Genomic DNA, 117,282 nt, shown 5'->3' on the forward strand with positions numbered 1-117,282 from the left:
GACAGATGACACTTCATGCAACGATGTATGTCCCCTCTTCATCCAGGAGCTGTCATAGGAAGCAACCAAGTCTTTAGGTTCAGCTTCATTATCAAGAACAGCTTCCTGAACAGCTAGTTTCATGCTCTCTTCACCATTGCTTACGTTATTGTACAAGGCTGGGAAATGAGCAGTAAGAAGTGGGGCCACCGAATTTAGTTTTCTGTTCTCCCGCTAGGATCGCCTTTCTAAATGCTTGTAAAAATTCGCTAATGAATAGCTAATTATGATACTTACGAAGAAACCACGTGCTCTGAATGTTACTTATGATCCATTTTTTGTTGTAGTGCAAGTAATCCGTCAATGCAATGTTAACATGTCTCGTTGGAAACTTGTTTAGATCAGTACCTATCTTGAGGTTTTGAGTCGTCGTAGTATGGACCCGCAGTCAACACAAATTTATACATATTTACGAAAGTGTTTGCGAGAATATATAGCCAATTTATACACACGTAAAGCTAAGTCTTTATAATGGGTCTCTAGTGCAGTAACCATTTGAATCTCACATCACTGCCTAGCCTAACTTAGCTTTAACACTTTTCTGTTTTCGGTCCAGAATCGCAATATTTTGGCACTTTGATGAAATATTTCGTGCAATATTGTCCAACAAAGGCTTGAGTAATTTCTCCAGTAACAATGGTGGCAATGTTTCGTGATTGCAGGTCTTCCACATAAGTTACCTTAAAAACCTGTCTTTTAGATAGTGCTTTTTTTTTTTTTTTTTTTTTTTGCCTTACATCGCACCGACACAGATAGGTCTTATGACGACGATAGGACACGGAAGGGCTAGGAGTGGGAAGGAAGTTGGCCGTGGCCTTAATTAAGGTACAGCCCCAGCATTTGCCTGGTGTGAAAATAGGAAACCACGGAAAACCATTTTCAGGGCTGCCGACAGTGGGGTTCGAACCTACTATCTCCCGAATACCGGTACTGGATACTGGCCGCACTTAAGCGACTGCAGCTATCGAGCTCGGTCTTTTAGATAGTGGGTACAGATAGGTAGATAGTCTTTTCTTGGGAGATAGTATACTGCTTCAATAACAAAATCGTAACACATTTGTATCAAAGTCCTGAAGAAAGTGTTAGGATACCTTAACCCTCCCTGTCTTGAGAATAAATTAAACATACTGCAGGACTATCAGTTGCAGGTTGCAGGTAAGGATATTATCTGTAGACAACTGTCACAGCTAGTTTCTTCTTCTGCTGCGTGTATCAAATATCCAGCTATCATTGCCAATGAAACTGATGACAGAGTAACTACAGATTCTAAAAACAGAAAAGAGTAATTACCACTGCTGATTTAAGGATTAAATCATTTGTAAACACTTTTAAATACATTTTGTTAAATCAGTGATATGACATTTTATGACCCTATGTTTTTATACACTAGGCCTACTGGCTTATGTAAACAGACGCTCATTAGGCCTACCTTGAACTGTTCTTTCCAGAACGTGTAGAACATGAGGGGGGGGGGGGCGATGTTTGTAATTTCAATGCCTCTGTTCACTTGCAATTCTGACTCTTTTTCCTTGTTTATTAATGGAAGCAAATCCGATTTGCTACCATTAATATGTTCCACATTACCATGATTAGAAGCTGCAATGATGCCAGTCTGTAGTGTTTCTTCCATAGCGTTAAGACATGATCTTGTGTCCAACATGTCATTGAATCATCCCTTTTGCCTTAAATGACTTTAAAATAGTTCAGTGTCATCACTTGTGAAGTTTCTGGTTAAAACATAATGGAAGTTTATGGATAACAGATACTTGATGCATGCAGCTGTTGACAGAGTTGTGAGTACCAAAGCTTGAAATGTCTCTCATTTGAATCTGTTGGATTTGTCTGCATTTGTTTGAATTGTTTCAATATATGAAATAAATTCATTGGTCAACCAGGAGAGTGTGTCATCATCAAGACCGATGAAAATAAATGTATTAGAATTTCCGCTTAGTCTTACAAATATCATGGATATCATGCCATGTTTAAAACATTAGAAGAAATTGTATGGTTTCATAGAAGGTGTTCCTGTCACCGATTTCTTCTGGGCTTACTTTCTCCAAACTTCTTAGACCACCAATAGTTTCTGTCGAGAATATTACTTTAGCCCTTGCAACAGTGATATTTTCCAAATTTGTAGGGTATACTACTTTCCTAGTTAATTTCCGCACAGATTTCACTGCCAATCGTTTTTACAGGTGACATAGATTTTTCACATGTTGGCAGTTACCACTTTACCATTTATCTTACCGAGCTCGATAGCTGCAGTCGCTTAAGTGCGGCCAGTATCCAGTATTCGGGAGATAGTAGGTTCGAACCCCATTATCGGCAGCCCTGAAGACGGTTTTCCGTGGTTTCCCATTTTCACACCAGGCGAATGCTGGGGCTGTACCTTAATTAAGGCCACGGCCGCTTCCTTCCCACTCCTAGCCCTTTCCTGTCCCATCGTCGCCATAAGACCTATCTGTGTCGGTGCGACGTAAAGCAACTAGCAAAAAAAAAAAAAAAAAAAAAAAACATGTATCTTAAAATTCCTGCTCAAGTGTTGTGATCTTACATATTTTAATATATGGCTAGGTTCAAAACTCAAAAATATTGGCCTGCTGGGATCTAATGGGTGCTGAATTTGATGTAGGCCTCCTTTCCACACAAGGAGTAAAACATGGCAACATTCACTTGACAATCGTCTGTCACAATTCGGACAACTTGCAATCCACAATCTTCAAAAACCTGCAAGGTCACCCGTGTTAATTTGGCTAGTTGATCTCCTGTCAGGCTGTGTGTAAAATAATATGATACAGGAATCAGGGGCGTAGCCAGGGGGGGGTTACTGGGGGTTAGAACCCCCCCCCATTGAACTTTCACAAAAAGAAAATAAATAGAGACTGACAGTAAACAATAAACTTCTTTTATGTGATCAAGATAAACTCCCTGCAATCTACTGCTTGTTGAGAGTGTTTGCCACCCTACCTGTCACCACTGCAGCCAGTGAGAGATCATTTTCAACATTAAGACGCCTTAAAACCTACCTCAGAAATACCACAAGTGAAAGTCGACTCAACGGGTTGGTTCCCTTGAACATTCACAGAGACATAGTTGTAAAACCAACAGATGTATTTTCTAGGAAGCCTCGAAAATTAGATTTTAGATTGTAAACTGAACATACCGTTTGAGATAAAACTGCTGACCTCGATCATATTGTTCTTGTTCTGTATTTTAAAGTAAGAATTTTGTAGTGTATTGCAATCTGAATATCACATACAGTAATTCACTCTTGTATCAGTATCCTTATGACAGTCATGCATGCGCGTACCAGACACGCACAAGCACAAGCACTTTCATTATGTTATATCTTAATTTTGTAACTGCAACCCCCCCCCCCCCATTGGCCGATCCTGGCTACGCTACTGACAGGAATCCTGTAATGTGTTATACCCGTCCCGAGTTGGGAAATAAATACCCGTTTGTAAGTAATAGGCTTACATGCACAAATGGTCACTAATTTTCCTATTCAATTTCGGTGATGCATTCTAAATCTTAGACACGTATTCGCGTTATTTCTTTTTGATGATTTAATTCGACCATGCATTCACATTAATTTCGAATCTGAAGAACATTAATTCTAAGACACCATGTTTTACTAACCTTTCCCTTAGTAAGCTAAAGATGGCGTTGCGGTTTTCTTAAGTCGAGCCTACCTATTATAATAACATAATTTATCTAAGTTGAAAACGAAAATACTGCAAAAGAGAGAAGTAGACGTAAGAAAAGCCAGAGTGTGCACTTGACTTGAACTTGGTAGCTTCATATCGATCCAAATATTTGGACTACGGTTCCGAGTCCATCCTCCGGGCTCCGAGAGGTCTCCTCATTCTTTAGCCGGACATCGTGATGATAATTTCCACTTCAGAAACATATCTTCCAAGCTATCGAAGATTAACACGCACGTATTTCCGAAATTACAGCAGTGAAATAGACTTCCAATACATATGTTTACCGATTTAATGGAATATTTCGTCCCTTGAGATGTATTCACAGCATTTCAACCAACTTTCATGAAATTACACCGACTGAATAAGAAAACTAAAAAAAGAATAGGGTCACTATTTTCGGTTGGAAAGATCTTCCCTAACCACAAATTTTGGTTTCACACATACGATAGTTTGGTCTTTGCACGATGAATACTCCTTATCCATTCCTCCCGTAACGATCTATCTTCAGGGAATTTCAAAGCTCAAGTATCCGCAACGGTATAATTCAATCTACAACCACGAACGCAGCAGGAACAACCCATTTTATGAAATGTTACAGCACGGCAATATAAACACGATTATACACTAAAAATACCATTATATGCCCTATACACTCCTAACAATACTCCATACTAATAAAGCGTTATCGTCGCCATAAGACCTATCTGTGTCGGTGCGACGTAAAGCCCCTAGCAAAAAAAAAAAAAAAAAAAAAAACCGTTATACGTATATTACTATTTCACCAAGTATATACTTTATAATTCAATAACTGTCCGATTCGTTGGCTGAATGGTCAGCGTACTGGCCTTCGGTTGAGAGGGTCCCGGGTTCGATTACCGGCCGAGTCGGGGATTTTGACCTTCATTGGTTAATTCCACTGGCCCGGGGGCTGGGTGTTTGTGGTTTCCCCAACATCCTTGCAACTCACACACCACATATTACACTATCCTCCACCGCAAGAACACGCAGTTACCTACACATGGCAGATGCCGCCCACCCTCATCGGAGGGTCTGCCATATAAGGTCTGCACTCGGCTAGAAATAGCCACACGAAATTATTATTACTTCAATAACTCGATCAAAAATAACACTTTTTAACACAATGTAAACACAGATATGAACCAACCATATGTCTCAAACGTTCGCCCACGGAGGCGCCATTTTCCTCCCAATCGATAGTAGCATTAAGGTCTGATATATTGTAGTCGGTATTGTTTCAACCTCAGCGGTCATTAGACATTTCAATTCAACGCATAAACAACTGGCATGGCGAACAACAATGTCCTGCCGACGATAACATTCGGGTCATCTGCCGAACCGCGTCCTTAATTTTCCGAGCACCAGAGCACCTTCTACGTACAAGATACAAACTATTTGAATGCTAGATTCCTCTTGTAGAGTAGGCGGGTTTGATTTGTTTTTATACATTCTGATTCATTTAATCCTTTATGTTATAATCCAAACAGAAATCCACCAATATTTAAGTATGACCAAAGTAGACGTCACAATTTATCCCATTTAAATTACGGAATATGCGTTTCCTTGACATTCGATTACTTATTATACTTGGTACTATTTTCTTCCATTCCATGGCACAACCTGGCAGTCACACGGAGCTTCTATCAATTTTGGGGCCTCGACATTCACCGCCATCTTAACTGAAAGGTCATAGTGTGGATAGACCTTTGAACAGAATGCAGACCAATTCATTTAGCAAGCTTATCTTCAATACTGACAGTATCTCTCTCTACATCAGTCATTCCAAGAAAAAAACCATGGTGCAACAGCCCAGAAGGGCATATCCAAATACCTGTCATAGACCAGCTTTGATTTTATTTCCATATCATCTATAATGAGAGAACCAACCTTGTTATTATCGTGCTGTAGGATTTATTTTCTGCAATCAGACGAGTTCGAACCAAAGAAGTAATGCCTGTCTCTCCTCTCGAATGGCCAATGTAAGTTTTAAAAGATTGTTGGTGTGGTAGGTGCAAAATATCAGGAGATCTTAGGAACCTGTTGCCTGTGGTTGACCCTTTGGACAGTAATATGCAGACATGTATACTATAGTATTAACTATGAATTTACACTTTTGTTTACAAAAAGCTTGAATCTGCTCAATCGAGAAATTTTCTTTCAAATCACCTTGTTCACCTTGTTCTGTAATTGTATTTAGATGACTGCCAAGGCCATGTTCATTTTCTCATTTTTGAGTTGATACATCATTTCTTTTAAAGTGGTAAGTTAATTATATGTTTCTGCTTCACTATAAGTGCTCTTTGTTTTAACCTTTTATGACTATTCTTTTCAGTTTCAAACCGACTTTAGTGCTGTACAGTTTAATAGAACACTGTGTGCCTGTGGTTTTATATCCCTTTCGTCGCCAAATTATTTAAGAAATGAATTTTTGGGAACTAAACATATTTTTGTAGTGATGGAATGTCAAAGAATGAGAGGCAATTTAAAAAATATATATTCGAAACACTGGAACTGTGAAAAAAATATTTGGGAACTATATATCCCAATGGCTGTCAGTATGCTTAAGTGACACAAATGTGGGAACTATACTCCCCAATAACCGAATGCTAGCACACAAAAATCAGGACATAGTATGTGAATATGTGCATTCATCTTATACTAGACAGAAGTATAACCAATTTACACTGAATAGAGCTGTAACCACAATTTCAGGTAGAATAAGGGGTGTACAAAGTGAAAGCCAAACGAGTAATAGATCCACAATTATATATTGGAAAGGTAATCTGAACACATTTATTTGTCATGGAACAAGCTACTAATACATTACATTTTACTTTTCATGGAATTTCTGGAACTCAGTAACATAGTAAAATGAAATAAAATAAAAATAACAAAATAATTCTGGAGATGAGTAATCATGGCAATATGAAGAACTTATGTTCCTGTGTTTCACCTTTACATAAATCCTATTTGGTTACCCACACTGAGACAAAAATACGCTCAATCTATGTCTGAAGCACTACAGAATAATTTATGATAACGTAAATAGCTTAGTATTACTAATATTCATCTTTCTGGTGCAGAAAATCACTTCACTTCCCAAAAATGCGCGCTCCTGGCAGTCATTACACACATATACACAAACACGTCCACCAACCTAGAAACTGCATATATACCCGAGCAGAATTTTTCGTAGATTTTCTGATGTCCACACCAGGTAGCAGCACAAATCAAATGTGGGAATCATGTCACCCAGTGGCCCAATAACAGAAGAAAGTTAGTGGGAATTATATTACCCACTAGCCACGAAAGGGATATAGTGGTTCATTGATCATTACAGGTGAAGGGTCGTTCTCTTCACTGGCTGTAGATGTGAGCAGGCCGCGAACAACCGTGAACACTCCTCTGCCGTATTCCGTTAAGTTTGCTCACTGCTCATTCCAATCAGCGCCTCAGAGCAGGATTCGAAAAGCTGGAATACTATAATGAACCAGTGTGTTACGTACCAATAGTTATCAGAAAATTTATGAATCAGAGGAATGGCATGCTAAAAGAAGCAAAGTTATCTAACTCCCCCGCTCATTCCCGCCAATATTCAGGCAGGCTGTTTACTCAGGACGTAGCAGTAATCCCATTTATTTGGAAATGAGTGGCAGCAGAAGAGACAAAGTACAATACAACAAACAATGGTCATTGCAATATTATTGTTGATCACTATTATGAGCTTTCGATATTGAAGGCTTTCACATTTAGTTTTCTTCCCACTTCTTTCATGACTTCCTCTTGTCTTATTCTTCAAGGGATCGTTCCTTCTCGATTTTTTCTCATTTTTATAATCATCTTCACCATTTTTCCTGTCGATATGGACCAATGACCACGCGGTTTTACGCCTTAAGGCAATCATGACCAAAAAAAAATCGCCAGCTAACACGATTGAGCAATATTACCATGTTAGCAATGCTCGGCGTTGATATGGACTAAGCAACGAAAGTCTAAATTCATGAATTCTGTTATCACAGTCGCAGTGGCGGCTGGTGCAGAAAATCAGTTGTGTGCTGCAACCCATCCCCCTCCAAAAAAATAAAAATATTTAGAAACATACCGGTATGTGGTTTTCAAGAGGCTCTCCACTGAGTTTTCAACACTGAACAAACGCGCAAACAACCCCAACACATATACACATTCCTCATTAAAAAAACTATAAAACTATATAATTAAATACATAATAACACCTGCAATGGCAAAATATTTACGAACTAAAACACTTGGTGTGAGCGCGCAAAAACAGAACTTCCCATTGTCCTATCGACAATCAAATACAGTGCATTGAAAAAGAGGTCAACCAAAGAATAGGAAATCATTCAACTCCCCTCACAACCAGGTAACTACTCGTGCGCTCCACGCCGGGTGGCTGTGAGATCACAGCTCAGCGAGAATTTCTAAGCTTTTAGCCAGAAACCAGGAACTCTGCCTTTTGTGCATGCGTGCCCAACTTTTCCGACAGGCTGTGGAAACAACAGCCAGCGCCTCCTAGAGGAGGCGCTGCAACAGCCAAGGCCGCCACATCACTTCACAGCGATTCTTCGTTCGACCACAGAGAGGCAGCACTAGTCACACTTGCATTACGACCGATACGACAACGTGGCAAGTGGCACCCTCTTGACTTAGCGGTAGTATTTAAGAGGGGATCGCTCAAAGCAAACGGGAAAACAAAATACTGTAGAGCTGTTCCCGCCAGGTCTTTTAATACCAAAGAGGATAGAATACTACCAACTTGCCTATTTCATACACACATTTGTAAATCGATGAACTATAAAATTTGTACTTTTTTGTTGTCAAAATAAAGACATGATATTGTGATTATCTTTAATTAAAAATATCCAGTTTATAAATGTCACTATAAAAACATAACATGTAATTTTTCATTACGACGTTGTTGATTTTATTTCAATGATGTTGGTAACTACCATTTCACTCAACGTAAATACAATTATTTATAGCTTAGATAGTAGTGCCTCATTCCCCGACTTTACATACCGATTTTCATTCAATTCTCTTCAGCCATTTTCTTGTAATGCCCGTACAGACAGACAGACAGAAGTGACGGAAAATTAAACAGTGCATTTCCTTATTGGCCTACTGTGGACACGATGGATACAAAAATACCATTCTTTTCAAATTCTGAGCAATGTACAGACAAAACTTTTATTATATATATAGGTACATAGATAGATAGATAGATAGATAGATAGATAGAGAGAGAGAGAGAGAGAGAGATTATCCTATGTTCGCATTAAGTAAATAGGTCATTAATTTCAGGCACTAAATTATAATCTTTAATCTTTCTTTCTTTATTTATTCTCCAGATCTACATAATATGTATATGATCCATTTATGTGGAGAAAAAAATAACAAATCTTACCTAAACCAGCTCACAAGGAAAAGAAAAATACTGTCACCTGCTTAAAAAAAAAAAAAGCAGTAAGCCAAATAAACACTGCCGCCTGACCCGAGATCAACCATTATTGATAGTCTGTTGTCCATGGCAGAAAAGTAGTCTGGGAGTATAATAATCAGAAATTAAAACTAACGCATTGCTGCATATAGATATTAAACAAAAACATATTGCTATGTAGAGTGCGAACTAAACCCATGATACATTGCTGTGGAAAGTGTCTACACAATGACATGTTGCTATGAAGGATACAATAGTGTAAGCAGACGGTGTCTGTTCATTAAACACGCGGCATGTCTCTTCCGGCCTGGTACATTACTCAGCACAATCTTTTCTGAACACTGACCTTCCTGTATTTTTACTACGTTGCAATCCCAGCTATCTTGTAACCTCCATTGCCGTGTCCTTGAACACTCTTTCTCCTCCCGTTACATTGTTACCTCCACTAACGTGTCGCTGTGCACTTTTTCTCCTTACTTTTCATTACTATTGTCCGATCTTGAATTCCACTGCCTCGCTACGCTTGTTTTCTTTTGTCCATACACACTTCACCTCTTACTAATTTAATACTTGATCACTCTTATTTCAACTGCAAATAACACACATCCTCCACTGTTCCCTTAAGCTTCAACAATTTACTTGCTACTACTGCTTGTTTTTTTACTTCTTGTCCTTACACCTACGTCCAGGTTACTCGTCTTCTCCCACATTTCTTTCAGGCTCAAACTCCTCCCTTTTATCAAGCCACCTCGTGCTTCTGACTTCTCCCTTTCACTCCGTTTATGTGCACTCGTGACGTCTTGTGGTTCCTCCCCCCCATTCACTCCGTGTTTCTTCCTTTCGTCTCTGGCACCGAACTCCGACCTCAGCTCCTCAATCCTCGCCTTGGACTCCCTCCTCATCTCTTCAACGATAACCTGCATGGCCTCCTCTACTGTGAAGTCTCCTTCTCGTTGCGAGCTCTTTTCTAATGCTCTATTTTCCTTGGTTTTTCCTTTGTTTCCATGCCCGTCTTCATGAACTATACTATCTGTAGTTCGCATTTCCTCCAACCTCTTCCCCATTACCACTTCCTTCTCATTCTGCTCCATTTCACGTAATTTCGTTACTGTCCAATATTTGGTCCATTGACCATTGGTTACCACTAATAATTGACCGTTGATGTAGGCTCTTAACCCTTGCAATCGAGCCCGGACCAAATGTCTTTTCAGGGTGTTTATATTCTTGATCCCATCTCTTCCCATATCTCTTTTAATCCGAATTGTTGCTCCCTGTATATTATCCGCTCCTCTTAACACTATTTCCGCCATCAGGGTGGAAAACAACTTCACTTTTATCGGTCTGTTGCCCCGTGCTTTACCTACCCTTCCCACATCGTCAATGTCAGCTTCGCTGGAATTGATTTTCATCATTTTTTGGATGACTTCCACCACTTTGTATATAGTCAGCACTTTGTCCTCACTTCTTTCTTCCGGCACCCCATAGATGAATAAACATTTATTCCTGCTTTCTTGATTACCATCTTCTACTACTGACTTCAACTTTACCATCTCTTCCTCCATCTTCCTTATCTTCGTCTTGAGTGATGTAATTTCTCTCTCGTTGGTTTCCACTTTGGTCATTGTTTCCTCCGTTTTTACTTGTATCCATCGCCTTATATTTTCAAGTTCTTTCACTTGTTCCTTCATCACATTTTTAATCTGTTCAAACGGACAGACCTCTTCTACAACTTCTTTGACCACTTTTCTTATAACCTCCACGTCTTCCCAGTTCATGTTGCCACTGTGAGTCGGACCGGGATTTGCTTCCACACCCCCTATAATTAACAGTACCATAATCACCGCTGCCACCAGTATTGTCTCACCCATAATTCTCGTTTCCACTTTACCTCCTTCACTCCAGGCTGTTTCCATCTTCCATCTTCCCTGCCATCTTCCAATAACCATCCGATATTGGTCCACACCAATCATCTTCCTCTTCCTTCCCGTCTTTCTTCCCACTCGCCGCACACACTGCGCTCCCGCCCTACCGGCACTGTCAGCTCCGAACGTCTGCTTCCGTCCGCTGCTTAGGTAAGACTGACTAAATTATAATCATCCGCACTAGCACAAGAAAATTCATCAAGTACAAAAATGCATCTTGAAATGCTCATTAATGTTTAAATGAGTACTTTGCCCGCACAATTTTATCTGAATTTTATGAATAAGAAGGGCACTCCTAGTGGCAAAACGATGCGTTTCACGAGCCCGAGCGGAAACCATTTTGACGACCAGCGAAGCCTTGTATTCCCCAGCCTCGTATAATAACGTAAGCAATGTTCTTCTCTAACGTGACATGTTCATAGCAGTGAATCTTGCTATTGGAGCAGGCATGTTCATAATACCACATAACAAGTTCCCACCATCTCTACCAATACCAACATACCTTTGCTATAATAATGTTTGCTTCATAAATTCAGTTAATGGCCTTAGATGTTTTGAATGGTATACCACTGTTGCAATTTTCACACAAAATGTGTAATGTACATAGTAAACCTTCTCTCTTCTCATCTTCGATCAACGTCACCTTTCCACCACAAGCAGAACACCTACAAGCTTTCTGTATTACTTCTGCTAACAATTCAGTATCATTAATTCTAAACCCCACTCCTTCCTCCATCATTTCCGTCTTCTGACAAAATGCCTGATCCGATTTTCTGCTTTGAATATCTTACAGATGAATCCAGGTTCACAATTTCAGACCTGTCCCTAATCTCGCCATGCCTTCTTGAATTTGTTTTGTTTGAATGTGATTTTTTACACTTCTTATACACTTTACCAATCCCAGGCATTGTGAAAATATTTATAGGGATCACTAAACCACTCTACCTAATTCTAATTAAGAGAGTATAATTAGATGTTATTTTTATGATAAACTACATTCTAAAGGCCGTTAAGTGGTAATTCAGATTATATTTCAATTCCACACTTTATTTAACATGAAGAAGGTTAATAACCTTCTCTCTCCTCTCGAATGATGAAGGAAGGATCCACAACGCTTCACTCTCTCCGCCCTACTCCCCTCTCTCTCTCTCTCTCTCTCTCTCTCTCTCTCTCTCTCTCTCTCTCTCTCTACGGTACAGTATGATAGATTATAACATCCAATAGGAAGGATTCACAACGTTCCACTCGCTCCTCCACTGGTTCCCCTCCCATCTGCGCGAACAGTATGGTATGGCCCAAAACTTTCTATTAGCCTCTCCATGACCACAGTGCTGAAATAGTGTTTGGAGACAACGGACTTAGCATCAGCAATCTAGATACGTACAGAATTTTTTTCATTATGTTAATACTTGTACATCGTTATTTGTCAATACTTGCTCATATTATTACCAAACTCTCTATCATTGACAAGTTTACACAACGTAAATAATACTGTACATACAGTATATACGCATATTTAAAGTGATTTGATAGAAACTGAGGATGTTCTTGTAGAACGAAATATGTAATTCTTTGTATAATAGTGTGTATTTTTAAGGTACGTTTATAGTGTTATAATTTATATTGGAACGTGTGTGTGTTTGACAGACTGGAAAGTTTTTATGTTACATGGCAACTAATAGAATTAATACATTTTTACATCATAGATTTTGATCCTATAAATTATGCAATATGTGTAATTATTGTTCTTAGGTACTTATTTTGTCAGTTTTGCTACCCACCCGTTTTTGTTATAATTTCAAATATTATCTTAACATACCGATGGTTTTGGTGCTCCTATTAAATATCATAGAAAATCAATTCGTTTGTGTATTTAAACCGCCCCTGAGCAGCTTGAGAAGGAATTGTGACGTACCCACTCTTGCCCACAGATGTGCGACAATATGTGACGTGCCGCGTACCCTAATTTTAATATATATAGATAAATATTTGCTCATTTCCCTCTCCGTAAACAATACCCCATGGACACCAGCCTTCAAACTTATGGCTTGAAGACGATAGTTGATAATTAATAATAATAATAATAATAATAATAATAATAATAATAATAGGTAATGAGACTCTAAGTACTCCCGGAGGTGGGGTGACAGAACACTAACCATTAAGTACACACTAAATTGGAAATTAAGGATCATTAATAGGAATTTTTAAAATTACAAATTAAAATAACTATTTATTAAGATGAAAAACGTGACGGCGTATTTACGAATACTAAACTTACGGAAACAAAAGAAAAATTGAACGAAATCAAATTTAAGAAAATGAACTGTTACGCGGAGACTTGCAGTAATTTATGCCATTAGCTCACTCTATTATCTGGACACGTTCGATGAAGCAGCTGATGTTTGATGGACCTCTTGTACCGGCGTCTTCATCTCTCGTTGTAGATACCAGTCCTATTTCTGATTCGTGCATAGCCCTCTAATTGGACAACGGCTTTCCTAACTTTAACACTTCCTGTAATACTCCTTACATAATGTTGTAATGAGCCCTAATTCTAATATCAAAAGCACCTTGGGTTACGTTCATGGAGAGAATACACTCGTATTCTTCCGGATTACAGAATTGTAGCGTAACTAAATACATAACAAAATTTCTCCTGCCCTATACCAGTCAAAACTGGTCTCTCGTTGACTTTAACTCTCGTCATTGAGATAACCAGTTCTCAATGAGAGTAATTTTGAGTAGTGCTCTACTCAGATACGAAGTAAACTAAGTTAAGACCTCAGTAGTTAAGACCTTCTCCGATGTCAAGACGTTCTCCGAAGTAAAAGAATGACGTGCAGCCCTCCTCCGATGTAATGATAGAATCGACGGTTAGATTAGAACAGCATAGACGTTCGCCAGCTATTGTCGTTGATGTATATAGGCTCCAAAATCTCCCTCCATCTACCATATCACATGGTCCAGTAAGATCTGATTTTCTATTCCTTCTCCTATCCCTCGCTGTATTTCCATCATCTTGTTTCAAAACGTTCAATGTCCGGCTCTATGGCTAAATGGTAAGTTGCTGGCCTTTGGTCCAGAAGCGGTCCCGGGTTCGATTCCCGGTCAGGTCTGGGATTTTAACCTTCATTGGTTAATTCCGATGGCTCGGGGGCTGGGTGTGTGTGACGTCTTCAGCATTAGAATTCATCATAGATAGGGCCCCATCCTAATATACACGCAGGTCGCCTACACGGCGTCAACTCTAAAGACCTGCAACGGGCCTCTTAGCAGGCCACACGCTATTAAATTAACAACTTTCAATCACATAGGTTGAAATTTCGCGGGCAATCAAAGCGTCATGTAGCGAACTTCGAAAAGTAGGCGTTAACCAGTTATAACTGTCTCTTCAAAATATGGAGTGGGGTAAGCAATCTTGCAAGCTTGATGATGTCCTTTTTCTGGTAAAGGGCTAAAATTAGTATGTCGCCTGGCCTCGAACTACTGGAAATTCACTGCAATTTTCGTGGCCCCTAACTATGAAACACGCCTTCTGGTCTCGCTACCTAGAACACTATGGCATAAGTTATAAAGTGATAGGTTCAACGGTTCAGTTGCTACTTAGGCCCTTTGGCATTTTGTCTGCCACGAAAATTGTACGTTTTGCTCTAGGGCGCACCGTTTTCGAGATACTTGACTCCTTGGCATTTTAGCCCTCAAATATGAAGAATCGAAACGTTGTTTCTAGGACTTTTTGACACATACAATTGCAAGAACAGATGAAATTACGAAAGTTGCTCCGAAACACGCATTACTCCATCACCTCCTACGCACAGAGATAAAATACAACCCTTGGTGATTCAATCGCCCTACTACAGGCTGGTGTAAGGAAGGGCAGTCGATAAGGATGTGAAGGTGTCAATCGACGCAGGAGGCTCGATTTCATCAGAAATATATCAACCTACTGCCCATATGAACCAAGCCTCGGCCGCTTCCTTCCTTCTTCCTTGACTATCACTTCTAATCTCCCCACCCACCCTGTATAAGGTATACAAGACAGGTTATACGCTTTTTGTGTTAGTTTACTGTTAACCGACAAGCTGTTCACATCGTGGTAAAACCTCTCGTCCTAAAGCTACTCTAGGCTACTTTTCTAATCTACACAGCTTTGTATTACATTATATAAGTAGAGTAGCAAGTGTCTAGTAGATTTAGTTTGTTTTTTAAAGAAGAATCTGTTAGCAGAAGATAAAGTCCGTCATGGTACAACCCATTTCTAGCTATATTTGCAAAGAGTGTGGAAAAACATTTCCCCGGGGCTATCACAACAGACGTCATGAGATATCTTGTAGGACAATTTTTCAATGCAAACAATGTAGAAGAGAGTTCACGAACGCTCACAACGCTCAGTGTTACGAAGCCGCGTGTAGTGTAGCTTCATCGAGAAGAAAATATAAGGAGCTCAACCGTGTTCAAGCAAATACTGACTTATTTTTAAAAGGTACACCTCTGCGAGAGATTTGTAATTCTCCCTTGTTATCTAGGTCTGCTACAAGTTCTGTTATTAAGCACACATTTCGAGATAAAGAGAAGTTAAGTGGTGATGGTGATGATGAGGAGGATGAGGATGCTGATGATCATAGTAATAATAAAGGAAAAGAAGAAGAAGAACTCAATGTTTCTTTGCCTTTAGAGCTTTATGATTTTACTTCATTTTCTAAATCTACTACACGTTCTGTCGCCGTGCAAATATCTCAAGAAGAGATGCAAGATGAAGTAGAAGAAGATTTCAACGCTTCTTTGTTATCAAAACAAGTCCCTGCACATCAACTGTCTGCATGCAGGCTCAAAGTTCACAACAAGCCTCTGTTACCCCATGTAGACGTAAGCTATTGTAAAGACCCCAACCTACTCGCAAAACGTTTGCAACTGCGAAGAGCCTATCAAGATGCTGGTTACACAGCGTACAAAGCAGATATTTTTGAAATAGAGCAAGAATTACGTTGTGCAGGTATTATTGAGTAATAGTTCTTCAAAGTGAAGACCTTACCTGTAAGCTCTGTCACGACAGTACAACTGCCTAAACACCTTCCCACATTCCCAGCCCTCACCCTCACCTAAGTCATTCTTCTGTAAAATATAGACTCTTTTCCAACATTCTCTCTTCCTTGAGGTGTTAACTCCGCCTCTAGCTGTAGAGCCAGTCTCAAGCCCGGTTAAAGAGTGGAGAGGCACCTTAAATACTAGAAAAAATGTAAGCCTTTTTGCCATTTAGCCCTTTAGTGCTTTTGCCCTTTTGCCATTTGGCCCTTTAGACCTTTTAGCCACTTAGCCCTTTTACCCTTTTACCCTTTCGCCATTTAGCTCTTTTGTCCTTTATGCGGTCGCGCCCTCGCAGAGGGACTAGAGTAGGCCTACTTGCTACACTTCTGTAAGACAGGCTTACAACCTCTGCTGATGTGTTAATGGCGGTTTCTACCTTCTACCTTCCCGGTTGGCTTGTAACCGTAACACCTGCATACCTTCAAGCAGTAACTAGTTGATGTTAGAGCTCTCATAGAGCGAGTAGAGTACTGGCTACACCTCGATAAGACGAGATTACAACCCTGGCTGTGGTGTTAATAGCGGTTTCTACCTTCTAACATCTCGGTTGGCTTGTAACCCTAACACCTGCATACCTCCAAGCTTTGAGAGGCTATCTTTCCTCGAGAGTCCTAGTGCAGCTCCCCGCGGGTTAGTCCCATCAGAGCCTATGTATACCCAAAATCCCCTGCGCTAGACTGATGTTAGGAAGGGCATCCGGTTAGGAGGATGAAACCCCCGCATTAACCTAATACGAGAAAAGCCCTAGCACAGCTTTCCCCAACTTAGTGCCATAAAAGCCCATGTATCACCAATAGCTTCTGTGTTAGACTAAAGTTATGAAGGGTAGCTAGTTAGAAGGATGAGCGATAGCCCAGCTCCTTAAAGTTAGTCTAATATAACCAATGCACAGCAGCTATCGTGACTCAGTTCCCAAAAGTTAGGTGATAAAACTAATGGGCCATAAGTTACAAGATGCAAGCCCTTGAGGTAGCTCTCTAGAGTTCAGTCCATAAGAATACAGTAGAGCAGCCATTTTGCATAGTAGCCCTTGCCTCATTCCCGAAAGTTAGGCTGATAAAACTAATAGGTCATAAGTTACAAGTTGTAAGCCCCTGAGGCAGCTCTCTAGAGTTCGGTCCATGAGAATACAGTATAGCAGCAATCTTGCCTCATTTCCCGAAAGTTAGGCTGGAAAAACTAATAGGTCATAAGTTACAAGTTGTGAGCCCCTGAGGCAGCCCTCTAGTTAGGTCTATACTAATAGAGTATAGCAGCCATCTTGCATGGTAGCCCTTGCCTCAGATTTCGAATACCAAGCTGATAAAACTAATAGGTTATAAGTTACAAATTGTGAGCCCCTGAGGCGACCCTCTGGTTAGGTCTATACGAATAGAGTATAGTAGTCATCTTGCGTAGTAGCCCTTGCCTTAGTTCTCGAATGTCAGGCTGATCGAACTAATAGGTCATAAGTTACAAGTTGTGAGCCCCTGAGGCAGCCCTCTAGTTAGGTCTATACGAATAGAGTATAGCATCCATCTTGCATGGTAGCCCTTGCCTCAATTCCCGAAAGTTAGGCTGATAAAACTAATAGGTCATAAATTACAAGTTGTGAGCCCCTGTGGTAGCTCTGTAGAGTTAGGCTTATTCCAGACTCAGCTATAGACCCTTTGTGCTAACAGATGCCGTAGTATTACAAACCAGAGTAGTGTTCAAAGTCGAAGACTCGAAGCCTGCCCGTGTCGGATATTTCATTCATGTCAATAATTGTAACCGCATGCAATCCCCCTCTTCAGACTGGTAGCTATGGTCAAGGATGTTGCTTACATAGCATAACCAGGTACACCATCATCAGATTACTGAAGCCTCGTGGCTATGCGAATCGCGTATAACGTTCTTAAGAAGCATGTAGTTGTCCTCTTCGTATAATCTCATCTCCTAATTACATCCCAATAAAATTCAGGCGGGCTAGTAACCCCCATCACCATACCACACTATACTTGAGTGAGAAATGCCTAGTCCTAGAGTAAGCTGTCTCTATGAGGATAGACAGTAGCAACAGTGTATAGGAAACCGCTTGTTATTGTAGTAAAAGATTGTTCTCGCGTCAGAAGTGTTAAAATCTACCACCCAGCCAAACCCTCGATTCCCTATTCAGAGAAAGTTAAAAAATTATTATTATTATTATTATTATTATTATTATTATTATTATTATTATTATTATTATTATTATTTATCGTATGGTTTACAATCACATCACAATAAAAGTATTTTAAAACTATTTACACGTCTGAACACAGTAAGTCACAATGTCAGATTGGTATCTCTTATATAATTAACACCATTTTGAATAGCCATCAGGAACTCAGCTGGATCTCCTGAGAAGGCTGTTAGTGGGCATTCTTGGATAATATGCTGAACAGTTTGTCTTTCAGCACCACAATTACACTCGGGAGATGGAATTTTCTTCCATTTATAAAGGGAGTCTGCACATGTGCCATAATTAGTTCTGTTTCGGTTTAGAGTACACCAAATTTTTCTGGCGAGCTCAAAACCTGGTGGCTTAGTTGTGATGCATGGCATACTTTGCCGTTCTGGTGTTGCAGAGGTCTTCCATGATTGCTTCCAGCTGTCATTCATGTTGAAATTACTTTCAGCAAGCTTCCTTGCAGTTTTTAATGGAGGGTGGCGAGAGCGAAGTATCTTCCTGTTAATAACAGCGAGGTCAAGATGTAGACCTACAGGAAGAGAAGAATTGTTGCATATATTATTGTACACCTTGATAAGTCCTTGTTCTCTTCTCACGGATGGAGATGGTATGTGACTTAATGACGGCAGCCAGTATTAATTATAATTAATGCCAGACTCAGCTCGAGGTCCTCTAGCCGTTAAAACACGCTCGGAAGTTAAGAGCCCCTGGTACCCCTTTTAGTCGTTTCTTACAGCAGTATTCCATCACCCTCCAACCTATGTTACATCACTCCACCGAGAGCCGAAAGTAAGGAAGGGCATCCGGTTAGGAGGATAGAACCTCGAATTAGGCCAATACGCGAAAAGCCCTAGCACAGCCCACGCCGGGTTAGTGCCATAAGAGCCCATGTATACGCAAGAGCCCCTGTGCCGAGACTTAGGAAGGGCATCCGGTTAGGAAGATAGAACCTCGAATTAGGCCAATACGTGAAAAGCTCTAGCAGAGCCCACGTCGGGTTAATGCCATAAGAGCCCATGTACACGCAAGAGCCCCTTTGCCGAGACTTAAGTTAGGAAGGGCATCCGGTTAGGATGATAGAACCTCGAATTAGGCCAATACGCGAAAATCCGAAGCACAGCCCACGTCGGGTTAGTGCCATAAGAGCCCATGTATACGCAAGAGCCCTCTGCAACGGCCATCTTGCCTCAGGGCCCTAGCACTAGGAAGTTGCACGCGGCCGCCATCTTGCGCATTAGTCCCTAGGCCATCTTCTTAAATCCTATGTATACCGCCTATCCTCCCATGCGCCAGCTACTCCATAAGAGCCCATGATAGCCGCCATCTTGCGCAGTAGTCCCGCGCCAGCACCCAGGAGTTAGTCCCATAACAGCCCGTATATAGCCGCCATTTTGCGCATTAGCCCCTGCGCCAGCTCTCACTTTTTCTACCTGTTTTTTATCCTTATGATCTGATTTTATGCTTATTTTACATCGGAACGAGTTACGATCCATGGGGGAAATGCTATAATTGTCGTCAATTTTTTGAAATTTTAATATTTGAACCGCCATTACCAAACTTCACGAGCTGCCACTGACTGGAGCAAACTTCATCTGTGTGTGACCGACACCCATCACACTGGTGGCTGTCATGCGCAACTGCAGTGACCAGTAACCGGCACGCGCGCGTTGGCGATTACCCGATGTAAACAGGCTCTTACTGCTTTTCCATTCGTTCATCAGTTCTTGTGTACGGCTCCATGACTAAACGGTTAGCGTGCTGACCTTTAGTCACAGGGGTCCCGGGCTCGATTCCCGGCAGGGTCGGGAATTTTAACCATCATTGATTAATTTCGCTAGCACTAGGCCACTGGCATGCGTCGTCTTCATCTTCATTTCATCCTCATCACGCCTACGGGCGTCAAACAAACAGACCTGCACCTGGCGAACCAAACATGTCCTCAGACACTCCCAGCACTACTGTAAATCTACATTAATTGGTAAAAATGAAATGAACGAATGACTACAGAAAATATTCATAAAATGTGTCTGGATGATTTTGTAACTGTTTGTAGAGAAGATTAAACGACCCATTCACAGACGTAGGCTCATTTACTATGTGTACCAAACAAGAAGAATTCTCAATAAAGTAATTATCTTGCTAACTTCAACAGAGACATTTTGAAGTCGTCCTCGCCTTGAGAGCAACCAACACATCTCTGGGCAGTGCGGCCTCCACATATCCTACCTAAGCTCCTATCTACACACCTATCTAGGCACCTACCCATGCAAGCCACCTCCGGTGCGGACATAGCCTTCGAGTTTAGGAAAGGTTATTCCAGTGAAGCTCAACTTGTAGGATTCCAGCAAGATATAGCAGATATTTTAGATTCAGGAGTTCAAATTGGCTGTATCGATATTATTATTATTATTATTATTATTATTATTATTATTATTATTATTATTATTATTATTAACGAAAATGCGCACAATGTGCAAAATACAAAAAAACTGTAATACATAAGCTACTCTAGTCCTAGTTTTGTTATTATATTTGTCTTTTACTACAGATATTTGCATGATACCTTTCACAGTGTTCATTGCACAATTCTCACACACAATTTTCATTCGGGTGATGAAATCTCTTATTTTGGCAGAACTTGTGATGAAAACCATGTGTTGCATATCGAGTTATAACGTATTGAACCCCACTGTCGGCAGTCCTGAAGATGGTTTTCCGTGGTTTCCCATTTTCACACCTGGCAAATGCTGGGGCTGTACCTTAAATAAGGTCACGGCCGCTTCCTTTCCACTCCTAGCCCTTTTCTATCCCATTATCGCCGTAAGACCTATCTGTGTTGGTCCGGCGTAAAGGCAAATTGTTGTGTGTGGTAACGACATTCTGGCTGATGCGAGTGAGTTCTACCACTGTAATGTTTCTGATTTCATTCGTTATGTTTTCTTTCAGTTCCTCCAATGTGTGAGGATTTGTTCTCGGGTTCACTAAACCTACTTGGTGACAGTCCCAATGACAGTTGGAATCCTGTACATCATATCTACGGCGCGACGAGTAAAAACATACAACTGTCACTTAAATTATTTTTATTGTTTGTCTGAAAGGATCGTCTAATTCCCAGACAATATGGGCTGCAACAAGGACAAACTTCCACACGAAACAATCTAAAACTTTAAGAAAAAAAAACTTAAAATAAACACACTACAATAATAATTCTTCTTAATCTGTTTACCCTCCAGGCTTGGTTTTTCCCTCGAACTCAGCGAGGGATGCCACCTCTACTGCCCAAGGGCAGTGTCCTGGAGTTTCAGACTCTGGGCCAGGGATACAACTGGGGAGGATAACCAGTAGCTCGCCCAGGCGGACTCACCTGTTATGCTGAACAGGGGCCTTGCGGGGTGGGGGGGATTGAAAGATTGGAAGAGATAGACAAGGAAGAGGGAAGGACGCGGCCGTGGCCTTAAGTTAGGTACCATCCCGGCATTTGCCTGGAGGAGAAGTGGGAAACCACGGAAAACCACTTCCAGGATGGCTGAGGTGGGAATCGAACCCACCTCTACTCAGTTGACCTCCCGAGGCTGAGTGGAGCCCGTTCCAGCCCCCGTACCACTTTTCAAATTTCGTGGCAGAGCGGGGAATCGAACCCGGGCCTCCGGGGTGGCAGCTAATCACACTAACTACTATACCACAGAGGCGGACTCTCACTTCTGTTTTATGTTTTAGTGTTTTGTGTTGAAGATTGAGTGTCTCTGGAGCATAGAGTGCTTCAGGTTTGATTACAGTTGTGTAATGTCGGATTTTGCAGTTCAGGGGGAGGCTCTTTTTGTTGTATTAATTTTTATTGACTGAAAAGCAATCTCCATTTTCTGGAATCTCGATTCAATAGATTTCTTTTCGTTACAGTTTTCTGTAATCCATTCACTCAAATACTTAAATTCGTTTACTCTAAAGATCTTGTTATTGCCAATTAGAAGTTCATTTGGTGCGATTTTGATGTCGGTCATAAATTTTGTTTTTCAGACGAGATTTATAATCCAATTTTCGCTGCTTGTTCTTGTAGTAGTTCAAGTAAATCAACTTGATATAGCACCTTCAAAAGAGAATTACCCCAGTGGGTCAAATCCCACGGTTGAAAAACCGCAAGTGGTCTATTCGGATTCTGGGGAAGCCACAGAAATGTGCATACAACATTTGATTATTATTGATTACAATATATATATTCTTTGTTACATTTCCCTATGATTCTATAATCAACCATATGTTATTGCCTAATGACACTATTTTTTCGACATTCCTTTGTATTACATATATTGCTGACTACGACAAAAAGAGCTGCACGATCACTTATACCATCCTTTCATTTTCTCCACAGAGCTCATCTGGTTTTATCAGTACCACGTCTAGAATAGTTTTTCTTCTAGTTGGTTCCATCATTTTCTGATTCAGCTGTCCTTCCCTACATTAACGTTCCTTTCTGTGTCGTTCCCCACATACCTGATTACCTTATCAAATAATTCCGTATCAGCGCCAGCGCCAGCCTTGCCAGGTCTGTACTCCCCAAAAACATCAAGTTGCTTATTATCTTTACAGATAAATCTTACACCTGGAATTTCACGTTCGCCATCCTTAACATTTCGTAGCTTTCAAATTATTTTTTCACCAGAATGAATACTCCCCCTCCTATAACTCCTAACCTGTCTCTACGATAGACTCTCCGGTTCTATGAGAAAATGTCCGCATCTATAATATCACTTCTCACCCATGATTCAACTCCTATTACACTATTTGGTAAATATACTGTATGTCTATCAAATTACTTAAATCTATTCCTTTCTTTACAGCACTTCTACAGTTTAACACTAACAATTTTATTTATTTATTTATTTATTTATTTATTTATTTATTTATTTATTTATTTATTTATTTATTTATTTATTTATTTATTTATTTATTTATTTATTTATTTATTTATTGTGCTTCAGACAGGTACAAACCTAATGATGTGAAACACATATACACACACTTCCTTACTTGATATCATGCTTCCTATACTGTTTACACCGCTCCCTAGTATATCCCGTTTCCCAGAATGTACCTTCCTATAACTCTTCTAAACAAACACCCTAATTTATATGTACAATTGCGATTCAAGCGAAGGCCATCTAAGCGTAGATCCATATCTCCTACCCACCCATTAGGATCTACAAATTTCATTCCCTATTTCTCACACACCCATTCCATAGTCTCATTTAAATCCCCACTTACCCTCTAGTCAGTATCCCTCCTACACAGTATCCCACTGATAACAATATCTGCTTCCTTGAACTTATTCCGTGCTGCGGTAACCAGATCCGACACATCCCCAACTATGTTATTACCTATTCCTGCTTGCCTTACGTTATTGATACCAACGTGAAAAATCACTACCTTTTCCTTACCCTCCTCTCTCACTTCTATTTTCCTCAACATCTGAACCTAATTCATAAATGGGCTAGGACTATTAGGCAGTACCATATGGCTGATAAGATAACATGAGGGAGTTTTAAAAAGTAATTATAATCAGTGGAAATCGGTATATAAGAATGTAAACAGACTGTAGGGTGAGTTTAAAGTAATTGTTGAGGATTTTTCTCCATTCTTTGTCCGAATTCTTCCCAAGACTGTCTTTTCGCTATTTTCACTAGGTCTTTAGCCTTTCTTCTTTGTTCCTTATACATCTCATGATCCTTGGCATCCATGCTTCTTAAGTATTTCTTCCATATTTCCTTTTTCTTTCTTACTTCTTCCTTGATGTCATCATTCCATCATTGTTTTCTTGTACCCCCCCACCTTTGTTGTTCCACATACTTTACTTGCCACTTCTAATAGTATCTTCTTGAACATGTTCCACTTTCCCTCCAGGTCCATTTCCTTGATCCTCTCCTATATCCTCTGACACTTCTCCTCCACTTCCTGTGTGAACTGCTCCTGTACCTCTTTGTTCTCTCTTAACTTGTACACCTTAATCTTTTCTTGCTTCTTGTTCTTAGGTTGTTTCCTCTTTACCTTTGATGTTGTTTCCATTGTTGTTATCAATAGAAAATGGTCTCTTCCTATTTCGTAGCCACGGTATACTCGACAATCTGTCACCTTCTGGAGGTGATCTCTCTTCACTAACGCATGATCTATGATTGAGCGCTCATCTCGGCTGGGTTCCTCCCTCGTGTACATATATATCATCTTGTGTGGGATTATCTGGGATCATCTTATGTGGGAATCTGGTGTTCACTGCGACGAGATTATTGGCAACGCAGAAATCAACAATCCTCTCACCATTGTTGTTAACCACGTGTTCGCCATGCCGGCCAACAGCTCCGCCACTTCCCTCTGGCTGGTTTCCGACTCTGCCGTTGAGGTCTCCTTATACAATGATTTTTCCTCGAGTGTCATCCACCACATTGTGGACGTCTTCATGGAACCTATCCTTCTCCTCCTTTCTTACATCGTCGTTCACTCCGTAAACCACAATAAACGTCATCGGCTCCATCGCAGGATCTAATCGTAAGCTGACTATTAAAATCCTATCCGTGTGGAATTTCCATTCTTGAATCTTGTTTCTGAAGTTCTTGTGGATCAGTAATGCTACTCGTGATTTGGCCGTTAGTCTGATGCTAACTCCACTATAAATGAGTACATGATCGCTCACCATTGTATCCACTCCTTGACCTTTCCTTTTTGTCTCTGTCAGTGCCAGCACTACAAGTCTTGCTCTCTCGAATTCTGCCACTAGTTCATTCTCCTTTCCAGCTAATATTCCATGTTCCAAGTCTCTTAATCCTTTTTCCTCGCCATGTTGCCATCGGGTTCAGCAGTCCGGTGTACCTCTCGTTTTTGACTTTTCATGGAAGTTATTTCTGGCATGTGAGGTATGGGCCCACAGTGCCTATATGGCAGTGAGAGGTCTGCCCTATTTTGGCCTCTGCCCCTGCCATGCTGTGACTTCAGGACTGATGGTGTTCTCATTCCCTACTCCCTGAGACAGAGATTTTCTTCCTTCAGGACCTACAGCTGAAGGTCTGTCATTTAGTCTGGTCCCTCACCCTCGACCTTACCGGCAAGGGTGACCCTGCCAGGAGCCGAAGCTCCCACCGGCATCGCTCTTGGGATCACTGAGGCAGGCAAGCCTCCCCACCACGTCAAGGTACCAGACCATGGGGGAGGCCTGCGGGAAACTGCTAGTCATTAATGAACAAGGAGTGTGTGTGCGGGGATCTACAGAAGCCAGAAGTATTCAGTCAGCAGTATTTAAAGATTGTTGTTTACAAGGATAACGTCAGGATAGAAGAGGTGACTGATACTAACGAAGTATTGAAATTTACCTACGATAACAAAGATATTTACAATAAGATACAAAAGTTGAAAACGAGAACAGTTGGAAGTTATAAGATTTCTGGGGATATACTGGCCCCTTCAAATTTGGTCTACAGTAAGTATTTTATTGTGTCTGCAAATACAGGGCTATTATTTCATTAGCACGAGCGATATTTTCCAATCCTGTGTTATAGAGACGTTCTCATTTGTACTGAACCGGACTTGCAAGCAAGGGAGCGGAGTATTGAATTTTTATCGAGCTGTCAGCTGTCCCCACGTGACCCACTGACTGTAGTCAAGGTCACCCCGATCTGAATTACGCATGTCCAAGTCTCAAATGAAAGTACTTTCGAGAATTGTAATAGCCTATGAGGTGAAAGACGACGGCCAATTACGAGCCATTGTAGTCACACGCCCTCATTGTGAAGTGCTTAAATACCCCAGTTTTATAAAGAAACACTCTCTTATATTCTTATTTTTACGCTCTTACCTACTTCGCTTGCTGCTGCTTTCGCCGTACGCCGTACGACGCAGACGCTCCGTCATTGGACTTGGATTATTTTATTCGGCAGTGCAAATCAACTGCCTTCATTAACACCTTAGTCAACGAGTCTGGCAGATTTTCATAGGCAAAGTTACGTGTCATTCACCTTTAAAACTCATCGCGTGGGTGTGCAGAATATCTTCTAAAATTGCTTGTTAGTTTCAGCTTCTACAGTGTTAGAAGAAGGAAGAGGATCGCCACGTGTTTTGTTCGAGTGCATCAAGATGTTCCTACACCTTGAAGAGAAGACCTACCGCAACTCTGCATTGAACATCACGGCTACAATGGTGTGTTAAAATGTAGGCGACTTCTGACATGGGGAGATAACGACTGGAGCAGATAATCCACTACATGTAATCCAGAGATTCCAGATCACCGGCAGAGATCCCGTTTCATCATTCATTTAAGTACCATTTTTCTAATGTTTATCTATTCTTCTTTGTAGAAATAATGCTTACTTATTCATTATTGGTAATATTTCTTCTAGTCTTGCAGTAGTCTTGAATATTTTTCATTCTTCTTTCACATGGGATATGGTAGTATTGTCATGTGTGTGTGAGTGATTATTGGTTTCTATTAGAATAGATAGAACGTGCGTGTGTCTTCTACGATTATTCTAAATGTCCCATATAATAGTCTAGTGTCATTTAAAAATCATTGTCCTCATCGATAATTAATAATTTAATTTGAAAATATATTTCCGGAAGTCGTATGGGACAGATTTACGGCATGTTTTGTTACGCCGGATTTTTATATTAAAAATTCTTCTTGTATGATTTAAGGCGTGTTAGTGTCATCTGGCATATTGTCGAACCCTAGTTTACGCGAATTTGAGATCTAGCACATATAATAATAATAATAATAATAATAATAATAATAATAATAATAATAATAATAATAATAATAATAATAATAATAATAATAATAATAATACATTTTCACCTCGGGTTAAATGAATGGATAAGGGTCATGAGTTTAAATATTGCTTGTTCTTGTGTGTAAGAGGTTAATGTGTGCTCAATTAGGATGAATATGAGCCTGGAATATGGCAGAATCTTGACGGATCATTTATTGTATTTTATTGACTAGTGAGTGGGATCATTCACTGTATTTTATTGACTAGTGAATTCATTTATTGAATTTATTTGAAGAATACGTGTGGTTAGACGTAATTTCTTCAATGGTGAGCATATGTTAATTGTTGAGTTGAGTAATAATAATAATGCCATGACTCATGAACCACGAAAGCGAATGCTAATATTTGACCTGTACTACGTGCGTTTCTGTAGACGACAATTTTCTCCAGATATCAACCGAGGATGTTATCATGACCAACGTTGTAAATTTCATCATCTTTGACCAAGTGATCATCCAAACTTCATCACATTTCTGAGAGACGTGAATGGATTTTTCTTTACCCGATACCATCATCGAGAGAATCCATATGCCATATGCCATAAAAGTCAAAATATAATATTCAAAGTCTAGAATTCGTTGTATGTAATGTAAATAATTCTCGTGTGCCTTAGTGTGAATGCTGTGTGTGTGTGGTAATAATTTCAGTGAATTGTGATATGTTTTTTACTGTGGTTGTGACCCGGCCACGTGTTTGTTACGTTGGACCTGGTTATCAGCATCGTTGTTTGAGTTGATCTTTTTTAGAGTTGAACCTTTAGTAAATTTTATTTGGAAATTAAGTTGAGATGAGTTCAGAGTATCAGACAGTAATGAATACGAAAGAATTATTTCGCACCAGTGGACGAGGTTCACTATTTTTGTAAAGCTTACAATGCTAAAAATTTCTCAAGGCGTCAGATGCTAAAGATTGACGTCACTTTTTTTTCAATCGAATATTAAAGAAAGTTTCATAGGAATAATTATTGTGCAAGCACAATTTGATGAAATTAAGTCAGATAGAGACTTCTTTGAGTAATATTTCCGATAAAAAATTGTTTATTTACTTTTCCCATTTAATGGATGACGTTTAATTCAGTACTATAAAGGAGTAAAGTTTTCATTTGAGATAATGAATGTAGACATGATAGATCTGATATTTAGACGTTTAAAACTAGTATGAATCAGATAGTCCTTTTTTGAGACTGAATTATTTTCAACTTGTAAATAATAACGACATTATGGAGAGGAAGTTCTCCCATAGGAATTTTTCTTTTTTGTGTGCTTCGTTGAGCCAGAAGTAGGCTAATATCCATCTGTATATTTGCAGAATTAATGACGTCAAGGCTATTGGAGGAATTTAATGCTGTATTTGAATGAACTTGCAGAGAAGAAATTTAATAATTTACCGTCAAGATTTGTTTAATTTAATGTGTTATTGTTTGAGTGCTAGTTGAAAATAAATGTCAAAAACCTGTTGTTTTGATATTTTTGTATTATTGTCGCTAGTCCTTGTCTCTTTCCCTGCCTTCAAAGTAAACAAAGCCAGACAACGAACGGTCTACCCGTGAGACTCTCGTTCTCCGGCTAAGCAAGCCCGTCAAGAAGGGGGCAATACTAAATGCAATGGGTTGAGATATACAGTAGTACCATATCTGAAGTACTTATTTGATTACTGTTTGCATGAAGGAGATATACCAAATGAATGGAGAGTTGCTATAGCAGCCCCTGTGTAGAAAGGAAAGGGTGATAAATGAAAAGCCGAAAATTACAGGTCAGTCATTTTGACATGTGTTACATATAGATAGATTAGATGTATATGGTTTAACTGGAAAAGTTAGGGGCACACTTAACAAGTGAAATACATAAATAACATTAAAATATATAAAATACTGAATAACTGAAAAAAGAGACTGAACCAAATTACTATGGTACTATGCTATCCTGCTGTACATAAAAATATCTATTATAATTGTGACAAGAATTTACGCTACCCTCATTTGTTGAACATATGTATTTGTGTGTGGAGACTTTATCTACCATTCTCGGCCATTGTTTGAATTGCCGTTAATTTATGTGCCTGAACTATGCCTATTTAAAATGCATATTTTGCCATTGTTACGTCGGTCCTTAGATTTTTCTGATTCGCTCATTAAGCTAGTTGATTCGAGCGCGCAAGCGCACTTCTCCTTTGAACTAAGCGATGCGCGGCTTTTTCGCCTGCACGCCCGTCTGTTGCCGGCTGACCGCCATGACTGACGCATTGGGTAAAGCTGTCCTGTACAAGATGCGGTTGAAAGTTGTTGGAGTGAAGTCTGATAATCCAGGCTAATAGCCACGTGAATTAAGGCATTTGCCTTAGTTGTAGCGTAATTATGTTTTAGTGTGTTTCATATTTACAGTCCTTTAGTAATTGTGTGACCGGAATATCTGAAGGAGGGCAATTCATTGCAAAATGGCCTAGAACGTAAGCTATTGGATTACCGTATATTAAATTGGACACCCAAGGATGTAAGTACAAGTATCTTCTTAATTGTTTCGAAACTGTTCCACTGCCGGATTATTTGGAGAAGAAGAATGTGTGTAACAAGCTATCTGTGACATCAATTTTTTTTTAATTGACAACGCTGCTAGTATTATTTCATATCTACTCCGCAACTGTAATTGAAACTAGGCCTATAGTTTATGGACATGTCGACCACCGTTTATTCATTAAATTAAGCCGGAATTTCTTCTGCATCGGACATTTTAATGATATAAATTGAACCTTCAAACTATTAAAGTGTAACCTAACTAGATTTTTGTAAAATTCTATATCCAAATTATGGAGTAATTCTGGAATTTGGTATGTGCGCAGATGAGATGCAAATCATTCCATTCCTATAATTTTACTGATATTATCGTTGTGCTACCTTTTTCTGTTCCATGAGTTATTATTAATTTAGTTGGTGGATATCCTCCTACTTTTCTTGGTTCATATTTGTGGTATCCATTAGACTGTTATCAATGTTTTGAAAGACGTTGTGTGCTAGTATTGTTTTTCGTAATGGATCATTGTTTAATTACTTAATGGGATAGTTTATTTCCCGTCTTATTCCGCCATTACCGTTTTCCAGAGCCTCCTAAAATTAAAATTTAATAACCGGCATTTAAATCCTCTTTTAATATTTGGTTGGAGGAAATGTTAAATTCAAAATATTATAATTATATTATTGTAATAACGAGGTTTAGGAAGCCGAAATGTTTCTGCCATTTCTTGATGATACGTACTTTTGCCCTCCTCAGACAATTCGCGTCCGTGTTTTCTTTCTTTCTTTCTTTCTTTCTTTCTTTCTTTCTTTCTTTCTTTCGTTATTGCGTGTCATATTTTTATCTTATCTCCGGCACGCTAATTTTGTGTGGCCCTTGCCTGTTGTTTTTAAGTTCGATGTTGGCTTGGTTTTAGGAAGCTGCCTGCTTCGTGTGTACCATTGTTCGTTTTCTGTGGAATTTTAAGTATTTCCCTTCGTATTTTGTCAATTATTTGAGACATATTTTTATTCGGGTTCGTGCTATTCTCTCTTGTGTTCTTTAAATTATTTACGTGTCGAATATTTGGTTGGCTATCGTTGCCTTTAATATTCGGTTTGTTTCCGTGTTTCTGGGATGATTGAAATCCTTGTGTACAGGGTCTGGAAATAAATTTCAGTTTAGTGAGATTTATTGTAGTACACCCGTTTACAAAAACACCTGTCAGTGGTGTAATGAATTTTCTAAAGCACGGATCCGTTTTAACATTTGTCATTTTTTTTATTCTAATGCAAGCTGCAATCTTGCTAAGTTCTCTAAGAGTTTCTGTAGTTGTAATCTGAGTGTGTTTTCACGATTTAATTCTTCTTCTTATTCTTCTTATTCTTTTCTTCTTTGTCGTTTAGGCCTACTGAGGACCACGGGGCTCGTATCTACTCTTGGGTAAAGTTGTTGCTTTCTTCTTCTTCCAATACTGCTTCATTTGCTGACTATGAGCCAGCTTTCTCTCCTCGGTCCACTTAGTTCCTGTAGTCTTCTTACTTGTAAGGGACGTTGGGAAAACTCCGTGTCGGATGGCTTGACGGAACAGTAGTCGGTCATGAGTTTGTCCCAGTGGGATATCTAGTTGTTCCATATCTGACTTAACTGACGTTTCACGATGTTAATTATTTTAGAAATAGATATTTTTTTCTCTTATTTTAATGAATTGAATAATAAGATTTTTTTCCTTTATTGGCTATATGTTCTTCTATTTACTTATTTATTACCGTATAAAATTATTTTACGTTGTTATCCGAGTGTGCACTCATAGTTTTAATGCTTTAAAAATTAATTGTTATCCATAATTCCAAGAGGTTATTTAAAATTCAATTATTTGTTCTTCAATTTTCATTCATTATTTTTTTTAAAAAATTCCCAATTTTTAAGTAAAGTTCAATTTACTGAAATTTAATTTTTCTTTCATTTAGTAGTTAGCAATGTTGACCTGGCAACACCTCAAGTAGCTAGTTTTGATCCTGCCCTTTCCCTTTATGTTCTGTGCCCTCCACGCTGGTATATTTAATGCTGCCGCTGCTGCTCGATGGTAAGTATTTTGCCTCTTGTGCTCATTTGGTGCTATTTATGGGTTTTGATTATCATTCCTACCCATTTTCATCGGGTTGCAATAATACACAATATAAATATATAAATTAACATTTTGCTTCATACGAAGAAATTAACATACAACATACAACGAATAATAATAATAATAATAATAATAATAATAATAATAATAATAATAATAATATAGATAAACCTACTAATATTTACAATTAATTTGTCCAATTCCAGAAATATATCACATTGACGAATGTTACAGTTTTCGTGTGTTTACTGTGGGTGAAAAACATTACAAAATGGGGTTCGCGATAAGGATAACTATGCAGGAAACCACAGCTGAGTACTCTCCAAAACTATTGAATAATAATAATAAGAAGAAGAAGAAGTACCATGAGGAGAAAACAACGAAGAAGAAGACTGTCAAACTACGAGCTCGTTTCATAGAGATATTTTGAGCACATACTTTTAAATCTTTCGTGGTTTAATATCCCTCTGACCTGAAGACGGAAGTTCCATTCACGGCTGGCCACAACAGTGAAGGAATTGTTGTAGGTTGAGGATTTATGCTCAGGTATAGCGAGCAATGTTGAGCTCAGCGCTCTGGTGTATTTATCATGGTGTTCAGAAAGGCTATGAAATCGTTCATACAGGTAAGATGGGGATTGTTAGGTAAGGATTCGGTGCAATGAAGTCAGGGTATGCAGCTTGCGTCTGTCTTCAAGGCGTAGCCATCCGAGGTCGACGTAAGATTGGGTAACATGATCTGAAAATTTCAGATTACATATAAATCTTACACAGGCATTCTGTGCACGTTGTAGTTTATCTAGAAGCTCGGTTTTCGCGTCTTTGTAAACTACGTCACAATAATTGAATATTGGAAGAACGAGGGTTTCAACTAGTTTCTTATTTAAACTGAACGGAAAAGTAAATTTGAAATGGTTTAATGTGTGCAACATGGCAAAAACTCGTCTACTCACAGATATTATCTGATCCGTCCACGAGAGCTGCTGGTCAATGGTTACTCCGAGATATTTTACGCTCTTGCAAAAGGGCAAAGCTTGATTTTGAAGTCGTACGTCAGGGATGGACATGCGGTAATTACTGGAAATAAGTCTTGGGTGGGCAATTACTATGGTTTGGGATTTCTTTTGGTTTAAAATAAGTCCATTCTGGAAAGACCATTTACTTATGGCCTCTAGATCCATAAATTTGCTCGACTGGTGTTGAAACGTCTGATGGTTTTGCATGGATGTACAATTGTACGTCGTCAGCATAGATGTGACTTTTAAAATGTGTTAGCTGTTTAGCTAGGTCATTGATATAGACAGAAAATAGCAAAGGAGCAAGGGTTGACCCTTGTGGGACACCTCTTTTCACATACTGCCACGGTGTGCCTTGATTGACGACACGTTGTTGACGTTCGTGTAAATAAGCTCCCAACCATCTCAGAGTACTGTAGGAGAACCCTATGTGATAGGAGCAACTCATGATCTACCGAGTCAAATGCTTTACTGAAGTCCAATAATACTAGAACTGTCAGTTTTTGCTCATCAATAGCCTGTCTTATATCGTCAGTCACGCTTAGTAAGGCAGTACATGTACTGTGATTGCGTCGGAAACCTGACTGGTGTGGGTCTAATATGTCGTGGTCGTTGAGATAGTTGGCGATTTGTTCATGCACAATGTGTTCGAGTCCCTTAGCTACTATTGACAGAATATTTATACGTCTGTAGTCACTGTTTAGCCTAGGAGGTTTTGTCTTCGGTAAAGGATGTACCAGGGCCATTTTCCAGACAGTTAGAAATACACTATTTTGAAGGGAGAAATTGTATATGAATGTCAATACTGGAATAATAGCGTCGATATTGTCCACCCCTGTGGATTTAGTTTTAATACGCATGATAGCCGCTTTCACTTGAAGGGGTGAGACATAACTAAAATAAAATTTGTCTTTGCCTGCGGGTGGTGTGTTGTAATTTGCACGCAAAAGATTTTCTTTTGCTTCTTCGTTTAATTGTACATGGGAGGATACGAAGTGATTATTCAATTCATCAAGAAAAACTTCCAAATCGTCTTTCTAGTCCGGTTTATTTAGTCAAAAATGGCGGATTGACTTCCATAAAGTAGCAGCTCTTATGTCAGGTTTTATAAGGTCATGGGCGTACCGTAGTCGAGCGTTTCTTACTGTCTGAGTCGTTTTATTATGTAGTCGTTTGTAATAGATAAAGTTTTCCTCTGTCGGGTAATGTTTATATTTCCTATGAGCTGCATCCCGCTTAGCCATCATTGCTCTAATATCATCATTTAGCCACGGGGGGATATTTTACAGACGCGTGCTGTTCGTAGAGGGGCGTGTATGTCAAAAATAGTATCATGTTATTGAAAGTGGTGACCATATCGTTAATATTAGTTTCATGAGTTAACTCCTGCCACGGCATCGAAAAAGCGTCTTCCAATAATTTTTCGTTGTCAATACGGCTATAGTCTCGGTAAGTCACGTACTTAGGTTTATGTTTGGGGCATTGTAGTGCGTAAGTCATAAAGATAATCTCATGGGCTGACAGTCCGGGAGCAGATGCCTGGCCGTGATGTAATACTCTGTCGGGGTTGTTCGTTACTATTAGGTCCAGTAGTGTAAGGTTCGGGAAAGCATTCTTTCTGATTATATTAGACATGTTTGCGAAATTAATAACTGGTTCGATAGAAGGCAGTTCGGGTTTAGGAAAGGTTATTCCACGGAAACTCAAATTATAGCAGATATCCTAGATTCGGTAGGTCCAATAGTCTATGTCGCGATTGACCTATCTAAGGCATTTGACAGGGTGCATCATGGGAGACTACTGGCAAAAATTAGTGCAACTGGACTAGACAAAAGAGTAATTGCAAGGGTGTCTATATTTCTAGAAAATAGAACTCAGAGAATTAGAGTAGGTGAAGCACTATCTGTACTGTAATTAAGAGGGGAATTCTTCAAGGCAATATTATAGGACCTTTATGTTTTCTTATATATATAAATGATATGAGTAAAGAACTGGAATCAGAGGTAAGGCTTTTTGTGGATGATGTTATTCTGTATAGAGTAATAAATAAGTTACAATACTGTGAGCAACTGCAAAAAAGATATCGACAATGTTATGAGATAGACAGCAGGCAATGGTATGATGATAAACAGAGTTAAAAGTCAGGTTGTGAGTTTCACTAACAGGAAAAAGTCCTCTCAGTTTTAATTACTGCATTGATGGGTGTGAAAGTTCCTTATGGGGATTATTGTAAGTACCTAGGAAAGATCTGCATTGGGGTAATCACATAAACGGTATTGTAAATAAAGGGTACAGATATCTGCACATGGTTATGAGGGTATTTAGGGGTTGTAGTAAGTATGTAAAGGAGAGGGCAGGTAAATCTCTGGTAAGACCCCAGCTAGAGTATGGTTGCAGTGTAAGGGGACTCTCGCCAGGATTATTTGATTCGAGAACTGGAAAAATCCAAAGAAAAGCAGCTCGATTTGTTCTGGGTGATTTCCGACAAAAGAGTAGCGTTACGAAAATATTGCAAAGTTTGGGCTGGAAAGACTTGGGAGAAAGGAGACAAACTTCTCGGCCAAATGGTATGTTCCGAGCTGTCAGTGGAGAGATGGCGTGGAATGATATTAGTAGACGAATAAGTTTGAGTGGCGTCTTTAAACGTAAGAAAGATCACAGTATAAATATAAAGTTGGAATTCAAGGGGACAAATTGGTTGCAAATATTCGTTTATAGAAAGGGTAGTTTGGTGGTGGTTATTGTTTTAGAAGATTCTCCATGAATTTTTTGCTAGTGGCTTTACGTCGCACCGATACAGATAGGTCTTATGGCGACGATGGGATAGGAAAGGCATAGGAGTTGGAAGGAAGCGGCCGTGGCCTTAATTAAGGTACAGCCCCAGCATTTGCCTGGTATGAAAATGGGAAATCACGGAAAACCATCTTCAGGGCTGCCGTTAGTGGGATTCGAACCCACTATCTCCCGGATGCAAGCTCACAGCCGCGCGCCCGTAACCGCACGGCCAACTCGCCCGGTTCCATGAATTACCAAATTCTTTGCAATTATTTAAGAAAAGACTAGGTAAACAACAAATAGGGAATCTACCACCTGGGCGAGTGCTCTAAATGCACATCAGTGGTGATTGATTGATTGATTGATTGATTGATTGATTGATTGATTGATTGATTGATTGATTGATTGATTGATTGATTGATTGATTGATTGATTGATTGATTGATTGATTGATTGATTGATTGATTGATTGATTGATTGATTGATTGATTGATTGATTGATTGATTGATAACTCTCCACACTGATTCCCTTTTCCTCCACACACTTTCCCCACATATTGGACAATCGAGTCACCCATAACCAGAGCCTCAAACTCACCCTCCTCATAAGATCCCCTATCCCCTCTTCTCCTGGTCTCCCTTAACTTCCCTGATGCTTGCTGAACTGACTTCGTCCTCCCTTTTCTCCTTCGCACTATCGTGTTCCACTTACCTCTCCCTATCCTCTATTCTACATTGCCCTTTCCTACCGGTCCTTTTCCTGTTGTCGCGCTCCTAATCTAATACTTTCCTGATCTCCATCTTCCCTCTGCTGATCTACTTAGAGTAACTCATACCTATTCCTCACCGATACCTCTCCTAGGCCCACTCCCTGAGGAAAACTCTTAGCCCTCGTTTTCCTTGACCTTAAAACATTAGTCCACCAGCCTTCCACAACTTCTCCCCTTCCTTCTCCTCCCTCTTGCCTACCTACCGAATCCTGTATATTGACTGAGGAATACCTATCTTAATTCCTGTCCTATTTTACAAGTCTAATTACTAATTATCTCCATCAAACTCGCTGCCTCTTCCTCAGTTCCTATTCAAACCCATAGTCATTCAACCTGCCTTCCCCCTGTGGGTGGGGGCGGTAGAATAACACCCACGGTATCCCTGCCTGTCGTAAGAGGCGACTAAAAGTGGCCCCAGGGGCTCTGAACTTTGGAGCGTGGGTTGGCGACCACGGGGCCCTTAGCTGAGCCATGGCATTCCTTCCACTTATTTGTGCCAGGCTCCTCACTTTCATCTATCCTATCCGACCTCTCTTGGTCAACTCTTGTTCTTTTCCGACCCCGACGCTATTAGGTTTGCGAGGGCTAGGGTGTCTTTCATTTTCACGCCCTTCGTGGCCCTTGTCTTTCTTTGAGCGATACCTTCATTTTTCGAAGTGTCGGATCCCTTCCATTTTTCCTTTTGATTAGTGTTATGTAGAGGGTGGTTGCCTAGTTGTACTTCCTCTTAAAACAATAATCACCACCACCACCATCAACCTGCCTCTCTCAGCCTATCTTTTATCTCTTCAAAGAATTGCGAAACAATATAGAAATGTCAACAGAAACAAGACAGCGTACCGTTATTCTGTGAATAGAAGTATGTACAGGCCTATATGTCATCGGGAGGAAATAATGTACACTACACAAATATTTCACAATAATAGTGGAATCAAGAAACCAACTAATAGAAAAACTACACTTGCAATTACCATATTCTAGTTTATATCCTGATTATAAAATACTAGGACTAAGAGGCTAACTATAGGAACTTATAGCTACACTAAATACGTACAATTATAGAGAGATTTTTTTCTATTGGCCTTACGTCGCACCGACACAGATATGTCTTATGGCGACGATGGGACAGGAAAGGGCTAGGACTTGGAAGGAAGCGGCCGTGGCCTTAATTAAGACACAGCCCCAGCATTTTCCTGGTGTGAAAATGGGAAACCACGGAAAACCATCTTCAGGGCTGCCGACGGTGGGATTCGAACCTACTATCTCTCGAATACTGGATACTGGCCGCACTTAAGCGACTGCAGCTATCGAGCTCGGTATTATTATTATTATTATTATTATTATTATTATTATTATTATTATTTGCAGACAGAAAAAGCAAGCAAGATACTGCCTAATACGAATAGTTAAGCTACAATTCTAAACTGCAATTAGGCCTATCCTAATTACAACAATATAATTCTAGTAAGAGCTAAATATCTAAGAGAGATATTTCCCCTACTACAAAAATCTTTCCCAGTGATAAAATATGCAAGCTAATTTCTAATACATACATACATACATTTATTGAACATAACAGGCGACTTCGCCCCTATACATGTTCACATGCAATAATAATAATAATAATAATAATAATAATAATAATAATAATAATAATAATAATAATAATAATAGTAATAATAATAATAATAATGATAAAATGGATAAATAATAATAATAATAAAACGAGTAATAATAATAATAATAATAATAATAATAAGGATAATAATAATAAGAATAATTAGCAGTCATTAGCTGAAGCAGGTCACTCACTCAGTGTTCATCCAGTGTCCTTATTATGCTCTGTACTTGCGTCACATTCTTGTTACTGACCTACACCTGATCAATAATCAAACAACAACACTCAGCATTTCAGCACTTGCATTCCAGCTAACTTTAAAACAAACAGACCATGTAATCCTGTCCTCTTACCCAACTCCACATAACTAAGTACTCAGTCCCTATATTCCCTAATCCATTAGAATTTTAACATACTATCCCCTTCCCTTATACCGATAACTATTCCACCCCCCTATTCCCCTGCCCACCCTCTAACTCACTCTCCTTCATTTTACTCTCGCAGGCCTTTTTTGTCGCACAAAAATACCTGTTCAATTCACCCCCTTTTTCCCATTGTTTAATAATCCATCTCAGTATTGCGTTCTCATCCCCTCTCCCCAATATTTCCCGATGCTCGGCACTCAATAATCCATGTCTTAACCCCCTCGTTACCTCACAGTCTCTTAGCAAGTGAAACTCATCATTCACATCTCCACAAAGTACACACCTTGTCTTATCCCTCCCCTGTAACCAGCCTGAATTCCTTGGCAAACCTAAAAGCCACCACATCATCCCATATCGTTTTGACCTATCGACGTATCTAATATTCAACCCTGCTATCTCCTCTATTTTCGTCAAAACAGTCAGCGAATTTCTTAGTCTGCTTTCCCCCAATAGTTTCTGCCTATGGATATCTCTAATTCTCCTTTCCAGTATATTCATCCCTCTCACTTCTGTCTTTGACCAAACCTCCCCCCACAGGTGTCCTAATCCTATCCTCTCCAAATATCCCTTTATTTTTTCTAACCATCCACCCTTATACATGCTCTTAAATTGCTGTACATATGCTGCCTGTAATACTCTCCCACCATCCTGTCTTTTTAAATTCATCCAGTATCTAACTATTCTTTTCACACCCTCTGATTCCAAATCCTCCCCACACATTAATTCCGCCCCTACATTTGCTGTACACCTCGGTAAGCCCATTACTAACTTAGCAAAACTACTAACAATCCTTCTTAGTTCCTCTCTTTTCTCATCCAGCCCCCAAACTTCTGCTCCGTATAATACCCTCCCAACGATTACCGACCTGAACACGAGTCTCAGTGTTTTATAACTGATCCCCGGGTACTTGAGTAGCAAATTTCTGACTGAGGCTAAGGCTGCCAATCCTCTATATTTCACTCTTTTGATCTGGTCACTCCAAGTTCCTTTATCATTAAAAATAACTCCTAGATATTCCAACTTCCTTACCTGTTCCAATCTTTCTCCCTGAATTACCCAATTCCCTTCTATCTTTCTTCTTTTGTCCACCTGTACTACCAATATTTTAGACTTATTTCCATTAATTTTCAATCCCCATTTCCTCGCAAATAGCATCACTGACTCTAAGGCCCTATTCATCGCCCCTGAAGTTAGCGTCATCAATAACACATCATCCGCAAATATCAGTCCTGGTACTTCCAAACCATTAATTACTGGTACAGCCCAATTTTCTGCCCCAAACCCCTCTAAAATATCGTTGATAAATAAAATAAACAGTATTGGCGATAACTTGCATCCTTGTTTTAAACCCACCTTGGACTCTAATGGTCCACTCAGTCTCCCTTCTCCCAATTTTACACAAAACCTGACGTCCCTATATATTCCTTCCACTGCCCTCAACATCTTATCCGAAATCCCTAACCTGCCTAATTTCTCTAGTAGGGCCTCTCTATTCACCTTGTCAAAAGCTTTCTCAAAATCTATTGCTGCTACATAAACCGTACTTCTAGCCATATTCTTATACTTTTCTAAAATAGTCTTTACTATCATTATATTATCCACTGTTCTTTTCTTTTTCCTAAATCCCCCTTGGTACTCTGTCAAAATTTCATTTTCTTCCGCCCACCCGCTTATTCTGTTCGCTAGCACCCCAGTATATATTTTACTCAAAGAATCCAACAGAGATATACCTCTATAACTGTTCACATTGTTCCTACTACCCTTCCCCTTGTATATAGGGCATATAATTCCTGTTTCCCATTCCTTAGGGTAATTTCCTCCCTCAAATATCCTATTGAATAGTTTAACCATGCCCTCTATCATTATCTCATTTTTACTAATTTCCTTCCAAAACTTGTTATTTATACCATTACAACCCCCGGCCGACTTCGCTCTGGCTCTGCTTATCACTCTCCGGATTTCCTCTCTTGTGATTTCTTTATCCAGGTCATAAATTGCCACTCTCCTATTCCTCCAAATTACTTCTCCCGAACCTCTCCATCTATCACCCCCCTTTTTTCCTAGTAATTCATCAAAGTGCCTGACCCATTGCACTTCCTCAATACTCGTTCTCTCTATATTCCTTCCACCCTTAATAATTTTATTAATCTTATCCCAGACTCTCTCAAAATTGTTTGTCTTGCAGTCATTATTTATGGCTTCCATTTGTTCCTCTAACCACGTCTTTTTTGTCTCAGAGATTTTCTTTTTATACTCCTTCCTCAATCTACAGAAAAACTCCCTTTCTTGGCTCCCACCTTTCCTTCTATATTCTCCTAACGCTTCCATCACCTTCCTCCGCAATCCTTCACACTCCCTATTAAACCATTCTTCTCCCTCTTTCTTATTTCCTTTTCTAGCTTTCACCTTCTGCGCTATCATCTTTATTGGATGTAGCAACAATTCCAAAGCTTTATCAGTATTATTCTCTTCTAACGCCCCTTCCCACCCATATTTCAGAAGATGTAGCTCCTCCTTTACTACCCTATTCCAATCCCGGCCCACCTTCTCTGTCCATTTATACTTATTATAACCACTCCCTCGTTTATCATTTGTCTCATCTTCCTTCATTGTACACTTCTCTTCCTCCCTTTTCAGCATAACCCTCACCGGGAAATGGTGTGATTCAATCCAATCTCCTATTTCCATACTTACAACTTCCTCAATCATCCCTTCCGAACTTAAAACCATATCTATCACACTACCCCCCTTCTCCGTAACATATGTCAATTTCCCCGTCCTGTCACCCTCTATCCACCCATTCAGAATATACAAATTTCCCACAGCACACATCTCTAGGAGCTTCTCTCCATAACTATTTGTAATTTTGTCCTCACTCCTTCTACTTTCCAACAAACACATTCCATCCTCCCTACTATAAACTGGGCTCTGTTCTCCTATTCTCGCGTTCCAATCCCCAAATAACAACATATCCTCCTCACCTGGATACATTCCCCTTATCCTACCAATCTAATTTCTAATAAAATAACTACAATATAATAATCCTAAACTGCGTTCAGACGTACTCTAATTACAAAAGGTTATTACTTTGCCCAAACAGAAATGAAAATTGCCATTTAAAGTTGATGGTGGTGGTGGTGGTGATTATTGTTTTAAGAGGAAGTACAACTAGGCAACCATCCTCTATATAACACTTATCAAAGGGAAATATGGAAGGGATCCGACACTTCGAAAAATGAAGATATCGGTCAAAGAAAGACAAGGGCCACGAAGGGCGTGAAAATTCAAGACCCGCTAGCCCTCGCAAACCTAATAGCGTCGGGGTCGGAAAAGAACAAGAGTTGACCAAATGAGGTCAGATAGGATAGATGAAAGTGAGGAGCCTGGCACAAGTAAGTGGAAGCAATGCCAGGACTCAGCTGAGGACCCCGTAGTCGCCAACCCACCCTCCAAAGTTCAGAGCCCCTGGGTCCCTTTTTAGTCGCCTCTTACGACAGGTAGGAGACACCGTGGGTGTTATTCTACTGCCCCCACCCGTTCCAGCCCTCGTACCACTTTTCAAATTTCGTGGCAGAGCCGGGAATCGAACGCGGGCCTCCGGGGGTGGCAGCTAATCACAATAACCACTACACCACAGAGGCGGACTAAGGGTTAACGTACACAAGGATAACACACAAGTATAGCAGGCAAGATACGATCTAATACAATAACTACACTACAAGTCACAACTGCACTTAGTCGTAATCCCAATTATGACAGGTTTACTGGAACAATAGAACTGGAATTAAAACTAAATGCTTGATACAGAGTCTGGTTATTATTCATTTTTCTACCTACGCGCTAACAGAAGATAAAAGTTTTACCCTATTAGATAAACATTACTCAAGGATACAGTAAGCACGATGATTTCTAATATACAGATAAGTACATTACAGTATTTCTAAACTTCGTTTAGACGTATCCTAATCAAAAATGTTAATTGAAACAACATAAATGTAGTTAAAACTAAATCCGTATTAGGAAGTATTTTCTTTTTATTCCTACTAGCTAACAGAAATTAAAAATAACGATTTAATAATTATAAATAAACAAAAAAATTGTGAAAGAAAACATCTTGCAACCGCCACGAAGAGTAAGGAGGGAAGGAGTGATGATTACAGCTCACCAGGCGAGTTGGCCGTGCGGTTAGGGTCACGCAGTTGTGAGCTTGCATCCAGGAGATAGTGGGTTCAAAGCCCACTGTCGGCAGCCCTCAATATGGTTTTCCGTGGTTTCCCATTTTCACACCAAGCAAATGCTGGTGTTGTACCTTAATTAAGGCCACGACCGCTTCCTTCCCTCTTCCTTGTATATCCCTCCCACCCCCTCCTCCCCACAAGGCCCCTGTTCAGCATAGCATGTGAGGCCGCCTGGGCGAGGTACTGGTCATCCTCCCCAGTTTTATCCCCCGACCCAAAGTCTCACGCTCCAGGAAACTGCCCTTGAGGCGGTAGAGATGGGATCCCTCGCTGAGTCCGAGGGAAAAACCAAACCTGGAGGATAAACGGATTAAGAAAGAAAGAAAGGAAATAGGCTTGTTTGTGGATAATAAAAGGTTTTTTTTTTTCTCGAGGTTTAAGCTTAACTGAAAATTGGTCACTTAGTTTAGGATTGCCATTCGTCCCGGATTCAAGGGTGGAAAACTGGTCCCGGCCGGTTCGGTAAACACTTCACTAAAAGTCCTGGTGTTGTATTTATTTATGTATTCTCCAAGAGAGATATCATCTTATAAACAGTAAGTGACCACGGTGGTCCTAAAACAAGAACACAATCACTTGCATTGTTGACTATCCATATGTATAGTTTAATAATAGGATTGACTCCCTATCACGCGAAGTACAAATGGTGATAGAGAATTTTAAGGAAGTCCTTAGTAGACTAATGTTTAAGACGATGCCATTGAGACAAGTTAAAGACAATACGAGGCTTTACTTTTACCGACTAGGTGTGTATTGTGATATAATATTAATACATTCAAACTACCACCATCAAGTAGTCACTTTCCTGCCCATTTTGGAGTAATGACTTTCATGTTGTACAACAAATACCGGTAGCAGAAATACCAGTGCCGGAGCCGCTTAGAATACCACTTCCGATCCTGTTTCCTCCTTGCTTGATGCTCGTGTTGGTGTGTGGATTCCATTATTCGCGATTCAGATTTGTGTTTCTATAAAATATATGTTAAATCTGCCATCCATTTGGGTCATTCTAGACGTATAGCTTTGACAAAATTAAATAAGATGTGCCAAAATAGAGTAATTGCACAGAACACGAAAAGCAGACTAGTCTACTAACTTATGGATGCGAAACTTGGATCAAGCTAAAGATAGAAAACCAATCAACGCCTTCGATATATTGTGCTGGAGAAGGATGTTGGGAATACCATGCCCAACCAGGCGAATAAATTATTCGGTAATACAGTAAGTTGGAATACAAGACAGGCTATGCCAAGTCGTGTACTAGAGAATCCTGTAATTTTTTGGTCACATTATGAGAATAAGGGATGAGAATCTGGAAAAACTAATTCTCCAAGGAAAAAATTATGAAAGAAAGGTCACGAGAAATAGTCATTAAAAGATGGATTGATCAATTAAGAGAGATCACTAAATTACCATGGAGAACTACTGTCCGGAAGACGCAAGATCGCACAGAATGGCATCAACTTATAACAAAGTCCTTGGGTTATGATAATCAGTCATGAAAGTAACAACGTGAGAGAGACATACCCTATCTATCTTGCACTGCATTTTATAAACTTACGTGCAGTGAAGAAACATCGAAGTACCTTGACGTACAGTCTTCTTTAAAATATGATTAGCATAATAAGAAATGTTAACTGTTACCACAGTATGGTAAACCGATATATTTAACGTGAAATATTTCATTATATTGTTTTTGTTTTAGATAAAGTTATTTTGTCGATAATCCGATTTCTGTCACGTATACTTCTGCTCCGAGTTTGTGGAAGAGAATTATGACAATCCTTCTCTAGTGGTGAATACTTTTCGCACCACCCAAGTGTAAACTTCCCATCGTTCTCCTACGGGCAATATTTTTCATTGACAACTAATATTGTTTCGTTACTTTCATTGATCTGTTTCAGTCTTATCCTTGGCTTTGACAATATGAAAATGACATAAGCGATGCTAGTAATGTCATTCCTTATGGAGTCAGTCCCCGCTATGAGTTGTGTGAAAATATTGATCAAAGAGTCGGTTGGAGCATGCATTTCAGTGGACTTGGCAGACTGATATGTAATAACTTCTGGCTAGATGAGGAAAACAACGTGAAACTACCTCATTCCTCATTTCCCCTAGTACACCTCTTCATTGATGCCTAGGGCCATCTATGACAGCTAATGGTGGAGCTGTTGAGAATCCAAACAGCCTTCGGGTTGATGCCTGAAAATACATTGTCCATGTGGACGAGACACACTGAGGCAGCATTCAACTATGACTACGTCCACCTCCGTAGCGTAATGGTTAGCAATATTAGCTGCTGTCCTCGGGGGTTCGATTCCCGGTATTGTCAGAAATGTAAGAATAACAGGAGGGCTTGTATGTGGTTAAGTTGTACATGCCGCTCACCACCATTGGGGGTGTGTCTGATAAAAGCTGCACCACCTCCGGATGAGGACACGAGTTTACTAACTATAACAACATTGTGCTTCCCCAACCTCAAAGTGGTTAAAAATGGACGGAATTAGACGTATTGTGATTTACCTCAGAAGTAAAGAATTAAATTTCGAAACTGAACATACTGGTACTTTAAAAAAGGACTTCCAATATTTACTGTGCTAATTTATGAGGATTGAGAATAACTTTTGTTGTAAGAGACGGAGTTTCTTATTAATGTAGTGGTTATGCAAGTCTGTGCTTTTAGGCATTTTCTTACCAGATCAACTAATCTGAAGATAAAGCAGACATCACTGAACAGCTCTCCGGGGGATTTTGCCATTTTCTTCGGATGTATACACTTCTAAGCGTATGACGATAAGATAAACTTTTCTTCCTTAGTTAATTACTAACTCGTAAGAAACCTGAACAATAATTACAATTATTTGTTAACAACTGTTGCTGAAGTTAAAACCAATAAGAAAATACTCAGAATGACGTCACTCTTTGCATGTTTTGAAATAATGTTCTTGGAGAGTAGACATGTGGCCGTAAGTGAAACAACATACGATATTTAAACTCTGTGCATAGCGCCTATGTTCGATCCACTGCCTGCTCGATCTGCATCCGATGGCTAGCCATCGGTTCGATCAGAGTGGCCAAGGTCTGTCTAGGGAGGTCTGTTCACGCTACCACAATCCTTTGCGGTGGCGGCCATATTGGATCGCAAATATCGTTATGTGGGCGTGCCCGATGTAATGATGCGAGTTATTACTTGTATTTTGAAGGAAAACGGGATACTGCGCCGCACCAAATTGTCAAAATAAGACAACTGACGGAATTAGTGTTTCGCTTCCCGAGAGATAAGCAAAGGAGAGCTCAGTGGGTACAAAACTGTAGGCGTGACAAATGTCAACCTACAGATACTTCTTCTTGTGCGAGGTTAGTGAAGTTATACATTCGTATTATTCCTGAATAATAGTATGTTTATATGAACGATGTTTTATATTTATAGGTCTTGTGTATTTTCTTCTAGCATCATTTTGAAGAATCACAATTTGAACTAAAGAGGGCAGATGGACGGAAACTACTCAAGTGGATATACATAATAGGAAACCTCCCAAAGAAAGAGAATTATCTTTCAAAACAAGCAAGGAAAGTAACAGGAAGTGTGTAACAGTAGTATTGATGTTTATGAAAATTTCCTTTTCATGTGTCCGGCTCCACGGCTAAATGGTTAGCGTGCTGGCCTTTGGTCACAGGGGTCCTGGGTTCGATTCCTGGCAGGGTCGGGAATTTTAACCATAATTGGCTAATTTCGCTGACACGGGGGCTGGGTGTATGTGTCGTCTTCATCATCATTTCATCCTCAACACGACGCGCAGGTCGCCTACGGGAGTCAGATCAAAAGACCTGCACCTGGCGAGCCGAACTTGTCCTCAGACGCTCCTGGCACTAAAAGCCAAACGCCATTTCATTTCATTCCATTCCTTTTCATGTAAACTACAGACAGTATCTTTCTAACCCTACGTGCAACGTAGAAATGTTTCACAGATATTTGAAATGCTTGTTCCTGTTCATTTACCAATTATAATCACAACAAAGAATAAGCCTATCACTTCAAACCAACAATTTACGTCCAGCTGGCCATCATTACAACAATTTTATTGATAATAAGTTCAAATTAGTTCAAAATATCGGAAATTACTTTCTTGTTGTGACTACGAGGCCCTTAGCTGAGTCTTGACATGGCTTTTACTATTCTAGCCCATCCGACCTAGCCTGGTCGACACTTGTTCTTTTCCGACCGCGACGGCATTAGCGCATTCGAGACCTAGGAAGTTTTTCATTTCCACGCACTTTGTGGCCTTCATCTTTCTTTTGCCGATACCTTCATTTTTCGAAGTGTTGGTCCCCTTCCATTTGTTTTCTTCTGATTAGTGTTTATAGAGGATGGTTGTCCAGTTGTAGTTCCCCTTAAAACAATAATCACCACCACCACTTTGTACTATATAGCTGCATGGGTTATCAATAAACTAGTTAAGAGTAGCTAAGAACATCACTCTTGTTGCATATGTACAGAATATTTTTGCCTTAAAACCCAAAGAAATACCATACGAATGGATAACAACAGTTACCATACGTAATTTAATGCACTCAACTCAAGAGGCATTCATAGTTTGTCAACATACTGGGGTAACCTTTTAGAAACGCAGTAGATATCGGAAATTACTTTCTTAATAAAGAAAACGCTGAAGGTAATTTATTACAACCGTCGTTTAGTACTTTAAATACAGTACTTGCGTTCAGTATTTCATGTACCGGTAATCATAATATGACACAGGTACTGTACAGATTTCTATGTTTCTGTCAATAAGATTACGTATTTGACAGATGATATTAATAAGAAACACAGTAAGACCAAGTAAAAGAGAAGAACTTGAGCTTTCCTGTTGATTCTTGATTCTCAAAAAAGAATTTCAAGCTCTGTTAATTATCTTCCTATTCAAATAGCTGTGAATGTATTCATACCATTTAAGTGTTATACAGTTATATATACATGACCAGTAGATGCCCAATTAAATTTTTTATGAAAAACAGTTGGTATTTAGTTTTTATTTCAATTTACGGTACCGAAATCCTCTAAATTCGAATACACTTGCCTTTGGTTACGCTCGCTTAAAGACCCAATATGGCGGCTCCATAAGTAGCATTCGTGACTTGACCTCCCTAGACAGACCTTGGAGTGGCTGTAGCACCGACATATTTGAATCCACTTGAACGCCGCGTCTGCCATATTTTAAGCGATCAAAACAAGTGGACGTGGTGATGAAATAAGTACACAGGTTGCAGGAATAAAGACCGTTCCACAGTTTCCTTAATTAGGAAAGCATTCAAAGATGCATAATCTCTTTTTAAGAGGGCATCACAACTACAAGATATACATACTTACATACTGCATAAAGAAGGAAAAATAACATATTTCCAGTAATTACAAAATAAATAACACTACATGGCCATTAAAAACATATAGCCGTACATATGGAGAATCAAAGTATAGAACAGAAAACCCAGAACAAAATAATATGAAAACATGGAGAAATAATTCATATCCCTTGAATAATAATAATAATTCTTTTCTTTGTCGTTTAGGCCTACTGAGGACCACGGGGCTCGTATCTACTCTTGGGTAAAGTTGTTGCTTTCTTCTTCTTCCAATACTCCTTCATTTGCTGACTATGAGCCAGCTTTCTCTCCTCGGTCCACTTAGTTCCTGTAGTCTTCTTACTTGTAAGGGACGTTGGGAAAACTCCGTGTCGGATGGCTTGACGGAACAGTAGTCGGTCATGAGTTTGTCCCGGTGGGATATCTAGTTGTTATAATAATAATAATAATAATAATAATAATAATAATAATAATAATAATAATAATAATAATAATAAAGGGGCGGATTTTTGAATGACCTAAAAATCTTCGAAATATTTAAGCAAATTCTTCTTCTTATTCTTTTGCTACCGCTTTTTCCCACGTCTGTGGGGTCGCGGGTGCGAACTGCGTCGGACATGTGGATTTGGCCCTGTTTTACGGCCGGATGCCCTTCCTGACGCCAACCCTATATGGAGGGATGTAATCATTATTGCGTGTTTCTGTGGTGGTTGGTAGTGTGGTATGTTGTATGAATATGATGAGGAGAGTGTTGGGACAGACATATATACCTAGTCCCCGAGCCAGAAGAATTAATCAGAAGCGATTAAAATCCCCGACCCGGCCGGGAATCGAACTCGGAACCCTCTGAACCGAAGACCAAGTACGCTAGACTAAGTAAGCCAGTGAGTCGGACGAAATATTCAAGCAAATATGACCCAAACATCTTTAATATATGGCCGAAAAAGGAAAAAATATGACCTCCCATTATAATTGATTAATTAATTTAGGCCTATAAATGAACATTTGTCAATTTTGTTTGTTACATTCAATTTCTGTTAATCGCAAAGTTCTTTTTTATCTTCAGATATGGCAGCACACGTACCATGAAAAATCAAGAAATAATTAGCAACGGATGATGATCTGATAAAGTATTTAACTAGTTCTGAATCGGCAAATTTCTATAAAAATGACGATGAAAATATCCATATCTGGTCTTAGTATTCCTTTCCGGCAGTGAAATTGCACTAGATGATCATGTGCATTTTCAAATTGTCAAACTCAAACCCTCTTTGGTAGTTAGACAGAATGTTTCTGGTACCTGGAGAAATTCCGCTCGACGTCACACGATGTTATGGGGGCAAATTTGAACAAGCTTATGTCCTCCGGAGAAAACTGTTGCTGAATATCCCTAAATGTTGTATGGTGTCCACAAAGAATGTCAATTATCTTACAAAGGGTAAAATAACCTTCATTTGAGAACAGCACTCCTTACAGTTCTTCAGAATTTTTTTTAGCCACTTCACCCTGCCCTTTCTTTAAATCACACTCAATGTTCTTCATAATATCCAACGTGTCACTTGGGGGAAGCCCCACAGTTTCAAGACGAATGATTGTTCTTGGTATCACACCGAAATTCGATTATATGAACGCCAAATTCCCGACCGAGCTGGCATAAGTAAACAAATTTTGGATAATCCTAACAGATGATGAATCACAAGGATCAAATTCCTGAACAACCGTCTTGAAGGAATCATAATTGCTGCAGTAATATTGGACAGCGTCGAGCCAAGTTCCACAACGAGCAAGGACAGGTTGAGGTGGAAGAGGCAGAGTAGGAACAGTTTCTTTCAACTTTTGAACTCGAAGGGGAGCCCTCAGGTATATTTTCTTACCATTTGCAATTAACTTATCTACTTCAGGGTAGTTGATCCGAACCTCTTCGGCCACTCTATGCAAAGCACAGACAAGGCAGGTTACGTGGACCATTTTCGGAAGTAGATTTAGTCCTTTGGCTGCCTTCTTCATGTACGGGGTGGCATCAGTTACAAGAAGTAGTATGTTGTTTCTTTTTACCCCATCTGGCCACAGTAACTTCATAGCATCATCAAACGGCACTGCAATGAAGGAATGTTTTTTGTTGTCTAAAACCGCACGTTAGGAGAAACACATTACCGGGCTTGTCATCTTTCAGACTGCCAATAATTACGTTATCTACGTACCTCCCATTTACGTCAGATGTTTCGTTCAATGAAACCCATATCTTGTGTTTGAGAACTTCAGATCGTATCTTCTTTAAAACATCTTCATAGAGTCGAGACATAACATTTTCTCAAAGTTGATTCATTGGGAATAGGTTGAGTGATATACTTTTCTAAGAAGGACCTGAAGCTGGTACCTACTGTTCAGTTTTTTCAAGGAAATGTTTGAAGTAACCATCATCCTGCAGAGATCCTTACAGAATTCCGATCTGCTGTCTGATGGAGCAGTAGCTGCACATGACGCCCATTCAAAAAGCAAACGCTGCCTATACTCTGCCGCGGAAGATTTGAGTACTTCTGATGTTTAGTTGTAGCGCAGTGTTGTTACACATTAAAACGTTCCTGAGCACATACCTTCACTTCACACAGTTTACAATATAAAATAACACCATCACTACCGGTACGAAAATTCTGCTCTCCAAATTCCTTGACAAACTGCCTTAATTTCACACTATCTGAACAAGTCGGTTTAGGCATGGTGAAACTACACTGAAGAAGTGGTCTCAAAACAACAAACCAGACAGTTCTACATTTTCTAGGAAACAGAAATACCACTTCATTATCTATGTATGCACCCTAGGCTGCCTTTCTCCTGAGTATAGACAATCACTTTGTGCTCCTCATCAGTAAATTCCAATCTTCCGAATGCAAGTTCACAGCTGCGCGCCCCTAACCGCACAGCCAACTCGCTCGGTGTACAATAAACACTTCTTAAATTTCAAACCAGTAAAATACTGTTTTTGCTATGCTTGGTGTACGTTTGACTGACTTAGACCTACATCAAACGACTGTCCAGGCAGAAGACATCATGGAGAGAGAAAATGAAAGAAAATATCAAATTCAATGAATCATACGCCAACACCAGTTGGCAAAGATAAACAGGTTCCAAGAATGCATCACTTGGCATTCTTGAAGGCGAGCATTTAACTTTTCAGTTCTTATAACTCACGATGTTCAATCGCTACGCACAATCTCAATGTCACCTCATCTCAATTATGTTCTCGCGCCAACTTGCTTTGTTTTGACAACTCGAAACATGACTGTCCTTTATGAACTTGCCTCTGCAAGTAGCCCTGATGTCAGGCATAGCGCCACTCTATGTTATTCTAGCTCGTTGGTTCAATCCCATTTTATTAGTGCTCTTTGAACTTCGCAATACCTACATTCTTTGACCATCACCCCATTTAGGAAACATTGCCCCATTTCCGCAGTGGTACCGCTACGACAGAGAGCCAACTGATGACATCTAACCATCAATATAAGATCACAAGAAAACTAAACCTGGAATCAATGGAATCAGCAGAAGAAGAGATCTCTATAATAAAACAACATCTAGGAGACAACCAACTCGACAGCGCAGCAAAATTACTTGATAAAGTGATAATAGCAACTATTATTCCACAAAAATTATGCTTGTTGTTTGAAGGGGCCTAACATCTAAGGTCATCAGCCCATTCCACAAAAAAGAGGGAAGATCAAAGCCTTGGCGCGAGAACATAATTATGATGAGATGACATTGAGATTGTGCGTAGCGATTGAACATCGTGAGTTATAAGAAGTGAAAAGTTAAATGCTCGCCTTCAAGAATGCCAAGTGATGCATAATCAGAAGCGAGAAAGAAATATAGGCCGAAAGACCTAATAAAAGAAAAGAAAGATATATATAGAATAAGAACAGCGAAATATGCTATGAGAGGTCCATATATTGCACTCAAACGAAGAAAAAGCCACAATGCAAACGTTATAGGTATGTACACTTGGGAACAGCACTTTTCAAAGATACTAACATCACAGGTAAACCAAATGTCTTCGAGATTTTAACGAGTAAGGGAAATGATGTAGACTTCCAAGCCATTACATGTGTAGAGGTGGAAGATGTACTTAAATCAACGAAAACAAAAAAACGGCAGGAGCAGACAATATATTTAATGAAGACATCCTGCAATCACCAGACATTTTACTTGACACCTGGCAATTACTATTAAACAAGTGCATCGAAATAGGGGATATTCCCAGCAATTGGAGGAACTCGAGAATTAAAGTACTATATAAAGGTAAAGGCAATATCGACGACCCAAATTCCTAAAGGGGAAAGGCTCTTGAAAGCAACATGCTAAAGATATTCGTAAAACTCATCACCAACATGCTCATGTAGGAAATAGACTGTTCTATACCGGAAGAACAATTCGGATTCCGAAAAGAACATAGAACACTCCATGCATTGACCAATCTAATGGGAGACATAGAAGAGGCTCTAAGACATCCGAAGAAAAAACGATACTACTTCTTCTTCATAGACTATACAAACGCTTTCGATCTACTTGACAGGAAAATTCTTATAAAGAAACTCGAACAATTTCTCGGATAGTCACATCCAATGGTGATTTTATTTATTTATTTCCAAAGAGTCTATACAGAGGTCACCTCCAACTTAGACCCTGTGCTGTTAGTAGTGAAAAAATCAATCTAATATACAATTATAAATAATAAACATGCTGTGATAGGTATAGTAGCCATCCACGCAGTGATCGCTGCCCGGTGGAGTCTGGTATTTACTAGGTGATTTACTAGGTGATTGCCAGGGGATCCCGAGAAAACTCACGATAGTAATAAGAATTTGTAATAATATAGATAACAGCTCCCTCCTGCAGTGGTAACTGCTGGATGGAGCCTAGCTATTAAGAAAAGAATAAACTGTAATAGGGATAGTGGGTCCTCCACGCAATGATCACTGCACGTTGTAGTCCGGTGGTTACCAGATATTCGGCGCTTGCCGGGAATTGCGAGGCTACTCACTATATTAAAGGGATAATAGAATAATCGGCCATTGGTGATAGTACAGTAGTGAGGAATATCCAGGTATATAATATAATTATAATTAATTATTCAATTTCATCGTTAGAAATCATACAAACGAATGTCGTATTGCAAGGTGACCCAACCAGCCCTCTGTTGTTTAATGTTATGACCTTCGTCATCCCTAATGGAATACAACAGGTAACTAATAGTACATCTCTCTACATGTATGCCGACGATACGGTTCTTGCATCTACCAAAAGAGATGATCCTCCAGAACGCACTTAATGTCATCTCAAAATGGACAGACGATAATGAACTTCAAATGAACAAAAAGAAAGCAATGTAGATGGTCTTCAGACGGAGAGGAAGAATTTTTATTTTATGTTATAACAAAATACGCACAAAATGTCGTTCGTCTCGGCTAACCGATTTGTATAGTGCCACAGCAAGTAGTGGAGACTGTGCATGTGCTGTGAGGAAGGGTAGCAGGGGTATATTCTTTAACCAAGGTCATGGACGCAGTTATGATTCACACGCTTACCGCGCGCAACCGTCAGTCTGGCAGTCTCTTTAGTTTCTGTTACTTATTGTGTAGTCAAATACTAAATGACTTAATTTTATAATCACGCCGTATTTCTCTTTAACTGCAATGCATGTGTAATATTTTTTCTTTGGTGAAAGTTTTATTGTATAGTATTGAATCAAAATCTCAAAAAAACTATTATTCTTCTTCATCTGTTTACCCTCCAGGGTCGGTTTTTCCCTCGGACTCAGCGAGAGATCCCACCTCTACCGCCTCAAGGGCAGTGTCCTGGAGCTTCAGACTCTGGGTCGGGGGATACAACTGGGGAGGATGACCAGTACCTCGCCCAGGCGGCCTCACCTGCTATGCTGAACAGGGGCCTTGCGCGGGGGATGGGAAGATTGGAAGGGATAGACTAGGAAGAGGGAAGGAAGCGGCCGTGGCCTTAGGTACCATCCGACATTTGCCTAGAGGAGAAGTGGGAAACCACGGAAAACCACTTCCAGGATGGCTGAGGTGGGAATCGAACCCCCATCTACTCAGTTGACGTCCTGAGGCTGAGTGGACCCCGTTCCAGCCCTCGTACCACTTTTCAAATTATGTGGCAGAGCTGAAAATCGAACCCGGGCCTCCGGGGGTGGCAGCTAACCACACTAACTACTACACCACAGAGGCGGACAAAAACTATTATTACCGCACTTAAGTTGGTAGACTCTCAACCTTTACCTCTCTGTCGAAATTCGCTCAGAGAGCATCAAAAACTTACAATTTTGTTGCCCTTTTTCTTTTTTTTTTTTTCCTTTATTTTTCATGTAGTTATATACCCAGCCACCCCTCGCTGCTATATCCCCACAAACCCAGATACTTTTTGTATTCTGTACCTTTTTGCCCCCACCCTTCTCCACTTGTAATTCCTAATCGCTGCTACTGTAAAGAACATTCAAGAGCTGGCAACAGAAACGGCCATAACCTTATTCTACACCAAGATAATGCCAATTCTGACATATGGACTTGAAATCTTCTGGTTCAAATTATCAGTGAAAGACCTAAATATTATATACTGGGCAGTTCTGAGCTTGCATCCGGGAGATAGTGGGCTCGAACCCACTGACGGCAGCCCTGAAGATGGTTTTCCGTGGTTTCCCATTTTCATACCAGGCAAATGCTGGGACTGTACCTTAATTAAGGCCACAACCGTTTCCTTCCCACTCATAGGCCTTTCCTATCCTATCATCGCTGAAAGACCTATCTGTGTCGGTGCGACATAAAACAAATTGTAAAAAAAAAAAATGTAAAAAAATAAATTAGAGAAAGTTAAAGCTGAACCAGTTTTACGGCCTCTTCAACTATTTTTGTGTGGATGAGAGCATATTGGCCTGGAGCTGCTGTATCTCGACCAATAATGGCTTCATCAAACTCATGAAATGGAAGTTGATAACTTTTTTGGCACCAGTCTAACCAAGGCGAGTGAAGAGAACGGACATGTTGTGCAAAGCGTGCCGGGTGAGTGGAGTAGAAGTGAGAGCGAGCAGGACGAGTTGAGTGTTAAAAGGAAGATGATAAGCATTGAACAATATAGGACCATTATTGGTAGGTGGCAGGGAACTAAGAAGAATACTACAGCCATAAGTAGTGAAGTTAGCTCAGGGTGGAGACTGAAAGGAGAGATGCTGATGGTGGCAGCAGTTGTCACTGTCCTGCTGGTTATTGGGGGTGTGGAAGTAAACCCAGGCTCACAGGGCAGCGGCAACATGAATTGGGAGGACGTTGAAGTGTAAGGTAAGTAGGTAGTAGAAGAAACTCTTTCCGTTTGAGCAGTTAAAACGGATGATAGAAGAGCAAGTTAAGGAGCATGAAACAACGATACGGTGGATCCAGGAAAACACTAATGAGGTCAAAGGTAAAATGGAAAACAGTGAGAGAGATGTAGTCTTGCTAAGGGAGAAAATAAAAAATATGGAAGAGGAGGTGATTCAGCACTTTTTCTGCTGCGTCAGCACCCGAGGTCATTGACTCCTGCCAAAGGACATTGATCTCGTGACATCAGGACCACATGACTGTGACGTCACGACCACGTACTCTTATTTGTAAACAAAGCCACGTGCTTGGCCACATGCTTTTTTGACAGCCTGGCCATCAGATTATATAGATGTTGATTCCCATAGGGAACCTGAAATATTTGTCCCGAATGAGTAAATACCAATATAAATGGACCATCAATTTTTCGTAACGAGACAAATTCTCTTATAGTGCATTAGTACTGCTGGTGGCTCCAAGTAGCCTATGCAGTGGCTTCCACATTATGCACTAGCCATGCATCTTGGTGTGTGTGCTATTTACAAACTGATGAGCCCAACTTAGCACACTGGGACAAAACGCTGGCAACTAAGAATGAGTTAGCTGGTAAATTTATAATGTCCAATAACGTACCATTTATATTGGTATTATAAATTTATTCATTCGGGACAAATATTTCAGGTTCCCTATGGGAATCAACATCTATATCAAGTGTCAGTGGGACGAATGCAAATATTCGGCAGAGTAGAAATCAAATTACCCTGGCCAACTATTTTCTCTGTTTTCTTTTTCTTCTTTTAGTTTATGGACTGACTTCAAATACAGGCTACCAGCAACATTCTTTTTCTCGAAGAGGCTTTCATACTTTAACTTTTGCTACCTACAAAGAAGTCGAAGATTGTGGTTTTCTTGTTCTGCACATTGTGAGTGACAATCTAAACCCATGATGAGAAGACGTCTTCCTCTAAAAAATTAAACATAAGATCCGTCACTGAGCTAATAGTGAAAGATCGCTATTTCTTGCTCTTGACCAATGTTACATAACCTACTGAAGAATATAAGAAATTCCTTACTACACAAAGTTATGTTTGATGAAAAGGATGAAATCAGCAGTCATTACATCAAGAAACAGTATGAGCTGCAATGAAGAGATACTGTGTAGCCAGTCCCCTTCCTTACACGCAAACACATCGAACGTTAAATTTTGGAAAAGTTAACACGAAGCGTGCGAAGGACGTATTCTCCATTCAAATAATTACAGCTCTAGAATACATGAATGACTATTGTCACCACAGAGAAGCACAGGATTTTCCAAATGCAGGAGTTACAGTAAAGTTTTGGTAAAGTATTAAGAGGTGGCTTGATATACAGTACATGATGTTAGTAACACAAACATTGCCTCTCTACAGCCTGATCAGATGTTACTTTGGATGATGAAAGACATGAATGGTTGGATAAAGTTTTCCCGTAGACTGCCAGTGATAAAGCAGGAAAGCAGTTCCTTAGTACATACCTTGCCAACCCGCGCTTATCGGGCCAAAGTACTCAGTGCTCAGTTCAGAGTAACTCCCACCACTTGATTAGCGATTCCCTTCTCTCTTTCTCTCTCTGCTTCTCGCTTTGAACTGTTTGCACGCCGAGTTCGAAAGATGATTCAAAGAAGTGGAGGAAATGCAAAGTGAATAGACAGTTTTTAAGACACCATTGCCATACTGCCTGAAGATGCCGCAGCCAGCTACCACATGGAGTTGATCAGATTACAGTGCCATACAATCCTTAAAGATCGGTACAATTCTACAAGAGATCTTCTACGATTTAAGAAACATTTGTCCCAGCATGATTTGCCACAGCTACATCTACAGGTATGCTGATTTACTGCAGTTTTAAGCGCAAACATTTTCAATATTGAACCTTAAAAAGTTTAAAAGAAGATCATGCATATCAGATGTAGTTTTAAAAGCTATATTATGCATCCAATCAGCATAAAACATTTATCCCAACATAACTAAACTGGTAGTATCGAGGAGGTGGTAAGTTTCTACTTTTAAAAAATGAAGAAAATTGTGTTAAATTCAAAAAGACACAAATTTTGGTTGGATTATGTGAGATAGAAAAAATGAATACTTACACTAACTTGTTTGTGTTAAATTTCAAACATCAAATTTCCTTTGAATATGTGAGATAAAATCCATTTCCGTTTAAATGTTTCCTTAAATAATTTATTTTGTTTAAAATTCTAAAACAAATTTTTAATGATTTTGTGAAATAAAAATTATTTGTTATACTTTTTTTTTTTTTTTTTTTTTTTGCTAGGGGCTTTACGTCGCACCGACACAGATAGGTCTTATGGCGACGATTGGATAGGAAAGGCCTAGGAGTTGGAAGGAAGCGGCCGTGGCCTTAATTAAGGTACAGCCCCAGCATTTGCCTGGTGTGAAAATGGGAAACCACGGAAAACCATCTTCAGGGCTGCCGATAGTGGGATTCGAACCTACTATCTCCCGGATGTTGTTATACTTTAAAATGATATCCTTTATTTAAAATTGTGTTAAATTAGTAAAATACCAACATTTTATTTTTGATTTAGTGGGTTAAAATATAATTTACATTGATGATTTGATAAAATAATTGCCCTTGTTTATAAATGTGCTAAAATTGGAAATATCAAAATTTCGTTTTGATTTTGGGAGACAAAAACAATCTGTCAATAACTGTACATATTTAGCTATTCAACTTGCAGTAAGAAAGCCATCGTCGCGGAATTCAGCTTCAGTGCCACCGAGAAGTAATGATCAATTTTGACAGAATTTGGCAGAGGTAAGGCAAGTCCATTTCACCTTAATGGGATGGGGTTACAAGATAAGTTCCTTAGGTCTCAGGTACCAAAGACCTATGGTGTCATAGTTGCCTACGTTCCTGATCAGTGGACTTTTGCTCTCAGCGAGCGCGTCATAAAACTTAGTAGCTGTGCTACGTATCCTGCAACGACCTATATTATACTACATAGACTGGCTGGATAAGCCCACACAGTGCACTCTGTATCTCACAAATTTAGCTTTGACACCATATTAAGTTCAGAGTGTCTTGCAGAGATATCCAAATTTATATATTAAAATAGGATAATGTTGCCAATATCGCACCAGCTCTTAAATCGCACCACGTTTTTAAATATACCAGTCATATTTATACTCTACCTAGTGATAGTAATTTGAACTAAGAAACACTCCCATGATATAGTTTGGTCTCCATGTGTGTGCTAGTTTGTGTTGTATTTGTCTTACAAGAAGAGTGACCATTTGTATGTAAGATCTGTGTACTTTTCATAAGGGTCCTGATACTAAGGTGAGAAACGTTCGTACGTTCACTTCTATTACAAATAATCAAGATATATTTAGGTACTCTTTGACATCGTTATATTTGTGATCCATCCAAATGTTTGGGTTAGGGAATGAAAAACTCACAAAATCGCATGGTTGCTGAAATTGCACCACCACTGAGTTGCCTAAATAGCATCGGTGCAATTTAGGAATCTTTAATGGTGCGATTTAGGAATCTTAGTAAATAAAGGTGCTTAGACTAGATATTTTCACATGGTACATTTACAGGATAAAATCGTTTCAAGAGTGGCCGTGAAAGTCGATGTTCCACAATGTGTACAGGCCTAATGTTGTTTCTTTCTTTCTAGAATTTGGTTAATATGACAGGGAGGCAGTAATGGGAATGGTCTCTGGAAAATATGACATGTGCATTGGCGGAGTTTAAAGAAAGAAAAATAAAATTGAATGAATGTTGCAGAAAATATGAAATACCAAAGAAAACCTATCTAAGGCACGCCCGAGGGGAAGTTATTTGGGGAGTTAACCGTGGCAGCAACACGGCAGTGAATGGAAGACAAATAGAGTTACCACTCGCAGCTGACAAAGAAGTCGTTAGTGTAATTTTAGAGTTCAAAGAGAGCATGTTCGGTCTTACAGTAACTGACGTCAGGAAGTTAGCTTTTCAAATACTTGAGGCTAATCCCCATCTTGATAATACATTTAACAAGGAGAAAGAATTGCCTGGAAAGAAATGTTCCTACGCTTTTGTGAAACATCATCCCACACTTGAGTTTCCGGCAGCCTGAAAATGTGTCTATTGCTATGGCTAAAGGTTTTAACAAGGAAAGTGTGAACAAGATGTTTGATATTCTGGAAAAAATTGTAGACAAGTACAAACTAAACGCACTAGGGATTTTCAATGTTGATGAATCAGGTTTCTCAACAGTACAAAAAAAGTCGACTAAGATAGGGTCGTACTAGCACAGAAGAGGAAACATCAAGTGGGTAGTAGTACTAGTGCCGAAAGAGGAACTAACACAACAATTGTCTGCTGTGCGAGTGCTAGTGGGAGTTTTGTGCCCTCAATGATAATATTTAAGAGGCTTAGAACGCATTCTTACTTGAAAACTGGTGCTCTACCAAAAGCTCTTGTGGAAATTTCAGACACTGGTTATATTCATAGTGAGCTCTTCATCGAGTGGCTTGAGTATTTTATTGCATATGTCAAACCATCAGTAGAAGAAAAGTTCTTCTTGTATTGGATGGCCACTCGACACACGCCAAAAATCTTGAAGCTGTTAAACTTGCAAGATCACAGTGTTTTACTCCTGCAACTTCCAGGGCACACAACACACCTTTTGCAGTGCCTTGATGCAGAAATATTCAAGCCACTGCAAACTTACTATGATCAGGCACTGTGCAAGCTAGTGAGCCATCTGTCACTAAGTTTGAGGTTTGTTCTCTGCTTTCCGAAGCATACAGTCGAGCAGTGACCTTGAGCAATGCAGTGGATGATTTCAAAGCCACTGGAATCTAGCCCGTAGATCGAAATATATTTTCCGACTCGCCAGACAGAACTACAGCCGTGTCACAACCACCACAAATTAGACCTTCCAGATGTCTTGCTCTGACCATCTATGAAATAAGCCCTTTGCTTTATCCAGTGACCAAACAACGAAAAAGGCTAAAGAAAGGTGTTTAGAAAGTTGAACAGTTGACTTCAAGCCCGTATTAAAATACGTTACAAGAGATCAGGGACAAGAAATTTCTTCAAATTGCAAAAACAATGTTGAAATTTAAGAAATCAACTGATGAGCCTGGAACTTCAGCACAAAGAAGCAGAAAAGCAATGAATCTACCACTTGCTCATTGGCATCATCTTTTCAAAATGTTGCGGTTGAAATCACTGCAGATGACTGGTTCTGCATCATTTGTGAAGAAACTGTGGTAGAGGACATGGTGCAATGCTCAGCTCTAGTTCTCCTTAGCACTTCAAGTTCAAGTACAGAAAAATAAATTTAAATGTTGACTTATCCTTTATCCTTCATTCTGCTTCATCTGGAATGCATTATCAGAATGGATGACTGCGTGGTTGAGATAATCTAGAAGCATCCTCATGTCCTAAGGTCCATTGGTATCAGCCCTCCCATTTAAGCTGCCATGATGATTATGATGAGTCCTTTAGAAGAATCCATCTTCCATCTTGTTCATCCAGCATTGAAATACAATGAAATGTTCTAAGGCTCCTTCCAATGTGATGATGTTTGTTGTAGGTGTCGAATTAATCATCCTTAACTTGATTTGAAGACTATCCAGAAGTCATAAGATGAAGTGTCTCTCAAGATGATCTGGCAATACATGAGACTTGAGTATTACGCCTTGTATGTTCAGTCCTCAGCCCTAAGGCTGGTTGGATCCTCAACAGCTCTGCCATCAGCTGTCATAGACGGCCTAGGCATCACTGAAGAGGCATACTAGGGAAATGAGGACTGAGGTAGTTTCCCTTTGCTTTCCTCACTGAGCCAGAAGTTGCTGCCAAGTCTGCCAAGCCCACTGAAATGCATGCATCAACCGACCCTATGAGCAACATTTTCACACCATTCATAGCAGGGACTGGCTGCATAAGGAATGGTATTACTAGCATCACTCATACCTCAGTCACTTTCATATTGTCAAAGCCAAGGTGAGACAGGTCAATGAAAGTAACAAAATTAGCGTACCGTATACCAGAAGACATAGTGCACTGAAAACACTAGGTCCAGCCAGCAAAGGCAATATTATGCCTTATACACTTTTATTCCATCATCGATGTCAAAGGTAGAAAGTAAGTCAGTTGACATTCCTAATTTCTATTGCGTTATTGTGGGCATAAAAATATGATAATGTCGAACTTCCAAAGTTAGTTTATTAAATACAAAAATAAAATATCACTAATTGCACTTACTACAGTAGTTAAACATTTATATTAATTAACCACACACACACACATCGTAACTATCTTCCTTTCCAAGTATGTGGATGGATTACGAACTCGAGTCGATTGAGTTTCCATTCGCGCTGAGTCTTCAAATTGTTTCATTGCTCTGTTCTTCAAAAACAGGTGTGAAAAATGAGAACATGATCAATATGCCTCAAGGTCAAGTCGAGCAGACATACAAAACCCAGTCGTGCCTAAACAAAAGTAGAAAAAATCTATGCAATGCAGCAGATGAGCTCGATTGTAAAGATGTAAATGGACATGGTATGTTCTGAATCACAATTTATACAACTGTATTACCGTAGTTTATAAAATTTAGGCTTAACCATCCGCTCTTCAGACTGAATGTCTTTTATTTCTCATAACCATTCCTACAATTGCACTTTAAGAGTTATTTGATGTGGCAGAGCAATAACTTGCATTGTCTATCACAATAAAAGATTTGGGAGGTTTCACTGAGACACAGTATGGGCCTGCCTGTTTCCTTCATGTCATTTTGTATAAACATTCATCACTCTTGGCTACAATAACAGAGCGCTCAATAAAAATTGTCTATTGGAAGCATTCTCTTTGTAACAGAACCCAACATCATACAAAATTTTTCAAATGACCCACCAACTAATTTCAATATTTAGCTTCCCATCACAGGCAGTAAGTATGTCATTTAAACTGGGAATAAACTCTCCTTTATACAGACTTAAAATGAGTCATTGCTGTGCATCACAATCAAAATGATCATTGATAGTCTTGTTGCTTTAGCAAGATCTCTTTTTAACAGGATAAAATGGATGAAGTGGACTAATATTAATAACTAGTACAAAAGCCTACCTTTGACACTTGAAATTATATCTGTAAAGTAATTGGAAATTCTAAATGGACTATTAATATATCTTATGAATTACAGTTTCACTTTCTATGTCTTATATGGCATTCAAATGGAAGCAAAACAGGTAATATAGTATTTCATCACAAACTACACTGAATGCAGTTGTCGCTCGGAGTTGTACTTTGACAACTGTGGATCTGTGTACTCTTGAAAAGTTACATACACCTGTCCAAAACGAATCGCGATCAACAGCGTCATATGTCCTCATTCCATACGAGCACTGTAAAGAGGTTTGGAATTTCATCCAGACTTTTGGCATGCATTTTAGTGATTAGAAATTCTATAACACCACCTCCCCTACCCTGTCGGCCAACATTCTGATGGTAAAAATATTTTCAGTGAATGGGACTCGAACCGGCTAACCATGGTATAAGACTGTACAGACTTGACGCATTAACGACCATGGTCACCAGGTGGGTTGCTCTATCTCGTGCTTATCGATAAATGTCGAATGGAAAAAATTATTTGTTCATTTCACTGAAAGATAGTATTTTCCATTGAACAGTTCAAGTATTATGGTCATCATTACATTGTTCTTGTAACCCATAACTGGTAGGTACCAGTTTAAGTATCTTAAATATATCTGTGGAAGGCAATAGAAGCTAGGATGTATGCAGTTCGACATCTTGTCGATAGATACCATAAAGTGGGGTAACTTCGGCCATACAGGGTAACTTCGGCCACTGACGAATAGCAACACTTATTTTCTCCTGCCTCCTATACCGAAAAACATGAACCACTTGCAACAACTAAACTGCATGTACAATAGAATGCTCTATCAACAATCAGTAGTCAAAGAATATTGGCGGGCTCATTTTTGAGTCAATTTTTTTTGCAGCCCCAACTATTGTCTTGTCTTGTAACAGCAGAAAACAAACTGTTCTCTAGCCCCAGCATTTGATTCTCCATTCCAGTGGTTTATGGGGTCAAAATGTAAATATGTCTGGTAACTGATCAACTCAATTTGATCTATTTTATTCAAATAGGTTTTTCAGGGAATAGTTTTGTGATAAAAGTTGTCCTCTTCCGGGGTAACTTCGGCCATGCCGAGAACATACAGGAAAACATCACGCGGCTGCTGTTATTTTAATTACAATCCTGCTTACTTCAAGAATGCTTTACATGAGATTAATAAAGCCACAATAACAATAAACGGGGAAGTTTATCCCGACAGGGAGGGGAAAGAAGGTTCTAATTTTCAATGATAAATAGACAGATATCAGTTGAAATGGACGATGCACATTTAAGAACTTGATTGACGGCCCAGATATTTTCTAATTTAGAAGACAGTGTATTATGAGAACAGTCTACAAGATTCTTTTCCGATCTCCTTTTCTCTCCATACAATTGGGCTTTACGATTTTTGTACCTTTTATTTATTATCTTTTGTACCATTACAAATATTTATGCAATGCAACATGTAATTTGTAATATCATACAGTGCTTGTACACTTAGGCTGAATAAAATAGTTTCTCCTTTGTGGAAAATGTAAATAACATCAATACACATCTGTTTCACCACAAATCGTTTTAATTTGTTTGTGATTGTTGATAATGGGCGTTCTTCATGTTTTAAAAAGACATTCACAATGGCCGAAGTAACATTACACCGAAGAAAACTTCATTTCTTGAGTTATTTTATGTTGTCGAAGTTACCCCAAAACATGGGGTAATTCCAGCCACTCTTTCGATAATCAAAATTCATTACTGAATAATAATTAGATTTATGTTCATATTTAAAAATAAAGAACAAACATGGCAGAACTTATATTTTTCAGAAAATTAGAGGGAATATTTCACATTTTAATTTTAAAAATATACGAGAAAGTGGCCGAAGTTACCCCGTTTTACGGTATAACCGTGTACCTATGTTATCATGGCGAATATGTGATAACGACTTTGCTGATAGAAATGTATTTTTCTTTTAAAAAATACAAAAATCGTGGTCGTAAGAGGTTCATTGTATTTTTCTTGAAAATAAGATATAACAATCTATAATGGGTACCAATTTCAGCTGTTGAAACCTTCTCGCTTTCTCAATATTGCTATGGATGACAGACAGAATTAGGGATATTTTATATATATATATCGATTGATGAGTACATAAAAAAATTAATTTATATATATGTTTATCTGTGAGCCTCCGTGGCTCAGGTGGCAGCGCGCCGGCCTCTCACCGCTGGATACCGTGGTTCAAACCCCGGTCACTCCATGTGAGATTTGTGCTGGACAAAGCGGAGGCGAGACAGGTTTTTCTCCGGGTACTCCGGTTTTCCCTGTCATATTTCATTCCAGCAACACTCTCCATTCTCATTTCATAGCATCTATCAGTCATTAATATATATATCACATTGGAGTGTGGCGACCCCATCGTAATAATAGCCTATATATGATTCATTCATTACATCCCTGACCCTGTCAATGACTAGACAACAGGTGGTAGGTTTTCATATGTTTATCTGTAGTCTGTTCAGTACATTCTGACATGTTCCTGTAATATTTACACACAGTGTGCTATATTTATTTTAAAAAGCATGATGCTAAGGACTTGAAATCCATTGTGGAAATGAATGCTAATATAAGCACAAAGCTGTTTATATTTTTATTTTTTCTGTCGTGTCAAGGTAAGCAATATCAGTTGGCTCTTACAGAAAAATATAATATAGCATTTTCAAAACATTCATTTTAAAAGCTAAGTAAGTGTTGAATAACAAGGAATAAGGCCATTCTATAAACAGTGTAAAACAATTGTTTTTATATTTCCAATACGGCTGCTTTGACCATTTTCCCCTTATACTTCTCCAACACAGGAAAGACTTCTTCTTCCAAGAATTCTGTCACCTATAAAAAGAAACACAAGATATACTCAGTTAATATACTTCTCAACAATTGGAAATAATGACTACAATTAATTATCTTGATAATTAAACAAACAGCAATTATCTTGATAATTAAAAGGGTCAAATAAAATGTTACATATATAGAAAAGAAAATAGGTATTGCAGCAAATTACTGTTGTTGTTTCTGTTTGGGTTATCAGTATGGACTGCAGGTTGATTTGAAGCAGTTCTCTGTACTATCCTTTCCTGTAACTCCTCTTATTATTCTCTTACTGAACATGACAAATGATTTAGATGAGAAATACAAGCAAATACTGTCTACATGCAGATGACTACTTTTCTGAGTTCATGTAAAAGCTAGATGAACTATTGTTGTTGTCCAAACACGCATTAGAAGAAGTTAAATCATGGTTTAAAATAAATGGCTTTTATTTTTGTCCTTAATGAAGAGAAAACTCAAAACCTGATTTTTAACCTCAAAAATTAAGTGAATGAATTAAAGTACCGTACTGTATGTTAAATTCTTGGAGTAGGTAGGTATCTTGACTCAAAGCTGAAGTGGGAATACCATCTTAAACATATTTGTGTCAGATTATCCCGAGTAATACACCTACTCCATCATTTGAAGCATGTAGTAACTAAAGCATATGTGCGTTTGGCATATTTTGCATTATTTCCAGAGTATTTTTGGGTGTGGTCTAATATTTTTTGGCAACAGTTCACACATAGGTGATATTTTAAAGTGGCAAATGAAAGCTTTCTGCACTATTGGCTGCGTCTTCCCTTACTATCACTGTAAATCACTATTCATTGAGCTGTCTATAGTAATAACATGGTAACTGAAACTATAGAAATGAAGTAAAACTAAATACACAGAATTATTATTATTATTATTATTATTATTATTATTATTATTATTATTATTATTATTATTATTATGTGCTGAGTAGCTTCTGACCGCAACTTGGCAGGTTCAATCCTGACTCGGTCTAGATTTATTGGCATGTAAAAATACTCCTGTGGGACAAAATTCTGGAACCCTGGCATTTCCAAAAACCTTTAGAAATAGTTAGTGGGTTATTTATTTATTTATTGATTTATTGATTTATTTATTTATTTATTTATTTATTTATTTATTTATTTATTTATTTATTTATTTATTTATTTATTTATTTATTTATTTATTTATTTATTTATTTATAACTTCCAAAACTCTAAGTCTCCAGCCTGTAATCAACTTAATAAAGGAAAAATATTTTCTATATTTCCTTCCTTCCCGTTTACACTCTATCCTAGTTCCCATTCCTCCTAACACTTTCCCCACGTGTCTAACAATGGAGTGTGTTCCTCTACGAAAGCAAGACATGGACGCTAGGCATGACATACAGGAGAAGAGTTGAAGCATTTCAGTTATGGCTTTACAGAAGAATGCTGAAAACATTTTGAACAGACAGAGATAGCAACCAAGAAGTACTGAGAAGAACAGGAGAGATGCTTGATAAAGTACATGAGGAAAAGAAGGAACATTTGAATTGGGCACATAATCAAGCATGGAAGTCCTGGAAGGTTCTTTATTAGAGGAAAGAAATACAGGATTGCATAGACTGAACTACATTGGGCAACTAATGAGGGAGCTGGGCTGCCAAAATGACATGGAGCTTAGAGATTGGCAAAAGACTGCGACTCTTAGAGAACTGCTCTCAACCAACCTCAGGGTTGACAACCTTCAAAGAAGAACACAATTAATACTAATGTCTTGTAACAGATGAAGTCTAGAGACAAGCAACAATTGTAAATTTACAGTGATCATTCTACAGATTGTGTTTTCATAAGTCATAAGTGTAAGATCTCTCACAGAAAAGCATTATATACCTGCTGAGGTGCTCTGCCAACAAATGTAGATGGATTCAGTAGATCATCTAACTGAGGCAAGATGGGGGCAAAATATGATGATTTCTTGATTCTTTCCACAAGATCATTGTCCAATCCTTTCTGCTTGACCTGCGCAGCAGCTTCTTGAGACAGCACTCGGATCTCCTCATGACAATCCTGCAAACAAAATTTAAAAGAATGTAACTAAAAGTAAGTAAATTATATCAATCTGCCCTATATCTCACAAATGCTACCTTGGTTCAGTTATTTCCAATTTAGATAGCTGTCCGTGCTTCTGAGTTTAAAAGAAGAACAGCTACAGTGTATCCAGAACTAATAATAATAATAATAATAATAATAATAATAATAATAATAATAATAATAATAATAATAATAATGGCCTGATTCCACACACACTTCACAAGAGTCTGCGAGAACTGGGTCTTCCACCGAACATCTACAAAATTATGCAACATTCTGTCCTCCTGTCAACATGCAACATTGTGCGATCGTTCCTCTCGCAAGAATGAAGATCCCGTGATCTACAGTTTTGTATATACCTGTACATCAACGATGGTATTATAATGTGTAAATACTTTAATTATGTAAGGCACTTGGTGCATCCCGTGCCCCATTACTACCCATATTTCCTGTGGAGAAGTGTATTAATAATAATAATAATAATAATAATAATAATAATAATAATAATAATAATAATAATAATAATAATACTAATAATAATAATAATAATAATAATAATAATAATAGAATGTGGATTAACAGGAGAACAGTGGACCTCTACTCATTAACACGTTTGCTGCTATTGTTACACTGCTGACATTAAGCGTGAGTGCATCATGAGTCACCGATGTCTCGTACCGTATTTCGCTGGTGTGCATCACGAGGCACGTGTGACTCGTCCTATGGAACCAGCGCTCAGTTTAGTAGCAATAATCATTGAAGTTCACGAGTCACCCGTGCCTCGCGTAACACAGAACAGTGCGTTAACATCCCTTTCTACATGTCGGTAAAGGTTGGTTTACAGGAGCATAAATGCATATTTAGGTAAACAATAAATGAACAAATTTATTTACTTTATAACAAAGACACTGCATAAACATTTAAAATAAAAATTCTCTATTTGAACCCAATTGTCTATTTTTTCACTGATCTCAGAATTCCCTAAACTATTTAAACTCATGATAGTCATGATGTCACTAATGTTATAATTATACAATGGCAATTTTTATTTTGAACACATTGTATTCAATTTAAGCATTTATGAACTTTATTAAAACATCCAATGCACATGAATGGTTTGTTTGGGCATTCCTCACACTACGTTGTCACCTGCTTTGTTTTCTTGTCAGTGTCTTTCGATGTGCCACATTCTTGCTGAGCTTTATAGCAAACCACACATCATCTTCGAACTTTTTACACTGGTCCTTCCATCTTTAACAGAGTGTCTGCATGTCTCCTCCCAGGACTGATGAAAGGTTCTGTCTGTGGTCCAACCAGGCTTCTCGCGACCTTCTCTTGAAATTGCAGTAGTGGCAATTTTTTTCGCAGACGTCATGGTGTGAAGAATCCAAGCTTTGACCAAGACCATTCCAATGATAACTTCTAGGGCTACTTTCCTGTACCATTTTAAACGTTTCCATAGACCTGAATAATAGGAAGACATTTGATTGCTGAAATCGATCCCCTTTTTAGCTCCACTGTAATCAAGAACAGAGAGAGGCTTCCTGACAGGTTCAATGTCTCTGTTTTTCTTTCCAGAGTCACTATGGCTTAGCAATGTTGAAAGCATTAGAACAGGTCGCTTGTCAACCCACTTGATAACTCAAGTACCATGCTGACACATCTTACCCACCACTTCTCATGTCTTCATTTTCTGTTTCACTATCATTGCCAGTCCACGTCTATTGCTACGAAGGGTTCCACAGACAAATGTTTCATTCCTGAGAACTTCTTCTGCCAGAGGTACACTGGTGTAGAAAGTATTGGCATAGAGGATACATCCTTCATTTAGAAATTCACTTAAAAGCTTCATTACAACAGAATGAGCATGACCTATTCCGCTTTCACTCACAACGGATTTTCCTGCATAGATCTTTGTTCTAACAGTGTAGCCTTCTCTTGTATACAGTTTATACACCTTAACTCCATATTTATGAGTTTTGTTAGGAATGTACATTCTGAAAACTAAACGGTCTCTCCAAGGAACCATAGTTTCATCTATAACCATTTCTTTCCCCTTTGTAAAGGCATTCTCAAAATTTTGGGTTAATTTATCAAGGAGGGGTTGGATTCGATAAAGACGATTGCCTGTTTGATGGTTAGCTTTGTTGTCTGCGAAGTGCCAGAATCTCAAGAGAAGAAAAAGATCCTGTGGCATGTCTGTTAGGTCATCAGCCCAGAGGCTGGTTGGATCCTCAATTAGCACCACCAAAGGTTATGCGGTTATAAGGAAACCCCAAAAACCAATGGCAGCACCAAAATGAGGCGTACTAGGCAAGATGAGGAGTGAGGTAGTTTGCCATTGCTTTCCTCACTGGGTCAGAAAGTACTACTGCAGCACGACTGACCCTATGAGCAGCACCTTTCATAACACTCAGATGCACTTGTCATGCTCCGAATGTCATTACTCAGCACTACCCATACCCCCAGCAACTTCCATATTGTCACAGCCATGGATGTTGACTGGGACTTCGGTGGAAGCTACACTTTACTCTAGCCTGTGCCAAGAGATGGATGCAAAAGTACTGTATCCATCAAGAAATGACAGCAGGCAGCCTGTGGCATTACCCACCTAATAAGTCATACATTATATAAGTCATTCTTAGACCAGTATGAGTTCACGGTTGGGTGAGGAACAAGGCCCATACACATGATAATTCCCAGAAACTGTTTCATTTCCTCAGCATTAGTTTCCTTCCATCTCAAACTTCTGGACTTGCTTTCCTCATTATGATTTTGTTTAAAGTGAATGGCATATCTGTTGGTTTCCTGAACCATTATTCCTAACAGGCTGTCATCCACGAAGTGAGAGTATATATCAATGGGCTGTCCCTCTTCTAAGTGCAACTGAACCTTTGCTTCCTCATGAAAAACAGTGAAGCCTAAATCATTCTTGGTTATATCACACCAACTGCAGTCTGATTTAACTGACTGTGTTTTAACTTGTTCACTGTCACTTTCACTGAGGCTATCATTTACCTCAGTGTCAGTTCCAGAGGACACTGGTAAAGATGATGAACTTAATAAATTGGGATCCTCAAAATCACTACATTTGATATCTTCATCTCCTAAAAGATCCTCAATATCCAACTCTTCTAATGGTTTCTCTAAACGAGATCTCCTGATTCGTTATGAAGTGTCTGAACTGGAACACTCTTTGGGTAGCTGGAAATCTGCTAATGTTTCATCTGAAAAAATTCACATATATTCTTTAGCTTTCTATGCTCATAGTTGAGAATAAGATGATGAAATCTGCACATAAGTAACGTACTTACCGTGATGCTGCGTAGAAAAGGTGCCCAATTGTAAATCCTGTATTTAATTCACACGATGACAAGGATACTCCACGCTGTCACAACAGATTGCTGCCAGTCTATATTGGTGGGTACAGCACGATAATACTCAATCAACAATGTATTGTCCACCGCAGTTGAGCGGGACGTCTAGTAAAAATGCAAGGCATTAGTAACTCGTATAGTAAATAGTAAAAGCTGTATTACATACATGCATCAAAGTAACCCGTGTCTCGTGGTATAAGGTAGTTGTTAACTGTACACCTATGCCATAGAACATCATAGATACCATCTGAGACTCACTGTCTTACTGCTATACAAAGTTATCACTGTAGCAGCATAGGAATAAAATGTGTATTTTATCCAGCACCATTAGTGCTGTACAAGTCACATGTGACTCGCAAAGCAGTGAACATGTTAACTGACAAGTTCATTGATGCTGTACGCAGGAGATGCCTTAAATTCTATGGCCATATCTATAGAATGGACAGCGACAGACTCACCAAAACATTATTTAAAGCAATCAACTCAAAGAAGGTCAAAATAAACTGGCTAGAAGAAACTAAGGCGGAACTCCAAGAAATGAATGTCACGGATGACATCATAGAAGATTGTGGAGCCTTTAGTACAACAGTAGCCAAGCACGAATTTGTGGAGAAACCTAAAGAGGAAACTGGCAGGAAATGGTGGTCCACAGGATGCAAGATGCAACACAGTGCTTTCATGAAGAGATTTTGGGAGGATAAGAAGGCGAAAACGCCTTTGGGTGTGGCGAGCCCATCGTAACATTAGCCTATATGGAAAAAGTAGATATGGTGCCTCGGAAAAGTGACGTGCAGCTCTTCGGGTGTTGAGGGAAATGTGAGAAGTGGGCAACCAGCACCAGACTACATCAAGATTGCGACAGCAAATGTCCTGACATTGACGGGAAAGACAGAAGAACTGTTTGACTTCATGAAAGAAAAAGATATAGCCATACTTGGACTGTGTGAGACCAAGAAGAGAGGTACGGGAGAGATTCCTCTGAAAGAAGGATACAGGCTGTATGACAGCAGAGGACCTGAGGCAAAAAATGAAGTGGCCATCATACTTAGACAAGAAATCCAAGAATATGTGCAATATACAAAATGCGTCAGCAATAGCATGATGGTGATGAGACTCCATTTTGAAAATGGCATGAAAGATCTATTTCGGTTGTATGCCCCACAAATGGGTCGCATAGATGAACATCTAAGAGAACTTTTTAGAAGAAGTGGAGAGACAGATAGATGGGAGATCTAAATGCACAAGTTGGAATGGAATGACAAGGAAAGGAAGATGTTGTAAGGCCCTTTGGATAGGGAAATGTAAATCCAGAAGGCGATGGATTTTTGTATAAGGAACCAAATGATTGTTGGAAACAGCTGGTTTAGGAAGAAGAACAGTCAGAAAATTACAAGGTACGGTTGGGGAGACAGACAAACAAAGACCATGATTGATTATATAATCGTAGAGAAAGAACACCGGAACAACCTTTTAGATGTTACAGCCATGCCTGAAGAAGCCTTTGGTGAAGATCATAGAGTTGTGATAGGAAAATTGAAAGTGGAAAATAATACCCTTGGTACCCAGGACAGAGATGGGAAATGTTGAAGATGAATGGAAAAGATTTAAGGAAGCACTGGTTGGATGTGCGGAAAAGGTATGCGGTAGAACATCAGGAAATGTGAGACAAACTGGTGGAATGATAGGGTAAAGATTAAAGTGAAGGAAAAGAAAATGGCATGGAAAGCATGGAAAGCATGGAAAACATCTAAGACTGAAGGAAGTAGCAGAAAATATGTGGAGGCAAAGAATTTGACTAAGAAAGTTTTTTTTGCTAATTGTTTTACGTCGCACCAACACAGATAGGTTTTATGGCGACGATGGGATAGGATAGGCCTAGGAATGGGAAGGAAGCGGCCGTGGCCTTAATTAATGTACAGCCTGATGTGAAAACGGGAAACCACGGAAAACCATCTTCAGGGCTGCCGGCAGTGGGGTTCGAACCCACTATCTCCCGATTACTGGATACTGGCCGCACTTAAGCGACTGCAGCTATCGAGCTCGGTTTGACTAAGAAAGTAGTGGAGGAAGAAAAGAGGAAAAGCTGGGCCTTATTCACACAGAAATTGAGAGATGATATGCAGGGCAGCATGAAATTACTCTATGGTATTTTAAAGAAACAAAAAGACAGATCAATTAAACACCAGATTTGTGAAGGATGAAGGCGGCATAATATTAACAAAGCCAGAGAAAATAAGAAATAGAGGGAGAGAGTATTTTCAGAAGTTGCTGAACATGAGAACTAATGACAGTCATTCAATGGACGACCAGGAAAGGCAATTAGTTGATGAAGAAATGGATAAAGAAATTACAATGAATAAATTGAAATGGCAGTAAGAAAGATGAAGAATGGAAAAACTGCTGGAATAGATGAAATTTCAGTGGAGATGATAAAGGCAGCTGGAGCTATAGGCCTGCAGTGGACATATTGTGTTCTCAGGATAATCTGGGAGAATAAGGAGGTCCCTGAGGATTGGCAAAAAGGAATAATCATCCCAATTTTCAAGAAAGGCAATAAGATAATGGAGAGGATACTGGAAAGTAGGATAAGGTTGAGGGTTGAAAATCAAATACAGGAAAATCAGTTTGGTTTCGGAAGTGGAAGGTCAACAATAGAGCCTATCTTCATTATGAGACAACTATGGAAAAGCAATGGGAGTATGCGAATGATACGGTGATGACATTCATTGACATTGAAAAGGCATATGACAGTGTCCCCAGGACTTAAGTTTGGGACAGTCTGGTGCAGAAAGGAATTGGACAGGGATTAATAAAAGTGATCACGGCAATGTACAAGGAATGTTATAGTTGCATGCAAACATAAGTTGGCAGGACAAGTTGCTTCAAAATCACTAGTGGGCTGAGACAGGGAAGTGTTCTATCACCAATCCTGTTTACAACAGTAATGGATGACGTCATGAGAACAGCAAAAGCAACGTATGGAGGAAGAGAAATGAACATCATGTTATTTGCAGATGATATTGTGATTTATGACTAGAGGGGAGAAAGAAGGGAAAGGTCAGATTAGACTTGCAGACGAGCCCCTGGAAGTAGTGGAGACATTCAAATACCTGGGGAGTGAATTAATGGAGAATGCTTGACTGGATGCTGAGATTAGTAAGAGGATTCAAGCTGGAAGCTTCATGTGTAAGAAACATGTTATGGGACAAAGATGTGCCAATGGAAGTAAAGGATACTATGTACACGATGTATTACGTGCCCATAACAACTTACGGAGCAGAAACTTGGACAGTGACAAAGAAGGACGAGAGTCTAATACAGGCAGCCAAAATGAAATTCTTGAGGAGTATGATACAGAAGAGTAAAAAGACAGGAATGAGAAATTCTGGAAAGAAATTGGAGTGGAAAAAATGAATGATAGAATAGAGAAGAGCCGACTAAGATGGTTTGGGCACACAAAACGAATGAGTGATGAAAGAATGCCAAAAAAGGTGATAGAAATGCAAATGTAGGAAGGAGAGGCCGCGGACGACCATGACTGAGATGGAAGGACACAATCCAACACAATACTATAGAAAGAAACCTGGACTGGGATACAGTGTTGGAGGAGGAGTGGTGGAAAGACTGAAGAAAGTGGAGAGGAACCATATATTCCCCTACCCGGTTACAGCTGGATAAAGGGAAATGATGCTGCTGCTGCTGCTGCTGCTGCTGATGATGATGATGATGATGATGATGATGATGATGATGATGATGATGATGAAGGCGAAAACAATCAGACCAATGAACAAGTTCAAATGCGCTCTTAGAATGGGCATAACGAAGATGGAATAATAGTGCCGGGCGAGTTGGCCGTGCAGTTAGGTGGGCGCAGCTGTGACCTTGTACCTAGGAGATAGTGGGTTTGAACCCCACTGTTGGCAGCCCTGAAGATAGTTTTCCATGGTTTCCCCATTATCATCTGAAAATAACATGATGTTCATTTCTCTTCCTCCATATGTTGCTTTTGATGTTCTCATGATGTCATCCATTACTACTGTAAAAAGGATTGGCAATAGAACACTTCCCTGTCTCAGCCCACCTTAATTAAGACCATGGCCACTTCCTTCCCACTCCTAGCCCTTTCCTATCCCATCATTGCCATAAGACTTATCTGTGTCGGTGTGACGTAAATAAATTAGTAAAAAGAAAAGTTAAACATTTATGTTTGACTAACGCTAACCTAGTGCAGCCTCTGTAAGGCAGGCCCTCTGATGAGGGTCACCACTGATCCGCATTCAGGGCTGTCACCCAGGTGGCAGATTCCTTTTCAATTGCTTACATAGTCCTTTCTTAAATGATTTCAAAGAAGTGTAATGAAAACTGTGTATTGTATGTCGGAGGATAGTGTTGAGCCACTTGTAGGAATGTTGACGACAGCACAAACACATAGTCTCAGTTCAAAGGGAATTAGTTGTTCGAGATTAAATTCCCTTGACCTGGCTGGGAATTGAACCCAGGCCCCCGAGGGCCAAAAGTCAAGACTGCAACCACTCAGCCATCGAGCAGGATAATGTATTGATGAATATGTCAAATTTGTGGAAGAACTGTTCTAACTTACTATCAACTTATCACTAAAGATGAGTTAGTACAGAGTCTGGTATTTACAACATTTTCTCTATGGAGCCAAAACGTGAACACTCTGTTCTAAGGACCTCAAGAAATCACATTCTTTTGTAATACAGTATTGGCAAAGATAATTATGCATACCTAGGAGAGCATTTCACACCAATGACTCCATTGTTAACCAGCTCAACTACAGAATTAAACTATCATCAGTGTGAAAACAAATTTTACAATTACTTTGAAATACTATGTGATATGGGAAAAAAGCTTAGAAAAAACAATCATCCTTTGACTCCTGGGAAAAGAGATTGACGACAAGATGCCACTCTTTGGTCAAACGTTAAGAAGAATGTCAATGGACACTGTTGCAGCATGCTTGGCCAAGGACTGGAAGAGAGCGCAGCTGTGAGCTCGCATCCGGGAGATAGTGGGTTCGAATCCTACTGTCGGCAACCCTGAAGATGGTTTTCCGTGGTTTCCCATTTTCACACCAGGCAAATGATGGGGCTGTACCTTAATTAAGGCCACGGCTGCTTCCTTCCCATTCCTAGGCCTTTCCCGCCCCATCGTCGCCATAAAACCTACCGGTGTCGGTGCGACGTAAAGTAAAATAATATAGACTGGAAGAGATAAAGAAGACTGAACACTAGCCTTCCTATGAGATCACAATCCTTGGAATTAAGGGAACAATAAGAGAGAGAGAATGTGCGTTACCGTACTATGATGTCTGTGAAAGTTGAAGTTTTTACAGAAATATTATTTGTGCTGTGGGAGTCACAAAGTAGTGAACATTAAATGAAGTGGAACATAAGATATTCACCATGTAAGAAAATACTTAATGCTACTTTCCATTGTTGAGAAGCACATCTGATAATTGTGGAGTAGCTGCAGCTCATCGGAGTGTTAGAGAAAGTGTGATTAAATGAGGTTTTTTTCCTGGACAGTAAATTCTTTAGAGTATCATAGCTGTAATAATTTTTGGAGTTAAAAAAGTACATTTAGTACAGTTTTGAATTTCTTTTGAAATACAGTATGTGCCTATATGTGTAATTTCAAGATGGTCACAACTCCAAATTTTTATCAAACAATTTTCTTGTACTGTCGATATCAGGACCAGGGGTTCTGAATTTAGGAGCATGGGTTGATGACCACAGTTACCCTAGCTGAGCCTGACATTGCTTTCACTTATGCCAGGCTCCTCACTTTCAACTTTCCTATCTATTCTCCCTTGCTCAACTCTTGTTCTTTTCCAACTCTGATGGTGTTAGGTTTGCCAGACCTAGAGAGTCTTTTATTGTCAAGCACTTTGTGCCTGCCTGGTGGCTATGATCGTCAAGGTGTCAAATCTGTATGATCTGATACCAACACAGTAGTCACAGAATTCTCTGCATTCAGGGCATGACAAATCCCAGATGCAAGACCAACCCTGATGTTTAAAATTAGTGGGTTACAGCTAGTTACAACAAATTTCCCTCAATTTAGCACAAATCAGGCATACAGAAGACATTTTATGATGACAAAGAAAAAATCCACATTTGAAGGCACTAGTTTAAAAATCTTAACTTACTACATCGGTTTCTTGGGAGAAAACACATCCTAAATACTTGAAATTATATACCTGTTCCAGCTTTGTATCACCAATCCGACATTCAATTCTGTTGAATTTCTTACCTACTGACATCAATTTAGTCTTCGAGAGGCTAATTTTCATACCATACTCATTGCACTTATTTTCAAGTTCCAAGATATTAGACTGCAGGCTTTCGGCACAATCTGCCATTAAGATCAAGTCGTCAGCATAGGCCAGACTGCTTCCAGCCAAATGAATCCCTCCCTGCCATTTTATACCTTTCAGTATATGATCCATGTAAACTACGAACAACAAAGGTGAAAGATTACAGCCTTGTTTAACCTCTGTAAGTACCCTGAACCAAGAACACATTCTACCATCAACTTTCACTGCAGCCCAATTGTCAATATAAATGCCCTGATTGATTTTAATAATCTACCCTTAATCCCATAGTCTGCCAGTATGGGGAATATCTTGTCTCTCGGTACCCTGTCATATGCTTTCTCTAGATCTATGAAACATAAACACAACTGTCTATTCCTCTCGTAGCATTTTTCAATTACCTGGCGCGTACTGAAAATTGAATCCTGACAGCCCCTCTGTGGTCTGAAACCACACTGGTTTTCATCCAACTTCCTCTCAACCACTGATCGCACCCTCCCTTCCAAGATGCCAGTGAATACTTTGCCTGGTATACTAATCAATGAGATACCTCGATAGTTGTTGCAATCCTTCCCATTCCCTTGCTTATAGATAGCTGCAATTACTACTTTTGTCAAATCTGAAGGTACCTTACCAACACTCCGTGCTAATCTTACTACTCTATGTAGCCATTTCATCCCTTCACCATGTCAGGTTTAAATTCATCTATCCCTGCTGCTTTATGACAATGGTGTTTATTTACCATCTTTTCCACTTCCTCAAGCATAATATCACCAACATCATTTTCCTCCTCCCCATGAGCTCCGTTGTTTGCAACACCACCATGAAGATTTCCTTTTACGATGAGAAGATTTTCAAAATATTCCCTCCACCTGTCCAGTGATTCCCTGGGATCTATTATGAGTTCACCTGAATTACCCACAACACTGTTCATTTCCTTTCTCCCTCCCTTCCTACGATTCTTTATTACTGTCCAGAAAGGTTTCTCTGCTGCTTGACCTGGCCTTTCCAGGTTATTACCAAAATCTTCCCACGACTTCTTTTTGGATTCAATAACTATTTGTTTTGCTCCGTTTCTTTCATCTACATACGATTCCTTGCCTGCATCAGGCCTTGTTTGGAGCCTTTTATGATAAGCTTTCGTTTCAGGCTTACAAGCCAAGATGTTCACTTTTTCCCATTGTTACACACAGTTGTTCCTAGGCATTCCCTTGCTGTTTCTACTATACTGTACGCCACCCATTCTCCTTCTATATTCTGAACCTGCTTACTGTCCACTGTTCGGAACTTCTCACTAATTATATCCATGTACTTCTGTCTAATTTCCTCATCTTGGAGATTTTCTACCCTTATTCGTTTGCAGACAGATTTCACTTTCTCTACCCTAGGCCTAGAGATACTTAGTTCACTAAAGATCAGACAGTGGTCTGTATCATCGAAAAATCCCCGGAAAACTCGTACATTCCTAACAGATTTCCTGAATTCAAAGTCAGTTAAGATATAGTCTATTATGGTTTGGTACCTGTACCCTCCCATGTGTAGTGGTGAATAGCCTTACGCTTGAAGAATGTATTTGTAACTGCTATACCCATACTAAGGGGCAAAAGATCTTTCTAGGTCGACGCCATGAAAAAAAAAAAAAATGAAAAAAAAAACTAGCACAGATGTCCACCAAACACTTCCCATTCCTATTAGCTTCCATATCTTACCCGCATTTACCAATCACCCTTTCATATCCTTCAGTTCTATTTCCAACTCTCGCATTGAAATTGCCCATTAGCACTATCCTATCCTTGCTGTTGACCCTGACCACGATGTCACTCAATGCTTCATAAAACTTGTCAATTTCATCCTCATTTACATCCTCACATGGTGAATACACTGAGACAATTCTAGTCCTAATTCCTCCAACTGACGAATCTACCCACAACATTCGTTCATTTACATGCTTAACAGAAACTATGTTGTATGCAATAGTATTCCTGATGAACAGCCCTACCTCAGATTCTGCCCTTCCTTTTTTAACACTCGTCAAGTACACTTTATAATCTCCTATCTCCTCCTTGTTATCTCTCGTCACCCAAATATCACTTACTCCTATAACATCCAGACGCATCCTCTTTGCTGACTCAGCCAGTTCTACTTTCTTTCTTCCATAAGCCCCATTAATATTGACAGCTCCTCATCGAATTCTATTTTGTTGTTGTTTCCAAGGAGTCCCTCGCCTGTCAAATGGGAGTGAGACTCCATTACTCCCATAGGTCCGAGGCTTGTTAAAAATGTTCTGAGCTTAGTAAATTCATAAAGCAGGATGCTACCCGACTTACACATAGTCCAAGTGAGGATCTCTCCTCTAACGGGTTAGGGACCACCGGTGAATTGTGTAGCACAGGGAGCACAAGGAGGTCCAAGACTCAGAATATGTCCAAGATGCCCACTCCCATTCCATAGCAACTGGTATCACGACTCTCAGGACCACTTACTAGGCCGCTCAGCCATTGCCCGTGGTTCACGAACTAGGACGTGACCACAGATACCTACACCATGGACGGCAACTAACTAACTAACTAAATAAATAAATTAATGAATGAATGTATTAATTAATTAATTGTAGATACCAGTATTTCAACTTAGGTGACAGATTTGTAGTTTTTGAAAAGTATATTAACATTTGAAGAAAAGGTCGCAAGGGAAAAAGTTAGGACGCTTTTAAGATATCTAGACAGTTGACACAAAGATGTGCTATTTTCCATGGTGGAAAGCCTATCTCAATATAGATAATGATCAAGATTCTCCAGGAATTTGTGGTAGAAGAAAGAAATATTAGGCTCTGCAGGTTGAAATGAAAAAAGAAAAGAAAACTATGGCAACAGGTAAGAATGTACAATAATGATGTGTCACATCATATGTAAAGTCTCAGAAAATGGCTGACTAAAAGAAATTCTTTGTGTTTTTATTATCACTTGAATATATGTTATCAATATCAACATGTTGAAAGAATCCAGAGATTAGGTATTGAACAATTATTTGTATGGTGCTAGTGGAGGAAATGACCTGTCAAGGTGTTTTTTTAAAGCAACAAGCTTGCAGTTTTATGTGACGGGTCCTCTAGTTTTAGGTGGAATCCAAACCACAGGGACATGACTTTTCATTTAAAAATTCTCATAAGTTTTACTTTCAGCTTCTTGTGTTGTATTATGTCATATGATCACACAAATTTTAAATTCATACCAAATCCATCTTTTTCTTTAACACGAGCATATGGCAGAGAATGAAAAGATTAATGAGCAAACATCAAAGCCCACTCCAACCAAAAATGTTCAATGTTGTGGACCTTAGTTGGCCAATTTGAAATAATAATAATAATAATAATAATAATAATAATAATAATAATAATAATAATAATAATAATAATAATAATAATAATAATAATAATAATAATAATAATAATAATAATAATAAGAAGAAGAAGAAGAAGAAGAAGAAGAATAAGAAGAAGAAGCATATGGTTTTTCAATGCACTGAATGCCACAAAAGTACTAGACACTAACTACCTAACCCCATGGCACTACAGCCCTGAAGGGCCTTGGCCTACCAAGCGACTGCTGCTCAGCCTGAAGGCCTGCAGATTACGAGGTGTTGTGTGGTCAGCACGACAAATCCTCTCTGCTGTTATTCTCGGCTTTCTAGACCAGAGCTGTTACCTCACCATCAGACAGCTCCTCAATTCTAATCATGTAGGCTGAGTGGACCTCGAACCAGCCCTCAGATCCAGGTAAAAATCCCTGACTTGGCCGGGAATCGAACCTGGGACCTCCGGGTCAGAGGCAGGCACGCCACCCCTACACCATGGGGCTGGCTAGTACTAGACACTACAACCTAAAATTCTCACTCACTCACTCACTCACTCTCAAGTGATGTGCTGAACAGTTTGTCTATGAGCCCTGTATTTACACTATGAAGAAGAAGAATTACTACTAATCAACACTACTATTTCTACTACGATACTACATCAAGTTTTAAGAAGCGCTATAAATTAAGCACATAGTGTTGCAAGACTATTCTATTTTATAATTATTTGTTCTTTTTTTTAAAATCCACTTTATATCATAAGTGAGCAAACCAGCTTGCATATGTTTTTATCAGTTTATGGCATAAGACTCACAAGTCTTTGACTTGTTGAAAATACGAACTTAAAGACAGTATATTTTTAACACAGTTTCATGTTGTTATTATGGTTTTAAATTGTGATGAATTTGACATTGATAAACTTACATGATTGTCAATTTTTCTACAAACTTCTATCAGCTGATGATGATGCAGTGGGGCATCAAAACTAGTACTGATTGAAATATATGTTGTAATTACATCTACGCAACAATTTTTATGTATTGAATAAGGTGGACCCAAAATTATAATAAAAGTTGTAATCTTGTTTCAATACGGACAGACAATGAAGTTTATTAATTTATTTGCTTAATGTCTTTCAAAATTGGGAGAATTTGTTACTAATAATAATAATAATAATAATTTAAAAATTGACCTGCAGGAGTTTTTTGATGTGCCATTAAATCTACTGAGAGAAGGCTGACGTATTTGAGTAACTTCAAATCCCACTGGATTGAGCTGGGACTAAACCTGTCAAATTCAGCTCACTATCTGAGCCCAGCTAACCAAATTCTACGAGGCAAATTAAATCCAGGGAGTCCTTGTCACCACAAAATTCTGGAGGTGAAAATCTTATCCAATCATGGAACCATGGGTTGTTAAAGTTGAAATTACTGGTTGTAAGATACACAGTTGACTGAAGTAGAGTATGCGTCAAATGTTGGTTATAAAGTATCTTATGATAATCTCAAAATAGAGTGCTGCATCTTCAGAGATGAGGTGGAGGGATGTGGCTTAAGAAGGGAAGCCTCTAAACTGTGCTTTTTTTGACAGTTCCAGTGATCAAGCACATGGTCTCTTTCAGTTGAGCATTGTTCATTTTCATATGAGGACTGTTTAACCACAATGGGGCACCATACTCAAGACACAAGTCCAAGGGCCAACAAGTAGAAAGAAACTTTCGTATTTGAACCTCATGTAATTCTATGTAGCTTGCAGAGAAGATTATTCCGTGTCTTGAGTTTAGCACCAGAATTTCAAAGATGACCGGGCAAGTTGGCCGTGCGTGTAGAGGCGCGCGGCTGTGAGCTTGCATCTGGGAGATAGTAGGTTCGAATCCCACTATCGGCAGCCCTGAAAGTGGTTTTCCGTGGTTTCCCATTTTCACACCAGGCAAATGCTGGGGTTGTACCTTAATTAAGGCCACGGCCGCTTCCTTCCAATTCCTAGGCCTTTCCTATCCCATCGTCGCCATAAGACCTATCTGTGTCGGTGCGACGTAAAGCCCCTAGCAAAAAAAAAAAAAAAAAAAAAATTTCAAAGATGTTTTTAAAAAGACAGTGTTCTGTTACGTGTAACGTGTAACACCCAGGTACTTAGGAAATCTATTGGCCTGTAGATGCTTGTTGTTATTGAAGTAAACAGTAAAGTTCCTTTTAGCTGTTCAGTTGTTTTAATTTCTTATTATTACACATAAACCAAAAGTGTAGAGCACTCATAATGATCCAAACCCAAACCCCATGGTGCAGCAACCCCAAAGCCTACCAAGCAACTGCTACTAAGCCTGAAGGTCTGCAGATTATGAGGCGTCATATGGTTGGCACAACAAATCCTCTCGGCCATTATTCTTGGCTTTCTAGACCGGGGCTGCTATCTCACCATTAAATAGCTCCTGAACTGTAATCCCGTAGGCTGAGTAGACCCTCAGGTCCAGATAAAAATCCCTGACCTGGTCAGGAATTGAACTTGGGGCCTCCGTGTAAGAGGTTGGCAGGCTACCTCTACACCACATGGCTGGCTGAAAGGGAATTGAGAATGGCGCTCCCAAGTGGTCATCCATCCAAGTATTTACCATGCCAAATGTTGCTTAACTGTGGTGATTAGACGAGAACCAGTGTATTCAACATGGTATGGCTGACAGCACTCATTTGATTATTTTAATAATAATAATAATAATAATAATAATAATGGTGTGTAGTCTCCAGAGAGGCCTAGTGCAGGTCGTCCTTTGAAATAAACTTGAAAGATCTGGATAGAATCCAATGTTGAAAATGTCAAGCCAATCCCCAAGCCACAGGAAATAACCAATGAAGGTTAAAATATCCGACCAAGCCATGAATTGAGCCCAGGACCCATTAGACCAAAGGCCAGGCTGCTAACCAGATGGCCATGGAGCCAGACGCAACGTTTGATCATCCAATATAGTTGTAATGAAAGATGACTGATCCTTCACTTCACATTTTTTTTTCTAATTCATATTTTAAAGTTTTATAGTTTTATTCCCTCTTATAGAAAGATATAATATTTTATCTTTAACTTGAAACATTTATGAAATGAGATGTCAGAAATAGAATCTCTCACCTGTCGGTTGCCACCAGCTTTAACCATAGCCATAATGATATTCACAGTTGACATGAACGGTAATTCTTGTTGGATATGACGTTCAATTACTTTGGGATACACTACAATTCCTTCACACACATTCTGCAGTGTTAGTAGCACACTATCTGCAGACAAGAATGCTTCAGCTAGAGTGATCCTCCTGCAAAAAAAAAAAATGTATTCATGAATACAATACCTTCAGAAACTGAAAGCACGAAATGTAATGTTTCTCTTGAAAGCCAAGAGATAGAATTTTGACAGGTGAAACCAAACGTGAAGATGTAAGTACTTCTTCATGCTGATATGAATGAGATGGCACAATAGCGACTTTACCATTTTCAATCTTAAAACAGACACCAACCAACGGTGTTTGAAACCACAATCTTGATTATAACAAACTAGCAAGCTAACTGCTCAGCCACAGCTTCAGCATGAAACACCACTGATATGTATACAGGGTCTCTCTTACAAACCCAGACTACTCTCTGAGACCTAAGCAGCCGTATGGGAGGTGTGCGCACAGTTCTTGACCTTGCAAAGAGCATGCACGTGTTCGACCTAGCATCAATAGGCAGTCTGAATCTCAGCTGTTAACAAGGTGAGACAGTTATCATTACAACACCGTATTTTCGTATGTAAAAGTTATTTTAAGTACGAGTCGGCTCAACGGGTAAGCGATGCATTTGTTCAGCAATTTCCAGGAGAAGTGCCACCTTCATGAGCACAGATTCATGTAATTGTAAATAAATTTTAAACTACTGGCTCAGTGCTCAATAAAAAACATGCGCGCACACACTCAGTTTTAACAGAGGAAAAGCTTGATGACATTGGTGCGAATCTTGAACAGTCACGGAATAAATCACTCACAAAGTTAGCACAAGTAGGGGTTTCGGTTTCTTCCATACATAGAGCTACAAAGCTGTTACACATCAAACCATACACGGGCCCAATGTTTAAAACCTGCAGATCCAGCCACAAGAGTGAGATATTGTACGAGGTATCTTGCATCATTGAATGATCGTTTATTCGACCCACAGATTTTATTCTTTTCAGATGAAGCTGGTTTCATCTTAATGGTCATGTGAACAGCCATAATTCTCACCATTGGTGTGCAGAAAATCCTAACGGTGTTTACTTTGCTAGAGGCTTTACGTCGCACCGACACAGATAGGTCTTATGGCGATGATGGGATAGGAAAGGCCTAGGAGTTGGAAGGAAGCGGCCGTGGCCTTAATTAAGGTACAGCCCCAGCATTTGCCTGGTGTGAAAATGGGAAACCATGGAAAACCATTTTCAGGGCTGCCGATAGTGGGATTCGAACCTACTATCTCCCGGATGCAAGCTCACAGCCGCGCGCCTCTACACGCACGGCCAACTCGCCCGGTAATGGTGTTTACAAAGTCCCTCATTATAAAGGATGACACTTCCAGCATCTTCAGATCTAAGAATTTCATTTTTTGTCCGTATTGAACTGAGAACGTAAGAATAGGTAACTTATTTTGTTGTATGTTGTATGTTGTTGTTTGTTATATGTTGTAAATAATCTTATAACATTTATTTGTATTGAAAAGGTGGACCCTTTTAAGTTACCTATTCTTACGTTCCAGCATCTTTTATATGGTAAGATTTCAAAGAATGTATAGATGCTTAAAGCAGGGTAGCCGCACGCGATGTAAGTTGGACTGAGGCAGCTGCTGTAGCACAGAGAAGAAACACCGTGTGCTTGGTCTGGGTTTATAAGAGCGACCCTGTAGTATGAAAGAAGATAAGAATAAGTGACGAAAAAATTTAGCAAGAGTTTGTCCACTAACCTGTTGGCGGAGTCATCGAGCGTACGCTCCATCCACTGAGTGGCTGCCGTCTGTAGGGTGTTGTTACACAGAGTCATAAGATGACGAGCTATGGAACAGCATCGTTCGCTGCGCATTGGGTTACGTTTGTAAGGCATAGCACTGGAGCCTATTTGAGTTTTCTCAAAAGGTTCTTCCAGTTCTTTCATATTAGCCAAGAGACGAATATCTGAGCAGATCTGTAAAAGAAAAGCAAAAATGAGTCCAATCTTACAGATTACAGACTTAACAATGCATTTGGGGCTAAATCAGTTACCCAAATCAATCTTATCTAACTACAGATCTCCCTCACATCAATATTTAACATGTACTTCAGAGTGAGTGCAGACTAAATTTCTGAAATACTAGCAATATATTATTATTATAGAATTTGCTGTCATCACACTGCTGTTGATAAGTTGGAACATAAGCCTCTCCATCGTTTTCTGTCCATCCACCACTTCTCTTCTGTCATTGTCGTCCAGTTCCCTACTCTTGCCTCGATACTCTTCTTTACTCTTTTCAGCCATCTGTCCCTTGATCTTCCTTTAGGTCTCCTTCCCTTCCACTCCATTTCTAACATCTTTCTTAGTATCCTCTCTTCTCCCATTCTCTTAATATGTCTATACCACTGCAGCCTTGATTTTTCTATCTTTTCCTGTAGGGGTACCACATTGACCATTTCCCGAATTCTCTCATTTCTTATTCTGTCTATTCTTGTTAATCCTTCTCAACACCTTTGAAACTTCATTTGCACTGCTTGTATTTGACTTTTATCCCTCTGATCCACACGTCAAAATTGACACAAAATAAGTCTTGTAGATAATTCCTTTACATCTCTTATTCTCAGCTGTCTTCTGTGGAAGCCAGCTTTTGAAAGCCTTTTCTTCTAGAGAGCTTTTGTTGAATCTGATCCATCCATAAACTTGCCTACTTATCAATATGGTAGCGGCAAGGTTTTTGTAGTGCCTAGATTGTTTTAGCAGTGGTTGTGACTGATGCACAGAACATGGTCCAGGTCGCATCAATAGAATATGGTTCGACAGGGGGCAACATAATGTTGCTAACCAAGGCTACCTTTCGGTCATACAGATTCCACCCCTTAATCCTCACTGGCTGCTTGCTGATATGCAGGTCAGTGGTTAGCAGTTTATGCTGAGGGACAACATAATTTGAAGGTATAACCCTCAAGTTAGTGACTAGTCAAAAATTCCAGCATAGTACTAGGTGAAGTCAAACTGGCTTCAGTTGTTACCACTAGTTTAGGTGATTGAGTGATGCACAAAGTCATTTGCCTCAGCAAAAACCAGGATACGGCATCCATCATCATTTTGGGTGCCATATCCATTGCTTCCACGACAACTATAGCCATCCTTAGGAAATCCGACATGCCCAATCAGATCGCACAGTAGAAGGTCTTACTGGGAGCACATTGAGATATGGTCTTGCAGCCCCTGCCCAAACTGCTCTCTCACATCATCATCATCATCATAGCTATATGCAAAGAAGATGTTTAGCCAGCGGGATGTTGTGTTAGTTGGGACAGATGGTACAAGAAACAGCAGATCTCAGTGACTTGATCTTGTAAGACTGCATGAACAATGATGGCAATGCCATTTCAGTTAATCATTGTATGGTTTATATCCCTCTCTGATGTCATGAGAATCAGGTCTTTCCAGCAGTTTCTTGCAAACAGGCAATGTAAACTTTTTGTCTTTTGATCGTCTCAGCAAGTTTGTGTCAGTGTCTAGCTCCGATGTTTAGTGGAGTACTGTGGTATGATATATCGTTGCATTGGGTTTGCTTCTTTAACTGGTTCTATCCATGAACCAGTAACCCTCATTCATTTATTATGGTGGTCAGATGATGCCCACATGCATTGCTTTTTTTTGTTTTGTTTTTTTAAGTTGCTTTACGTCACACCGACACAGATAGGTCTTACGGCGACAATGGGGCAGGAAAGGGCTAGGAGTGGGAAGAAAGCGGCCGTGGCCTTAATTAAGATTCAGCCTAGCATTTGCCTGGTGTGAAAATGGGACACAACGGAAAACCATCTTCAGGGCTGCCAACAGTGGGGTTCGAACCCAGTATCTCCCGAATACTGGATATTGGCCGCACTTAAGCGATTGCAGCTAGCGAGCTCGGTGCATTGCTTCTAGTGGATGCCTTAGGATTTTTTATTTTTGTTAACAAGTTTTCTGGGTAACCGAATGTGTCACCAGAGACCTTTCACATACTGACATTGTAAAACATGGGAGCCTTTCTTCCACCTTTCAAATGATACGATATATCTTGAAACATTCTGGACTAATTCACTTACTTTTGGAGTGATCTGTATCAAGTAAAATGGACAGGAAGAGGTTGAACTACTTAATTCATTTACTTTGGAGTGATCTGTATCCAGTAAAAAGGACAGAAAGAGGTTGATGCATGAATATCAGACACAGATTAGAGCAGATGTAGGTTGCAATAACAATGCCTACAAAAAAATAAGAAATAAATATATTTCTAAAGCACAATTTGTAACTGTACTATCATGCACTATATTAGAGACAAACACCCAATTCAAATATTTTTAACCACAGTTAACTGCTTACCTTATGAACAGTTGCTCCTAAGCTGCTAAGGGCCGAAATACATTCAACATCCACCTTGCGTGTATAAGTCTGGCCACAGATGGTGAAAGAACGTGAAAATCCTGCCATCTCTGTCACTAGACGATCAAGTTTCTTTACTTTTTCACCATCCCCTGAAACAAAACAAGAACAATGGTTTAGAAATACAGTAACTGCTGATTTATTTTACAGAAAATTGGAATTTTCAGTTTAGTAGTATACAATTCCATCTATTTATTTACATATTTTATGCTCACATTCATCATCATCATCATCATCACCATCATCGTTTCTTCGCTCCAGCAAGCTGGGTGAGGTTGTGTACGAGCCTTCTCCAGTTTCTCCGATCCATTCAGAGATGTTGTTCATATAATTATGTGATGCCAGTTTACATCTCTAATTTCAAGGTCCTTGAAAATCTGCTTCTCCCAAACATCACGAGGTCTTCCTCATGGTCTCTTCCCAGGAACGTTGTGGTCAAAGTATGCTCGAAAAGTCCTGTGGGGATCCACCCCTTTCATGTGGCCATAACATTGTAAGCTGCTCTTGGATATCCACATTCCTTATTTTACCCCTTCTTTTGTTTTTTATTATTTATTTTTAAAAAAAATTTTTTTAACGAGAATGAAGGAACTTCATTTCTGTTGCCTGAAGATGACTGTTGAACCAGTAAGTGTTGCTGCTTCCAGACCACACATCAATATAGGTTTTACTTGTTATTAGCTTTACGTCACACTGACACAGATAGGTCTTAAGACGACGATGGGATAGGAGAGGCCTAGGAGTAGGAAGGAAGCGGCTGTGGCCTTAATTAAGGTACAGCCCCAGCATTTTCCTGGTGTGGAAATGAGAAACCACGGAAAACTATCTTCAGGGCTGCTGACAGTGGGGTTCGAACCCGCACCCCGTCAATATCGGTACCAGGTATATTTTGTACAAGCTGGTCTTGGAAACTAATGGAAATGTTTCATCCCAAAGTATTTGACATACAGTGTGATAGAATGTGGAAGCTTTGTGTATTCTGTCGCTAATCTCTTGATGTATGGTACTGTCTAAAGACAGAACACTATATAAGTACTGGAAGTTGTCTACAATATCCATCTCTTCATCTCCAATTCTTAGATGAACAGTTGGAGAGTTTCTACTCATCACCAAGCCAACTGTCTTGGCTTTGCTGATTTTAGGACCTAAGGTCATAAAAGCTTCATGCCAAAGATGTAGTCTAGCTTAAAGGACCATTTATATTGGTATTACATAGTATACATGCAAAGAAAATCATTCATCATTATGCTTTAGTTTCAAACAATTGTAAATATCATCATAAGCTACAGAAAGCCACTTTTCCTATATATCTGTGGGAATAAGAAACTCAGACAGCTGTTCATATCACAACTGATGAAAGATGAAAAAATCAGGAATAGGCCTACATACTTCTGGCAGTTAAATATTTATCTGTGTAAAGTGATTTCTGTTCCCAGGACAGTTAAATTTATGCATGAAATATACTGGATCCTAAGTTAATGATATATACCAGAGCAACTGAACAACTGTCCACCTCCATAGTGTAACTGTTAGCGCTATTACCTGCCATCCTCAGAGGCCTCGAGTTTGATTCTCAGTACTGCCAGAAATTTAAGAATAGCAGGAGGGCTGGTATTTAGTTAAAATGGTACATGCTGCTCACCTCTATTAGGCATATGCCCAAGAAGTGTTACACTACCTCAGGACGAGAACACAAATTTATTTTTTTCACTCAACAACTAATAAGTAAACTCGTGTCCTCATCCCGAAGTGGAGGTGAGCTACATGTACCATTTTAACCACTTACCAGCACTTCTGCCATTCTTCAATTTCTGGCAGTATTGGGAATCACACCCAGACCCCCAAGGATGGCTGTTACACTTCAGAGGTGGACTACAGTGATGTATGCTGAACCTGGAATATGGGTGTTCTGTTAAAAATATACAGTTGGTCTCTAGTCACACAATTCTTATAAGTGAAATATCAGATCTGCATTAACAGCCATGTGTAATATATAATATTTACTATTGTTTATATTTAACAACACTTCCATGCATTTAGTAATTCAAATTACGTACCTCTTCAAGTGACCAAGAAGAGAATGGTTTTGTACAAGATCTTTTACAGTATAGTTTCTAAGTGCTATTAACATTAAATAAGTAATTTAAAATGTTCACCTGCACTGGCACACAACTATGAACTCAAACAAAACCTAAACATGGTAAATTCATTTACACAAACAAACAAACAACGCCAAACACAATATTTTATAACGCTATACAATTTATGAGCGGAGTTGGCCGAGCTGCCTGTATACAGGACAACCTGGCAGCTTGAGAGAAGTGAGTATCCCCTCCACTGTGCAAGCGCAGAGAATTATAGCAGTAACTTGCAACCATGGATTTTCTTTTGTATGGGCAGGACATCCAGACCAGATACCTCATTCTACTTCATCAGGCACAGCAAGAGCGTATGTTATAAAACAAATGCTGTTCTGGGGTTCGTGTGCACATCCAACCAGCAGGCATTTAAAATATTTAAATGATAATTAATTAAAATTAGTCTTGAACTACTGTACATATGTCAACTTCCAATGATATTACCACACATTTAAATTGTGAAAAATTAAAATCTCATTGCATTGTATAAAACAACTTGAAATTTAAAAAAATAAGATTATCAAATTTACTGGGTGTCCAGCGCACACCTTAAACATCTGCAATATACGCCCCTGGTAGAATACTCAACAACTGTAATTATGTCTTTCATACTTAATATCCTGTGGTATACCTATACAGTGAAACATGGGTTAGAATTACATTTTTTTAAGGCCACAGAACCGAAAGTTTTAAACAGAATTTAAATCATAGAGTTGTGCGTTTTATTTTCAAATAAATTTTATTGGTTTTTACGTCCCACTAACTACCTTCATGGTTTTTGGGGACGCCAAGGTGCCAGAATTTAGTCCCGCATGAGTTCTTTTACGTGCCAGTAAATCTACCGACACAAAGCTGACAGCCAGGATCAAACATGCCACGCTGGGGCCAGAAGGCCTGTGCCTCAACCGTCTGAGCCACTCAGCCCAGTGAGTGTTTTATTTGAAAGCAAAATACATATGCATTGATAGACATTGTAATTGTGCCCATTTTCATAGAATCACTGATACTGACTCTCCACTGATAGTTTTTTTTCAGGGCGTCGAACCCATGTGGATCTTTTGCCCCTAATGGCACCATATTGTATGAACCTGCGTGTAATTGGAATGGCAGTAGTGTGGAATGTTGTGTGCGAGGAAAGGAAGACTAAGGACATCACAAACACCCAGTCCCCAGGCCAGGGATATTAATCATTACAATTTGAATACCCTGACCCGGCCGGGAATCGAATCCGGGGCCGCCGGGTGATAGGCGGACGTGTTGCCCCCTACACCGCGGGGCCAGACTCCACTGATAGTTACTGAAGGTTTGCAAGTCAACCAAATACATGTTACGAACAGGGAGGAATAAACCACACTGGTTTAGGAAATATAGAATGAAAGAAAAAAGTACTTTGTTCAAAGTAAAAATAAATAAATAAATGAATAAATAAATAAATAAATAAATAAATAAATAAATAAATAAATAAATAAATAAATAAATAAATAAATAAAGAAATAAATAAATAAATAAAATAATCTCAACATTGCAACTCATGGGTTGGACAGGTAAGAAAGCCTGCCGGGTATGTCAAAACCTAACAAAATGTTTAGAATATAAAGAGCCGGGCTGAGTGGCTCAGACGGTTAAGGCGCTGGCCTTCTAACCCCAACTTGGCAGGTTCGATCCTGGCTCAGTCCGGTGGTATTTGAAGGTGCTCAAATACGACAGCCTCGTGTCGGTAGATTTACTGGCACGTAAAAGAACTCCTGCGGGACTAAATTCCGGCACCTCGGCGTCTCCGAAGACCTTAAAAAGTAGTTAGTGGGACGTAAAACAAGTAACATTATTATTATTATTAGAATATAAAGAACAGCTTTACAGGATATTTCTCATAGAGAGAATTTTCTAGAGCAAGAGAACAGATTATTCTACAAATAGTTTGAGAAAAAAGCCTCAAATCTCAACAATGATTATAACTCTCTATACTGAAAGCTTCCTGTATACATTTTTTCATATCTTGGAGTAAGGTTGAAACCAATATACAGTATTCACAAACAAACCATTCAAGAGTTGCAGGAAAGAAGCCTGGGTTCCAGTCGTATCTTTCACACCCCGAAAACGGAGATCATCTTTTGCTCGCTGGAGAGCTCTTTCATCCATTAACAAGTCTTGAATCCACAAGCAAGCACGTTTACCCACAGTAGTCAGCTGAGCAGGTCTATAAGACAAAGAAATATGTTTTAAACAACCAGATCAATTAGCTTATAAAAAATTTACACATATTAATTTGCTAGAAGGTTGGTTTAACATTCTGTCCTCTAATTACTGATAAGAGAAAGTTACTTTTTGTGACTATTTATAAAAATTATACCTAAAACAAGTACAAGAAAGAAGAGAGCAATTACAAGTTATTAGCAATTAGTACACAGATAGTTCAGTGCTCAGTCCGCATAGCAACACAGAACAAATTCTGTAGTTAAAAATCCAAGGATAATAGAAGAATCAATCACTGCTTTGGATGCATGTTACACAAGGATGACAGGAGATAGAGAAAGACAGAGAGAGAAAAGATTCCGGTATTCCATTTGTCGGTCATTTACTCCAGCATTAGAATAAAGTGTCCACAAATTTGTCAGTAACTTACTCTAGCATCAGCATGAGGTGTCCACAAGCTTAACAGTACTGGTAAGTTACTCTAGCATCAGAGTGAAATGTTCAAAAGTTTGTCAGAAACTTACTCTGGCATCAGAATGGGGTGACTACTAGTTTGCCAGGAACTTGCCACAATGAAGTGCCCACAAGTTTGTCAGTCATTTCCTATGGCATCAGTAGTAAGTTCTGAAGTTTATAAGAGATTTTCTTTGAATGAGTAACCACAAATTCATCAATCATTGGATAATTTTTGTGAGGGTACTGACCTTACTTCAGGATCCTCTATATTGCTAAAATAAGAAAAATAATGGGATATTTTAATAATACTATGGCCTATTGCTATTTGCTTTACGTTGCACCGACACAGATAGGTCCCATGGCGACAATGGGACAGGAAAGGCGTAGGAATGGGAAGGAAGCAGCCGTGGCCTTAAGCAAGGTACAGCCCCAGCATTTGCCTGGTGTGAAAATGGGAAACCACGAAAAACTATCTTCAGGGCTGCCGACAGTGGGGTTTGAATCCACTATCTCCCGGATGCGAGCTCAAAGCTGCATGCCCCTAACCGCACGGCCAACTCGCCCGGTAATATTATGGTCTATAATAATATTGACGTAAATATGATATTTAAAATCCACCTCTGATCTACCGAGGAAGCTAATGAAAAGTGAATGACAGGTGTGACTGCTGATAATGCTGTAAAATTCTAAACTTTAATTTAATAACTATAATAATATTAAAAAATTACTAGTGCACAGCCTCTGGAAAGGCTTAGTGGTGACTTAATGAGGATGAAATGAATGGCGAATGCATCACTAACACCCAGTCCCTAAGCCAGGGGAATTAAGAGTACGAAGAGGTTGATTCCACGAATTGAACTGGGGTCATCAGGACAAAAGGGAAGAATGTTATCTATTTAGCCATAAAGCTGGACTTAATTTGCTAAGGACATTAATTTGCTAAACCCTAGGTTACCATCTCCACTGATGAAGAGTTGAATGTTAGCAGTGGCAGTCACTTGTTAAACAGCCTTGACAACACAGCAGGCTAATCTGGTGGCTATTGGCTGCAGCTCAAAATGCTAAAGGCTTGACATTCACTAAACCAACTATCAATAAAAAGTAACCTAAGTCAAATGGTAGCCCCCGTCTTGATCCCAGCATATGCCACTGATTAATACCAGACTGGAAAAACATAAGCATCATTGTCACCTAGTTCAACCATAAAAATCTGCAAATCTTCTCAATCACGAAGAAAGATTTGAAGAAACAATGATTCTGGCTTTCACTAGCCAGTATCAGTCTAATCTCTACCTACAAGCTATTGAAATAATGAACACAACAACTGTTTCGACAAGAAAGAAGAGGAACTACAGATTAGCAGAGTTTGGCAACAGGCTCACTGCATGACAACCCAAGAAAGAGATGCATTGAGTCACACTAAGGAATACCATTCGAAGAAAGGCATTACTAGTCTTCTCACTGCTATTAAGAGTCTGGGTTCCCACCCCGCTTGTGTCGCTTCATCTACACAAATGGTACTGCACAGTAGTAAAAAATCGATTTACAGTAGGACCCGCTTAAGTCTGATCAATAAGGACCAGAGCTGATCCGAGGTAACAAAAATCTGGTTTAACCAGAGCATGTGGGGGGAAAAATCAATAAAAGACAGCATACATACATACATACATACAGAAAATTCCCTTTATATTGAACAAAACATATCTGAAACATATTTACAGATATTTACACCATGTTGCATAATGATCATGAACAGTTTCAGCAAATATTCACTTGCTGTACAGTACATTAAGAATATGCACTTCAATTGAAACAATAAATCTGCCTGCAATTCTTGCAGAAAGTGTGTTTTTATTTTCTAAGATGTTTTTGTATATTTTAGCTCTCCCTCTGATCGCTGTGCAAGGCTAATGTCACATGACCTAATACAGGGATGATTAACCTACAACACGCGTGCAACTAGGTGACATGCGTGCACGACTTCTATGGCATGTCAGACAATACACTAACATATTTTAATGTCTTTAACATGTAATAAATAGGCTGAAAATCTACCAGCATAGCATGTTTTAACATTACACTTTCTTTAATACAGAAGTATGTCTCAATTAATTCATATTTTTAACAAATTTTATTATGTTAAAGCGAAAATATACCTTATTCTTATACTATGTACCTGTCTTTTAAATGCAATTTTCAGTAGTGTTTGCAAGATAAAGTCATGAAACATTCAGTCGAATTAATTAATGCGTGGGCCGATGACCTAGATGTTAGTGCCCTTTAAACAACATGAATCATCATCATCATCATCATCATCATCATCATCATCATTTCCCAACTCCAGTTTCCCGGGTGTGGTGTTATGTGTAAGGCAATCTAATACTTAAATGATTTCAAATTAGGGGTTGCATGATGATTTTCAAGGAAATTAACCAATGGCACATGAGACAGTGAAAAGTAATATACAAGACCTTAATTGACATGCTACTCAGTGAAGATTTGGCATCACTGACCTAATATAATGGAAGGAGACCAAAACTTATAATTTCACACAGGCAAAATTATTATATTATCTTCCAAAAGACATGTTTATACAAAAGAAACAATGAAATTATTTCAATTTTTTTTATTTCAATGACAGCAGCGGCAGCGGCTAGTAATGTTTGTGCTCCGTGCGGTAAAAAGGTGAGAAATTGTGAGGAATTCGTTAATTGTGAAGGGGATTGTGGACGTAATTTTCATAAGGAATGCACACGAATGTCAAAGAAGGCTTACGAGGCGGTAAGAAGTGATCCGGAAAAGGTGTGGAAATGTAAACGTGACGATTGTCACCCGCCACCTAACCTAAGCGAATGTGACGTAGTTAAGGAGGTGACCGAGAAGATACAATTATCTGTTACAGAACTGAAAACTTTATTCATGGTTGAACTCAGTGCTATTAAGGAAGCGACAGAATTTATAAATGACCAGTTTGAGAAGTTCAAAACTCTCACTGGTGAGTTGAAGCAAAGAACATCTGAAGTAGAAAAATCTCTGGCGAGTGTTAGCAATAATACCAAACAGGCTTTAGACGGGTCAGAAGACCTTAAACAGTACACCCGCAGGAACAATTTGTTAATCAGTGGAATGCCAGAAATGGCCAAAGAAAACGTGTATGACTTGGTAATACAAACAGCCAGGGCATTGGGGGTTGACTTGGGTATTCAGGAGATTGACGTCGCTCATCGTCTGCAGTCAAGAGGTGGGGACGTTGGAAGAATTGTGGTGAAATTCACTAACAGGTGGAAGAAAGACGAAATAGTGAGTGCAAGAATACAGAAAAGAGTGTTGAACACCCAGGATATTGGACTGAACTGCCCATCACGCAAAGTATTTATTAATGACCATCTTTCGCCCAGGAATGAGAACATTGCAAGAAGGTGCAGGCTACTGAAGCAGAATGGTAAAATATTTGCCACATGGACAAGGGACTGCAAGATCTACGTCCGCGAAGCTAGGGATGGACCAAGCATGCTCATCAGCAACGAAGAAAAGATCGCACACCTCGAGAATAAACTCGGACAGTAAACGCTGCAGGTACTATACTCACACGCATTTATACTGATTTTAAATGGTACAGGACATTTATAGCAGTGAGGAAATAATAAGTTCTGTTGAGATCCAGTGTGATACTATAGAAAACTATAAATTACAAACTAAGAATCAAGCTCTAAATTCTAAATTTAAATGTATCTGTATCAATGCACGAAGTGTTAGGAACAAGTTTGAGGATATTATGCTTATTATTGATGAGGTTACAGAACTTGACATTATAGTTATAACAGAAAATTGGCTATCAGATGAAGAAACATCCTATTATAACATACCTAGCTTTGAATCTTACCATCTAGCTAGAGAGGGTACTGGAGGGGGTCTGTCAGTGTATGTATCAAGAAAATGGACAACTAAAGTCATTAAGATCATTAACAGTTATCACAGTATTCTCCAAATAGAAGTATTTAGCAAAAACCGGAGATATAACGTGATTTCATATTACAACCCAAAGGAGAGTAATATTACTAACTTTATGATAGATCTTGAATTTGTTTTGTGCAATACCCGAAAATCAAACTCATTGCTGATAGGAGATGATAACGTAGATTTTCTAAAAGATAGCAATATTTATAGGAACTATATATCCTTACTGAATTGTTACAATTTTTACCCCTGCAATACAAGGCTTCCAACAAGAATAACACCCACGTCCTCAACTTTAATTGATCATATACACTCAAACTTTGCCACTGCTGATTACTGTGTATATAATGTAATAAGTGACCTTAGTGATCATAATATTCTAATTCTAGAAGTAACAACACAAATTAAAGAGAGCTCTCCATTCAATAGTGAGGCAAATATACAAACACACATGAAAATAAATTACACAAAGCTAAATGATTTTTTCACAAAAAATACTTGTACAAATCTATCTACTGACGTGAATGAAGCCTACGAGCAGCTCTGTGCTTTTATTAGTGAGGGACTTAGAGTAGCTAGTTCAAATATTGGGCAAAAACCACCACGAAAAGATACACATAAGCCATGGGTAACACAAAAATTCCTAGAAGTTGTAAAAAGAAAAAATATCCTATATGCAAAAACTAAAGCTAAAAACCCTTCAACTGAAACAATCGAAGAGTACACAGGATGTTGCAAGGACGTAATTAAAATGAAAAGATTGCTAAAAAGGTCATATTATAACCATGTTATTAGAAAAGGGGATACCAATAAAGAAATGTGGAAGGCAGTAAACCAAATACTTGGGAGAACTAATAGTAAACCAAAAGTTACAGAACTTGTGTATGAAAATATTCACCACACTTCTAGTCAAGATATTTGTAAAGCTTTTAACACATTTTTCGTTAATGTAGTCGAAAACTTGGTTAAAGATCTTGGTGCATGTAACACACCTTTGCTGTCTAATCATACGATCTGCAACTCTGTGTACTTTAGGCCAACAGATGTTAAGGAAGTTACACAAATCATAGAAGCACTAGCCAGCAAGAATAACCACACAGATGACGGAATAAATAACATACTCCTCAAGAGGTGTGTAAATCATCTGGCCCCCTTGCTCACCAAAATAATTAATTTGTCATTGCAAACAGGAGTAATACCAGATAAATGTAAAATTGCAAGAGTGGTACCAGTTCTTAAAAAAGGAACACAATGTGACCCCAGTAATTACAGGCCACTATGTATAGTATCTTCGCTAGCAAAAGTACTTGAAGTAGTAATAAAAAAACAAGTCTTGAATTTCCTAACAAAAACACATTTCTTCTTCAAATTTCAGTATGGCTTCCTACCCAAACATAGTACACTTTCAGTTGCTTTTGACATAGTGTCCCTGATACAGAATGCACTAGATAGTAATAAAATAGCAGCTGGAATTTTCATAGATCTTGCAAAGGCATTTGACACAGTTAACCATATCCTACTACTTAATAAACTAGCAAATGCAGGAATTAGAGGAATAGCCTTTGAGTGGTTTAAAAATTACTTAACTGATAGGAAGCAATATGTTAATATCAATGAAACTAAAGGGCCCATCTACAATGTTAAACATGGTGTCCCACAAGGGTCAGTGCTGGGACCATTACTGTTTTTAATATTTATTAATGATATAGGTTATCTTGAGTTTACTGGTAAGATATTCCTGTTTGCAGATGATATATTTATATTTTATGACAGCAGTTGTGAACAAACGATTATGGAGTATATGCAAAAAGATCTGGACATACTAACATCATGGCTGAACAACAATAACCTAGTTATAAGCACCTCAAAAACAAAATACATGATATTTCATAAACCAACACAAATTATCAATACCTGTAATGTAGTAAAAATTGGCAATGAGCCCATTGAAAGAGTAAAGCAGATTTCATATTTAGGCCTGGCTTTAGACAATAACTTAAGTTGGAATGAGCATATCTTAAATGTAAGGAAAAAAATTATTAGTGTAATTGGAGTACTAAAAAGATTGAAAGACTATGGAATAAACAACCAACACTTAAGAAACATATATACCTCCCTCATACATTCACACCTTATGTACATGAATATAATATGGGGAAATTGTACACAGGAAGCTATAAAGGGACTAGAAGTACTCCAAAAGAGAGCTTTAAAAATTATGTATGGATATGATTTTCTAAAACCATCTGTGGAAGTTTTTCAGGAAACAAACATATTACCAGTACAATGCTAGATTAAATATTCTCAAGCTTTATTTATGTTCAGGTATAAAAATAATATGATTTCTGTTAATACAGAACTACGATACAGTAAGGACATTCACACCCATAACACAAGATCAGCAAACCAGTTTTACAAAGATTCCACTAACACTACCAAATATGGCGTTAAAAGCATTTCTTATTCAGCAAGCACAGCCTTTAACAATCTACCTCCCAAATTAAAACAAATCAATAAGTTGTACAGATTTAAGAAAGAAGTACGCAGGTACTTCCTTGAACAGTATGTTGGAGAATAAATCGATAACCACTGTGTACCTATTTTTCCACATAAGTTTAGTTTGTTTTTAATATCTTCTTTTTTCCATGCAAAAACTTTAATTATAATATTATGATGTAAATTATTAATTGTAAATATTCCTTGTTATATATGTAGGCCTATGCCTTATCTGTTAAATGAAACTTAAAGCTGCCAAGCTGTGATTGTAAAGGGCAGTCCCTCCTTGAGCCACTAGCTCACTGGGACATTCTATACCCAATAAATAAATAAATAAATCCCAATATTAACACTGAAATGTATCTTCTTTCATGAACCAACTGGTCATAAAGAATGAAAAAATATTCTGATGAGGTACTTGATAAAAAAAAAAGAGCTTACTGTAAATGAGTAAATCCTAATGTAGGTAAATCTTTGTACTGATCTGCAAAGGTGGCCAGCCTATCAATGCAGGTAGCCAATTTAGGGAGGAGCAGCTGGAAACCATCCCGCAGAATAATCAAGTCCTGAAAAGATAATATAAGATTATGTTCTATGAATTAAAGCAGATTTGCTGCCATCATAATAAACAATTTAGTAAAGAATGATATATAATTAGTGGATATTATAAGTAGTACCAAGGTCTTGAAAGTAAACAAGATTACATCTACACAGAAAAGTTTAATTTCTAAAACAAGTTCACCAGTATGAAAAAAAAATTAAAATAACTAAACCTCTACTTTTAAAGTACTCATGAAGAATAACACAAACAATAATGTCAAGAGGGAATTGACAGTAAAGGATAAACTCCACATCTTCACACACTGTTACAAAAGGTCTCCTTGCTCTCCAACAAGCGCATTTCTGCTTCCAAACTTGTTCATGGAAGACAGGCATCTACACCCACTGAAGGCCATTCTTAATGTAAGAAGTGCAAGGTGGGGAGAAAGCCAGATAAACACAAGGAAAGGGAAGACAAAGAAAGGTTAATACAGGATGTATAAGACAAGGAACACAAGACAAACACAGAAGGAGAAAAGAATTCCATTGGTTTAATGTAAGTAATGGGAAGGGAACAAATAGTGGCTACTACTACTATTCCAATAATTAAGGACATGGGAGATAATGTGTCATCCTCACATTCTATTTCCTGTTCCTACAGTTTATGTTGCTTGTATCTAGTTGAGGTGGACTCCCAATTACCGTAGGTCACACCATCCTCCCATTGTTCCTTTAGAACTTCCCACGGGCTTTCGCTCTGCCCCTCTCAGTTACCTAGTGTTAATTATCTGTACAACTTTAGGCTGATCTATCAGATCATATAGTTCCTATTTCTTCCTGTGCCTCTACCCTCTACAAATAATCAGAAATATGAACAAACGTAGGACTATGAAAAGGAATACATAATAGGAATTGAAAAGAAGAAGACACAGGAGACAAGGACAAACATGAAAACGGAAAAGAACAAGGACAATCTCTACAACTTCATACACTGCTATCTTCAAACAGATTGGCTCTTTCCTCATTTCTCACAAACCTGAGCTGTGGAGGTATTTGTACTGTCTGAGCCACTCAGCCTAGCAGGTAATTATATAAAAATTATAAGGGCTAAAATAATAATCTGACTACAATCATTTTTTTGATTGAAGACTGAAAACTGCAAAGTGCCTAGAACCATCATTTGACAAAAAAATTGAATGTAAAGGAGATAAGTAGCCTACCAGGCCAGTGCCTTATAAGAGGAGATAAGTCCAGAGTAGGTCACATGAATTTCATACATGTATGTATAGTTCAGACGGTAGAGCGCTGGCTTTCTGAGCCCGACTTGGTAGGTTCGATCCTGGCTCAGTCCAGCAGTATTTGAAGGTGCTCAAATATGTCAACCTTCTGTCAGCAGATTTACTGACACATAAAAGGACTCCTGATGGACTAAATTCTGTCACCTCGGTGTCTTCGAAAATCATAAAAATATATTAGCGGGGTGTATGATTGATGCATTATGAATGTATCTTTGTTTGTTTGTTGAGTATTTTAGCCTGAAGGCTGGTTGAATCCTCAATAACTCTGCCATCAGCTGTCATAGATGGCTAGGCATCAAAGAAGAGGCTTACAATGGAAATGAAGAGTTAGAGTTTCCCGTTTTCCTGCTGCTTTCATCACTGAGCCGGATGTAGCTATTACATCTCAGTCACCACCACCACTATCTATGAAGACCACTGAAATGCATGCACCAACCAACCCTATGAGGAACATTTTCACACTATTTAAAACACGGACTGGTTGCGTAAAGAATTGTGTTACTAACACTGGCATTGCTCATACCTCAGTCACTTTCATATTGCCAAAGATGAAACGGGACAACAGATTTGTTCTAGCCCATACCAGAAGACATAGTGCACTGTAAGCATTAGATCTTTCCAGCAAAGGCAAGAAAAGACTGCTCAAACAAGGCTTTTGGTACTATATCCCATGGATTTAGAATGTGTAAGTCCAGTTTCTAACGCCCGAGTACTCTGTTGCTTTTCAGTTGTCAGTGATTATCCAGTATGACAAATAATGTACTTCACGACTCTGTGTATTGTTATAAAACAGAAGTGAAGGAGAGGGGTTCTGTTTTGCAACATGTTTAAACTTGGCATTAACTCTTCTAGGTTTTCAGCAACAGTCAAGTACGAAAGGGCTAGGACTGGGGAGGTAGCAGCCAAGGCTTTAATTAAGATACTGAAAATGAGAAACCATGGAAGCAAACAATCTTTCAGGCTGTTCATTGTGGGGGGCTCCCTAATACAGCTACTGCAGCCTTTACCACTCAGTAACCAATGTTTACAAGGTTTATGAGGCCCAGAGTGTGTTTCATTTTCATGCCCTTCATGTTCTTTTGTTGACATCTTCATTCTTGAATGGATCGCCCCTTTTTCTTTTCCTTGTTAGGAATAAGAAGGGATGGTTACCTAGATGTACTCTCCTTTAAAACAATAACCACCACCTTATCCAGGGAGAAGAAGAACCTCTTGAGCATACTTACCCTAAGAACACAGGCAATTTTTGATGTTTTTTTGCTATTTTCTTGACGTTGCACCGACACAGTTAGGTCTTATGGCGACGATGGGACAGGATAGGCCTAGGAATGGGAAGGAAGCGGCCGTGGCCTTAATTAAGGTACAGCCCCAGCATTTGCCTGGTGTGAAAATGGGAAACCACGGAAAACCATCTTCAGGGCTGCCGACAGTGGGACTCGAACCCACTATCTCCCGGATGCGAGCTCACAGCTGCGCGCTCCTAACTGCACGGCCAGCTCGCCCGGTATTTTTTATGTTTTGTGACCAAGCATTACGTAGCCTATTTTTGTTCAAGATTTTAGTTGTCATTAGAATGTTTTTGTAAATTCATCGTCTGGCTCCATCACTGAATGGTTAGTGTGTTGGCCTTTGGTCACAGGGTTCCCGCGTCGATTGAGGGCAGGATCGGGAATTTTAACCAGTATTCGTTAATTCCGCTGTCACAGTGGCTGGGTGTACATGTCATCTTCATCATCATTTCATCGTCATTCTGAGGCGCAAATCAAAATATCTGCACCTGGCAGGCCAAAAATGTCCTCGGACACTTCCGGCACTAAAAGTCATACAACATTTCAGTTTTGCATTTGTAAATTCATCACCATTTCCAACTCCAGCTTCCTGGATGGGTGTACAATCACTTGCCATCTCCTTCTATCTTCATACATCATCTTTTCCTGGACATCTTTCCACCTGAGACCTCTCTCCTCCACATCTGATTTTAGTGTCTCTATCCAGTATTTCCTTGGCCTTCCCCTTGGTCTTTTTCCTTGGACATTAAGGTCAAAGTATTTTCTGGCAGGCCTTTCATTGATCATTGTAAAAATGTGCCCATATCACTCAAGTCTACACTTTTATTTCACTGATAATAGGAACCTCAATGCCAGCTACTTTCCTATTTCCTTCATTCCTTGTTTTGTCTTTTCAGGTAGTCTGTTATCTCTAATGAATCTCATTTTTGTTGCCTGAATTCTGTTATAGTCACTATTTAGTAGAACACATACATGCCTTGAAACTGTATATGAGAATTGGTATGAAATAGGTGTGGTACATGGCTGCTTTACTTTTTGTGGTATTTGAAGTACTATAGTGGGTTTCTGAATCGATTGTAAAAGTTTGGTGATTTCTGTGTCCAGCTGAGAATTTCGTGCTTGACAGTGTTGGCCTTTAAGATGGTACTTCCAAGGTATTTTAAATGAGAAACTGATGCTAATGTGGTTCTTTTTAAAAAGAGGTTTGAGTTCATTCCTTCCCTCTTGATGCTTATTTCTACAGTCTTTGTTTCACTCATCTTAGCTCAAAGTTACTGAACATATTGTTCCATTCAGTCAGTTTTTTTCTTTACTTCAGCGTCTGTTTCTTTCTATAACAGCACATCATTAGCAAATACCAGGGCATTCAATCTACTGTCCATTTTTGACGAACTTCATGATCTTGTTGTCTATTATTATTATTATTATTATTATTGTCATCATCTTCCTTCCAAGTATTGGGCCATGTGTTCCGTTACAGTTTTGCAATTTTCTTTTTGCAAGACTTGAAAGCAATCAAATTGTTGTTGTTGTTGTTGTTGTTGTTGTTGTTGTTGTTGTTGTTGTTGTTGTTGTTGTTGTTGTTGTTGTTGTTGTTGTTGTTGTACCGGTTGGTACACCTCTACGCCGCACATTTGAATTTTCCACCTTAAAGTACTCCTCTACAGGAGAAACTCTGAACTTTAACAACTGTATCAACTCATAAGTTTGCTCAGAAGATGTCACTACCGTAAATTTTGTGCTTACGAAGTTGTCAGTACTGTGTGGTGTTTGACTTGTTTTGTCTTCTATTGATCAAGAAGTGTGGACATTCTCTGATAGATGTCTCTACAAAAAACTATGACCATGCACCCTGGTGCGAAGTGGAAGAACTTTATTTGAAGAAATTTTGTATTCATAAGTTTGTTCTTTACTAAATTTCGTTCTTTCATTTGTGGGTTGGCAATATAAATCTTTTCTTTCCGCCAGTTTTGAACTTAGCCAATCCAGAATTTCTGTAATTAATTTTTGACCAATCGTGTCTTTCTTCTTTGGTTTAGATGTGTAACTGTAAGCTACCTAATAAACGCCTGTGGGTGTGTCTTAATTATTCATGAAAGGTCTCGAATCTTCCCCGAGATTATAAAAACTGCTGATTTTCCTGTCTCTGGGCCACTCGAACAACATCTAGCCTAGTGTGTGGAAGTGTAGCAGGGGGCGGGTAGCGCCTCTTCCTTCGGGCAGCAGCTCTTCACAAAGGTAATGGCCGTTTAACATCTTTATTTTCTTGCTAGCTCAGCAGTTTAACCCTCGGGGAAGGTCCGAAACCTTTTTATTATGTAATCTATCTCTTAATCATGTAAAATTTTGTAAATCTTCATATAACTTTAACTGAAAATCGGGGATAGAGAGTGCTTTACTCTCTCGAGCTCCCCTTCATTTTGAATTCGACGTGACTACGTTTTCGTAACCGTTCTTCTACTCTTCCGTAATGTATTAAATTTATTCTGTATACGAGTCACCTCCATAGTTTGGGAATAGCCCCTGCTTCATCGGCCTAGTGCCTCTTAGGTTTTAAGAAGTTTCGTGTAGGAGTGCAAATTCACGCCTCCATTCAGTTTTGCATTTTGGGCCAATTACTTAACCTATTCTTTTTCAACGAAGGCCCAATAGGTTGGGTACAAGATACCCCTGTTTCATTGTAAGTTGTGCCTTGATGGCACTCATGTGTAAAAGTCTGGTATTACCTTTCTAAGCTTGAAAAATTGAGAGCGGGTTAGCTCTTTTATTTGTGGTAAAAGTGCCTCAAAGAGGCTTGATATTCGAAGGTGGGAGCAGGTGCTCCATGTTATTAGGGGTTTTGTACCCTTTGGTAAATATGTGTTTGGGAGCTGAGAGCTCAGAAAATGTAAAGTGAAGGCTTGAAGCCTAAGTTCTGTTATACCACCAAATCTTGTCGTTCCTAGACTTAAATTTTGTTCCTGGTACCTTATTACTTGTTGTTATTGGTTAAAGTTGGAAATTCTAAATCAAAACTGTTAAGTTTGGCTGTTTTGAAAATATAACCTTTAATGAAATTTTAATTCATTTCTCGGCTTTGTAGTTAGACCCATTCCAGCCCGCACCTTCTTTCACCTCTGCATTCCACGGGTAACCCCGTAACTATTATTATTATTATTATTATTATTTTTATTATTATTATTATTATTATCATCATCATCATCATCATCATCATGAGTGGTCATAGAGTACTTCCCTGTTGGACACCTCTCTTTGTCTACAACCATATTCAACATCCACTGCCTATCTGAACAGGGATGCAGTCATGGGTCTTTTCAATGTCCAAAAATGTAATCACAAGATTCTTTCCATGTTCCCAGTTCTTTTCTGTCAGCATTCTTAGAGCAGAAATGAGATCCATGGTAGTTCGATCTTTCCTAAATCCATGTTGTATTTCCTCAAGTAAAGGTTCCACTATCTTCCTCTCATTTTGATTATCTTTTCCAACAGCTTCAGGGTATGTGACAACAGTATTATGTACCTACATTTTCCACATTTTGATTTGCATGATGATGCTGCTTGCTGTTTAAAAGGCAAAATATTTAAGTCATTGACCACTACGTTTCAATCTGTTTGCAGTTTTTAAACAGTGGGATGATGATACCTTTTCCCAAATCTGGGATTTTGTTTTCTTTCCAGATCAGTGAGGACTCTGTATAGCCAATTTAATCCTGGTACTTCATCTGCATTTATTGTATATGAGGCAAAATCATCAAAGCCTGAGGACTTTCTAATTTTTTATGCTCCTTAGTGCTGTTTTGAATTCAAGCCATGTTTATGAGGGTTGGTTTTTCTGGATTTCATCTGTTCTACAGGTGGTGATGGTGGTGGTGTCTTCAGCTCAATTTTAACAACATGCTGAAGTACCTCTTCATTTTACGTCTGATCCCTTCCTCTGCTCTTATCAAACTACCATCATTAGTTTCCAGTGGAAGAATTCCTCCATATATGTTTTACTACTTTATATAGTAGTTTCCTACTTCCTCTATCCTGGTAGTGAAGTCGTACCAGCACTATTTCTGTACTTTTTGGATTAGTATTTTTACATCCAACTTCTTGTTCCAATATTCCTGTGCTCGCTCTTCAATTTCTACCTCATTTATTTTAATGCCAAATTTTGTGTTATGTGATATCATTTTCTCTTCAGCATGTTTCTTTCTTATACTGCTCTCTTTGTGACGTGGGCTGTGAATGCATCTGTATTTGGCCTACTTCAAACACTTTCTGGACCATTTAAAAATTTTATTTAATTTTATCGTCGAAATTTATCGGACTCCATGTACCGTACCTGTCAATTTTTCTAAAACTTTCACAAGATCCAAGCTTTGAGATGTGTCCAAGAACAAGATAAACAGCAATGGATTAAAAATTTAAATTTCATTAGCTAAAACAAAATCGAACGATAACTCCTGTGCGGTCATTGGTCATTAATTTTGCTGGGCTGTTTCCTGTTGCACAACCCACCTTGGCTATCTTCGGGAAGCGTGTCTCACGGGAGCTTCATTCTGTCTTCGGAATCATGTAGAGCGTACGTGTTATCCGGGAGCTTTGTGCTCTATGGGGACATCTGGCTTTACTGAGGTAAGCAAATTTTAAACGTCCTATGTAATTTTATTTCACATTTTAGATTGTTACAAGGGTTTACCCATTGATTTAACTAACAGGAATCTAAACAAATTTTCAATGGCGTAATGGTGAACCACGCTCTGCCACCAATGGAACAGCTTGTGACACATCAAAATAAAAAAGAAAGAAAATTTTAAAACCAAGTCATACAATAAAAATTAAACAAGGTAAAATACACGACATCAAAGGCAAGATGTGGACAGCGGAAGGAACCCTACGAGGTTATGGTTCAAAGGACTTCTATGGACAAAACTTCAACAAAATAACAATTTAGTATAACAAACACAAAAGAAAAGGAAACAAAGAAAACTAGCATAAACGCAAGATATAAATACGAACTCTGGTGTAATTAAGTTGCAGTCTTACAATACTGTTGCCAGTGCTAGTCTTGAAGGAAAATACTTTTTGAAGTTCAATTGTGAAGGCAAATAGGTCTAGTCCGCCGAGTGTGTTGATATTCAAAGAAAATATTCCTGATCAATTACAAGTTTAAAATGTGAAGTGATCACCTTCACTATAGAAAAATATAGGCCACTGGAAAACAATTTAAAATAAAACAGATTTACTGAGATCAAGCTTAGGGAGCCATGTAATTTTTAAAGTACAAAACTGTTATAAAAGCTTGCCTCGTGCAAACTTGAGGATGGATGTAAAGCGCTTTTACACCAGTGAAAATTTGTTTAGATTCCTGTTAGTTAAATCAACGGATAAACTCCTGTAACAAGTCAAAATGTGAAATAAAATTACATAAGACATTTAAGATTTGCTTACCCTAATAAAACCAGAAATCCACCAGTGAAAATTTGTTTAGATTCCTGTTAGTTAAATCAACGGATAAACTCCTGTAACAAGTCAAAATGTGAAATAAAATTACATAGGACATTTAAGATTTGCTTACCCTAATAAAACCAGAAATCCCCATAGAGCACAGAGCTCCCGGACAACACGTCCGCGCTATATGATCCCGAAGACAGAATAAATCTCCCTTACGACGCTTTTCCCGAAGGTAGCCAAGATGGGTTGAGCAACAGAGAACAGTCCAACAAAATTAAAGACCAATGACCACACAGGAGTTACCTTTCAATTTTGTTTAAGCCAGTGTGATTCAAATGTTTAATTTGACACTGATTATCTTGTCCTTGGACACATCTTGAAGCTTGGGACTGTGCAAGTCTATATATAGTATTGGAACCATACTCTAATTGGGGTTTTACCAGTGACTTATATGCCCTCCCTTTCACATCCTTACTACAATTACTAAATACCCTCAGAGCCATATGAAGAGACCTTTTACAATTTGCTTTGCATCGCACCGACACAGGTAGATGGAGTTGGAACAAAGCAGCCATGGCCTCGATTAAGGTACAGCCCCAGTATTTGCCTAGTGTGAAAATGGGAAACCACAGAAAATCATTTTCAGGGCTGCCGACAGTGGGGTTTGAACCCACAATATCTCGGATGCAAGCTCACAGCTGCGTGCCCCTAACCGCACGGCCAACTCGCTCGGTATATGAAGAGATCTATAACGTTTACTTACAGCCTCGTTAATGTGATTTCTTCAGTGAAGATCTACCCTTGTATTAACTAACACCTAGTTACTTACAACAGTCTCGTGAGGTCCTTTCACTCCAATGGCACAGCAATTACTGTAAAACTGGGAGGACTTCTCCTTTTGGTGAAACAACCTGCACTTTACACCCTGTTTACCATCATACCATTATCTACTGTCCATCTCACAAGTTTGTCGAGGTCTTTTTGCAGTTGCTCATAATTTTGTAACTTATTTATCACTCTATACAGTATATCATCCAAAAGACCTTTATTTGTGATGCCAGTTCTTTACTTGTATCATTAATATAATAAGAATACATAAAGTTCCAATAATACTGCCTTGCAAAATCCCCCCCCCCCCCCGAAATCATTACAGAAGAAATAACCAAGGTTCCATTTGTCATTAGGTGACAGGTGTGTACTCCATATCTAGTGAAAATATCTAAGTTGTAAAACATATTTCTTGGCTTTGCAGTTTAAAGGATTGGGATATTCTATTGTATTCATGCATTTCGGAACTTCAACTTCAAAATGTTTGATTTCTGCGAATATCTCAAAATGCTGATTTTGGCACTTAGTGTAACTTTAAAGCTCTTCAGTCCGTCAAACACTAAATACAACATCTATAACATACCTGTGTAAAAACACAGTTGTATTCAACAGCTTTAAAGTTACATTAACTGAACTAACACTGAAAAGTATGGCTTCCTTCTTAACAAATTTGGCACTTAGTTCATTTGGAATGACAAGTCTTCAAATACAAGAACATTAAAATATGAACTAAAATACCCCTTTTATGCAGTCATACAACGGAATGATGAACAAGAAAATACAAAAGAGAGAGAGAGAGGAGGAAGGAAAATGATGATGATGAGGAGGAAGAGGAACAGAAGAAGAGATTTTGTTATTTTTACAAGTTGCTTTACGTCGCACCGACACAGATAGATCTTATGGCGACGATGGGAGAGAAAAGCACTAGGAGTGGGAATGAAGCGGCCGCGGCCTTAATTAAGGTACAGCCCCAGCATTTGCCTGGTGAAAATGGGAAACCACAGAAAACCATCTTCAGGGCTGCCGACAGTGGGGTTGGAACCCAATACCTTCCGAATACCGGATACTGGCCGCACTTAAGCGACTGCAACTATCGAGCTCGGTAGAAGAAGAAGAAGAAGAAGAAGAAGAAGAAAAGAAGAAGGGGAGGAGAGTATACGTTTTTGGAACAAGGATCGTGATGGAAGCAGCGGTGGCCTACAGTGGACAGTCAACAAACTGTACATAGGTTTGCTCTGAGCTGAAAGGGGAGACCATGGAGAACTACTCCTACTCAAATAGAGAAGGAAAGCACTCTAAAGAGAAAAGAAATATGAATGGTACATACAGTATTGTCGCCAACATAACAAGAGGTGGCCCCCAAGTGGATGATGGGAGCAGCCAGTGGACACAACTTGCCAAAGACATGAACATGAGCCATCACGTCATGGCGGGTCAGTTTCTCCTCCTCAGCAGCCTCCTTGAAATCTATGTTGTAGATATTTGCTTCCATTTGGGCGATCTGCTCATCGCTGATCGACAGGCCAAGATCCTGCAAATACATCAAAAATTAACTATGAGTTAGGAGTAAAGTTAAATCAACATACATCACTGTAAGAAATGGAGACTGCAGAAAACTAAACACTGAAAGTGAAATTACATTCACCCTTAGTCCAATCATTAAAGTATTCCAGCACATTTTCCATTGTCTTTCACTGTTTATATATTGTAAAAAAAACTCGAAAGGAGCTGTGTTGGAGTCACGGATGCAAGTTCTGACATAGAATTCAAACCGCATGATAGGTATTGTCGAAATGAAGTACAGTATCTAGACAGGATGAGTTTCAAATGTTACTGGTTTTTCTTTCTTCCTTAATTCTACACAAATTTATACATCTTGAAGACAAAGTCGATTAGACCAGAGTGTTAGGGCACGGATGTTGTTGAAATGTCATCTTTTTCTTCCTTTGCATTAAGACGTTGCTCAGTAGTATAAAAATTCATTCTGCAATGTAACGAAAGATAAAAACACGTTTTTATTTTGCATCCTTTTGCATTATTTTGCCAATTTGGGATGATTATTTCAAGATTTTAGGTTAGCATACATAACTTTTAAGAATGTTTAGTTCATTTTATAAGTGTTTAATCAACGCATGTATTCTTTATTTTCAGAGTGGTACAAGTCCACAAGTAACAACGTAAAAAATTATACATATTTTTATATGGTTAAATTTGTTAAATATATTTCATGACCAAGCTAGTGAGTGAATTTGGAAAAGACGTGTTTAGAATAGATGGGCATGTTTTATTTTTTTAAATTGTGCAGCGTTAGAGTGAGTGCTGAAAGGAAGTTTATTGTACAACAATACATCAAACAAGAAAAACATCTGAAAACTGTAATGAGTGCAAAGAACAACAATAATGCCCAGGTTCTTTGGGGGGCGTAGTGCTAGCATTAAATCCAGCAAATCATCTTGCACACTTCCAAGTAAATTAAAAGATGACTGATTATTTATGTAAAAATAAGAGCTGTGCAATGAATAGAACAGGGATATATTGATTGTTAAACCATTGTTACACAAATCACCAGAATTCAGTTTTGTTAAATATTTTAAAGCCATTTTTACTTATTTTAAAGCATTTTTTCCATAAATTTAAGGCCATTTTATTGATCATTTTCAGTGACTTCTTAGTTATCAATATCCGCTCCCTAGTGGTCTGTGTCTACGTCCTTCGCACCCCGTTTGCAATGTTTTACGACCGGATGCCCTTCCTGACGCAACCCTATTTGGAGGGATGTAATCACTATTGTGTGTTTCTGTGGTGGTTGGTAGTGTGATGTGTTGTGTTGTCTGAATATGAAGAGGAAAGTGGACAAACATAAATACCCAGTCCCCGAGCCAGACGCAGTTAAAATCCCCGACCCAGCCGGGAATCGAACCTAGGACCCTCTGAAACGAAGGTCTAAACGCTGAACATAAAACCAAGGAGTCGGACAGGCCAGTATCTACATCCATGAGTTCCAAAATACAGGGTCTTTCATAAAGAATGAACCGATTTCATCAAGCTATATTTTCCCAACAGTCAGTAGTACAAGATTAAACCTAAGACGCACGTGTTTGACTGATGTTCAAGTTTAGTCCTACAGGTGTTCAATATGACCACCACCAGGAGCACGGACCACATCTAGGCGATAGGACAATTCCTCCCAAACGCAGTGCAGCATATCACGATCCACTGAGTTGATCACACGTGTTATCCGCTCTTGAAGGTCATCCAATGTAGTGCGTAGAGGCGGAACATAAAATTTGTCCTTGACGTATCCCCACAGGAAGAAGTCGCAAGGAGTGAAGTCTGGGGATATGGAAGGCCATGCGAGTAGAGCACGATCCGTAGCAGTGTGTCGACCAATCCACCGTTGAGGAGTCGGGAGGGGGGGGGGAGGGATGGGAGGAAGGCGCGGAGCACTCTGCTGACTACTAATAGAAATACGAGGCCACGCCCTTTGTAACGATATGTGACTCGTTCCACTGCATGGCTTGAGTACGACGCAATAAGCCTTCGAAATCGGTTCATTCTTTATGAAAGACCCTGTAATTGTTTACAAGTTGCTTTACGTCGCAACGACAGAGATAGGTCTTATGGTATAGGAAAGGGCTAGGAATGGGGAGGAAGCGGCCGTGGCCTTAATTAAGGTACAGCCCCAGCATCTGCCCAGTGTGAAAACTGGAAACCACGGAAAAACATACTCAGGGGGGCCCGAACCCACTATCTCCCAAATACTGGATACTGGTCGCACTTAAGTCCAAAATAATTTCCATCACAGGGGCAGTGAATGTGCTTACGACACTCGGGCGCCTGTAAACGTCCTGTAAAAATCTCACTCGTAAAATAAACCATCAATATCCATGGCTGTTCGTAAATAGCTATTCCGTACATTATCTTCCAATTTACTTTCTACTTAATAATAATTGTATATGAATGTATAATAAAATATGAAGTAAGGCCTAGTTATAAAATGATCGTTATAGCCTACTGCTGGAACTGAAATAAAATATAAAATGTGAAAGAATTGTGAAAATAAAGATGTTTGTCACTTAGAAATAGACTGTCAGCAAAATATACAGCAAATAAACTATCCGTACACTTTCAGGAGGCAGATTACTTGTGCTGGGAATGCAGAGACGCCATTTTTGCTGTAGATGGGTAGGGAACCACAGTACTGCAATCAGATGGAGAAATAATTCAACGAAGTTAAGTTTACATTACTGTGGAGCGGAGTTCAACCAATCATAGACGATTTCTAGTCAAACAGCGCGGAAAAGAATTGCAGTACGGTAAAGTGTCTTTTGAATACGGAAAGAAGGCAGTTACATCATACTATGAAATAACATTATTCCTTTACTGAGAACTTGCTCACTCTTTACTCTTTCAATTCAAAGTATCCTCAGCATTTGAGAATTCCGAATCAAATTTCATGTTACTACGGCTTTAATAAGCCTTGGCCTACCAAGCGACTGCTGCTCAGTCCGAAGATCTGCAAATTTCAAGGTGACGCGTGGTCAGCGCGACGAATCCTCTCAGCCGTTTTCCTTGGCTTTTTAAACATGTTTCGATAATTCATGGTAAGTATAAATAGCAGTGAAAAACTGCATTCGTAGCTTAACTTCCATAAATTTAGAATAATCACCGAAAGGAAGGAGCACATTTCTATATTCTTGCCTAGTTAGTACGCGGAAGTTTATCTGCACTTTACCAATAAAAGAGTGCACGTCTTATTTCTTTAAGAACGAGTTTAAGCGAAATCATTCACTTATTACTTTCCTAACATAATAGAACTACCCTCCCTTTGTTTACTGACGGGACATTAAAGTCCTGCCTTTTAAAATTCACTGTAGAAATTGAATGTTACCTGGAAACCTGACGGGACCCCCAGTCCTCTTCTTCAGAAATAGTTTCAGAATATAGTGAGAAATTGCAGCATCCATCAAGCATGATATAGAACAGCTATCAGTCTGACATGCATGACAGTATGTAGTAGTGGTGAAGCCATTATGATGAATGCTGGAGTGTCAAAAGAAAATTATTTGTAAAAGTATTTCTACTGCTCAAATGGTAAGCTAATATTTTTTCTCCTAAATGGATACCTGACATGACAAATTCTTCTGTATGAACGTATTTATAATGTAGCATTGTGGAATCCTGGTGTTATAAAATACTGGGGACTTCGAAGTCCCGTCAGGTACCAGAGATAAAAAAAAAAGAGTGGTTGAGGTTATGTTTAGAAGTTATAACTGCATTGGTATCCATAGATTATTGGACAACTTATTCATGGTAAATAGCATTAGTGCCAATGGCCAACACATCCGCAAGGATAGGGCCCTATCTTAAAGGAATTCTGATTATGAAGACGCCATAAACACTCAGCGCCCCAGCCAGAGAAGGTGGATGTTAAAATCTCCGATCTGGCCGGAAACTGAACATGGGGGCCCTTGGACGAACATACAGCATGCAAACCATTTAGCCATGGAGCTAGACAACAGGGTCGGATGAAACTGACTCATTTTTAGTCTTATAATTCCCTTTTGGCTACCACCGTTATGAAGTAGTTTGTTATCATATGAACCTTGAAAATATTCCCGTCAAACAGTCGATACTTTCAAGTCCCAAGTTACATTTTGGCCTGAATTACCAATATTACGCATATTTGTGGTTTCATACATGTTTGCATATCTAAATATATTATTAGTATTATATAGTATTATTTTTGTTCAAAAATCATTTAAAATTCAGTAAACAAAGGGTTAAGAACGAGTTTAAGCGAAATCTTTCAAATGTTACTTTCCTAACATACTAGAATTACCCTATGCAATTTTAATGGAAAAATGTGTATTAGACAAATCTATAATGCTAATATTATGAAAAGAGAAATGTTGTGACTTTGTGGGTGATATCAGAAACATCAACCGAATTCAGTAATTATTTCACTGGTAGAAGCTGATTACTTCCAGATTATTATAAGCTGTACTTTCGCGGGCAGCAAGCAGCTGTTAAAAAAGTGGAAAATCTGTACGTCTGGGACCCTTAAAAGTAAATAAGCTGCCTGATATGTTCTCTCACGTTATAACCATGTGTAAGGGTGTGGTGTGTCCGACCCCGCGGTGTAGGGGGCAACGAGTCCGCCTGTCTCACGGCGGCCCCGGGTTCGATTCCCGGCCGGGTCGGGGGTTTTAATTGTAATGATTAATATTCCTGGCCTGGGGACTGGGTGTCTGACGTCCTTAATCTTCCTTTCCTCACACACATCATTCCACACTACCGCCATTCCAATTACACGCAGGTTCATACAATATGGTGCCAGTAGGGGCAAAAGATCCACATGGGTCGACGCCCTTTTTTTAAAAAGGGTGGGATGACATGATGCTTTTGTCCTGGGTCCGGGTGGATTTAAAGAAAACCGATATGTCCTCCCTTTTTAATGAATCTGCTTAGTTTGGGGTAATCTGTTTTACTACTTCGTTTTTACAAGTGTTCTCATTACTCGTCGGCATCATCGATATCGTATCGATATAAAAAAATGTGGTTATTGATTTACAGTACCGGTACATGGCATTCCATTTAAAAAAAAAACAGATTAGGTGAAGCCTGCGTATAATGTTTACATTCATTGATGTCCGTATTTCATGCACATATCATACATTCGTTGTTTTTTTTTTGTTTTTTGCTTTACGTCGCACCGACACAGATAGGTCTTATGGCGAAATGGGATAGGAAAGGGCTAGGAGTGGAAAGGAAGCGGCCGTGGCCATGATTAAAACAGAGCCCCGGCATTTGTCTGGTGTGAAAATGAGTCATGCAAATAAAAATAGGGAAGAAAATTCTATTCTTGAAATAATGGAAATCCTGGATACCGTTTGTCAGGTCTTTCATAACAAATTGCAAGGGAAGTTCATTTGCTTCAAAGTTAAAGAGAAGTTAGAAAATGCTCGAAAAGAAGGACTTGATAAAGAAGCTGAAGTTAGTAGGAAGCTATGTTGTATGAATCATGATGCTACGAATACTTTAAACGATGGGTCTTGGTCCCTTTTACTTGGAAGGCACTAAAAAGGGATGTGCATTATTATAATGATGAAAACAATATTCCGTATTTGTAAGCTGTGTAAATACTTTTAAATTGACGAAGTGAAATCTTTTGACCAGTTCTGCAATTTCAAACAATTCCTGAATGAGATTCGGCTAGTACACAAATTACTTTGTAGTCAGAAATGGGCAGCAAAGTATTTCAAGGAATTTCAAGGAATTTCAAGGAATTTACATGTGAATTTTTTAATATGTTAGGCAAGCCAAAACTCCCAAATGCAATTTGATCTTCTAAAAAGTACCATCAAGGTGTGTAAATTAGTTGTTTGAATTTTGTAAGAATTTACTTTAGCATGGAAATGGATACATGTGTGTGAAAACTAGAATTTATGTCTGAATTCAGACTCTCAATGGAGAATTCTTGTGTCCTCTTTTTTCTGGCTTTGTCCTCTTTTTTTATCTATATGCATCTGTTCACCCTAAGTCTAGCAAGGTGAAACTTTCTTTTAGTCACAGTCAGAGCATTCAGAGAGCCAGAAACACGTGAGAAATATTTCATAACTCATAGCCTTGTAGGGTGGGTACATGAATGCTCAAACTCTTGACGATCTATGCTGTCAGCTTTCTAAGAGTAAAAGCTCAGTGGACTCAAGATATCCTGTTCATAAGTTGAAACTGATGATGACGATGATGCTTGTTGTTTAAAGGGGCCTAACATCTAGGCCATCGGCCCCTGATAATGGTACTTATCGCTAGGAAAGTAAGAACCATGGCATTTCTCATGTAGTGGTACTAATCACAAGTAACGTAGACTTACGGTGTTCCACACATTGTGGTACTACTCACAGGTAATGTAATACGCACAGGTAAAGCAGGCTATGATGTTTCTCACATTACGGCGCTACTCATAGCCAAAGCAATCCATGGTGTTCCTCACACAGGTGTACTAATCACAGGGACTCGTACTATCCCGTGGTGAGTACTACTCACAGGCAATGCCCACACCCATCGTGTTTCTCACAGTGGTACTAATCGCAGGCAACGTAAGCCCGTGGTGTTCCGCGTATAGTGGTACTAATCGCGGGTACTGTAAAACCCATAGGGACTGATTCACCCTTTGTTGCTACTACTCACAAACCTATTGTGTATCTAACATAGTGATATTACTCGCAAGTAAAGGCGACCCATGGTGTTCCTCGCGTGGTAGTACTGATTACAAGTAGTCTCATGGTTCCAAGTCAATCATTCCTTGATCACCCCTTTTAGTCGCCTCTTACGACATGCAGGGGATACCGTGGATGTATTCTTCGTCTGCGTCGCCCCCTCTTCTACAGAGGGTCGTGTGTTTCGTCCGCGAGAGCTATTGTATTTCGCTCAAATCCACCGGCAAGCCGCTTAGGGGCCCCTAT

The 117,282-nt window shown here is 39.1% G+C and overlaps 1 protein-coding gene across 1 annotated transcript; it reads right to left on the reverse strand.

Annotated features, from left to right (window-relative positions):
* Nucleotides 1-65,177: 65,177 nt before the first annotated feature.
* Nucleotides 65,178-114,516, reverse strand: Adsl (adenylosuccinate lyase). The gene is made up of 9 exons (XM_067151921.2): nt 114,469-114,516; nt 110,142-110,345; nt 99,862-99,986; nt 92,358-92,515; nt 88,121-88,272; nt 85,506-85,723; nt 83,674-83,854; nt 67,291-67,467; nt 65,178-65,419 (listed from the first exon to the last, which is right to left on the reverse strand). Exons 1-9 carry the CDS (start codon nt 114,514-114,516, stop codon nt 65,333-65,335), a joined length of 1,350 nt encoding a protein of 449 aa, XP_067008022.2. The 3' UTR covers nt 65,178-65,332.
* Between the last annotated feature and the right edge of the window lie 2,766 nt (nt 114,517-117,282).

The sequence above is a fragment of the Anabrus simplex genome, chromosome 7, assembly GCF_040414725.1.
Source record: "Anabrus simplex isolate iqAnaSimp1 chromosome 7, ASM4041472v1, whole genome shotgun sequence".
In the NCBI taxonomy this organism is placed as follows: Eukaryota; Metazoa; Arthropoda; class Insecta; order Orthoptera; family Tettigoniidae; genus Anabrus; species Anabrus simplex.

Bases quoted from the DNA above. Each gene is read 5' to 3' on its own strand.
- Adsl (XM_067151921.2), bottom strand. From the start codon at position 114,516: ATGTATGAAACCACAAATATGCGTAATATTGGTAATTCAGGCCAAAAT. The intron at 88,273-92,357 runs GTTTGTTTGTGA...GTTTTGTTTCAG, and splicing joins TTTCCTGCAACTCTTGAATG to GGGATGGTGAAAAAGTAAAG. The intron at 83,855-85,505 runs GTTAGTGGACAA...TTTTTTTTGCAG, and splicing joins CTCGATGACTCCGCCAACAG to GAGGATCACTCTAGCTGAAG.